This window comes from Cnephaeus nilssonii, assembly GCF_951640355.1.
Source record: "Cnephaeus nilssonii genome assembly, chromosome: 11".
NCBI classification, from domain to species: domain Eukaryota; kingdom Metazoa; phylum Chordata; class Mammalia; order Chiroptera; family Vespertilionidae; genus Cnephaeus; species Cnephaeus nilssonii.
In genome coordinates, this window is record NC_137082.1 from 32,264,326 (window position 1) to 32,405,785 (window position 141,460).

The following is a 141,460-nucleotide window of genomic DNA, read 5'->3' on the forward strand; positions in this document are numbered from 1 at the left end:
CACTTTGAGAGACCAAATGCCTGTGCCTTGCCTTTGCCCCGTCCCCTGCCCGCCCCCCCTTCTATCTACTCCTTAAAGAAAGTAAATATATTTTTCTAGGCCCTTCCCGGTCCTGACCCCATCTTTTCAGAGAAGGGATGGGGCCAGGGACACAGCACAGGATGCTCCTGAGTCCCGGGAGCCCTGCTTCTGCTCCAGCGGAGACCCCAGACCCCAGCTGCCCGTGCCTCCTGCTCTGGCCAACCCCTGGAGGCCTTTTCCACCGCCCCGGGCCACGGCTCCCCCAGGAAGGCTCCGGAACAGGCTCCCTATGCCCAGCTAGCGTGGAGGCGCCACAGTGCGGCCTCCGGCCGGACCCGCAGCCCTGTGCCCGCCCGTGGCAGCAGAGCCCGCCCTCCTCCCACGGCGCTGTGGTCCCTGTCCTTCAGGGATCCAAGCACTCCATCAGGGAGCTGGAGCCGGCTCAGCCCACACGAGGCCGTCGAAGCTGAAAGGAACTTGGAGCAAATCCGGGCTACTCTGCTCCCCGACCTGGAGCTTTCCGCCCATTGTACCCCTGGGGAAACTGAGGCCTGCGAAGAAAGGGACTTGCCTAGGCCTCAGGGAACCCAGGGGCTGTGCCTCCCACCCGTTGGCTGCCCTGCTCAGCACGTCCACAGCTGGAGGACTTCGGGCCTTTGAGGTGCTCAGGAGCAGGAGCAGACGCCCCACGCCCACACCACCATGAGTGCTGTGTTTCACTGTGACCCCCACACGCCAGGCAAGAAGCCCCGGGGAGTCTCAGGCTAGGCCCAGCTCAGAAGTAGGTTTGCTCTCACTGCTTGTCACTCCACCGCACGGCACCCCTTCCCCCTTTGTTCCCCGAACCCCCAGGAAGGGGCGCTCCCGATTTGCAACGGCATTACTGGCTCGTCTGAACTCAGAGGGCTCAGCAGCTAAGAGAGGAAGACTCTGACCTGAGGGGCCCGCGGTGGGATGGGGCACCTGGGAAAGGGGGTGCCAGCAGGCTGGGGCAGGCTGAAGGTGACGAAATCCCATCACTCCCCCCACTCCAAGAGAGTGCCCAGCCTCGGGCCCTCCTCCCTGCCCTCCTCCGCTTGGCACAAGGGGAGCCCCTGACCCCTAAGGCCCACCCTCCCTCTCACTCCTCCCTCTCACCTCCCTAGGGACAGCTAGACCCCTCCCCCCTCCTCACCTGGCCAAACCACCAGCTTCTATTCTGCAAAAGTTTGTGCTTCTGAAATGCTCTTTGTTGTTTCAAGACCCCAACATTTTTTTTTTTTAATAAAGGGAAAAGGAAAAAGGAACTTGCAAATGCTTCTTGGGCTTGGGTGGCCGAAATGGAACCATGCGGGTTGTTTGCACGGGAATGCTCAGGGCTGAGGGAGCCCGGCGAGTCAGTGGCGCCTGGGGCTGGGCTTTGGCCCTCAGACCCGCCAGGCCCCACGAGAAGGGGGTCAGCCAGAAACAGAAGAGAGCACCATGGTCCCACCACCCCGGTGCCTTTGGCCCCATGACCACAGAAGTGGCCCCGAACCCATCTGCGCTCTGCATGACACGTGCAAGGGGCCAGGAAGGCATGGGGCCACAGAGCCATGTAACGCCTGCCCTGTCGGTGAGGTGGCCTCAGCACCGGGAGCCACGGGTTCGAGCCCCAGCCTGTCAGCGGTCTGTGGGGCCAAGGCCAAATCATTTCCCTTTTCTGGGCCTGCTCCCCCCTTTGATAGACGAAGAGAAGGTGTGACTGGATTTAATCCAGTGCCCAAACCTGGTGGCCCGGCAGCATCCTCTGGGTGCTTTTTAAAACTTCCCATGTGCAGGTCCCACCCAGACTTACCACACGTGGACGAGTTCGGGAGCAGACAGTGAGAGCCAACTCTGCGATGGGTATTCCAGGACAAGCTCAGTGCGAGGGCAGCTCGCCGGGACCGCCAGCGGGGGTCTAAATACAGAGTTTTCTGATAAGATTCTAATGCGAGGATGCTGACGTTTCTAAAACCCACAACTTTAAGAGACCCGGAGAGGAGTAGAAGTTTCCCTTCCGGCAATCCCGCGCCGGGTTCTCTCCCTCATGGGTGCTGGTTTTCTGTCCCCAGCTGGGGTCTGTGGTCAAGGTTGTTTCTGACGTTTCAAATTAGAAGCTAGATGTTTCAGTGCCTAAGCCTCGCCCGGGACCTTTGGAGTTCAGACATGCCCTCCCCTCCAGCTCTTAATTCTTTACACTCCCAGCCTCTCCCCATTCTTCTGAGGATGGAAGCGTTTTGCTGGGAAGGACAGCTTCCCATGTCACTGTCTCTCACCCGTGAGGCTCAGAGATAAACTCAGAAACTGGCCAGGCCGTGGGCGGAGCCCAGAGGATGGTGCGGCCCCTCCAGTGGGAGAGAACAACGATTTGGCCGGAGCTGGAGGTTTCCTACCCTGCTCCTCCCGCCCGGACACCTGGGCCCTCTCCGCAGCCCACCCGCCTGCCCTCACTTGGTCCCCATCCCTGCCTGATGCTGCACCGAGGCCCGGCCTCTCATTCCCACCTCCTGTCACTAGAGGGCGCAGCACAACCAGAAATGGAGCAACAGCCCTAATTACAACATTTTTCTGAAATAGGAAGGAGGTGTTGCTTTTCTCTCCTAGCTACACCTGGGGAGGGGAGGGGAGGCTGCCTCCTGCCTCAGGCCGGAGGACCAGCGTTGCCGTGGTGACCTGAGTGACATTCAGAGGAAGACCCGAGCCCAATATCCCACAGCCAGTAACCACGACTGGCAGTTCCTGGCCTCCTGCTAAGACATCCAGGGACGGGAGCAGTGTTCTATGTCTCCATTTTCACCAGTGGGAACATTTCAAACTTTCTTGTGTGGTCCTGTTGACTCAGGAAATATGCATTCTTATAATAACATAAATAATAGTGATCACGACGCCCTGGCCAGTGTAGCTCAGTTGGTTGGGCGTCGTCCCATGCACCCAAAGGTTGCTGGTTCGATTCCTGGTCAGGACATATGCCTGGGTTGCAGGCTCGGTCTCCGGAGGCAGCTGATCAGTGTTTCTCTTTCTCCCTCTCCCTCACTCTCTCTCTAAAAATCAATAAAATATTTGGGGGAAAATAGTAATCATGATAATGATTAATAAGAGCAATGTCTTATATGTACGTGTCAGACAGTGAAGTGCTTTTGGGGCAGTATTTCATTTCCTTTGCTTTCCTCTCCTTAGTAAAGATCACAGTAACTCCCATTTGACTCATTTGCTTTAATGTGCGGACATTTTCACACCCTCATTTCCTGCCACCCTCAAGAAATCCCGCAAGCTAACTTCTCGAAGAGGAAACTGAGGCTCAAGTGAAAGTCATTCAAAATTCATCAGTCTCCATTATCCATCCATCCAATAAATATACCAAAGTGCCTGCTGTGTGCCCAGCAGGTGTGCCCCAGGCCTTGTCGCTGTAGCTCTCAGTCTGTGGACAAGTCAGTGACAAAGGCCCTCCTCAGAGGACAGGATCTGGGGGAGGGACAGCACACCCACCCACAGCTTACAGGGCTCCGGGAGCTCCTCCTCTCAGACCAGATAACCAGGCTGAGAACTGGAGAAGGAGGAGGCGATGATGGGATGGGGGAGGGGTCCCAGCTCAGGACACAGCACATGCCAAGGCCTGGAGAAGAAGCTCCTAATGGGGTGCCAGCCCCAGAACCCCCCTGGGCTGTCAGACGCTGGAACACAGGGACTCAGCCCTGGGGACTGCTGGCTCCTCCATCCCCACAGCCACACCCCCTCCATGGCTCCTAGGCTCACCGATAGTCTTTCATGAAACCTGCCAGCCACAAGATGGAATAGGTGCAGCCAGACCTGCAACTGAAGAAGCCATCTCCGAAGGGAGTCCCCAGCCCCAGCTGCTCCAGCCCCAGGCATAGTCTTCCCAGCGAGGGCCCCAGCAGAGAGACCCTGGCCCCACTCTGTCCTGTCTGAACCCCTGACCCTCAGAACCCGGGAGGACAATAAAATGGTTGATGCTTCATGCCTCTCAGGTTGGGGAGGTTTGTGTCCAACAATGGACAACTGGAACAATGGACAACTGGAACAACGGACAACTGGAACAGCACTGCTCTCCTAGGGCAGTGGGGCAGGTAAGAGCCAGACAGCAAGGCCACAGACCCCATCTCCACCTCTGGCCAGCTAGGGGCCCTCAGGCAAGATCCTGTACTTCTTTCTGCCTCAGTTTCCTCATCTGTGAAAGGGGATAGTGACTATCCCACATGGTGTCACTGTGAGGTCTAAATAATAAAAGTTTTTATTACTACATATAGTTCACTTATTCATTCAACAACCATTTCTTTTTTTAAAATATATTTTATTGATTTTTTACAGAGAGGAAGGGAGAGGAATAGAGAACCAGAAACATCGATGAGAGAGAAACATCGATCAGCTGCCTCCTGCACACCTCCTACTGGGGATGTGCCCGCAACCAAGGTACATGCCCTTGACCAGAATCGAACCTGGGACCCTTGAGTCCACAGGCCGATGCTCTATCCACTGAGCCAAACCGGTAAGGGCCCAACAACCATTTCTTAAGCACTAAGTCTGACCAGGAACCGTACCAGGCACTTAACATTAAAAACTTAAAATCCATCCTCCCCAGAGCTCTCTGAAGTAGATTTTATTATTATTCCTACTTTTTACAGAAGAATCTGAGGCTCAGAAATTAAGTAGTGAATGAGAACTCAAAACCTCGTCCTCCACCAGGGGGCGCTCATGCACAGGCGCCCACGGGGCACATCCCACTCAGCCCAGGGAGGTGAGCATCCCGGGAGGAAATGCGTCCAGAGCTCCACTGTCGTCTTCCCCTCAGCGTCTGGAAAAGGAACCCTAAACGACTCTGACCCACACACCGGAAAAGACTGCCAACCTTGCTCCAATTAAACGACAATAAAGTCACACAGAAGTACCATTTCTCAGCTATCTGATTGGCAAGGAGCCCAAATTTGAAACCATGGGGCCTTGGGTGGGTTGTCGGTGAGCCGGTTTTTTCTCCTACCTTCCTAGGGGAAGGGACATGGCCCAGCCTCTATGGACGGCGAACTGACAACATCTATCAACATTATCATGCACATGACCTCTGACCCAGCAATCCGTTCTAGGGATTTATCCTCTAATTCGCCTCGCCCACATGCAAAATGACAGGTGTGCTTTGTACAGGGCTGTTCTCTGCAGCCTACCTGTGGTCACAAAAACCTGAAAACATCCTAAATGTCCAGGGGAGATGAGGTCACCTTGATCATTTCATTGGTTTCAGCTCTGACTCTGTTTCCCCCTGGAAGCCTTCCCAGACACCCCCTAAGGTAGGTTAGGTGCCGCTCTCATTAGCGCTGCATGACATGCCTGTACTGTCCCTGCCTCTATGTGTCCATCTTGCCCCTAGACTGGGAGCCCCATGAGGGTAAGGCCTGGGTCTGACTCATCTCTGGGTCCCTGTGCCCAGTCCCAATCTGGCACAGGGTGGGACACAGTTGAAGGGATGAATGAATGAATGAATGAATAACCCCAACGCGGCTCTAGGCCAGAATGAGATATCCTGTTACCCGTCAAGCAGCAGCCACTGCCCATGGCATCCACAGGCTGCAGCGGATCAGAATCGAGCCGCCACCCCAAGGTCTCAGCAAACAGCCTCCAATCTGGTCATCGAATCCCCACTCTTCACTTCCTATTCACCCTTCGAAGCCCTGCCCTCACTCTCACACTATGATCGTGAACAATAAATGGGTGCAGCCTCTATCCCTGTGGGCATCTGGAAGTAGTTATCAAATTTATCAACATAGGTATGGCTTAAATATCAGGTTTATTGAAACATAATTTACTACAGTAAATAAAATGCACCCCTGGGAAAGGTGAAGTTCATTGCATTTTGACAAATAGGTACGGTCGTGTGACCAGGGCCACGGCCATGATCTGGAACAGTTCCAGAACGTGTTCAAGCCCCTTGGCAGTTGATGTCATCCCCCCTCCTGCCCACCCTGACAAACACCGATCAGGTTGCTCTCTGACATGTGGCTCTGCCTCTTCCAGAAGGTCATGTAAGGCACATGTGGGGATCATACGGTAGGTAGTCTCTTATGTCTGGTCATCATGCCTTCGAGTTTCCTCTATATTTTTGGTGTATAAATCAATAGTTCGTCCCTTTTCATTGCTGAGTAGTAGTCCATTGTTTACCCACTCACCTGTTGGAGGATGATTGTTTTTGCTGATTGCGATAAAAGCTGCTATAAACACTTGTGTACAGTTTTTTGTTTTTTGTTTGTTTTTTTTTTCACCATTTCCACTTCTCTTGGGCAAATACCTAGGCTAGGGATTGCCAGCTGGGTGATATGGAAATCATATATTTAATTTTATAAAAATTGCCAAACTGTTTTTTTTTTTCCAGTTCCAGTTGCTATGTCCCCTCACCAGCTCTTGGTATTATCAGTTATTTAATTTCAGCTATTCTAATAAGTGTAGTGGTATCTCACTGTGGCTTTAACTTGCATTTGCACATAATATTGTGTATCTTTTGATGTGGTCATTTGCAATCAATAGCTGTATTTTAGCAAAGTATCTTTTTCAATATTTCGCCCATTTTTATTGCATTAGTTGTTTTCTCATTATTGAATTGTGAAAGTTCTTTAAATATATTCTGGGTACAAATTTTTTAAATCAGATATCACTTTTGAAAATATTTTCTTCCAATCTGTGGTTTCCATTTTCTTAACAGTGTCATTAGAAGAGAAGTTATAAATTTTGATTAAGTCAAATTTATTTATTTTTTTCTTTTTATGGTTCATTCATTTTGTGTCTCATCTAAAACATCTTTGCCTGACACAAGATCACAGAGATTTTTCTCCTGTGTTTCTGTCTGCATGTTTACCAGGTTGAAGCTGGGCATTTAGGTCTGTGGTCCATTGCAAGTTAATTTTTGTATGTGGTATGAGGCATGGGTTGAAATAATATTTTTACGTATTAATGTAGAGTGTAATTTTACCTCTAGAAAATAGCCCTACGTATGTCCTCCCACAGAGGTACAAAATGGGTGCTCACTGCCACCGTGGCTGGAAGAGGAACGCCTTGGGAACTGCCTCCGTGCCCTCGCCTGAAGACAGTAATGGTGGCACACCACCCAGTGAAAACACCGCGAAGACCAGAGCCGGCTCCGGCCCCCAGCACCGAGCAGCTGCCCGGGCTAGGCACTGCTTGGACCCATTCTGGCTGGTCAGCGTCCCTGCTGAACACTTTCGTGACGTTTTGAATGTCATCTTATTCAGGCATCTAAAAGACTCTGGAGCTCTTTACGGAGTGATGTAGAAAGACCTCTAGTGTCTTGTTGAATAACAAAAGGACAGAGCAAAATAGTGGATGAAGTTGGCCATCCCTGGGTAGAAAACTCCTGTGTGGATTTCCTTGGATGCTCATAAAGTATCTCTGGGAGAGAAATGGGTGCCGGGTTGCCTGGGGGAAGGGGCGTCTAAGTGACTGGAGGCGGAAGTGGGAGACTCACTCTCCCCATGTGCCTGATAGTACCTTCGGGGTTTTGTGCCATGGATATGTATTATACATTCAGAAAGTAAACGCAAATAGAAAAGGAAAACCAAACGAAAAAGCTCTATTGCCGCAGGGGCGCCTGGTCTGGGAGAATCTGTCCGGTGTGCACAGGCCTCCACAGTTTGGGAGATTCCCTCACGTTCCTCAGTTTCCCCACACAACCGCTCTGCCAGGCCAGCTCGATGGAGAATGCCCATCTCTCGGGTGGAGAAACTGAGGCTGGGAGAAAGGCTGACATTCCTGAGGTCTCCTGGCCAAAGGGGTTGAGAGCCAGGGAGGAGGCCTGCAGGCCCGCCCTGTGGGGACCCAGACAGTCACTTAAGGTACCGCTCAGAGCCGAGCCCATCTGGAAGCCATCGCCATCCCCACCCCAGGCTGCGGAGGAGCGATGGGTGGGAGCCCCGGCTCGGTACATCTGTTCCTCATCAGCACTCCTGCTCTGGACCAGGCTCCAGCCCTGGAAATCCCCTTTCCTGGCCAGGCCAGGCCACCCTCACACCCGGCACCTTCTCCACTGGGGCCTGAGCCACGGCACATGTCGGGGAGCAGCCCTGAGATCCAGGCCGGCACGTCCCTTTACCTCTCGGAGCTTCGGGTTCCCCTGGTTGTAAGGATTCAATAAGCCGTTTTGTGCAAAGCACTCAGCAGGGTCCGCCTTCAGTGTAAACAGCGGCGGCTACTGCCCCTCCCAGTCTCAGCACGGTACTGCAGGTACCCACATAACCACGCCAACGGGGCGTGTGCCAGCACTGTCTGAGGCGCTGAGTGTGGCCTAACTCTTTCAAACTTCCCAACAGCTGTCGGAGCTAGATGCGCCTACTGGATTGGCTCTTCTGATGACCCAGCTGAGGCTCAGAGATGTTGAGTAACTTGCCCAAAGTCACACAGCCAGCAAGGGCATCGCCAGGATTCAAACCCGGGCCACCTGGCTCCAGAACCCCGAGTCCAAAGCTCTCCCGCACCGCCTTCGTGGATCTGAACCTCCTCCCACGGACCCCTGACTCCTGCCGGTGCCTGTGACAGCGTCCCCTGAGACAGAGGTGCACACTGCTCTCCACCAGGGCTGTTGGCCTGAGAGAGGACACCAACAGCTCAGCCCTGAGACATGCTCAACCCTCTAGCCACCCGAGAGGCAGGGGACGGCCAGGATGGGAGCCCGGGGGTGACAGGCACCCTCACACATGGCCTGGAGGCAGCAGGTATGCGGGTCTAGAGCAGCCTTCTGGGGAGGGGAGGTTTGACGGTGCCCCCCCGCCCCAAACACACACACACACACAAAGCGCATGTGCTGTCCATCAGCCTCGGGGCCAGGGTTCTGCTTAGAGAAACCGTGCCCCTGTGGACCAAGAGGCATGAATGAGGGCTCTCCCCGCGGCCCTGTTAGGAACAGAAAGAACCACAGCCCGGAGGTCCATCAGGGCCTCTGGCTCCACCGACAGGGTGGCCCAGCCGCTGGTGGCAAACTATGCAGTGATGAAAAAGCCTGACGCAGGGCTCCGAGCTGGCGCCCCGGCCAGACCCCATTGTGCAGAGGACAAAGGGAGCTGCAAGGCCTCGTGTCAGGGTGCGTCCCTCTAGAGCTTTCTGTGCGTAAAGAGCTGGGAGGGGCGTGAAGGGGACCCAGACACAATGTTAACTCTTGGCTGTACAGCCTTCTAGGTCTTCTTTCACTGGCCTGGTCGTGGCTTTATTAGAACGGGGAGAGAGAGAGCAGCAGGGAGTGCAGTGTCTAGCACATGGAGGGGGCTCCCCCGAAGTTGGCGAAGGTGCTTTGAGCCCCTGGGGGCTGCTCGGTGCCAGGGTAGAGCTGTGAAGGAGCAGCCAGGGGTCCTTCCCTGGACGGTGGCAAGTGCCTCCTGGAGAGCAGTTCACGGAGGTGGCAGAGGCGGGGCAGGGAAGCCGAGATGAGGGGACAGTGGGAATCTGCGGGTCAACGTCTACAGGGGGATGTCTCGAGTGTTTACAACGGGCCGGGCATCTGTCTAAGCATGAAATCTTCCACTATCACCCCAAACGTGCCGATGAAGAAACTGAAGCCTGGGGAGTGAGCGCTGAGCTGCCCAGCCCCCTCCACTCACAGCGGGTCCTGCCGGCCCGGCCTGAGCACTGCAGCAGGAGTCTGACGCTGGCTTGCGATCCGCTCTGGCCTCTGCTCCCGCATCCCTGACTCCCTTCCAGTGTCGGGTGAGGGCAGCCAGCCGCCGCGGCCGCTCAGCCAAGAAGGCTGGGAGCGATTAGAGCCTCGCCACGTTTTTTGGACAGAGGCGCCTCCTGCATGTTAATCACGCAGGGCCCGCGGAGAGCAGCCCACGTTGCTGGTCTCCCGCAGAGCTGGGGCAGGGTGGAGGAGCGGGGTCACGCCCTCAGGAAAGGGGAGGCGAGCGCTGCGTGGACGGGCCAGGAGCCAGGGTGGCAGGGAAGCATAAAGAATGTGGGGAACCCTGTCCCCTGGGACCTGATGGAGAGCCTCCTTTAAAAGGTAGCAAATGCTTGGGACTCCACTTCCTCCCTCGTCCCTTCCTGCTCCCTTCCTCTCCCTTCAGACTCTCAGGAAAACAGCCAGGGTCTTCCGGATCCTCCCGAGGAGCCATGTAGGCCTCAGGGGCGACGTCTGACCCTGACTTCTCCTCCTGGTGGAAATGACCTTTTTCAGGGGAGTGAAGCTGGGTCCCCTCAGAAGGGTGTCGGACAGGAGAGCTGCAAGGCTGGAGCAGGAGGGGGGTAGGGCCCATCTCGTGGAGGGGAGGGCAAGCCCCGTCCTCCACCCCGGGCCCAGGCAGAGCACCGGGTAGGTAGGTGAACATGACCCCTCAACCCTGGCCGAGGGGGGGAGGTGTAGGCAACAACCAGGCCGATCTGAAAGCTGGAAAGGGGCCTCAGAAAGGATCCCCATGGAAATGGGGAAAAACAGTAGTAATAACATTAGTTCCAGCAGGTACTGAGCACTGATCACTGTGCCTTTAATTCCCACCATAACCCCTGGGGGCTGGGCCATCCCCATGGAAACTGAGGTTTGCGGAGGTTCAACGGCTTGCCCACGGGCAGCAGCTGGAAAACAGCGCAGCCAGCCCAGCCCACCCTCAGATGGAGGAGAAAAGGGAGGCCCGGGGGTGGGCAGTGATGAGCACCAGGTCACACAGCAAGTCAGAGGCCGGGCAGGGCTGTGAGGCCTTGACTCTCGGGGCTGTCTGTCCCTTTCCTTTCTTCTGCCGCAGGCTCTCCAGGATCCAGGAATGCGACCATGCCATTCCAAGGGCCTATGGACTCAAGCTGGGGCCTCATTTTCCCCAGGGATCTAGCCTCCACTTGTAGGAAGCGAGCGAGAGAGCAAGAGAGAGAGAGTCCGGTGGAGAGGGGAGGCAGATTTGGGCTGAGACCCCTGTCTTCTCTCCTCCTTTGGGTACCCCTGCCTGGACCCCCAGAGCAGGCAGCCAGATGCGCCCTTTCAGGAGTGCCCTCTACCCTTCCCCCCATTGCCCACCCACACTTGCCCCTTGTCCCATCCCTGCACCCTCTGCAGCTCGTCACCCGCCTCTGCAGCTCACTGCGCTCCAGCCACTGGCCTCCTGTCTGTTCCCTGACTCCGCGGAGCTCTTTCTGCCTCGGGCCTTTGCACTTGCCCTCCCACACGCTGTTTCCTCTGCCAGGGACCCCTTCCCAGAAGGTCATGCGGCTCATCCCTGCTCTCAGCCTAATGTGAGGGGTCTCCTCTGACGTAGAGATTCAGGACGCCACCTCCTCCCATCGCAGACCTGCAGCTTCCTGACTCAATGTGTTCATGTTCCTCAGCCTTAGCTGACCCCTTCTTGTTGACTTGCCTTATGTATGTATTGCCTGCTTTCCCACTAGAATATCAGCTCCATGAGGTCCAGGATCGCCACCTGCTAGTATTTTGTTCGCGGCTGCGTCCTCAGCCCCATACACCAGGCCTGGCACGTAACGAAGTGAAGGCACGAGCCCTGGTGAAAGGCCGCGCATTGGGAAGGAAGCCTGTCTCAGGGACGTGCTGCTCACTAAAGGTCCTGCCTTTTGGACGTACCCTCAGACACCCTCTGTGTTCTCATCTGCAAGCTGGGCTGACACCCGCTGTGCCCTCCTCGCTGCGTCACCATGAGGATCAAAGGAGATCAGGCCTATGAGCAATCAGCTCGGTGCCCGGCGAGTGGTGAGTACTCTTGAATACTGGCAGTGGCTTCCATTATTATTATTATTATTATTACTAGAGGCCCACTGCACAATTTATGCAGTGGAGGGGCCCGGCCTGTACCCTCTCGCAGTCCGGGACCCCTCGCTCCTTACTGCCCGCCTAAATCGGAGGTGGGAGAGGCTCCCGCCACTGCTGCTGTGCTCGCCAGCAGTGAGCCCAGCTTCTGGCTGAGCGGTACTCCCGCTGTGGGAGCGCACTGACCATCAGGGGGCAGCTCCTGCGTTGAGCGCCTGCCCTCTGGTGGTCAGTGCATGTTATAGCAACTGGTCATTCTGCCATTCAGTTGATTTGCATATTAGAGTTTTATTATACAGCATTATTGTTATTGTTAGTCTCTTACCCCGGCTCCAGGCTTGACATCACGAGCTGCCATCTGGTGGCCAAGGAGGAGGGCTCAAGCGGAGTCTGGCCTCGGCACCAAGCAGTGTGGTCACTGCTGGTTCTCCAGTCCTCCGGGCCCCCACCTTCTGTCTTTGCTGACATGCACAGGGGTGTCCTCTCAGACTGGCCACCCATCGTTTACCCTACAAGTCTTTTCAGGCCACGCTGTTCTCTCTGTGGGTATCCTCTCATCATTCTAGCAAGGCTCAAGGATCTGCACTCAAAGAGGTCTTCCCTGGGCACCCCACAAAACACACTCTCTATCCCTTTCCCCACCGCGGTTTCTTCGTGGCGTTTTTATTGTCTGACATCATGTTTTAAATGTATTTGCCTATTTGCTGTCCATCTCCCCCATTCGATTGTGAGCTCCTGAGGGCATGGACTGTATCTAAGGCATTCATTTCTGGATCCCCATGGTGTACAATGTACCTAGCATACAGCAGGCGCTCAATAAATATTTGTTAAATGGATGAAGTATGGGGCCATCTAATCGAATTCAAGCATTTCTTGAGCACCTGTGGTCTATGGGTTGTGGATATGGGAATAAATCACATCAGACTTGGTCTACAGGGAAAAGAGAAGTTTGGACAAATGCCACCGAAAAACAGAGCTGGGAAATTCGCCTCCAGCTCCGCAAACTTCATGGAAGTGAATGAAAGGAAGGAGGAGGGAGTTACTGTGTGTTGAGGGCCTACTCTGTGATAGAACCTTGGACATATGATATTTGGCCCAATCCACACAATAATTTTACAGGTTAAGCAGCAGGAATTCAGAGAGGTGAAATGACTCCGCCAAACTCAAACTCACGGCAGAATCAGGACTGGAACCCAGGTGCTGATTCCAAACTCTGAGTTAGAATCTACCACGAGGCCTCTCTTGTCCAAGAGAAAGAAGTTAATTAAGTCCAGCCTGAGGGGGCAAGCAACAAACAATGTGTATATTGTTTTATATAAAATAAATTACAGTATATATTTTATATAGAAATACCTTAAGATATATTTTTTCTATTTTAAATATTATATAAAATAAAGAATTAAATGTAATATATTATCATTTGCTCGTGTAATGACCATCCTCTCCCCACCTCCCCAAGGAACCACCTCCTGAGGCAAAAAGCATGTCCCACCACAGGCCTTGGGGTTGGCTAATCCAGGGCCCATTCCCATCAGCTCCTCCCACTGTGGAGGCTGTGCAGCCAGGGTCCCCCTTCCCAGCCTCCCCTGCAGCTGCGGGGCACAGCGATGGCCAGCGAGATGTAAGCCGCCTCAGAGGGCGGGAGGGGACGCTGTGCTGCTCTGTAACAGGGGCAGCAGCGGCTGGAGCACAGGCAGGATCAGGGAGGTGGACCATCGCGGCCCCGGGGGAAGGGCCCAGGAATCACCACCCCATTAGCCCTGACATTGCCAAGCCGAACCCCACCCTTCAGATGTTTCCTGAGAGAGAAAAGTCAGACTCTACTGTTTGAACCGCAGCCTTCGTTCCCTTGTTACGTGCAGCCGAAAGCATTCCTGACGGCGGCACCTCTCTGCCGGTCCGCATGCAGTCCTCGGGAAGGCGTCGCCTGATGGGGCCCTGTTCCCCCTGCTGAACCCAAGACTGCTCTTTCCAGCAAGGCTTTCGTTCAAAGATGGCGAAATGAAGAGCTTCCCAACAACACCCCGGCGGCCAGCAGAGGTGGGGCCTGCCAAGTGACCACTCCAGCTGCCGCCTCGTAGACTGGGAGTGGGCAGGGCTGGATCTCCGGGGGAAAAGCAGGGGGCGGTCTGCAGAGGAGGGCAGTGGCCGCGGCTCTCCTCCCCGCGCCCCAGGATCCGTGGAGATGAGGCACCGTGTTCTTGGCCTAAGCTTTCTCCCATCATTTCCTGGACCGCGCAGATATTGGCTCCTTCATCCTCCAGGCTTTTTACTGGAGAGGTGAAGAGGGGATAGCTCAGCGGAACTGTCCAGACAGGGGTAAAGGACAAGCCGTCAAGCCCGCATTAAATGCAGTGGGCACAGGACCATTTAATTCAGGCCATCCCTCGCCTGAATCTGTCCTATCACATCTCATTCCTCACTACCCTAAACGAAGAAGATAAGCCTCTCCCTCCTCAGACTCCCCCACTCTCCTTGTAAGACTTCTGAGCCAATCAAGTTTGAGTTGAAACCCACCTCCATCGCCCTGGCAGGGGGGTGGCCTCAGGCTGTTGCACCTGTGTCTCTCACCCTGGAGACAGAAGGACCCTCCATGGTGGTGGTGGGGGAGGGGGGGAGATGGCATGAGAAAGAGTAAATGAAGTGCGTGGCCCACGGTGGCCCTGTGGCCAGCAGCAACCCGGAGGGCACTTTCTCTGCAAACCCTTCTCATCAGGGATGTTTCTATCTCTCTCCCCCTCTCCCTTCCTCTCTGAAAATCAATAAATGTGTATATATATATATATATATATATATATATATATATATATACTAGTAGCCCATTTGCAGGAAGAATCCTGCAAGCAGCCGTTGCTGCCGCTGCCACCGCCTTTGCGGCCACCGCTCTGCCTCGCTCAACCCCGTCCTGTTCCGCCCCGTTCTGCCCCACTCCGCCCCACTCCGCCCCGCTCCACCCGACCCGGGCTTTCCCTCTGGCAGCCACCTTGCTTTCCGCTTTTCCTCCCTCTTCCTTCTAAGTTGTCTTCAGTCTTCACTCCTCCCTCCCTCAGCATATGCAAATTAACCGCCATCTTCATTGGGTAATTTGCATACTCATCCTGATTGGCTGGTGGCCGTGACTTTGGCTGGTGGGCGTGGCTTGGGTGTAGCGAAGGTGTGGTCAATTTGCATATTACTACTTTATTAGGTAGGATATATATATATATATATATATATATATATATATATATATATAATAATTTTTCTTGTTTTCTGAGGTAAGCCTGTAATGCTATGAGCTTCCCTCTCAGAACTACTTTGCTGTGTCTCATAGATTTGGGGTTGTTGTGTGTTCACTGTCATTTGTTTCCATGAAGTTTTTTATTTCTTTCTTGATCACATTGGTAACCCATTCATTGTTTAACCCATTCAGCTACCCTATGTCTTTTGATTGGAGCATTTAAGCCATTTACATTTAAGGGTATTGATGGTAGGTACTTATTTAAATTCTTTATACCTATGTTTCTCTCTCTCTTTCTTCTGATTATTACAGCAGTCCCTTTAACATTTCTTGTAATGCTGGTTTGGTGGTGATAAACTCCTTCAGCTTGATTTTTTTGTTTGGGAAGCTCTTTATTTCACCATCTTTGGATGATAGCCTTGCTGGATGGAGTAGTCTTGGTTTCAGATCCTTGCTTTTCATTATCTTGACTACTTCATGCCATTCCCTTCTGGCCTGTCGAGTTTCTAATGAAAAATCAGCTGACAGCCTTATGGGAGCTCCTTTGTAGGTAACAAATGGCTTTTCTCTTGCTGCCTTTAAGATGCTCTCTTTGTCTTTAATTTCTGGCATTTTGATTATGATGTGTCTGGATGTGGCCCTGTTTGGGTTTTTCTTGCTTGGGACTCTCTGTGACTCCTGAGCTTGTGCTCTCAGTTCTGGTGCTCTGTGCCTGGGAGCCCAGCTTGGGGTTTAGACCCCAGAGTTCTCAGTGGGAACCCCCAGCCCTCCCCTCCCCCCCCCCCCCCGGCTGAGATATCTCTTCGGAACTTCAGCTGCTGTCTGTAGGAGCCCAGCCAGCCCTCTCGCACCTCCACACTGCCTACCTACCAGGCTCTACTAGTATGTGGTCTCCACTTTCCATCCTTGGTTATAGGGTTCTCTCCAGCTGGTCTTCAGTTGATTATTCGAGATGTTTTTTTTATATTTTAGTGGCAATCCCAGTTTGGTCCTGGGGTAGTGTCAGTGTAACTTCCACTTAATCTGCTTCCATTTGAGGAGGGGGATACACCATTTTTATGCACCAGTTCACAGCCATCAGATTGCCACAAATGTAAAGCCTGATAATACTAAGGGGTGGCAGGAATGTGGAGCAACGAAAATGCTCATGCACAACGTGGCCGTGTCCTCAGGCTGGCACTGAAAATACCCCACATCCCAGGAGAAGCGCTCCTCCATAAGTACCCTAGAGAAACCTCAGGTCATGGGCACAGGGTGCAGGTATAAGACAGCCACAGCCGCCTCGTTAGGAATAACAGAACAATCGTCCATCCTTCCTGGGCTGAATGAAGAGTGGTATTGAGGCAATGCTCAGCAGTGAAAAGAACATGACCCTGGTCACAAGATCTATATATGGAATTTGGGTAGATCTGGAAAACATACTGCACAAGTGGACATTGCTTACAGCTTAATAGCATATATAGGGTGTCCCCGAAAAATGTATGTAAACTTTAACAGCTGGTAGCTCAATTTTGAAAATGAAATGTATTTTAATACACACTGCCTTTATAGTTATTCAAAGTGTGTGTATACATTTTTTGGGACACCCTATATTTAAGTTTTGAATATACTTAATGTACATTATTTATGGATACATGTAAAAATGTATGTTATTTATTGATACATATATATGGGCCTATGGGCAAGGAGGGAGAGAAAATGAGACTGGAAAGGATGATGTGAAGGATACCAACCTTACCTGTAATAATATTTAATTTCTTTAAAAATCTGGGACAACTTTGCAAAATGTTAACATGCAAAATGACATGTGCTCATTTGGAGTAATGGGTATAATAAGCTTATATTATTCTATACAATTTTCTAATTCCTTTTTTTTTAAAAAAAAAAAAAAGGTAAATCCAAAATAAGTAAAATTTCAAAAGTTTAGAGAATGGTTCTTTGTGTTTTGTTTTATTTTGTTTTGTTTTGTTTCTGCTAGAAAATCCATCCAAAAACATATACATCTTTATGTAGAGGGACGTGATTAGGAGGAAAATAGTCCAAACCGTTAGCTTTAGTTTTTGCCTCAGGCTGGTGAGAGCACAGGCAACATCTATTTTTTCCCTCCTGCGAATATATTTTTTTCTGACTTTTCTATGAGGGACATGCTGTGCTTGTTTAATAAAAACAAACAAAATCCAGAGGGCCATGTTGGTTCTCTGGGTCACAGGCTCCTCTGAGCCTCCACGGGGTCCCAGGTTCCAAAATAGATCTGTGCTCTGACCTGGCAGGCTCAGGCTGCACGTCCCGGAACGAGTGCCAGGCTCGGGCTCAGAGGCAGCCGAGCTCCCAGGCCTGGGATAGAACCGGCGTAGCTGGTGGCCCAGGCCGAGCAACACTAGAGGGTAGATGCCCTCCACCCGGATCCCCTCAGCTTCTAGGGTGGCAGAGCTTCTAGGGCGGATAGTCCCATTATTCAGAGGGGAAACTGAGGCTAAGGTACGTACCCCCTGGGGCAGCAAGTATTGGCAACAGCAGTGTTCGAGGCCAGGCTGGCTGATAATGGACTGGCTGCTGGTATGTTGGGTGACTTTGGACGAGCCCCAGAGTACCTCTGGGCCAATTTCTATGGCAGCATCAACGGAAAACAACTCCACTTTCTGCTAAACCTTTAGCTGTCAGAGGGCCTGAAGGACATCTTTTACGTAAAGAGATGCTCGCTCTTTCCAATAATACAGATGATACAATGATAGCTACCAACTATTGAGCACTCACTTACATGCTAAATACTTATGTAGCATTTTCTCATTCTCCCCTCCTTTGGCGATTATATTTTCCAACAATATCTCCCATCTCACATGCTCTTCTGAGACCTCACCGGTCTCCCTTGACAGAAGTACCAGTCTATTCCTCCTCTCCCTGAACTTGGGTGGGACTCTGTGACCACACGTATGAGTAGAATATAAGAGAGTTGACCCTGCATGATTTGTGAGGTTAGGTCACAAAAGGTCATATGCCTTCTACCTGACTCTGCAGATGCTTTTGCCCTTGGAATGTTGCCACTATCCCAGGAGATGCTCACCCTTGCAATGCAGCCACCATGCTGTGAGGAAGCCCTGGCCACATGAAGAGGCTGCATGTAGTCATTCTGGCTGACACCCTGAGCCCAGGTCTTCGATATGTGAATGGATGAGCTTTTGGATGGTTCTGGGCACTAGCCTTCAAGCTACACCAGCTGATGCCAAATGGAGCAGAGTCAAGCTGTCCCCACTGAACCTGGCCAAAATAGGTGTCGCCATTGTTTTAAACTGTTAGGTGTTGGGGTACTTTGTTAAATAGCTCTGGTAACTGAAAGAACCTCCCCCACACCTTGCTAGTGAGAGACCGTTCTCTCCGTTTCATAGATAAGAAAACCGAGTCTAACCTACTAGAGTGGAATCAGGATTCAGAGCCAGAAGTCTGGGGCTCTTAATCGTTAGGCCTGGGTCACAGAGGTGACCTCAAAACTCACCTTTGTGTCCCTTCTGATGGATCAATTGTGTTGTGGCTTGGGTTTGGGGTGGTGGAGATTAGAGGTGGGGACAGTTGACAGACTGTTGTCTGGGGGTGGATCAACGATTCTTGCTCCACAGATTCATCCCTCGACTCTTGGGGACACGGACAGATCATCTCCAGGGTTGTCAGCAGCCCCAGGGCTTCGTGCCAGGACCTCACCATCAGGGACCCTAAGAGATGCCCAGGTCACGTCCACAGGGACGTGAACAGCACAGGACAAGAGGCGTTGGGTGTGCTTTAAGCTGCCAGGCTTGCAACCCTTACGTATCACCCTGGGTGTTGAAATGCAGGGAGCTGGAAAGGGAGGTGGGTGGGGAAGTGCTGGGCTCTGGAGATGCGGCCAGGAGTCGGGGTGACTTCAAACTCTTCTTTGGACCCCAATACTGGAGGAGCCCCCAATTAACAAGCGACTCGCCAGGAATGATCCGTTTTCCCTGCCTGTGTTCCCAGGAGCAGAAAGCTCAGTTCTCCCAGGAACATAGATTCCGGTGTGCTGCCTCCTTCTCGGGGTACGCTTCCTCACGAGCTAAATGCGAGGTGACGGCCCGTGGCATCCTGCTCATGCCAGGGCTCCACGGGCCGGGGCGGGAAGCCGGTTCACTAGGTGAGTGGCCAGGATGGGGACGCACGTGGGCAGGTGTTTTATGCCCATCAGCACCCATCTCCCTTCTGGCCACTCTCCCCCAGGTTCCCATGACCCCCCTCCCCTCCATCCCTTTGGGTCCCACGAAGCTGACCCTCCTCCCGTTCCCAGGTTCCTGCCTCAGGTGCCTGGGGAAGGCTGCGCAATGACCAGCGCTGGAAGAACCGGGAGAAGCTTGCTTGGGGCACAGCAGGGGAGCAGGGCATGGGAGCTGTGTCTGAGGCCCTGAGGGTTGTGTCCAGGAAACAGAGACGGCTCTGGGTGTGGGGCTCGGCACGAGGTCGGGATAAGTTCTCCCACAGAGCACGCTGATTGGATGTTGCCCTTGGGCACTGGCACGTGGGCTCCCTGAACTTGCCGCCTGACCCCAGATGGTGTCTTTCCGTTCCTTCTCTGGGCCCTGCCACCAGCTCCTCGGACCTGTGGCCACCTTGCCACATGCTGCTTCTCGTGGTGATGCTGGTCCCTGTGTCCCTGGGAGCTGGGAGGTCCCTCTCCGTAGCTCCTCTCCAGGCTGGACTTATGCCCAAACCCCCCGGACACTGGCCGAGAGGCCTGTGTTTAAAGGTCCTCGGCAGCCTGACAAGTTATTCACTTCTCTACAGTTCACCTCTGTGTGATCTCGGGGGGTGGGGGGTGGGGGGCGAGGATAGAACCTATTCACGCTCTCCAATGGAGGAGGAGGAAACTGGGCCCAAAGCGGACACACTCGGGTCTGTGTCCGCCAGGCTTGCCCTGTTAGTGTAGCCCAGTGGTCGGCAAACTCATTAGTCAACAGAGCCAAATATCCACAGTACAACGACGGAAATTTCTTTAGAGAGCCGAAAACCGACTTCTGCGCATGGGCCACAAAGTTTCAATCGCACTGTACGTGCGCGCCCGCACGTGGTATTTTGTGGAAGAGCCACACTCAAGGGGCCAAAGAGCCGCATGTGGCTCGCGACCGCAGTTTGCCGACCACTGGTGTAGCCCATAGTGACTCCACAGCACCCCTCCTGGTCCCCATCTCCCCTCCAGGGAGAGCCTGGCTCAAGCATTGCATTCATTCATTCATTCATTCATTCACACATGCATTCATTCATTCCTCTGGCAGGTATTTCCTGAGAACAAACTGCATATCACATGCTGGGGACAAAGGAAGAGAGATGAGTCATCACACAAGTAGTTAACCTTGAGAAGGGTTCAAATAAAGGGCAAAGTCTTGGGGGTGGGGGGAGGGTCTGTTTTAAAACTTGAACAGGGCCAAGGGCCTGTGTGAGCAAGTGTCAGCAATATTCAGACTAAAACAGTGAGAGATGCAAAGAGCTTCTCCTGCCGGTACCACTTCCCAGAGGGTCACAGCGGCACTCCGCCCTCCAGCACGTGCTTCCTGTGACAATGACGCCCGTCTGTCAGTAGAGAGGCGGGTCCCCGTCCCTGCCTCGGACCTGGGGAGACCCGGGCCAATGGAATGCGGTAGAAGTTCCACTGAGTGACTTCTAAGGCTCGGTCATAAAAGGTGATCTAACGCCCACCTGGCTCCCTGGGGACGGCACCTTTGTAGCCCCGAGTGGCCCTGGGAGAAGCCTGGCTGCCTGCAGCCACCATGCTGGAGACCCGCCTGAAGAACCATGGGCGGGGGGCGGGGGAGGAGAAGGGGTGATGGGGGATGGCCAGGTGCTGGCAGGTGAGATGAAGAAGCTTGCAGATGACCCTAGCTCAGCCTGCGACCTCATGAGAGACCCGAGCAGACGGTCCAGCTGAGCTGCTCACAAATTCCTGATCTACAGAAACCCTGAGAGATAATAAATGGTTATTTTGGTCTTAAGCCACTAAGTTTTGGAGTAACTTGTTGGCAGCCACAGTAACGGAAAGCTGGTGAAAGGTGGGGTGAGGGTGAGGGTGGGCAGACAGTAGTGCTCTGAACAAGAGAAAGCAGCATATGCAAAGGCCCTGGGGTCAGAAGGGGTGCTGACATGAAGGTGCAGAGAGAGGTTGGCAGGCCATCTCCCAGGCTTTCTAGAATTCTTCTTTTCATCCGATCTACATTTTTTCTGTGGATAGGTAATTCTGTTTCTTCTTTTGTAAGGAGAGACCCTAGTGTAACTTTAGGACCTGTGTCTATTTAAGTCTATGCTGGGAAGGCACTTACATTACATTCATTCATTCTTCCCATCAGGAAGATTAAATGCATCATCAGCTTCCCATCATCATCTTCATGTCCCACGAGGAGGTTTAATGTTCTCGCTAGTGCAGTGAGGAGACAGAGAACGAGGGGGCTGCTGTCCCTGCACGCTGCACACTGCACACTGCACACTGCACACTGTACACTGCACACTGCACACTGCACACTGCACACTGCACACTGCACACTGCACACTGCACGCTGCACACTGCACACTGCACACTGCACACTGCCCTGGGAGAGTGGGTGGGAGGAAATGGGTTAGGCTCTGGGACAGCCTGGTGGCTACGCCTGTCCTCCTTCAGTTCAGGCCTCGCACTCGAGGCTGTGTAACCTTAGGCAAATCCCTCTTCTACTCTAGGGTTCCGTGTTCTCTTCTGTAAAATGGGTAGATAATAACGCTGGCCTCACTGGGATTATTGCGAAGCTCAACCTACTCAATCCTAACGATAGGCTTTTACTCGGGACTCATGCGTGCCAGGCACTGTAATAAACTCCCAACCTGTATGAGCACAATTCTTCCAGGCCAGGTCGGAGGTGGTGTGACCTCTGACCCTGAGGGGGAGGTGAGAACGGGGCTCTCAGCACTCGGGAAGCCCGGAGAACGCAGGTGCCCGATACCCAGCTGCCTTTCCTTTTCCTGCCACAGCCCAGCACACCTGGCGGAATGTTCTCAGTCCCCCGGATGAGCCCCCAGTTCGCCACTGTCCCAAGCAGCTGCCCTGTTCAAAATTCCAACAGGATTTGGGAAAACAAAGGGAAAAAAACAATACCAAACAGCCGGATCTGTCCTCACTCTGGGAAAAAGAGCAGAGAAAGCCGGAAGGCAGCCACCCAGGAGAGCCCCCAGCCAGCTCCTGGGCACCTCCGGCCCAGCAATCACGTCTGCCAAACCCTTGGCCTCATGGGGTTAACATTCCAGTGGGCTGGGGGAGGGGAGATAGATAATAACTACGGCACTGACAATAATTTACAATAATCATTTCTGTTCACCCAGTGCCAGCACTGTTCTAACTGGCTCATTTCCACACCCTGAGAAATGGGTGGTATTTCCCTCGGTTTATCAAGAGGAAAAACAGAGAAGTCAAGTGACTTGCCCAAAGTTGAACAGCGGGTAAGTCGTGGAGCCAGGATTTGAAGCAGTAGACAGATAAACAAGTACATCCAGTCCCTCAGTCCCCATGCTGAGGGCTCACACGCATTCCTCGTGCAGGAGACGGGTTTACTCAGCTGATGGTGGGGATATGGAAGCCCAGAGAGGGGACGCTGCCCACCCCAGGTCTCAGGGCCGGCAGCTGGGGAGCGGGTTTAGAGCCAGCCGCCTCTGACTCCAGGGCTGCCCCCAAGCTCTTCTCCCGACCCTCTACCTCCCTCAGAGTCGCCACAGAGCAGCCTGCCCCAGGACAGACAGCCTCTCCCTCTGCCCCAGGACAGACAGCCTCTGCCTCTGCCCCAGGACAGACAGCCTCTGCCTCTGCCCCAGGACAGACAGCCTCTCCCTCTGCCCCAGGACAGACAGCCTCTGCCTCTGCCCCAGGACAGACAGCCTCTGCCTCTGCCCCAGGACAGACAGCCTCTCCCTCTGCCCCAGGACAGACAGCCTCTCCCTCTGCCCCAGGACAGACAGCCTCTCCCCGCTGTCACAGGACAGACAGCCTCTCCCTCTGCCCCAGGACAGACAGCCTCTCCCTCTGCCCCAGGACAGACAGCCTCTCCCTCTGCCCCAGGACAGACAGCCTCTCCCTCTGCCCCAGGACAAACAGCCTCTCCCTCTGCCCCAGGACAGACAGCCTCTGCCTCTGCCCCAGGACAGACAGCCTCTGCCTCTGCCCCAGGACAGACAGCCTCTCCCTCTGCCCCAGGACAAACAGCCTCTCCCTGCTGCCCAGGACAGACAGCCTCTCCCTCTGCCCCAGGACAGACAGCCTCTGCCTCTGCCCCAGGACAGACAGCCTCTCCCTCTGCCCCAGGACAAACAGCCTCTCCCTGCTGCCCAGGACAGACAGCCTCTCCCTCTGCCCCAGGACAGACAGCCTCTCCCTCTGCCCCAGGACAGACAGCCTCTCCCTCTGCCCCAGGACAGACAGCCTCTCCCCGCTGTCACGGGAACTGAGCCAGGGCCACCTCAGGGCACACCGTCCCTGGCGCCCCGAGGGAGCAGCTCCGTGGTGAAGCATGCACTTCCCTGGCCTCCCAAGGACGTTCTGTCTCCTGAAACAGGTTGGACTGGCTGCCTCCTCCCCAGCCTCACGCCTCTGCCCCTCCTTTTGCTCTATCCGGGTTATTTCCCTCGTGTGCCAAATGCTCACACGGAACTAGAGCAGGAACGTGCTGGGGGTGGGGGAGAAAGCGGAGGCATGGGGTGCTGAAATCTGAGATTCCAGCCTTCGTGGGAGGAGGCTGGAAAGAGAGACAGAGACAGAGACAGGAAGAGATAGTTGGGTTGGTTTGGTTTTCTGCAGCAGGCGGCCTTGGGGTGTGCGTGTGTGTGCGTGTGTGTGCACACGTCTGTGGGTTGTTTTCTTCCCTGCGCTCTCCCAGGGAGGCCGGGTCCCCACGGGGTAATAAGGGCTCTGAGGCCCCTACGCACAGCAAGGCTAGTGCACAGGCAGGGTAGCAAGAGGGCCCGTGAGAGGAAGGAAGGGAAAGGGGAAGAATAGAGGTGAGGGAGAGCTGGGAGCGAGCAGGGCGGTGGGAGGAGCTGAGCAGCTGTGGCATCTGGAACAAGTATAAATAGCTGTCTGGGTGGAGCTTGGCCAAACAGGGGTTTGCAGCTGCAGCGGTTCTAGGGCAGACCTGTCCGCTGCTGGCCACAGCGGGGACACCCCGGGCACGGAGCGGGGCCTGCGGGCTCCGGCCAGACCCCCCTCACCATCACCACATCTCTGGATGCTCTCCTGGCCGGCCATGCTGCGGGGGGGCCTCCTCCTCCTCGCTGTGGCCACCGTGACTGTGGCCCAGCGGCGGGGGCAGGAGGTGAGAGAGCGCCGCCTGGCGCACCGCGTCCAGCATGGCCAGTGCAGCTACACCTTCCTGCTGCCCGAGCCGGAGGCCTGCGCTCCAGAGGCTGGGACCTTCAGGGGCTCCAACAGCCTCCAGAGGGACTCGCTGAACCTCGTGGCCTGGCCTACCAAGCGGATGCAACACCTGGAGAAGATGCTGGAGAACAACACGCAGCGGCTGCAGAAGGTACGGCTGGGCCTGCGGGGGGGGGGGGGGGGGGGGAGGGGGGCGGGGACAGCAATTGGCAGCTGCAGCATCCACCCCAGAGGCCTTCCCTGGGCACAGAGGGCCAGGCTGATGGGACCCTTGTCTCTGAATGGCATGGACTGAGATAATGAGGCCCAGAGAGGGGCAGGGATAAGCCTAAGGCCACACAGCAAGACTGGGCAGGCTCAGAACTGGAAACCTGACTCCCTAACTGCCCATCACTCACTCACCTGATAAAAGCTGCCGCGGGCCAGGCCCTTCCAAGTGCTGGGGACTCAACAGCAAATAAACAGCATGTCCCCTCTGGACTAGTGGGGTCAGAGGCATAAAGAGATGAACAGTGACAATCTACCCGGTCGGATGGTGAGGCAAAATGAAAGAGGGGAAAGGCAAGAAGTGACCGGGGTGGCTATTTGAGGTCAGAGAAGCCAAGAGAAGGTAACATTTGAACCCAGAGAACAAGGGGAGTGAGGGAGCGGCCCCTGCAGGGGCCTGGGAGGAGGGCCTTCACGGCAGAGGGACCAGTGAGCGCAAAGGCTGGGCGGTGGGAAGGCAGCCGGGAGCCTGGGAGCAGCAGGATGGCCAGTGTGGCTGGAGCAGAGGAGGAGGGGGACGAAGGGTGAGGGACGAGACCCGAGAGGGGAGGGGAGGGGAGCCCACGTGGGGCCTTGGGAGCCTCTGGGAGGACTTTGGCTCTTGCTCCGAGCACCCTGGGAGCCATTGCAGGATTCTGAGCAGAAAAGACACACCTGAATCGGTTTGAACAGAACGGTCCGTAGGGGACAGGGTGGAGGATGGAAGCCCGAGGAGGAGGCTGCTGCAGCCACCAGGCAAGAGGCGACGGAGGCCTGAAGCAGGAGGGGGCTGGGAGCGGGCGCTGATGCCATTCGTGTCGACGGCCAGATGCTGGTCTGTCCTGAAAAGGGAGCCAATGGGCTCTGCTGATGAACTGGTAGGGGGTGGCAGAGACAAGGAGCTGAGGACACCACTGCCATTGTGCCCAAGGCCAGCGCCACTAGGAGCTCCTGCCCTCATTCTTTCAGCAAGCACTCTGAGCACCTACTGCGTGCCGGCCCTAGGTCAGGCACTGAGGTGGACGAGGCAGGCTTGGCCCCGCGGCCGGTGTAGGGGCAGGAACGGCATCCTGCAGGTTCCGAGATGGGCCTGGCCAGCCCTCTAAGTAGGAGTTACTGAGGGAGAGAACGGGACCCAGGCACCGGAGACCGGAGACCGTCTGATCGATAGCAGGGAGAGGAGAGGAGTGAACCGATTCCTGGAGCTTTTGAATGTATTAAACAGCAGACAGCTGCTTATAGACTAAGGTGAGAGCAAAGGAGACTAGAATGTTCCCCGAGGTGCCTCTCCCAGGAGCGGTCCCTTCTTCCCCATGGTTTCCAAATTGTTCCAATCATGTGCCCAAGCAGCAATGTTCACTCCCTAATATGTGCATATTTACTCAATCGTTATGCACGTGTGCCCACATGAAGATCATGTGTACAAGGTATGACACAAATGAAAATGCACATCAAGTGAAAATGAGCACAAATGAAAATGCACATTAAAAAGATGACATAGGACCCTGGCCGGTGTGGCTCAGTAGGTTAGGCATCGTCCCATGCACCAAAAGGTTGCCGTTCAGTTCCCAGTAGGGGTCGTGCAGGAAGCAGCCAATCAATGTCTCACTCACATCAATGTTTCCCTCTCCCTCCCTCTCCTTTCTCTCTAAAAATCACTAAAATAATCTTTTAAGAAAGATGACATATGAAATCACGTAAATTGAAGTTCTGGTATTTTCTCCTGTTTTCCAAAGGATTGCCTTTCACACACCCCGGGAGGACCCATCCTCAAGGGAGAGGCTGCCCTGCACCTGTCTAACCGACGGGCGTCATGCACACATTCACACACCTTCATGCACACGCGCACTTAACCTCCTGCTTCACTCCTGCCCAGACCATCCGTCTCCTCAGCCCTCACTCAGCATCTTCCCATAGTCCTCTGCCCTCCCACTACCTGCCCTGCAACACCTCCAGCCTCCACCATCCCCCCCTCAGGTCCCCCTCCAGGGAGCTCTTGGCTTCACACTCTGGAGCCAACCCGGTGGGCGCTCCATGCTGCCCTGAAATTTGTGTCTTCAGGCACCTGTTTCCAGTCCCATAAGTTACTCCAAACCTCACCTTCCTTAGGCCTCCATCCTGAACCCCACCCATCCTCTCACCAGACCCTGGACCTCCTGCCACAAGCAATGGGGCCCCGGAGAGAGATGCCCCTCCGCAGCCTGCCCCACACCCGCAGGTTCACCTGTGCACCCCCAGTCCCCAGAGCCTTTCTCCAGGGGCCAAGGCCGCTTCTCCGTTCCGGGCTGTGAGCCCATCCTCTGCAGCCCCTCAGCTCCTCAAATCAGCCATCCTTCCTGTGTCGCCATCCACTTCTCCCGCCCTGCTGTCCTCCCCCTTCAGGTTTAATCGCATCCAGGTATCTTCCATGTTTCAGAAGGAAGAGAAAGAGAAGGAAGAGGGGAAGCAAGCCTCTTCATCCCACGGCCCCTCTGACTTCTGGCCTGGCTCTCAGAAGCCACATGCTCTGCCTCTGCTGTCTCAATGCCCAACTCCCTCGTTCCCGTAAGGTCGCCTCCCACACCCCACTTCCCACATCCAATGGCCACGGCTCAGTCTTCATCATACTTGACCTCCTGGCAAATCTAGTGCTGCTGCCCAGCACATCCTTCCAGAAACTGTCTCCATCAGCAAACCCTCATCTACAAGGCCTGCTGTTCCAACCACTTTCCCTACCTCCATGGGCCCACCCTGACAGCCACCTCCATCTCCTTCCTACCCACACGGTCCTCACAGCCACCATCCAGGGCTCCCCGTTTCCACCTGGCCCCACAGTCCCTTCTGCACACAGCAGGCAGCGGGGTCCTATTCACACCTAAATCAGATCCTGCCCCTCCTCTGCCCAAACCCTTCCCAGGGCTCCCATCTCTTCAGCATCAGAGCAAATATTCTTAATTCCTGCAACACCCCTCCCCCAGACACCCACATGTCTCACCCCTGAGCTCTCTCAGGTCTTTGGTTAAATGTCACCTCCTCGGAAAGGCCCTCCTTGTCCGTCCTGTGTAAAATAGTCACCCTCCTTCTATCCCTTCACCTGGTTTTGGTTTTCCTCTTAGCACTTTCTACCACCTGTTCTTAAGAGCATTGCTTTTGGTCTGTGAGCTGCCAGAGGGCAGGGACCATGTCTGTTTTATTCACTTCTGTGTTCCCAGGGCCTGGAACATAGTAGGTGCTCAGTACATGTCTCCTGAGTGCATGATGTTCCGCCAGTCTCTCAGGTTGCTCCTGCTTCCCCGCCCCCCCGCCCCATCCTGACCTGGTGGTGTTGCCCAGGACTTCATCTCACCTCTTGGTTTCCTCTCACACTCAGTGGCACTGCCCTCAGGGCTGCCCCCACCACTCCTGCTCACGTCTCCAACCTGCTCCTCCACGGCACCCAATGGGCATCTCATGGTCCCTGTGCCCCAAATCCATAGCCCTGCTATCCCCCCGCCCCAGACATCTCCTCTCTGAGACCCCAGTGTCTCAGCTCCAACGTTGTCTGACACTCAGCTCTTCCCGCCCGGCCCACTGCTCTCTCTGTTTAAGGTATCATCGCCCAGCCAGCAGGCCTCTGCACCCTGGGGCTGTCCTTCACCTTCCAACCCCCCCCCTAACATCCCCCCCTCACCCGCCAGGCAGCATGTCCCATCCATCCTGCTGCTTCAGCTTCTCTCGTCAGCATCCATCCTCCCGTCTACCTGGCCGCTGCCCTGGCTCAGGCCTCATCAACTCCCACCTGGCTTCTCTACCCCAAGTCTCACCCTTTCATCCTCTTTGACTCCCCTGGATGCCTGGTGCTTAGGCAACACTGACTCAGCCAAAGGACGGGTTTAAACTGAAGACTTTTGGGTCAGAAGGTCACCCAGCTCATCCCTTCAGCTCACCGTGGAATGTTCTCTCCTGGCATCCATCCACCTAGCCGGATAATCCATGGGTCCCCAAAGAACACGTGGGCCAGCGGTCACTGATGTAGGAGTCAGGCAGACCTGAGCTCTCAGCCTGACCCCGCCATGTGGCTATGGATGAGTGAGTCCCTGTTTCCCCATCTGCAAAATGGAGAAAATCACAGTACGTCAGGGGGTGGCGGGGAAGACCGTGAGGTCACTCCCGCGCCATCTCAGCCTGCTGCCGGCTGCTGTCCCTGCTTCACGTAGCCCTCCTGCCCAGAATGCAGAGGACTGATGGGCTATCATTTAACCAACATAATCTCATTGTGAACTCTGTACCCCTGGCTGGGGGAAGCTCAGTCGTGGTCAGGTCAGTCCCATGGTGGCAGATAGCCTCAGGGTTGGGAATGTCACTTGTCTACGCTGGTGTTCTCGAGGGGTCCCCAATCATGCTGGTCTTTGGTGGGGTTCATGCACGTGTTGGCCATGTCATCTCCTAGGTAACAGACCCCTTGGGTTGAGTGCTTCCCTCATGCTTTTCAGTGTTCAGGTCACTGCCAAGTCACTCTGTGCCGGGGAGCCTGCCACACGGTCAGACCCAATCGCCTAAACACCCCTGGCAGTCGCTCCCCTCTGGGTCCTGCACTTCCGTGGGTAGCTTCAGAGCCTAGAAGGTGGGAGCCCCAACGCTGGAGCCCAACTGTTGGAATTTGAAACCAGTTCTGCCTCTTCTTTGCTGTGTGACCCGGGGCAAGTTGCTTCACCTCTCTGAGCCTTGGTTTCCTTTCCTATAAAGTAGAGTGACGGCGCCTACCTCCATGAGGATTTAATGAGATGAGGCACAGTGAGTCCTTGGGCCGGTGCCAGGTACATAGTAAACTCAATACCTGCTGCCTGTTCCCATTAGGCGCTCTCCCTGGAAACAGCAACGTGAGTCCTGGGCCTTCCTCCCCACCCCCACCCCCACCCCCGTGGAGACGTATGCTCCCTGGCTCAGTGATAGGCAGCATTTGAACAGTCATTTCTCTCCCTCCTACTCTCCCCGGCCCCAGTCAGGAATGCTGCTACCTTCGGTGGCCATGGTCGTGACCTCCCTCTGCCTCTTCTCTTGTGTAGTCTCTCGGTCCAGAGGCTTTGAAACTCCAATGCCACTTTTGGCTTCTTCTAGAACAGCCCAGAAGAGGAAAAAAATGAGTTTCAAAATAGCCTTATCTAGCAGCAGCTGCAGCAGCATCACCATGGCCATCGGGGTGACCTGGGGTGACGGGAGATAGCCTGCCCCCCAGACCCAGCACCCAGCAAGATTCTGTTCATCTCGGTGGGGGCAGGGGTGCTGTTGCAAGCTCCCAATGGCGAATGCCTGCCCAGCCATGCCCCCAGCTCCTCCCCTAGGCAGATAAGGAAACTGAGGCCAACCAAGAGAAGGGGCTTGCCAGAGTCCTGCAGTGGCAAACACCAACCTCCATGCTGCAGGTCCTTCCTCCTGGCCGGAGGGTGTCGGGGAGGTGCGGGCAGCAAGATCTCAGAGCCAGCTGGATGCTCCCTTCTGCCTCAGAATCCCAAATCCCGGGTTCCCACTCTTCTCCCAGCATGCAACTGGCTGGTGTCCTTCTGCCCTATGCTCAGATGTGCATAGGGTGGGGGTGCCCTGCCCTTGCTCCCTCTCCCTGTTTCTTGCTCTGCTCCCCTGAGCCCCTCTCCCTTCCCTTCCTTCTACTCTCCTTACCTTCCTTCCACCTCTCTCTTCTGCCCCAGGGACTCATGTCCATCAGGACGCTTGGTGGGCTGCACAGCAGCTGCTGGCAGCAGCCAGGGATGTTGAGGGGGTGGGCGCAAGGCTAGCTGGCGGGCAGGCTCCCCTAGCTGAGCCGAGCGGTGCTGTGGTTAGTCACACGGCCTCCTGGGGTCACCACAGACGAGCTCTGTGACCCGGAGCGGGCCCTCACTCGGTGCCACACCTGTGAGGCATGTGATGTGGGGCCATGAGCAGCGGAGCTGGAAAGTGCCTGCCCTCAGCATGCTCCCATCAAAGGCACACGCGTTTCCTGCCATCCCCCAGCTCCCAGCCCCTCAGCAGCAGGTGCCCCTCTGCCCTGGCCCGTGCTCCCACAGGCTCCTTCTGCCGAGGAGGAGAGTGAGGAAAGCTGGGGCCACACAGGGCCCCAGGCGCCTGCCCCCCCCTCAGCACCAGAGGGCAGCACGCCTTCTTCCAGGTCTCTGGGGCTCCCGGCCTGGCAGACTCTGAACCCGGACACTGAGGTCCCTCCACTTCCTCCCTGTCCTGGCGGCAGCTGGTCCTCTGCCTGCGTCGCTGTCTGCCTCTCTTTGCTCCTCCGTGTGCCTCTGCCTCTCGCGGTCGCTCCTGGGGCTCTCAGGCGGCCCTGTGGTTTCTGTGTGTGTGTCTGCCACTCTCCAGTTCTCTCTCTTGTCTGGCTGGTGTCTCCCTAAGTCTCTCCCGGCCATTCTCTCAGATTCTCCCCTAACCACTAGGCCATCTGTCCCCACCACCTCTACCTCCCCAGGCGTCCACATGCGCTGTCCACCCTGGAGGACACCCCGGCCCAATGGCCAGCGCCCACCCCTCAAGGGGGAGGCTGGCGGCTACACAGGAGCCTCTGACCTGGCACTGCCCCTCGCCTCTGCTGTTTGCTCCAGTTCCCTGACGTCAAACCTCAGAATAACTCGGCCCCTCGCCTGGCGGCCACTGGGCCCTGCCTGACTGGACATGGGTCAAAAGCAAGTGGGGCGGGAATGCAGTGTGGGGTCCTGGCGCAGCCTGGACCCTCCCTCACTGCCGGGACTTCCAGCTACCCCGGCCTCCCCAGGCTGCCCGTAAATTCTTGGCATTTTCAGCCCTGGGTTATCCAAACAAGAAATGAATCTCGGTTGCTGAACCAAATCTCTTGGGGTTTGATTTCCTAACCTTCCCCTGGCCGCTTTCTGCTTGGGGCTGGGGGTGGGGTGGAGAGAACAGCATCTATGCCTTGGAGGAAGAAGGCTGTTTTCCCGAGAGGGGAGCTAGAGAGGCTGGCACAGATGCCCTCAGCCTAGGGGTGGCCTGGCGCAGGGCCACAGAGGCCCCGAGCACGGCTTCTCCCCGCCACCCCCCCTCCCAACGGGTTTATTTGTTCAAGTGGCTGGCCCGGCCATCCCATGGGGCAGGGCATGTGTTTCTGGCTCTTTCCTTCCAGCCCCAGAGCTCGGCGGGCTGGATGTACACAGACCCTCTCCCTCGTCTCTCCGTGGGCAGGAAATGTGAGAAAACAGCCCCTAGGTCTGTCCCCTGAGCCCGCACCTCTGGCCTCTGAGCGTTTGCTTCACCACAGAGCCGGCTCTGCAGTGCCTGGAACGGACCCCGGGAACCCCTGCGGGATCTGAGGAGGACTGAGCTGAGGTCAAGTGGCCAGGCCCCAGGGGTACCACGGACCAGCTGTGGGGTTCTGGGGCAGCCACCACCTGCATCATTTGGTTCCTCTAAAAAGTGGAACTGAAAACATTCCCTGCCTCCCAGAGAGGGCGTAGGATAAAGGAAGACAACCAGCATGTACTTACTGTGCGCTGGACACCGCCCTATGTGCCTTGAGAGAATTATCCCATTTCTTTCTCACAACAAGACTGTGAAGCAAGATTGTTCACCCATTAATGGATGGAGAAACTGAGGCACCAAGCGGTGCCATGACTTACCCAAGGCCGCCTGGCAAGGAAGGGTGAGGAGTCACACTCATATACACCAGTCACCCTCCCGCCTCAGGCCTTTGCACTTGTCTTTCCCTCCTGACTTTCCACAGCTGGCCCGTCTCATCCTCTCAGCTCAGGTGAGCGTTTCCCTGCCACTCTGGCTAACCGTGCCCTGGAGCCCAATCATGACTCCATCTTATTCTCTTCATAGCACGCGTCCCTATTGGAATTTAACTGATGGATTTAGTGGCAGTGCGCTGGAATCGGGTAACTTGCCGAGTTTGTTCAGTCCTGATCCCATAGCGCCTAGGAAAGCGCCTAGCACGTAGTAGGTACTCAAGAAATAACTCCTGGCAGAATACATGAATGAAACTCAGGATGGGGATTACTTTGAGGAAACGTATTTGTGATTATGATATAGATGGGATGTTGGAAAGAACTTTGTGTTGGTGGGTGTGTTTTTTTTATTGTATTTTATTCCGCATTCAATGAAATTCACCCTTTTAACATATAGTTCTATGAGGAATGTTTTTTTGTTTTGTTTTTAATCCTTACCTGAGGATATTTTTCCATTGATTTTTAGAGAGAGTGGAAGAGAGAGGGAAAGACAGAGAGAAATATCGATTGGTTGCCTCTTGCACACACCCCAAACAGGGCCCAGGCCAGGAAGGAGCCTGCAACCAAGGTACGTGCCCTTGACGGGAATCGAACCCGGGACCCTTTGGTCTGCAGGTCAACACTCTATCTACTGAGCCAAACCGGCTAGGGCTGTTCTATGAGTTTTGACAAATGTGTAGTCATGTAACACCACCACAGTCATGATATAGACATTGCACACTCCAAAAAGTTCTTATCGCCCTTTGCAGTCAGTCCTTGCCCTCAGGCCTGAGCCCCTGCAACCTCGGATTCTGACTTTTCCAGAGAGTCAGATAAATAAACCAGACCAAACAGCGTGTAGCCTTTAGAGTATGCAGGCTTTGTTCAATCATCAAAATACATCGGAGAGCCACTCAGGTTCCCGAGAGGCTTCCCTTATGCTGCTGAGCAGGGTCCATTGGGTGGACGGACCCAGGTGGTTTATCTGTTCGCCGGTTGAAGTCTTCTTTATTTAAATACTGCGGGAGGAAAAGGGGTGTGAGAAGGTTTCCTTGGCTACCAAGACTCAGCCACAGACACTCACCCGTTCTCTTTCCAAAACACCGTTCTTCTTCCCCCAGCCCCTGCCGGTCAGGACTCCTTTCCTTTCTTCCAAGGCCCTTTCCAAGCGCCCTCTCCTCAGCGAGGAGCAGGGTGTCCTGTCCCCATGTCCCAGGTTGGTAAGTGAGCTCAGAGAAGCCGAGCCCTAAATGACCAGAGGCCCACCGCTGGAGGAGAGCAGAGCCAGAGCTCAAACCCGGGGCCAGCGGGGAAGGGGGTAGCCCAAGGGCCAAAGATCAGCCTCTTTGCAGGCCGGAGGGATGCTGGGAGTCCAGGCCCTCTTTCCCCACCTTAGCCCTAAAAATGTGCCAGCATGAGGGTGAGGGAGAAGGGGTAGGTCTAACGGTGGGGTGGGAGGAAGCTGCGGCAGACCCCATCACCTGCGGGTACCTTCATTGGGTACCCACCCTTTCAGCTGGCTCCTGAGCCCTGGTATAAACCCAACCCCTCCCATGTAGGCTGACATCAGTCTCCAGAGTCCCACCTTGGCCATGCTGGGCCCATCTGGCCTGGATTACCCATCCCAGAGCTCGCGCTGGTGAGTGGATGTGGCACATTAGATAATGAGCCCCAGCTGCCGGTAGCCTTTGCCCCACTCAGCCACTTGCAGCCAAAGGACCAGTGAGAGACCAATGAGGGAGTTCCTGTCACTCAAGATGACCCCAAGCTACCCTGAGGTCCCACCCAGCTCTGTAGACCTGAGGAAGTCCCTGAGCAAGGAGTCTTGGAACCCAGCCCAGTCGTGACCTTGGGCAAGTCTTCTGGGCCTCGGTTTGTCCATCTGCAGCGAGAGGCTTGGGGGATGCCTGCAGCGGTCTGAGGGCAGGAATGAACTTGCTGCTCGAGAGTGTGGGGCAGGAGCTCAGGGCCTAGGAGTCCTGGGGGTGGGGGTGGGGGTGGTGCACAGGATTCAACAGAATAAGTTATATTTTTTCTTGAGCGTGGAAAATACACAGCTTTTATTGTATTATTCTTTATGCTTTTTCTCTTTTTTTTGTATGTGTGAAGTATACCATAATAATGTTGTTAAATTTTTTAAGGTGAGGGTAAGAATGGAGGTGAGAAAATGGAGACAATTTGTTCAAGAAGTTATATTACTGAGGGGACCAGAGAAATTGGAGGCATAGTTGAAGGGGTCTGGGGCGTCCAAGATTTTTTTTTTTTTACTTTTTATTTTTATTGATTTTTAGAGAGAAACAAAGGGAGAGGGAGAGAAAGAGAGGAACACTGATCTGATCAGCTGCCTCCTGCACACCCCCTGCCAGGATGGAGCCCACAACCAGGGCATGTGCCCATGGAATCCAACCGGTGACCTTTTGGTGCCCAGGGCGATGCCCAACCGACGGAGCCACACCAGCCAGGCTCCTCTACCTCTCACATGGGAGCTGTTGAGGCATGTTTGTGTGCTGCAGGGGACCGTGGGCTGGGGCTGAGGGTGCAGGGAAAGAAGGGGGTGCCAAGGGGACAGGGGCTTGAGGTCACTTTGTGACCTCGGCACTCAGGGTCCTCACACTTGAGTAAGTGTCAGACTCACCGGGAGAGCTGGTGTCACCCCAGAGTTTCTGATTCAGTAGGTCTGGGGTGAGACCTAGAAAGGTGCATTGCTAACAAGCTCCCTGGGGGTGCTGTGTCAAGGACCACACTTTGAGAACCACTGTTTTAATCAATACCAGTGCGCCCAGATGCACCCTCTTCTGGATTTGACCTTGCACTACAATAGAAGATGCTCTATCCAAAGCACGCGGGACGGGATGGGAGCCGACAGTTGAGATGGCAGAGGGGAGAAGAGATGAAGGAGGAAGCAGCCAGAGCCTGGGCCCCCCGCCAAGGTTACCCCCTCTCCTTAGGGAGAGCCAGGCTTCCCAGGCGCCCTGTGGGACCTCCTGGAAGACTGAGGGGGAGCACGAGGACAGAAGCTGGCAGTGTGTGTGTGTGGCGGGGGGGGGGGGGGGAGAGGCCAGCATGTGTGCAGGGTGGGGAGGGAGTGCAGGAGGGGCACTGAGCCCTGGAGCACACTGTGCACCTTCGCAACTTGATCCTGGTGTCGCCGCCAGACCCGCGCCTCCTGCTCTTGGAGAAAAGGCAGTTCTGTCAGGGAAATGAGCATCACCTTGTGGGATCCCTGAACTTTCGAGCTGGGAGAACCCTTGGAGACAGACAGGCCGGATCCACCCTGTTTGGCAGATGGCGAGGGCCAGGAAAACGAAAAGTCAGTGTGGCGGATGGACCTGCAAACTCTTATACGAGGAAAGATGTGTCCCCACTCTCTGCTGCTGGCTCTCCCAAAGAAAGCTGGGTAATGGGCATGACTTTGGGGGCTATGCTCTGACCTTTACGCTCCCCCTTTTCTATCAATTCATTGAACACTTATTTATTGAGCACCCAGCATGCGTTAAGCATTCTGCTAGACATGGAGATAAAGTGGTGAGCAGGACCAAATTTCTGGCTTTGTGGAATTAACATTCCAAGGTAAAACAGGCAATAGATAGAGAAATATCCTATATAATAAAAGCCTAATATGCACATCAACCGAATGGTGGAACAACCGGTCACTATGACACTCACTGACCACCAGGGGGGCAGACGCTCAACTCCAGGCTAGCCAAGGCGGGTGTTAGTGCCCCTCTGCCCCAATCCCCTTGCCAGTCAGGTGCCAGTGGGGTGCCCGGTCACCCTGCTGGTCACCCCACAGATTGGTCCTGATCCCTGGCCTGGCCTAGGGACCCTACCCATGCACAAATTTTGTGCATCAGGCCTCTAGTGTAATATAAAGTCAGGGATTGGTACGTGATAAGAAGAGACCTGAAATGACATGAGGGAGTGAGCCATGTGATGGGGATGGTTGGGGGAGGCTTCTCCACGCAGAGGGAACAGCATGTGCAAAGGCCGTGAGGTAGGCACATGCTCGCTGTGTTGGAGGATGTCATAGAGGCCAGTGCCTCTGGAGCGAGGGAGGAAGAGAGGACTAAAGAGAAATCAGAGTGGCGGTGAGAGGCCGGGTCATACAGCAAGCTGCAGGCATAGCAGACTGGCTTTCCCTGTGAGTAAGGCAGGAACCCTGGGGAGGTTTGAGCGGAGGAAGAATGTGATCTGACTTAGTTTAACGGGATCCCTCTGGCTGCTGAGTGGACTAGGCAGAGAGGGACAAGAGTGGAGGCAGAGAAGCCAGGGAGAAAGCTGCTGGAATAGTCCAGGCAGGAGGTAATGGCGGCCTGGCATGGCAGGGAGGTCTCTCCCGGTTGTTCTATGTCCTTCGTGGAGACATAGGAGAGGGCAGGAGCCTTCTCCCCGCCCCACTCCTGCCCATGACCCAGCCCACGGTCTCCCCACAGCTAGAAAGGTACATCCAGATGAACTTGAGATCGCAACTGGCGCAGGCGCGACAGCACGTGGTCCAGAACCAGACGGCCGCCGTGCTGGAGCTGGGCACCAGCCTCCTGAACCAGACCACCGCCCAGGCCCACCGGCTGACTGACATGGAGGCTCAGGTACCAGGGGGTGAGCGGGTGGCATCGGGGGCCTGCGGCAGGCCAGGCTGGCTCACAGCCCAGGTCATCTTGCCTTGACCTCTGTTCCTGGGTAATGTCAGGGCCTCCCCTGGGCCTGCATCCTCCTGGGGCCCCTCCTGATGCCCCTGTCACAAAATTGTCTCCCACCAGGCCACGAGTCCGAGGGGGGACACTGGCTTTGACTCCAATGCTCAGGTCTGTGCCGGGCACAGGGATGAAGGGGGATAGCATACTCCCCTGCCCTCAGGGGGCTCACAGTGCTCCGGGGGAGATGGGAAATAAGCAATTCGTTAGACCTCAGGGGGCCACTGACTGAGAGAGGAGACAGCTGTATAAATGGGAGGGCGAGTACGGCAACGGATGAAAAGGCGACTGACAAACGGGCACGCGTTTGTTGAACCCCTACTATGTGCCAGGCACGGCTGGAGGGGCCCAGTACTAGTGTATAGCACTGAATAAAACAGGTATGCGTTCCTACCCTCATGGAGCTTCCTTTCTAAGGAGGTTCAAGAACATAAACAGGATAAACAACGTATGTGTGTGAGATGGTGACAGTGCTAAGGAGAGCAGCGTGGGTGAGAGCGAGGGGGGGGCAGAGGCGGGAGGGTGAGTTGCAGGTTTAGACTGTGAGGCCAGGAAAGCACCACTGAGAGGGTAGGATGGGAGCCTTTCCTGGGGGAGCAGTCCAGACAAGGAGAACAGCCTGTGCGAAGGCCCAGAGATGGGACCAGGCTGACAAGCTCCAGGAACATCAGAAGGCTGGTGCGGCTGGAGTGGCGAGGGAGCAGGTGGTGGGCCAGGGGTCAGAGAGGTGACAGGGCCTATGGCATCACAGGCCCTCTCCAGATGGTGCGGGCTGGGCTTTTCCACTCATGATGTGGGAGCCGCAGGAAGATTGTGAGCAGAGAATGGACTGTAGGGGACAAGGACAGGAGCAGGGAGCCCCGTGAATAAGCCGGCACAGGACACAGGCTGAGAGATGACGAAGACCAGGCGAGAGTAGGGTCCATGGACAGGGAGGGGGTGGTCAGTTAGCCATGTGGAAGACGGAGCTGATGGGACTCACTGAGGGATTAGATGTGGGGGGTCAAGCCTGAGCAGGGAATGGAGCTGCCATGGGCAGTGATGGGAAGAGCAAATTTAGGATGAAGATCATAAGCTCAGTTAGGGCCTGTGAGTAAGTGAATGGATGAATGAATGAATGAACAACCACAGGAACTAACTACTGGGAGGGTGAAAACAGGTCAGCAAGTTTCTGGGATGGCAGAGCCCGTGGGCAGGTGGGCAGTTGCTGGGAAGGCCTCCTGCAGGCCTTACACAGCCCCCCCCCCCCCTCCTGCTGGCCGAGGCAGGTACTGAACCAGACATCAAGAATGGAGATCCAGATGCAGGAGACCTCACTGTCCACCAACAAGCTGGAGAAGCAGCTGTTTCTACAGGGCCTTGAGCTCCACCGGCTACAGGACTACAACAGGTGGGCACTGGCACCAGGCCAGGAGAGGGGCTGAGGCCCAAGCCGAGGGCCAGGGCTGGGCTGGAGCCAGGGCCAGGGTTGGAAGCTGGATGTGGGCTAGTGCCTGGGACAGGGGTGGGGACAGAGCTAGAGGTCTAGATTAGGACTGGAGTGAGGCATCGTTTGGGGGCTAGGGCTGGAGCTAGAGCTGGGGCTAGGCCAGGGCAGTGACAAGGACTAAAATTAGGATTGGAAACCAGACTGACCTTGGAGGGAAGGTAGACACGGGGCTGGGCTGAGGCTGGAGCTGGGGGCCAGGCAGGTACAGGGCCTGGGTGGGGACAGGCATTTTCCTGGAGCTCAGGGCACCCTGATTCTTTCTTTCTCCTTCCTTCCTTCCTTCCTTCCTTCCTTCCTTCCTTCCTTCCTTCCTTCTTTCCTTTCTTCCTTCATTCCTTCCTTCCTTCCTTTCTTCCTTTCTCCATTTATATATTTTGTAAATTTTTAACAGCTTTATTGAGCTACAATTTATGTACCATACAATTTACCCTGTAAATTTTAATTTGATTTATTTATTTGTAAAAAGAAATAATAATAAATCTGATCTCATTCACCAATTTCCCTTCCCAGAAGCAAGCACAGTTAGTTACCAATTTCCTGTCTGCACGGTAGAGAGTCTCTGCATTTATCAGCAAATACATGTGAGGGGAACACCCTTCAGACTACAAAGAGAAAAGAGTCATGGGGTATAGCTAAGGCAGACATCCAAGGCTGATTTCATCTCAGTTTCGAGCTGAGTAGAAAAAATACTGCCAAGGTCAGGGTGGCACAGGCCTGTGGACAGGGCGAGGTGTTATTGCTGCTCGTATGATGGGTCAAGATAAGGCCACGAGGACCGCCCAGCCCCCTCTGATCTGGGTGCAGTTAATGATAGCTTGTCACCTTCCTATTCTTACCCTCCCACCCCCAGGTGGGGTAGGGCAAAGACTGGGATGCCTCCCATCACTCTGAATTGGCACCAGGTGCCTAGAAATCCGTGCAGAGGGATGGCATCAGTTAGCTCTTGGCCCTTGGAGATGGCTAAAATTCTAGAATCGGAGTGTGCCCAAATTCCCTCTCTTCCTGCAACATAACTAGGGATCCAGGGGGAATTCCCTCTGCCCTGGCTGGGCTTGGTGTGTTAGCCTGGAGAATGGGTCAGCAAAACCTCACATATAAGAAAATCTCTCCCTCCTTTCCCTTCCCCTCAGCCACCCGCCCACACACCGGCATCAGAGGAAGTCGCTGTTCCTAGTTTTTTTGTGTGTCCTTCCATCATTCAACCAACAATATTTGGGGGGCGGGGAGGGGAAGAAATTATTATTATTATTATTATTAGCTCTTACCATGTGTCAGGCACTGTTTATAGACCCAGGGGTTAGAGAAGTGAACAAATAGACAAAAATCCTGGTCCGGCTAGAGCTGACATTCTAGAAGCTGCCCTAAGAAGGTTTCTTATGGATCTGTATGAATAGTTAATGCGTGGATATAAATATGTATGAATTTTGCCCTGGAAATGGTTCTATGCGTGCATGACACCCTTGCTCATTCTCTTCTCCTGTCCCTGCATTTATTTCCACGTCCCCAATTCATGGGTATTGAGGTTGTTTCCAGTGTTTGGCAGTTGAGCCAGTGATGCGATGAACAGCATTCCATGTCTCACATCTGTGCGATAATATGCCAAACGTGGAAGGGCTCAGTCAAAAGCCTTTTTCTTTTAAAAAACTTTTTCCCCCCAACTCATTACAAAAACGCCTCGTGCTTATGTCATCAGACAGTAGAGACCTGTGTAAAATGAAAGGGAAAGTCGGCCCCCTCCACCCAGCCCCTGTCCTCCCCCCCATCTCCATCGCTCAAGCCCGCTCTGCAGAAGTCACAGCACTTGGTGGATTCTTCCGCTTTTTCTGCAACGCAGGCAGGCACCACTGGGTCCTTCCGCGTGTTTTTCTGCGCCTTTTCCTATAAGTTCACCTGCGACCCCCTACATTTCCATTAATGCTTTTCTTCTTTCTCTCTTTTTCATTCTCCCACATGTGGGGTTAGACTAGAGGCATTGGTGTGCCCGGGGCGTTCCTCACCAAGTCCTGGGCGTCTGGCCAATCCTGTGCCAGTGATTCTGCCTCCTCCTCCTCGTGGCTCCAGAATATTTCCAGGAACACCAGCCAGAACAGACCCAGCCAGCCTCGGCTGCTGGGCACTTAGGCTATTTCGTTCTGTTACAACCAACTCCCCGATGGCACCTGCTCCCTGGACGGTCCTGTGAGAGGGGGCTGCCGGACCAAAGGCGAGCAGATTGGGATTTGATCGTGGCCACTGGTTGCTGGCATGTTCCTCCCAGCCCCACCTCTTCCCTCTGCTGGACCCAAATCTATCTTACAGGACTGAGTCTCTCTTTCCTCCGTTTCTCCTTCTGGGCCCGGGCCTCTGAGCTTTGCAACTCTGGCTGGACGCTCTGCCTCTCTGAGCCTCAGCGCGGGTCTGTGCTGCTGAGTCAGCGGGGACCCAGGGGAAAGCGTCCGAGTGTGGCTGCCCGGTGGGGAAGGCGCGCTCACCCCTGTGCGCCCCGCCCCGCCCCGCCCCGCCCGCAGCGCGCTGGAGACCCGGCTGCGAGCCCTGGAGACGCAGCAGCAAGCGCAGCTGGCCAGCCTCCGCCAGGAGAAGGAGCGGCTGGGGAGCCTGCTGAGCCGCCAGAACGGCGCCCTCGCCGGCCTCGCGCGCAGCCTGCGCGCGGCCAGAAGCAACTCCAGCCTCCTGCAGAGGCAGCAGGACCGACTGCTGGAGTCCATGAAGCGCCTGCTGCGCACGGTGGCCCAGGGCCCGCGAGAGCGAGAGCAGGGTACGCCCGGTGGGTTGGGGGGTGGGGAGCGGGTAGGTGGGGGACACATCCTGCTTACCCTCCCTGTTCATTCCCGAGCCTCAGCCTCGAAGCCACCAAGGGAGAGGCCTCACCCCTCTCCCACCACCTGTGAAATAGAAATAGCAGCAACAAATAGTAATACTGGTGACAAGTCCCAACAGGAACCAGTCCAGACTCTTCTCCCTGGGCATGCCCCGTCCCTCTCTTGTCCTCAGTTTCCCCATCTGTTTAATGGAAATGATGGTAATAACAAGGGCACCACCAGCTTAGATGAACACTTTCGGGTTTCAGGTTCCCACTTGCTGGGCTTTCTCCACCCCTCCCTGGGTCCCCGTCTCCCCACCTATAGAATGGGGAGGTGAGATGTTCAATGTTCCCCCAAAGGCTTCTCTCATCCTAACACCCTTGCCCATGAGCCAATGAGGCCCAAAGAGAAGTAAGGTGACACCTCTGCGAAGGAGAACAATGCATGGGCCAGCTCCTCAGTCCCCACCGGCTCCTTCTAACGGGCCCACCGGGGTGGCCTAGGCCCTCCTGGTGCCAGTTCAATCACTCAGTCAACAGACACTTCCTGGGCGCCAGGCCCAGTGCTGGGTGCTGGGCATGCAGCAGTGAACAAGATAGTCATGGCCTGTGTCTCTTGTAAAAATGCCCACCCCACCCCACATCCAGGTTCAAGTATGAGGCCAAAACAGAAAGTCCTGCCCCCTGGTAGCCTCTTGGTTCCTCATTGGTGAGGATACCTGTCTATCTGGAATTTTAGCCCATCCTTGGATAACCACCTACCTAGAGATTGGCTTCTAGACTTGTAGCTCAAGTCTATAATTGGACCCCTCTAAAAGGAGGCAGAGAAGGGGATGTTAATCTCTTTCTATTGGTCAACAGACACTTTTTTTTTTTTTTTTCAGATCAGGCTTGAGGCCCCCAGGGTGCTAGTGGAATTCGGTCACTAATATTCTCCCGAGGGAAGAAACATGGGCTCCTAAGACGGGTGGTCAGCTCACAGTGGGAGCATAATAACCTCCAGGCTGCAGGGATATCCAGGGGGAGGGGTGGCCTGTGGAGGGGACTCTGAGCCTCCCACCCAAGGGAGCTCCAAGGACAAATCCCTCCTCGTGTGTCCTTCCTTCCTGAGCCAACCTTGCCCTGCTCCTCTCAGGTTGATCAGACAACCAGAGCTTTCTCTGGCCTCAGACGGGTTCTCATACTGTGAGTCATTCCCCCTCCCGGCCTCACTCAGTTCCCTCACTGCGCCCTGTCCCCTGCACACACCAGGACTGTTCCCACCTTGGAGCCTTGACATCTGCTGTTCCCTTTGCCTGGAACACCCTCTCCTGTGCCACTGGGGCAACGCCTGCTCCTTACCCAGGTCCCAGCTCACTGTCACTTCCTCTAAGAAGCCTTCCCAGGTCTGATGCATCTCCCTGTCCCCAGCACCTCTCAACCAGGAACCTGGCACCGAGCAGGCAGGAGCGCCCACCTGGCCTTCTCTCTCTTCTTAGCTCACCTGCAGTTGTTTTTCCTTCGTCCAGTTGCAGCTGAGCGGGTGTTCCAGGACTGTGCAGAGATCCAGAGCTTCGGGGCCAATGCCAGTGGCGTCTACACCATCCATGTGGCCAATATGACAGAGCCCAGAAAGGTGAGTGGGCTCCCTGGGGGCTGAGGCTATCAGAGGAACTGAGACATGGGCTTCGCAGACACATCCTCCTCCCTCATCAACTTCAGGCCTGTCCAACATCTTAGATTCCAAGGAAGGTGGGGTGGCCCCTCCTTCTAGGAAAGAAGGGGTTAACACAGAAGTTCCCCAAGTTGGAAGCTCACCCTTCTCCTGCATCTTCCCCAGAGGCGCTTTTAAGTCGGAATCACAGGAAATAGTTCTGTGTTGGTTAAGGTAATGCTAGCTGAGGTAACAAACAACCCCTGAAATTCCAGGATCTTAACACAAAGAAGTTTATTTCTAGTTGGCATATAGTCAGGTGAAGGCAGGGGTGGGGGCTCTCTGCTCCACTGGGAAGTTAGGGACTGTCTTCAAAGAGTGGCTCCCAAGGTTGCCCTGAGCTTTGAGGTCCAGTTATCAGATGGGACCGGGGGAGGGGGGGGGGGGCGTCAAGGGAAAGTGTGGAGGTCAGGAGGGAGGGCTTGGGGCCAGGCCCGGTAGTGGAAGGGTATGAGGAACAATTTGCCAGTCTTCACACTTCACACTTCCCTTTTCCGTTTCCTTTCAGCCCTTCTGAACATCCCAAGGAGAATGGCTCAGTTTGTTTCCAGATTGTCTTTAACACACCTGCCAGAGCCCCCTTTTCACAGAGAGATCAGGCTCTCTGTTTCTAGCTAGAATTTCATAACACAATTTTTTCACTATGTTTACTTTAAACGAATCTGAACAAAGGCACGTGTTATTAGTTTTCCACTTATGGTACTGATAAGAAGTCCTTTTAAAGTATACATTCTATATGAAATTAAATAAATTGAGCTCTGGTGGAATTTGGGAAGAGGGAAGAGCTGGCCTGGGAGGCAAGAGATCTGTGCTCAAGCCTCAGCTTTATCTTAGACTCACTTGCTTTGAGCCAATCCCTGCCCCTCTCTGGGCCTCAGTTTTCCTTCCTGCACCCTCTGTTATCCTCACAACGATGCCCCTGTCTTCTCTCACTGAGCAGGCCTTTCCCATCTCAGAGCCTCTACTCCTGCTGCTCCTTCCACTGAAAATGCCAGACTCAGGCACATCATCAGCCAAGGCCCTGTTCCAATGCCACCTCCTCTGGGAAGCCTTCCAGGGTTTTCCAGTGGCTCCTTTTTGAGGGCTCTCCTTGTAGCTGCCCAAGTGTTTGTCAACAATAGCCTTCACTATCCTAGCCTCCTCCAAACCAAGTCAATTGACCAACTGAGGGTCAATGTACATCTGATCTGTCTCTGACTTTTCTGACCCAGGGCCAGGCACCAAGTTTGTCTTCATTGAACAATGAACATGTAATGAACTGGAAAAAATGATATGTGAACAAAGGTTAGGCTGAAAGATGTGATTGTCATAGATGGTAAGCATTTTGAGAGAAAGAACTCTTTTTGTCTTACCCATATTGGCATCCAGTGCTTTGAATGGAGTCCGGCCCATAGGAAGTGTTCAGAAAACATCTGTCCACTGAATGGAATAGCATTTCTTGAGTCTATCCTGTATGCCAAGCACTTTACACTTATCAGCATTTAATCCTTACAGCATCCCAGCAATAATAGCGAGTGAAAAGCCTGCATTTATGTAGTTCCTAGTGCATGCTAGGCTCTGTTCTTTAGATGATTCATCTCATTTAATTCTCATAACAACCCCAGTTTGCAGATGAGAAACTGAGATGCCAGGAGGTTAAGGTATTAACAGCCCATTTTACAAACGAGGAAAGAAAGGCCCTGAGAGGGCCTCACTTGCCCTCTAGAAAAATAATGACAATGGGTGGGGAAGTTGAACCTGGGTCGTTCTGATGCCCGTGACCACCAGGCTCACCTGTTGTTATGTGAGGCTCTGTTGGCCAGATCAGGCTTGAGCTGGCCCACACGCCTGGCTTCTGGCTGCCCCCACGGACTCCCAACCCCCTCTTTCCACCAATCCCCTCAGGTTTTCTGTGACATGGAAGCCAATGGAGGGGGGTGGACCCTCATTCAGCGCCGTGCGAATGGCAGCGTGAATTTTCAGCGGAACTGGAACGATTATAAACAGGTAACATTGCCGCCCTGAGGAGGGGCTTTTCAGCCCTGAAACCTGGGGTGGGAGGTGGGTTGTGGATGGGGGGGGGGGTGATTTGTCCTTAACCCTTCCTAAAAAAAAAAAAAATCAGCCCACCAAAAACCAACCACTTTCAAACAAACTTTCCCGGTGCACATTCACTTTCAGGAACTCTATGCTCTAAATTTAGACCTTCTTTTAGCAAGTTCTGACATATATCAAATAATGAAACTTCAACTTCTTTTTGTTTTAAATTTTAGAAAAGGTGACATATATACAGTGCTAAAAAAATGTAAGACTACAAAGAAAGGGAACATAAAAACAGTAATCTCTCTCTCCCACTCCTGGCTGCATTGCTTAAGTGAATTTCCTTGTCTTTGTGCGCATAGTCGACCACATCTGCAGGAGAGAATCTGTAATGTGGAATTGCTGGCTCAAAAACCATGTGCATTTTTACAAGATAAGAAGTAGAGATCAATTGTCTTCCAATTTTTTAAATTAAATTATGAATAAAGGATTTCTGGCAAGCTGGCTGAAAAGCTCTTATAGTTTTCAAAAGCAAAAAAAAATGGACAAAGATACCCACAAGGAAATACAACAATATTATTTTTTTGTGCCTGCTTGCTGTCCATTTGATAAATACTTAAATACCACATTGAGCTATGAGTGTTCTTGAGTCTTTTTTATTTGAAACAGTCATTAAAGTAGCAAAGATATAGAGGGTGCTCAGATCCAGAAATACAGAAAAGAGTGCTGCATAGTAACCATCATATGAACAGCAGCACAGCAAGGCTAAAGTGGGGAGTGGGGCTAAGGTGCGCTCTGTCCTTGGTGCTGAATTATTGTTCTGGCCCAGGACATTGATTTCTCGTCACCCTAGAACACCCGTGACTCCCTTTTCTTTACACTTTATGTTGCTGGAATTTTGTAGTTGCTTCCATGTCATTGAACAAAGTTTGCTCTATCATTTTTGCAGTTGACTAAAATCTTTAATTTTTAAATAGAGATTTAACAGAGATGCACTAAGTGCACAAACCTTAAGTGTAAAAAGTCAGTGCATTTTTACATAGGTGCTCGTCCATGTGACCACCATTCAGATATAGATGTAGGACATTTCCAGCACCCCAGAAGCCCTCCGTGGGCTCCCCCCAATCAGTACTCCTCCAAAGGAAGTTGTTATTCTGACTTCTATTAACACAGATTAGTTTGGCCTGTTCTTAAACTTCATAGAATGTGATTCAATTGTTTTAACAGACTTTTATAGTTGCAAAAGTTTTAGTTTTTTGGCTCTGGAAGTTGGGGAGCTCCCCCCTCCTCAGTTCTGCCCCCACTGTACTTTATGAACTTGATCATTAGGCCAAGTGGTTTTGGATAAGTGACCCCAGGCCCTGGCCCAGCCCAGCCTCTCAGCCTGAGGCATAGCCTCCCTCCTTGGCATACAGCCCACCCTGACCTTCCTCTCTTCCTAGGGCTTTGGTGATCCAGCTGGGGAGCATTGGCTGGGCAACGAGTTGGTGCACCATCTCACCAGCAGGGCAGCCTACTCTCTGCGTGTGGAGCTGCAAGACTGGGAAGGCAATGAGGCCTATGCCCAATATGAGCGTTTCCAGCTGGGCAGCGAGGGGAAGCTGTACAGGTGGGCTCAGGGCCCAGGCTGGTGGGTGGGCTGAGGATGCTGGGCTAGTGGCTACAGAGTCTGCACCAAGGGTCAGTCCCTGGGCGTTTCCTGTTCCTACCATCTGTCCCCCATTCGGGCGCACATCACGGGATCTGGAGGCGGCTGGTTAGCACTCAGCACATCCCAGCCACTGGGTGGGGTGGAGACAGTGTTGCTGATGCTGTCATTTCGTGAGCAGGAAGGGCCTTCCAAGGTCAGTCACCCTAAGGCAGTCACTTTGCAGAGGCTCAGACTTCCCGGCGTGTCCTGTGCTACGGGATGAGACGGGAAGGTCCCTGGGCTGGGGATCGGGGACCTGGGCTCATTCTGCCTCTGCTCCAGCTCACTTTGAGAACTTGGATGAGTCAAGGTTCTGGCTTCTCTGCACCTCTGCTTTTTAACAACAGGATGGCCTTGAATACGAGCATATCATAAAATCACCGAGGCCTCCCTCCTTCAGCCTGGTTCTTGGCTCTGTTTAGGGGAAGGAATGAGCATTTATTGAGCACCTGCCATGTTCCAGGCACATTACTCTATTTAACCTCCCACAACACTGAAGTAAGCATTGCTGTACCTCTTTTAGTGATGTGGAAACTGAGGCACTGAGGTGATGCCGGTAGAGGGTGGGCATTCTCCAAGAGAGAATAGGAAGGACATCCCAGGCAGTGGGAATGTTCTGAAAAAGACAGAGAGAGAGTTGACATTCAGTTGGCCACAGACACCTGAAGCCTGAGCAAGACTCTTTCAAAAGCGGCTGAGATGACCAGGGAGAGTCCCCACTCCTTCCGGAAACGCTCAGGAGACTGGGGTGGAGAGCCTGGAAAGCACAATGGGGCCCGAAACTGCCAAAGGAGGGCCAGGAGGAAAGTGACAAGGCAGGCACTGGTCCCTGTGCCACCACCAGACTAGGTCAGCCAGCTGGTAAGGTTGGGAGGATGCCCATAGGAAAGCCCAGAGGCAGCAATGCGTTGGCAGCCAGCAGCTGGGGCATCAGGGGCAGGAGGGGCACCCTTATTTGTCCGTCACAATAATGGGGGCTTCTGGAGTCCAGCTGGGGTACAGGCATAACCCTAAAGAGAAAGTGGTCCATGAGGAGGGGATGGGGGAGGCACAGACAAGACACCAGGCACACACACACAGACATTGGGCACATGCCTCCCAGAGGCACTCGCCCACCCAGGCCTGATTACAAGACAGACAGGCATTCACACGTGCAGGGCTCGCCACACCCCTGGGGTACATGCAGAGCACAATATCACACAAGTGCATAGCTACACAAACAGGCACAGACACACCCAGACAGACACACCCAGACACGCGTGCAAATGTCCCTCACAGAAGCCCTCACAGGTAAACATGCACAACCCCAGGCACAAAGACAGATTCCCAAGCACACCCTGGACCCACAATAGATATTCTAGCACAAACTCAACACAGATACACACACACACGCTAGACTGGAAGATGGTATCACACTACAGACACATAGACTGGTACGCAGATCCACAGACACAGGAAGACACACCTGATGTTTCTAACTTGGGATCCCCAGAGACTCGTGTGTTTGTTTGGGTTCCTCAGGACTGAGCTATGAACATATTCAAAGTGCATCTGAACAGCGGATCAAGTGGGGTTTGCTGGACCATGACTGGGGGTTCCCCCGAGATCACAGATCCCTAGGCTGGCTCCCAAAGGGGAGAGGAAGCGAGGCAGAGCTGAGCTAAAGACTTGGGGACAGGAGAGAGGCCAGGCCAGTGCTGATTCCACACAGCCCCAGACAGAATAGGACCCCAAACTGTAGCCTGTGCCCAGAGCCTGGCTTTGAGCTGACATCACCGAGCCCTCAAGAGGAGCCCTCAGTGGCCACAAGGAAACACCAGGACCATATTAGCAGGTGGAACAGCCTGCTTGTCCCCAGCCTAGGAGCCCCTGGCCAGCCAGGCCTCTTGCCAGGGCTAGTTTGCAACGCCAGTAGATTGAGCCCCAGGTGGCATGTTTAAGGGCACAGAGCCTCATGGCTGGCCACAGTGATCTGGACCCTGAGGGCCATGTGCCTGCCTCGCCAGAGACAGAGCCCATGGGTGGGAGGTGCAGGGACTTAGCCAGGCCCTGCCCTGGCCCCGCATTCCTTCTGGGCCCCACTGGGAAAGCTCCAGGCTCTGCCCTGAAGACCCAGAGTCCCTGAGCTGCCCTGGCCGCGTCGGGTGTCCCCTTGCCGTCACCGGGAGGGGCTTCTTTATTGCTCCCAAACGGATCCTCATCTCAGTGGCCAGTGCTACAAGAACCCAACTACAAGAACCCAACACTCCAACCAGGCCAGGAGCCTGTGCCAGCGCTGTGCCAAGGGCCAGCAGCACAGGGACAAATAGCAAGCAGCATCACCTTGCTGAGCATTTATCACGTGCCAGCGCCGCTCTGCGCCATCACACCCTGAAGTCATCCAATCACAATAGCTGACCGACATCGGTTTAACACACTAATTACAACCTGAACAGATGAGGAAACTGAAGCTGAGGGGCGAAGCAGTCTGCCCAAGGTCATGCAACTGGCAAGCGGCAGAGCTGAGACTCACAGCCTGGCAGAGAAATAGAAACCCTCCCCAGCTGGCTGTGGAGGTGGAAGCCATAGGGATAGGGGGTCACGGGGCACAGGTCCAGGTGGGCTGGTGTGGTCAGGGACGGCCTCCTGGAGGAGGTGGGTGGATGTGAGGAGGTATGACGGGTGGGGTTGCACATGGTCAGTGCGGGGAGGAAAATGCACATAGCTCCAGGCCAGGCCCCGCTGGGCTGGGGTCTGGCTCCCACCCTCATTCATTCTGAAACCTTAGGCCGGCTCCTTTGGTTCTTGGGGTCTTGGTTTCCTTGTCTGTAAAATGGAAATACTTGGGTGTTGTGAGGATTGAAGATGAGTTAAACCATGTAAAGTGTTTTGAACAATGCCTGGCACATGGTAGATGTTTTTATTACAACGTTAGCCATTGCCCTCACTATTATTATTGTCATGATCGTGCTACTCCTGTGTAAGACTCAGGTTCATCGAGACGAGGGAGGGTGCTCGGTCCCTGAGAGGCAGCAGGCAGGGAGTGCAATCCAGGAGGGCGGTGGCCCAAGCACTCCAGGCTGGGGCTCTTCGCCCCCAGAACAACCAGATCGGAGCCCCTTCCTCAACCAGCCCCCACCTGACTCTGCGCCCTTCTCCCCCCACCACCTCCGGGTGGCTTCCAGGCTTTCTCTGAGCGGGTACAGTGGCTCGGCGGGGCCCCAGAGCAGCCTGGCCCTGGAGGGCACCAACTTCAGCACCCGAGACGCAGACAACGACAACTGCCTCTGCAAGTGCGCCCAGATGCTGTCCGGAGGTGGGTGCGGGGTTCGGTGACGCCCATCCACCCACAGTGGGAGATGGGAGACCCCCTGAGACACAGAGCAGGGACAGGTGGAGACGGAGAGAAACTCCGGAACCGGCAGAGAGACAGGGCGGTGGAGACAGAGAGCTACGTGGGGGCAGAAGGACAAAGGAGAGATGGAGAGAGAAATGCAGATCAGGGCAAGAGAAAGGAACACGGTGTGTGAGCGACAGACAGACCCAGAAAGGCAGAGACAGTGACCATCAGAGAGCGGAGCCCGGTTTGAGAGAGACCCACAGAGTGACAGACAAGCACAGAGACCATCAGAGAGAGAAAGAGACAACCCCAGGGTGTTAGGGACTCAGGTGACAGACAGCACTGAACCCCACAGAGAGAGGGAGATGGGGCTTGTGCGGGAGTGAGAGAGGAGGCGAGGGAGGGAGACAGGGACACAGGGACACAGAGGGATTAGGGACAAGGTGAAGGGATGGAGGGGCCGAGAGGGGCAACTGGAGCCCGATGCCACCCTCCAGGGGCCCCAGGCTGGGCCGAGGGTCCGGGAGTCTCCCTCTCACTCCCATGGCCACTCCCATCAGCCCCGTCTCCCAGGAGCTGACTTCCTGGAGGAGGCAAAGGCCTGCTTAGTCTTTGAGGTAGGGGGGCTGCCCTCACCCCACTGGTGGGCTCCCAGCTCCCAAAGCCTCTTCCTCCCCTCCCCCAGGGTGGTGGTTTGACGCCTGTGGCCTCTCAAACCTGAACGGCATCTACTACGCAGCTGGCCGCCACCTGCGCAAGCTCAACGGCATCCGCTGGCACTACTTCCAGGGCCCCAGCTACTCGCTGCGTGCCACCCGCATGCTGGTGCGTCCCGTCGGCACCTAACAGCAGCCTCGCCGGGGGCTGGGCCCACAGGAGGAGGCAGGACTTACTGTGCCCTGGGCAAGCTGGACCCAAACACAGGACACGGTGCCAGGGCCTGGACACCTGGACCTCCTGAGCCAGCCCTCCTGGCCCCACGAGTCCCCAAGAGTCAGCCGCCTTGTCTCCCTGTCGTCCTCAAGCTGTGACATGGGGGGCGTTTGGGGGTTCCTGTCTCTGCAGGACCCCTCTTTTCTCCAGTCTTCTGCAGGGGCCCCTGCCAACTTGAGGGTCCCAATACCCTGAATGAGCTGAGAACAGACAACTTGGCTCCTCAAAGGAATACCTGGCTGGTGATGAAATGTCAGGCAGGTGGGGAGGTGTCTGCAGGCAGGAAACTGCTCAGATGGAGACCCAGATTCTATCCCCAGGGCTGGTGAGAAGGCCTTCGCCTGTTCCAAGCCTTCTCAGCCTTGAGATGTCCTTGAACCGTCCAAGGCTGAAAGGCCTGCATCTACCCATAACAGGAATCATTATTTCCACCCCACACTGTCCACCACTCCCGGGCCCCAACATCTGGAACTCAACCCTGGTCTCTCCAGGGCTCCAGGAGATCTAACAGAGATTCCTTCACCCCCAGCAGGTTCCAGAATATGTTCCACAGAGAATAACGCAGACTTCCCTCTCAACATACCTGAGGTCAAGTGAGAGAGGAAAGCGTAGGTTAAATCAATGTCAACAGGCATTCTTAGCTGCAGGACGTGTCAGAGCCTTTAATGTGGTCCTGTACGTTGTGACCACCCGTGAAAGGGGCTGGAGTGGGCAGCTTTCTCCAAATTCCCTTATTTGAAAATGGGCTCTATTTCTCCCAGAGCATCTCTCGGTGCGGTGGATGCCTCTGGAAAAATCTCGTCCTCAAGTGTCATGAGGAGGAGCCCCAGGGCGCCATCTCCCACCCCCAGCGACTCATCCTTTCTGGCTGCAAAAGCCACAGTGAAGGTCTCAAATAGCCTCTAAAACAACTGGAAAGAAATGTTGGATTAAAACAGACATACACCATCCCGGAGTTCCCCGTCTGCTATGGGCCAGTGATCGCCAAGGCTCCTTCTGGCCCCAGGAAGCCCGCTCTCTGCCTCGGGCTGCCCTCAGCACTCCCTGTAAGCCCAGCTCAGCCTGGCTCAAGTACAGGCACTGCCAGGGACTGTCCACACTGCCTTGGGCAGGACACCAATCTGCAGGTCCGGATCCTCCCAGGTCTAAGCCGGAACCCCCAGCCCTCTCCTCCTGCCCCATCCAACATGATGTTACCGCTGGGGGTCTGGGAGACCAGGGCCTCCTCATGAGCTTCTTTGAGAGGACAAGGTCAGAAAGGAGCCACGGCCGCTCTGCCACTCCCCCATCACTGTGCCACCCTCTTCAGTCCCAACGAGGCCCACTGTGTGCCGTGTGGTGCCGTGGGCAGGGCTTGGAGTCGGACAGACCTGCTCCGGTGCTTTGGACTTGAGGCCTGTGGCTCAGTCTCTCGTGGCCTCAGTTATCTTGTCTGTGAAATGGAGGTGATGACACTCACTCCTCTCTGGGCTGGGGCATGGAGATGAGACCAGGTATGTCATCTTCTGAACAGAGCCTGGTGTGAAGCAGGTGCCTAATAAATATTAGTTCCCAAAGAGATGCATGGGGTGAGAAATTGCCCCGAGTGTATGTCATCCCTTCTCCTGGACCCAGATCAGGTGAGCGTGTATTGCTGTATCCACAGCACTTATTGTTATACTGCTCTGTGCTGGAGAGGGGGGGAGCGGGGAGCTGGGAGCCTCAGGGACAGACTCTTCTGTGTGGGGTGAAGCCCAAATTCCTGTCTGCGCCCCCGTTCTCTAAAAGGTCAAAAAGCTGGTTTGGTTACCCTCAGACACTTGTTTGTTGGTTTATTGTTTTGTTTTTTAAATATCTTTTTATTGATTCCAGAGAGGAAAGGAGAGGGAGAGAGAGATAGAAACATCAATGATGAGAGAGAATCATTCATTAATCTTCTGCCTCCTGCACGCCCCCCACTGGGGAACGAGCACACAACCCAGGCACGTGCCCTTGACCGCAATCATACCTGGGACCCTTCAGTCTGCAGGCTGACACTCTATCCATTGAGCCAGACTGGCTAGGGCCAGACACTTGTTTTTAAATATTCACCCTTCCCTCTCACCTTCCTTCCTCCTCCAAGCCAGGACTCTCCAGTGCAAGGCATAGAAACCTTATCCCAAAAAATGGATTGGCTCACATAACAAGCCTAGAAGTGAATTCAGGTGTGGTTAGATCCAGGCGCTCAAATGATGTCCCTCTTCATCTCCCGGCTCTGCCATCTGCCACGTTGACTTCATTCCCAGTCATGTTCGGTCCTGACAAGAGGGCCACACCAGCTGGGCTCACGTCCTCCCAGCTCGCATCTCTGAGACAGAGAGCTCCCCTGTCAAAGCGAGGGCATGATTCTCTCCCGCCAGGACTGGTCCTGTGCCCATTCCTGCACTTACCACTGTGATTCTAATTGACCAGACCTGGGTCACATGATCTTGCCTGGAACCAGCGGGTGGGGTCTGTCCCACCTAAGTCACACGGCACGTGGACCAGCAGTGGGGAAACAGACATTGTTTCAGGAAGCAGCGATGCTGGGAAGGCAAGACCAGTGATCACTTTTTCTCCATCCTTCTCTGATGCCCATCTCTTTTCTCTCCATCTCTGCCTCCCCTCCCTGACTCCAAGGCCTGGCCCCAGGCTCCAGCTCATCCCCAGGTTGCCCCAGATTATCAAGGACACAGCTGTGTCCTGCTCAGGCAATGTCAGACCCTGGCCCTCTCTGAGCCTCCATTCCCATCTGTGCAGTAAGGATGGAACACCCGCAGACCTCTAAGAGCTCATGATGGCTGCACACAAGACCAGCTGAAGGACTCTGGGCAGCACAAAGCCTGTGGTGGGCAAGGCTGGTGTGGCCTTGGCCCTGGCCGGGTCTCCAGGAGCCACTGCTCATAGGAACTGGCTTCTGGGATACCTGCATCTGCAGGCTCCTATGAAGAACCCTTGTCACCGCTCCCTACTTCAGACCAGTGTTCTCATTTTCGTGATGAAGAGATTAGAGCTCAGAGAGGGAAAGGATTTCATCTAAGGCAGCACAGCCAATCACCACCTATGGTGCACAGGCATCCACAAGCTGCCTCCCTCGTCCAGAGCTCTCTGGAGGCATCTTGGCACTGAACATAAAAATGCTGGAGTGGTGTCCCCTCCACCGATATCAAGGGCTGAAGGAACTTTCTGGAAAGCTCTCCAAGACCTGTCTGTCTTTCCCACTGGCACCTGGTAAGTCCTGCTGGAGCCAGACAGACAGAGCACAATGTTCCTGAGATCTCTGCATGTTCCCAGCCAAGGCTGGGGAGAGTTCACTGTGCACACCCCAGAGACGACAGCCATGGGCGAGGTAGAAGGCGGCCCTTTGCAGGGAGGATGGGAGCAGCCAGCATAAGGGTAGATTGTCGCTTGGGGGATTTGTCCCCTTTTTCCAGATTGCCTAGCCCTCGATGTCTGTGTGAGCCTTTACCTCTCCTATTTAAAAAGGTTTCAGAAAGCTATCAGTGTTGCCTTAGTCACACTGGCGACAGCATAGTTTGATGGAGCTGCCCTTCAGAGAACGGAGTCTGGTCCAAGCCATGTCCAGCTTAAATATGTTACTTTCTTGTGTTCGACTAATGCGGGAATACACCGCTGATGTTCTCTTGTGGCCTGAGGGTAGGGACGTCCAAAGGCCTTTAGTTTCTAACACATTCCTGCCCTGACAGTGAGAACTGTCTGAGCCTCTCGTCTGTTTACACAGTCAGGAGACTGGGATCTAGTTCACAGGGAAGTCAGGCAAGTTCAATGTACATCCACTCATGCACACATTCATTTATTCACATAGCAGCAACGTATTGAGGATCCACCTGGGTCAAGGCCTGGATAGGTGGTGGGGATGGAGCAGCAAACAAGATACACGTCCACAGTTCTATACTCACAGAGCTTAACAGGCTCGAGGGACCGACGCCAAAACCAACTATTTTTAATTTAAAAACTAAATTAACAAATGACTATATTGCAAATGAAGAAAACAAACAGGAGGCAGAGGTAAAAGATTACAGAGGGCCCACCTTAGGGCGATCAGGGAAAGCCTCTCTGAAGAGACGACACTTAAATTGAGGACTGATAAGGTGAGGAAGAGGCAGCCAGGGGAAGAGCTGTGGGAAGAATCGGCCCACTAGACTCTCGTGACTAGAGGAAGAGCAAGTGCAAAGGCCCTGAGGTGGTCATGGGGAACCACGGGGAGGCCAGCGAGGCTGCAGCAGAGGGAGCGAGGGGGAAAGTGGTGGGAGGATGTGCCCTCCGAGCACCTACATCAGAGATCGCCTCCCCACCCCCGTACCTGCCAGGGCCTGGATGCAGCCACCACTCTGCCTGGGTCGCTGTGGAGCGGGAGCAAACTCCGGCCCCGCTTGAGACCTCAGGGTTCCAACCTGTGAGATGTAGGCGAGGGCCGTCTGAAAGTCACCCACCTCCTGTGATGGTATAAATCTGGGTCCACTGCCCCGAGCTAAGTGCCATGGAAGGAATCAGAAGAGAACGGGCAGTTCAGGGTGTCCCCTACACGGGGTCAGCCAGAGGAGCTGGGCAGAGACACTGGGCATTGACTGTATGCCTTCTCCAAGCTAGTTCTACAGTCACCATCCCTGAATCGTAGTGGGTTCTATCATTACCCCGTTTTACAGATGTGGAAACGGGGGCTCAAAGAAGTCAAGTGCCTTGCCTAAGGTCACACAGTGACTTAGGATACAGGCGAAGCTGCCGTAGCTAAAAGACCTCAAAACACAGTGAGTTAACTATTCCTCTTCCATGGAACTTCTTGAACTGGGCTTCACAGGCTTCGGGCCTGAGGCATTCCTTCTGAAGAAAAAGTCCCAAATGGCCATCAGTTGTCCTAGAAGATCTGTCCAGTTCCACCTGACCTTTGAGGCACGGGATGCAGGGTCCAGCATGCAGCGACCGTCCTCTGTAAGTAACATTTTCTGCAGAAATCTGGGTCCAGGTCCCACGTGTGCCCCTCACAAGATTAACACCAGAGCCTCCAAAGTCCCCGGGCGGGCTGAGTAAGTGGTAAGGGGACCCAGGGGAGGCCTGCACAGAGCAAGCTCTCTGTGACGGTATCTTCGCATGTTTCTCTACGCCAGGCACCTCAGCAAGAACTTCCCTCCGAAGATCCATAGAAGCCCCATAGCAACCCAGTGGGATAGGGGCCAGTATCCTCCCCTCCTTTTATAGATGGGGAAACTGAGGCCCGGGGAAGTGGAGTCACTTGTCCAAAACCACAAAAAGGAGGGGTTGTGTAGGTGGCTTTGGTCCCACCTCACCTCCTCCAGAGCATGAAGCATGCTCTTGATCGTACGTTCCCCGTGACCGAGGTTAAAGGAATAACAAATACATAGGCAATGGCTGAGTTCAAGCTGGCCGGCCAATGCTTGGAACTCACACAGGAAGATAGAGGCCCTCTGACCCCACTGGACCTTCCTGGGCAGGGACAGCACCTCCCCTCCTGCTCTGACCTCTGGCTCTCCAGCACATGCCACAACCCCCCACCCCACCCCGCATCCTCTTCTGAGCACGACTTCGTTTTCTCCCTTGCCGACCTCCTTGGCCTTCCCCTGTGCCCTGGGCGAGGGAGGGACAGGGACAGGCCATGCTCATTGATTCTGATCTGGGAAGGCTGGAAGCCCCCTGGCTGGGAGGCCCCGTCCCTCAGCCTTCGCCTGTCCCTTGGTGTCTGGGAGAAGTGTCAGGACCATCATCACCAGGTCTGACTGTGTCCACAAATCAGAAGACTGGACCGGCCCCTTCCCTCTCTGGGCCTCACTCTTCTCCTCCATAAAACGGGAGTGAGCATCCCAACTCTGCTTGCTTCACAGGGTTGCCATGAGATTCAAATACTGGTATGATGGTCCCTCTCCTCAGCAGATGTTTATAGGGTACCTACCATGTGCCAGCCACTGTGCTAGGCACTGGAGATGTGGCCAGGAGTGGGTGGGAGGAAACAGAAATTCAATAGAAAGTAACCAAACAATAGCCCTGGCTGGTGTGGCTCAGCTGGTGGACACTCAGTCCATACACTCAGAGGTCGCCAGTTCAATTCCCAGCTGGGGCACATGCTTGGGTTGCAGGCTTGAACCCCAGTAAGAGGAGTGCAGGAGGCAGTTGATGGATGTTTCTCTCTTTCATCGATGTCTCTTTCTCCCTCTCCCTCCTCTCTCTCTAAAATCAATAAATACTTTAAAGAAAAAAATAAGCGAAGAACAAAATGTACAATGATAGTGCTAGGGGAAATATACCGTGCCGTGGAGCAAGGATGTCACCTTAGTGGGAAAAGTGAGAAGGAATTGCAAGATGGGAAGAATTGGGTGAACAGGAAAAAGAGGATTCCACGCAGAGGGAATAGCACATGCAAAGGCCCAGGGGCTGGCCCAGGGGAAAGCGTCAGCGCACGGGGACAGAGCGGCCACAGCTTTAATAGGGGCTGGGTGGGCAGGGCCTTGAGTGCCAGGCTGAGAGGAGGACACAAGAAGATGCAGCCTTCACAGCAGGAAGCCAGTGCCCGGGAGTCACTCAGAACCTACAGGCTTTCTCCTCCTCCAATGAGTGTGTAAAGTTTCTCCTCCTCCAATGAGTGTGTAAACTTTCTCCTCCTCCAATGTGAGTGTGTAAACTTTCTTCTCCTCCAATGTGAGTGTATAAACTTTCTCCTCCTCCAATGAGTGTGTAAAGTTTCTCCTCCTCCAATGAGTGTGTAAACTTTCTCCTCCTCCAATGTGAGTGTGTAAACTTTCTCCTCCTCCAATGTGAGTGTGTAAACTTTCTTCTCCTCCAATGTGAGTGTATAAACTTTCTCCTCCTCCAATGAGTGTGTAAAGTTTCTCCTCCTCCAATGAGTGTGTAAACTTTCTCCTCCTCCAATGTGAGTGTGTAAACTTTCTTCTCCTCCAATGTGAGTGTGTAAACTTGCGCAAGTTATTTTCCCTTTCAGAACCTGGGTTTTCAGTGCCAATGAAACAGGAATCTCAATACCTATTTTGGCAAGGCTTTAGAGAACCTCTATCCACCGTCATGAAAGGCCTATTCCAACATGGAGGACCTCTCCAAAAATGATGGCCACTGCTATTTTCAATGCAGCCTGTGGCATTTCCAGGTTTTTCCATTATTTCCTGTTTCCTGGACATTTGTCATTGCTGAAACTTGGTAGCAGATAACTGGGAGTGGACCCTAAAATTTTTAGGGAAATTTTTAAATGGAGAGAAGCCAAGCCATGCATTTATTTATTTCCTGTTACTTGGAAAAGGACTCCAGGGTTCCACAGGAACCTAGTTTGAGAACAATAACCCACAGAAAGGTAAAGGAGGATGCTCCACGCCTGATATTTGTGCAACGGGTCCTGCGGACTATACAGCAGCCAAGGGCTATAGCACACATTAACCCCTAACTGGAAACATCAAGAGGAAAATGGATAAACAATGATACATTCACACCATGGAAGTGAGTATTCCTTGGGAAGGGGGACTAGGGCAGCTCGTAAGGTGCTAGGAGTCTTTATTTCTTGACACACATGAGGGTTACACACACGAGTTCAGTTTGCAAGAATTCAGCAAGTTGTGCATTTATTTGTGCACTTTTCTCTATGTATGTTTCTCTGTATGTGGGCAGCAAGGATTATCCTAATATATAAAAGCCAGGGGCCGTCATGACCTAAATGACCGACCAAACGACTGAACAGGAGGCTATGTGGGGTGACCAGGCTGGAGGGGGGGCGGGGGGGAATGAGGGACGACCAAATGACTGGGCCCTGGGCCCCTGCCAGGGCGTGGCGGCAGAAGGGAGCTCTGGGCTCCAGCTGGGGAGCAGCAGAACTCTGAGTCTCCTGCAATCGGGGGAGTGGCCGGCCTTCAAACCCGGGGCCCAGAGCTCCCTGTTGCCACTATGCCCCAGCCGGGGCTCAGAGATCCCTCCAGAGCTGAAGTATTAACAAAGCTGATTAACATTATTGAAACTGAAGTATTAATAGGATCTGCAGAAGGAGAGGTTTTTCTGATTCCAAGTATTGATTTGTCCCCATCTGACACTGGCCTCCCATTTAAATTAATTCGAAGACAGTTTCCTGTGATGCCAGCATTTGTGATGACTAATAAATCACAAGGACAAGCTCTAGACAGAGTAGGAATATTCCTACCTGAACCCGTTTTTGCACATGGTCAGTTGTATGTTGCTTTCTCTTGAGTTCGAAGAGTGTATGATGTTAAAGTTAAAGTTGTAAATATTTCATCACAAGGGAAATTAGTCAAGCACTCTGAAAGTGTTTTCACTCTTAATGTGGTATACAGGGAGATATTAAAATAAGTTTCATCAATTTATTAGTCATTGTTTGTATCAGTGTTGTTTTTACATCATGTCTTTGTTGTTTTTATATAATGTTGTGATTGTTTATTTATTAATAAATTTATATATTATTTTCATATACATTTTACTGATTTTCTTTCATCTCTGACACTTCTAGTATAGAGAAAGGACAAATAACAATATTAAAATATTTCCTCTAGCCCTAACCGGTTTGGCTCAGTGGATAGAGCGTCGGCCTGCGGACGCAAGAGTCCCAGGTTTGATTCTGGTCAAGGGCATGTACCTTGGTTGCGGGCACATCCCCAGTAGAGAATGTGCAGGAGGCAGCTGATCGATGTTTCTCTCTCATTGATGTTTCTAACTCTCTATCCCTCTTCCTTCCTCTCTGTAAAAAATCAATAAAATATATATTTTTTAAAATATTTCCTCTAATTAATTCCCTTTTAATGTGCATGAATTTTGTGTACCAGGCCACTAGTACAAATATAAATATACTGTAAACACAAAGAAAGCTATTTGAAGAAAAATAAAGTTTACAGAGAAATTTGGCAATAGCTAAAAAAGAATTCATATGAATTTACCCTTTCACACAGTAATCCTCATTTCTAGGAATCTGCCTTGAATATATATAATACCTGCACAGAGTTATTTATTGAAACTTCATTTGTATTAACAGAAGATGAGGATCAACCCAAATGAATAAACTATAGTACATTTATTTCTGCATATCAAACTACCCCATCTTGGGGGTAGGGTTAACCCTGTAGCGAAAAACAACAACATATTTTATTTTGCTCATGGATTCTGTAGGTCAGGAACTCAGGGCATTGAGGGGATGGCTTGTCTCTACTCCGTGAGGGCTGGGCTCAGCTGGAGGACCTGATGGAGGGAGGTGTTGGGAAGCTGGGAGCGGTGGGAAGGGATCCTCTGGAGGCGTTATTCCTGTGCCTGGGCTGGGCTGGGCTGACTCCCAGGCTGGGCTGGGGTAGACTGTTGCCTGGAGCACCTACACATGCCCTCTCCATACGGCTTGGGCTTCCTCACAACCTGATGACTGGGTTCTGAAAGGACGCCTCCTGGCTGCAAGCATTCCCAACAGGGCCAGCAACATAATTTTCAGGGCCCAGAGCAAGTTGAAAATGTGGGGCCCTTTGTTTAAAAAGTAGGAAGAAAGTGCCAGTGGTGGTACTGAAATAGAAAGCTTTTTCCCTTCTTCTAGTCTCCCTCTCTCAACCAGTCATGGTGTTGCTTTATTTACTGCTAAATGTTGTTCTAAGTAAAGAAAAACTTTTCATGCAAATTATGTGCATGGGTTTTACCATTCGTCTTTATATAATGCAATGATGGTGTTAAATGCAAATGTAAGAGCATTGAACTCATATGTAGAATCACTGAAATGACACCAGTGGCATTTCATAACTCATGCATGTGTGTGTCTATTTCATTCTCACCAGAACATGGAAATGCTGCACCAAACGAATTGAGTTGCTTTTATTTCACTTCCGGATATGCACACATTCTATCAACACTCTCTACTTCCTACCTACTGGTGAGTAAGGAAGACTGAGAGGAAAGGGAACAATGGGATGCCCTGTGTTTCCCTTTCTATGTCATCGTTTTTAGTGTAAGTGGTTGGCTAACACAGGAAAGTAGCATGAATAAGAAAGGATGTGGTAAGTTTCCGTGGTTGTCTGTGTTTCTTAGAATCTCACTGCCTTTTTTCCTCTGCCCAAAGGAACTGCTAGTTCGAACAAAAAGCATAGCCTCTTTGGGTTGTGCCCCAGTAGCCATCGCAGGCTTCCCTTGTACGCACGTCGAGTCTCTCTGAATGTCCAGGCTCTGTGGGCTCCCACGAGCCTATGCTCAGGGGGCATTGTGAACACCATGTGTGAACTGTGGACATCCATCCCGTGTGTATCTCTTCTGCCCATCTGCATGAGCCCCATTGGACTTCACTTCCAATACACGAGTTCAAGGATAAAATTAAGGATTTCAAGATGGTGACAGCAGGCAGACAAGACAGGAGCCCTTCTGAGCATGGGGCCCTCCGTGCAAGGTAAGTGTAATGGAAGCCGGCATCGGAAGTGCAGATGCTAATAGGGTGGCAGGAAACTATTGTACACATCCCTCCACAGAGGCACGTCTCCACGGTCCCATCAGATTCTCTTACAAAGCACAAGTTCAATGATAAAATCATTAAAAATGTCAAGACCGCAGCACAGCATTAAAACAAGTGAATAACCCCTTTGGCACAGGCCATGTGCAACTAAATAGGTCACACACCCAAGAAACTGGTCCTGGCTCCATGCCAAACAGGCAGAAGCTGCATGGCCTGCCATGACCTGGCCTGGAAAATCCATGTAGAAGCAACACTTCCACCCTATTGTATGGTCAACGCAGTCACAGAGCCCCAGCCAGATTCAGGGGTTTGTGGTCATGGACCCCACCTCTGTATGGAAAGAGTGTCAAAGAAAGTACAGCCTCTTTTGAACACACACACACACACACACACACACACACGCACGCACGCGCGCGCACACACACACACCATTTGGGGTGGCCATGTGGCCATATAAAGATCACATTTCCCAGACTCCCTTGATATTAAGGTATGGCATGTGACCAGGTTCTGGGCAATGATCTGCAAGAAGAAATGTCATGTCAGGAAAATGGGAACGCTGGCCAGACCAGGAGGTGGGCCCCTTTCTTCCCCCGTTCCTGTATGTGGGATGCAGGCGTGATGGTCGGAGCGCCAGCAGCCTGGACCAGAGGTGAGCTGAGGACTGGGCAAGTGCAGCAGGACAACAGAAGGAGCTCCTATTTCTCTCCATCGCTTAGCTGCTCCCCAGCCCTCGACCACCGTTCACAAAAGAGAAGCAAACGTTTCTCTTATTTAAGCCACTGTTTTTTGGGCATTAAAATCTTAACCGATGAGCATTTTTCTCAGGGACTTGTGGGAAGACATGAGATCCTTAAAAAGGAGCCCAGAATGCTGCCTCGTGCCAACTCTGTTGGGATAGTTTTTTAAAAGAAATGGTTTTTTTCAAGCAAGATTTTTTTTTTTAAATTATCTCTCTGGCTCTGCACCATGGCTGGCGTGACCATCTCAGAACCCAGATCGAATCAGGCTGTTCTCATGCTTACAGTTCCTCCCACGGCTGCCCCTGCCACTGACCCCAGAGTAAAGAGTGATGCCCGGGGGGCTGCCCCCTCCCTGCCTGCCCAGCCCCCCGCACATGCCGCTGCCATCCTGTTTCCCGGAGGAGAGCCTGCCCGTGGGCGCGGACAAGGAGAAAAGCAGTCCGGAGTCAAGCTGCGCTGGACCTGGTTCACTGTGGACTTTCCAGCTCCTTGAGCCGATAGGAGTTCCGTTTTGCTCAAGCAACTTTGCGTTGGGACTCTGTCGCCTGCAGCTTAGAAGCCTGCGTGGCACACGGGTGTGGCTGTGAGGGGTTTCAGGTGTCAGCAGGGGAGGCACAGGTGTCTGCTGCGGTCTTCCTTGGGCTTGGCCACTGAGCCATGATGTGGTGACATGTACTGGACAGCTAGTCTCGTCTTTTCTGAAAATCACAGGCGGACGAAAGCTCCCAGGGCCCAGTCCTGAGACAGCGCCTTCCCTGGATTACACAGTGGACGCACTCCTGGGTGATGACCATGTTCATTACCTGGACGGAGGCGAGGGTTTCACTGCTGTATACATGTTAAATCTCACCAAATGGTTCCCCTCAAACATGTGCCATCTTCTGTGCGTCAGTTTTACTTCAGTGGAGCTGTGTGTTTTTTAAAAGTTACTACATTAGACGTTGGACAAGACACAAGTCACTATTTTCTCTTCGTGCCCGAATTTCCTCAGACATAGCATCGACTGCACATAGAGGCTGCCTGGCCCCTCGGTCCTCCCCAGGCCCGGCCCTTTAAGGACAGAGCCCGTGCGATCCCAGCATTGAGGCTGAGGCCCAGAGAGAGCAAGGGCTTGGGGTTCCCTTTTCTACAGTCTGCACTACACACCCCAACCCAGAGACAGACCCACACCTCCACGTGCCTGGCACCTGCCTCAGGATATTCACGTGCACATACACAATACCAAGAACGAGCCCACAGCAGCCCACAGGCTGGAAAGACAGCTGACAGGGTTTATGGTGCACAGCCACTCAATAGCTGTGTGACCTGAAGCTAGCTCCACACCCTCTCTGTGCCTCGTGTCCCCTTCTGCAACAAGACCTCAACTGAGAAAGGAAAGCAGCGCTGCCGCTCGGGAGCTGGCCTGGGTGTTGCTAGGAGTTGCCCGGCACAGGTAACAGCTGATGTCCTGTGAGCACGAACATTTTACAGATCACCCACATCAAACAAGGCACTCTGTGACTCATGACTCAAGACGAAAACAAGATCACTCTGTAAGGATGTCTGAACATAAGCCGTGAATGCTTCCAAGCCACAAAAATAACCAAACTGATGAACAAAATGGAGCCAAAGTCATGAAAGCATCGGACAGACCGTCCAACCTAAGAGGGAAGGCAGGGGAGGCGGGGAGGGGGAGGAAGAGATCAACCAAAGGACTTGTATGCATGCATATGAGCATAACCAATGGACCCAGACAGTAGGGGGGTGAGTGCATGTACTGGGGGGCGAGGGGGGGGGGAAGCGGCTGGGGAGAGGTCAATGGGGGAAAAGGAGACTCTAAACAATAAAGAATTTTTAAAAATGACCAAACGCCTTCCCCCTCCCCCCCACTCCCATCCTGGCTCATACAGTGGCTGCTGCTCCTTCACCACCTAACAGCTTAGCCTGGCTCTGCCTTCTCCATGGAGAGGCTTATCAAGACCCCAACCATGCCGAAACCGGTTTGGCTCAGTGGATAGAGCGTCGGCCTGCGGACTGAAAGGTCCCAGGTTCAATTCCGGTCAAGGGCATGTACATTGGTTGCGGGCACATCCCCGGTAGGGGGTGTGCAGGAGGCAGCTGGTTGATGTTTCTCTCTCATCGATGTTTCTAGCTCTCTATCCCTCTCGCTTCCTCTCTGTAAAAAATCAATAAAATATTTTTTTTTAAAAAAGACCCCAACCATATACTTACTCCCACTGCCTCACAGCATCCAATCTAGAGAAAACCCCACTTCTGTGAACTCAGAGCCACCTAACACAAGCCCATAGAAAGCCCTTTCTAATGCCCTCTCACTGAGACCCCAGGGTTCCTAAGGTGTCAGCTCATCCCTGCAGTGAGGGATGGATCCAGCCTGTTGAGCTACAGGTGTGTTCCTGGTGGTCTCAGGCCAGAGGGTACAGGCAGAAACTATTACTGATTTGTAGGCACTCATAAAATGAGGTCTCAGGTCCTTAAGCCTGTATTTCCCAAACAATTAAAATCTGAAACAAAATTACTAATTTTTGTCCATTTAGGATGAGGTTAGACTTCGTGTAAGAGAAAACTCAAATCACGGACTTGCAAAAAGGAAGTAGTGGTTTGGGCAGCAGGTCGGTGTTTGCTACATCACAAACTACCTCACAACGTAGCGGCTTAAACTAACCATTGATTTGCTCAGGACTCTGGGTGAGAAGTTGGACTGGGCTTAGTGGGGAGGGCTTGTCCCTCAGCCCATCATCCCTCTGCAATCAGTTACAGTCAGAGCCTTACGCACAGGGCTGTGGTCTGGTTTTAGGCAGTGGTGGTTGAGGTAACTGGGCCACACGTGGCATCCTCTGGCAGGCAGACCTGCGCCGGCTCACGTCGTGGTCTCAGGGTCCTACGTGCAGCGAGCCCCACACACCAGCCTTTTCGAGCTTCGGTCTTTTGGCCAAAGCGAGTCAAATGGCCCAGCCCACATTCCAGGGATGGAGAAAGAGATTCAGGTCTAATGAGAGAAGCTGCAAAGTCGCGTTGCAAAGGGCTGAGCACATCGGAATGGGAGGAATTTAAGACCTTCGTTGCAAAATAACTACCTCGGTTTTTCTCTTGTGTTAAGAAATCTGGGGAGCCAACCGGAAAGAGCTCCCAATGACCAAAGGTGGAACAATTTGAGGAGGTGGGGGGGGGGGGGCGGCGGAATTAAGTTGTACTGGATTATAACCCAAAGAATAAGATAAATATCCATGTGTTCACACTGATATTAGTAAATAAATGAGATAAGATAAAGAGAAAAGATTGACCTACTGTGCAGAAGAATTCCAAATAATTTGTGTAGATACTACATCCTTAAGAAGGGAACAAAACTCCCAGTCCTTCAGCGTGGACTGTGCACAATAACCTTATTCCCAAGACACAGCATGGAAAGGGGGGGTGGGGACTTTATGGTGGAGAAACTGATAGTGATGGAAGTTTACATCCATCCTGATAAGTCGTGCTGATAGCATCTGCCCTTCGTGGAATGGGAGAAGAATGCCACTTTACCTGTGTAGTCGTCTCCCCGAAGCACAGTGTGCTGGTAGGATCGTAAGAATCCCAGACAAAGCCCAACGGAAGGACATTTTACAAATACTTACCAAGGTCATCCAAAGCCAGAAACGTCTGAGACAGTCACAGCCGAGAGGAGCCCAAGGAGATAAGAGTAACGTGGTGTCCTGGATGGAATTCCAGAACAGAAAAGGGACCGTCACGGGAAACAGGAAATCTGAATGAAGTACGGACTTCCTCGTTAATAATAGCATGACAATATTGGTTCATTAATTGTGATAAATGTACCACACCAACCTAAGATGTTAATAATATGAGAAACTGGGTTTTGGGCATATAGGAACTTTCTGTACTATCTTGGCAATAATTCTGTACACCTAAAACTGTTCTAAGATTAAATGTTTTGTGGGGGCTTTTTAATTCTGCAAAGATCAGTGCAGACCAGGGCTGATGCGATCTCCATGGGGTCATCAATGTCAAGGTTCCCTCTGGCTTCATGTTGCTTCATCTTCCTGCCTGGCTTCATCATCAAAGTCACTTCTAGTTCCAAGATAGTCGGTGGGGCTCCAACCGCAAGGAGTGAGTCCCATGTAGGAAGCAAAATAGCCGGGCCAGCGTGGCTCAGTGTTTGAGCGTCGACCTATGTACCAGGAGGTCACAGTTCAGTCTCCGGTCAGGGCATGTGCCTGAGTTGCAGGCTCGATCCCGTGGAGCGCGCAGGAGGCAGCTGATCTCATCATTGATGTTTCTATCTCTCTCTCCCTCTCCCTTTCTCTCTCAAATCAATAAAAATATTTTTAAAAAAGAAAGACAGGCACATTGGCTTTCCTTCCAGCCGCATCAGCATCTTCCAAGGATATTTCCCAGAGACCTCACCTAACCCCTTCCACTCCCTGGCCACCACCAGCTGCAAGAGAGGCTGAGGGTGTGTGTTGTTTGCCTGGGTCCATCATCACCCAGGAATAAAATGAGGATTCGCTCCCAAAAAAGTGAAAGGAGAGAAGGAAATTGCAAAGGCAAGTAGCAGTCTTTCAGGTGCTGTTCTAATTCCATTTGAGAGTTGAGGAAAACGGAGGCTAAGAGGGATTGGGTGACTCACCCATAGTCTGAGGACTAGGCACGAAGGAAGATGAATTTGAACTCAGAAATCATGACTCTTAAGCCCATGGCCCTCACTACCAAAGCATGGTGCCACAGCATCAATGTACCAACTTTAATTGAGTGGTAACCACGATGTGGCTCTGCGGAACCTGGAGAGTCACTAGCAGTGTGACTATGGGACGTTCAGCTGCGCTGCCATTCCTTCTGGGTTTGGCACACTCCCTCCCAACTCTGTGTTCTGATGGCTTTTCCTCCCGCCATTTGGTTCTGTTTCACCCACAGACCGTCGCTTCCCACCCTCTACTTCTGCATCGATTGGACCTTACTTAGCAGGAATTTAACTTTACATGTCAGCCACCCCTGCCCTTTTCTCACCGCCCGGAGATGTTACCGTGATAAAGCATAGTGATCAAGATCACGGGCTCTGGAATCAGCCTGGGTTCAAATTCTGGCCTCACCCCTTACTCGCTGCGGGGGTTGTTGCAAGTTGCTCAATCTCTCCGTGCCTCAACTTCTTGATCTGTGAAATGGGAGGGTAACAGCACCTCCTATCCCCTTATAGCATTGTTGTGAGGGTTGATGAATAATACACAGAAAGAGAAAAGCACAGTGCCTGGCCCACAGTTAGTTCTCATAAATGTTATTCTTTGGTGCCAGTGTGATCCCAAGTTCAAAGACAAGCTCAGGTAAGGTTCACCTTGGGTCCTGCAGATGATTCATGATGTGTTTGAGTTCCTTTTTCGTGGCATCATCAGAATGAAAGCAAACAATTTTAAAATTCTTATGCAGAATTCATGAGCCACCATCCCTGATTCATCCCCAGATACAGGCTTAAGAAGCCCTGACTTAAAGCAAAAAGCACAGGCTTTTCAGATCTGGCTCAGAATCCAGTTCTGCCATGACATTGTAGTGTGACCTTGGACAAGTCCCTGGCCCTCGCTGGGCTCAGTTTGCTCAGCCCCCAAAAGTGACTTCGACGTTATTACTGGGCCAAATGCCACAATTGGTTGGGAAAGGAATTTGTGGTCCATGAAGTCCTTGGGGGCCTGGGTTTCATCTGAGGCAACAGGACCGGCTGCTAATTAGAGATGAGCTTCCTGCTCCAAGAACTGCCCCCTCGGGGCTGGGATTTGGAGGACCTGGCGCTCTCCAGAGTCTGCCTTAAACCTGCTGTGTGGCTTTAAGTAAAGCCCTTCCTCTCTGGTCCTCGGTTTCCCCATGTGCTCATTGAGGAGCCCCTGGTCCCATCCCATTAGACCACACAGAGAGGCTCAGGAACTTGCTCAAGGCCACACAGCCGACAGGTCATAGAAAACCAGATTCGAGACCAATGCTCTTTCTGCATAGAAGCACCCCACAGTTATCTACACAGACCAGGGGGATCACTGCTCCATCCCGCAGGCTGCCCTCAACCCCCAGCAATGCTGTGTCCTCCCCATCATCACATCGACCAGGAGGTGTGGAGTGGCAGACACCAGAACGTTTCCAACCAAGGAGCCCATCAGTGGTTTTATAGGAAGCGGCTCCTGGGATGGGAGAAGAGCAAACCCTCAGCATGAGTCCCCCTCAGGGGCCTCTGGGGGCTCAGGGGCGGAGCCTGTGGCTGTCCTCTCCAGGGCACTGGCCGGGGACGGTGCATCTCCAGCCTCCCCCTGCCTCAGTGCCCTCAAGTTTCAAATTCCCCGGGGAGACTCTTGCCTGCCCCGCCTGCTGTCGGGTGTCTGTCAACACCAGGGGATCAGCTATGGGCAGAGGACAGCGTGCGATAATCAGGCATGGCCAGTGGGGACATGGCAGTGATGCCCACCCCGCTCGTGTCTGACTCACCTTCCCGCCTCCGGCCATTTGCACGAGCTATTGCCATCGTGTAGAGAAAAACAGGAAGTAGTTCCTAGACCTGGCAACAGAAATAAATGCACATTTTTGTTTTCCAAAACCTGCCTGCAGCTTTCCTGCTTACAAGCCCAGTGCTGCTCGGGACGGGGGTTTAGATGGGTGCAGGGCCAGAGAGTTGAGGGAAAAGAACTCATGTTGTTTTCCCAGAAATGTATGCAGGCACAAAAATGTTCCCAGCCCACAAACATTTGTCTCCAAGGAAACCAAACTTCTCTCACCCTGGGAGGCTCTGCCCTGCTGCCCTTTGCAGTGGGCATGACGGAACTCACACGCTCCAACGACGATCATGATGGTGATAGAGCTGGCTGACATTTTTGGAGGCACTCAGCTGGGTATCTGACCTGCATCTCCCGTGTAATGGTAGGTATGACCAGTAGCCCTGTTTTGCAAGTGAGAAAACTGAGGCTCAGAGAGCTGAAGTGATTTATCCGAGGTCACACGGCTAGGAGGACACGGAGCTAGAACTTGAACCCTAAAATGGTCGATTGTTAGGGTCTGCAAAACAGATCTAGGGCACAAAACCATTTAGTAGATGGGGGAAGAAAAGGCCCCCAAAAAGGACGAGGTTGGAGACACGCATTTGCACATTGAGGGAGCTTCTGTCCGGAGTTTCATGTGCCTGAGCTCCTCTGCGGCCGGAAGGAACGCACCTCTGCTCCCGTTTCACAGATGTGGACACCAGCTCAGCAGGGGAAGTCCCCACACCAGGGTCCTGCCGCTGACGATGGCCTGGCTGGGATGCGAGCCAGGATCCTCTGGCCTCCCCCCTGAATTCCCAGATTCCATCAGATCTGGCTCCTGCACCCTTGGGCCATGTTCTGCTGAGGGGGTGGGGGCTCTACCTCCTGACCACCTGAGGAGCCAGATGGGGAGCCTGCCCGAGCTTGCTCCCCAGGAGATGAGGGTATTCAGTGGGTGGCCAGAAACCAGCTCGGGGGCGGGGGGGCGGGCAGTGCCCCCACAGAGGAAGAGTTAGCAGAGCGACTGGTACTGCAGTCTCTGAGGAGATGAGAGGCCGGGCCTGGCAGAGCCTCCAGGGCGGGGGCAGCTTCTGCCTGACGTCACCTCCCTGCAGGAAGCAGGTTCATGTCCCGTCTGCTCTCTGGGCTGTAGTTCCCATCTGCACATGCGGAGGTTGGACTCAATGGCTGCTAAGGACCCTCTTAGCTCTGACATGTAGCATTCTAGGATGCCCGAACTAGTCATCTACCGCAGAGTAAAAAATTATCACAAACGTGGTGACTGAAAGCAACACCCTTACAGTTTCTATAGATCAGAAGTCTGGGCGCGGCATCTCTGGGTTCTCCGCTCAGGGCCTTACCCGGCTGAGATCAAGCTGTGGCCTGGGCTGTGCTCCTCTGCGGAGGTGCAGGGCCAAGCGGGCAGTCAGCAATGTTCGGTTCCTGGGGGCTGCCAGTCTGAGGGACCCATTTCCCCGCTGGCAGTTCGCTGGAGGTCACTCTCCACTCCGAGAAGCCACCTCAGGTCCCTGTGTCCCTCGCCTCCCACAGCAACACTTCCCTTGTAGACTCCACCTTCAGAGCAGATCCAGAAACTGACACTCCTCTCCCTCCGCCCCCTGCACCCCATCCACCCTTGCCGCTCCTGCCAGGACTGTTGCAGTAGCCTCCTCGCTGACTTTCCTGCTCCCTCCCCTGCTGCCCTGCAGCCCGTTCTCCATTGGCAGCCTGGGATAGGCCGGGGTGGGGGGAGGATTAAAATACAAGTCTGATCCTGTCCCACCTCCGCTCAGAACCCTCCTTGGGCTCTCAGTGTAAAAGCCAGTGTCCTCACCATGGCCTACACTGTCCAGCACTGGCCCCACCTCCTGGCCCTCCCCCCTCACTCACTCCACTCCCACCACACTGATCTCCACACTGCTCTCACACACACCAGGCACCGCCCCTTGTCTCAGTTCACCCTGCAGACCAACACTCTACGAGGCCCCTCGCCTCCTCCAGCCTCTGCTGAAGTGTCCCCTGGTCAGTGAAAGTGCCTTGACTGCCCTATTTCACAGCAGCACGATCTCCACTTCCAGCTAGGTTACCACTAGGCCCAGCCATTCCACTCCTGGGCACTTACCCAAGAGAAATGAAGACATGCGCGCACCAGGAGTTATACACAAATGTTCACGGTAGCTTTATTTATAACAGCCCCAAAGTGGAAACACCCCAGACGTCCTTCAACAGGCTGGTGAATAAACGAGAATGGAACATCCATAACATGGAATACTACTCAGCAATAAAAATGAACAAACACACAACATGGATGAATCGTAAAGGTGTTCTGCTGAAAGAAAGAAGCAAGATTCCACTTGCATCAACCTCAGAAGAAGACAAATCCAATCGACAGTGAAGGAAAACTGACCAGCAGTTTTTTTGTTTTTGTATTTTTATATATTGATTGATTTCAGAGAGGAAGGGAGAGGGAGAAAGAGATAGAAACATCAATGATGAGAGAGAAATCATTGATCGGCTGCCTCCTGCACACCCCACATTGGAGATGGAGCCCACAACCTGGGCATGTGCCCTTGACGGGAATCAAACCCAAGACTCTTTAGTCCGCAGGCCAATGGTCTATCCACTGAGCCAAACCGGCTAGGGCTTGACCAGCAGTTTTTAGACAGAAAGTGGGTAGGAGGCAGGGAATGGTTGCCAGGGGGCCTGAAGGAACTTTACAGGTTGATAGGAATAGGCTATACCTTGTCTGAAGTGGTGGATACGCAGATATATACAACTTTGAAAACTCACTAAATGGTATAACTAAAATGGGTCAATTTTATTGTTTATCAGTTATACCTCAATAAGAAAGGGGGAAACCTAGAGTCCCCCACCTCTCTTCCTTGCTTCATTTCTCTCCACAGCATTTCCAGTCTCTGGTAGGTATTGTCTATCTCTCCACCTGAATGTCAATTCCACAAGAGCAGGCTATTCTATTTGTTCTGTTATCTGCTGTACCTTCAGTGCCTAGAAGAGAATTGGCACATAGCAGGTCTTAATGAATATTGGATGGGTGGATGGGTGGATGGGTAGATGAATGGATGGATGGATGGGTGGATGGATGGGTGGGTGGATGGATAGATGGATGGATGGATGGATGGATGGATGGATGGATGGATGGGTGTATGGGTGTATGGGTGTATGGGTGGATGGGTGGGTGGGTGGATGGGTGGATGGGTGGATGGGTGGATGGGTAGATGGATGGATGGATGGATGGATGGATGGATGGATGGATGGATGGATGGGTGGATGGGTGGGTGGGTGGGTGGGTGGATGGGTGGATGGGTGGATGGGTGGATGGATGGATGAATGGGTGGGTGGATGGGTGGATGGGTGGATGGGTGGATGGATGGATGAATGGGTGGGTGGATGGATGGATTCAGTGTCCGAAGGTTCAGAGCTCGTTGATGGGATGGCTGCTTTGAAGTGCCCATACACCCACCTGGAGGTTGCAAGACAAACCCCAGCCCAGCAGGGCCTGGGAGACTGTGGGCATGTCAGCCTTCCATGGGGCTGCGTCATCACTCAGGCATTTAGACACACCATTCCTGGAGCTGTGGCATGCCTACCACCAACCTTGGCAGGAGGCCCAGCCTGAAACCTGATGCCCATTGGCTGGGGTTTCCTGTGGGTGCTGTACGTGTGGAAACCAAAATATTACCGTAGAGGGTGGAGCCACAAAACCAAGTTGGGCAGAGCCTAGAATGTGGTCCGTGGTTGCCCGAGAGTGGGGGCAGGGGAGGGAGCTGACTGGGCCAGCTGGCCTGGTGTCTATCTGTCTGTTTGAGATTTCTTGTTGTCTATTTTATTTCACTTTTTTTTTTCTGCATAGATAATACATTCACATGGTTCAAAATTCAAAAGGTACAAAGAGTGAAAAGTGAGACCCCTCCCACCCCTGGCTCCAGCCAGCCAGTTCCCTCCCAGGCACCCAGGGTGTACAGTCCCCTGTGTGACTCTTCTAGGAGGGTCTATGCCAGTACAAGAGTGTGTGGACACATATTCTGGTTTCCGCAAACACAGCACCCCGCTCATGCCATTCCACACCTTGCTTTCTCACTGACCCCGGCGTGTCGCCAGGTATTCCACATCCAGCGCACACAGGGCGTCTTCTTCGTGGCTGCATGGCATTCCACTGCTTGGCTGGGCCCCAGTTCTTGTAACCACTTCTCCCGGATGGACATTTACAGCTGTTTGCTGTTGCAAACAATTGTGTAATAAATAATAGTATACCCTCTGAGTGGGGATATTTTACACTTACACAGTTACTTTCCCACATTTAAACAGTGAGAGAATAACCTACTACATGTTTTTGAGATTTCTTTAAATATGTTTTTATTGACTTTAGAGAGAGGAAGGGAGAGAGAGAGAAACATCAATGATAGAGAAACATCCATCAATTGGCTGCCTCCCACATGCTCCTCACCGAGGATAGAGCCACAACCCAGGCATGTGCACTGAGTAGGAATCGAGCCAGTGACCTCTTGTCATGCCCAACCAACTGAGCCACACCGGCCAGGGCACGTTTTTGAGATCTTGATTTTCATGAAAACTTGAAACTTTGGCCCCACTGAGCCCACATTCCTGGAGGGTGGCCGTTGGCTGGGACAGGCCCTCTGCATTTACCACTGCCCCGCCCCATTTTGCCAAGAAAAACACAGACAGGGAGTGAGGCTCCTGCCTGAATAAACGCCAAGGGTCTCAAGGAGCCCAGAGGGGTGAGTGCTGGAGTCTCCGCCCCCCACGCTCATCTCCCTCCCTGTGGTGTGGCCTCAGGCATGTGCTTCACCTTTCTGGGTCTCTGTTGGTACCCACTTCACAAAGCACCCACTCCCAGGATTGAACGCCCCTAGAAGCACTTTGCTCTGTGCTGGGCACACAGAAGGCAACTAATTAAATGTTTAAAACTTGGCCCATGCTAAGGTTAGACCTGATAATGTCCAGGATTCAGTGATTTGTCCTATTGGCAGACACTGAGGTGGGAGCACGATGGGGACCCAACACGCCACCCAGTGAGGAAGTAGCAAAGGTGGGATTTGAACCCAGGCAGCCTGGCTCTAGGTGCTATTAACCGCCACACTCTGTCAGGGACCAGACATCCAGGGGACCAGTGGTGAAGGGAGGGCACTGGTAGTGAGGCTCAACTGAGGTCATGCCACCCTACACACACACACACACACACACACACACACACACACACACACACTGGCAGAGAAGGGCTGGGCCAGACCTGGGTACCAATAGTGACTGCACTCCGACCTAGCCGTGTAACCTCCAATGAGGCAGCTGTCTCTGAGCCTCAGTGTCCCCACCGGTAAAGGAGCTACCCTGCAGGGTGAAATTAGACACGAACTGAGAAAGAGCTTTGCAAACTGCAAAGGCTGCAGGCATGCAGGGGATTAAGGGATTTATATGGCCAGGGAGGAGGGATAGGAGGAGAGGGAGGTTGGGGATACCCAAGAGGCCCAGTTTGCCCTTAAGAACTCCCAGGTCTACAGGGCCCAGCTGTCAGGCAGCCTCAATCCCAGCCCCGCGCCAGGCTGGCAGGCTCCAGATAGAGCCCCCTGGCTCCAGCTGGATGCCACAGTGAGGGTAAGGGGCCGACCTAGGGCCTGGTCTCAGCTATTTTCATCCCCAGGAGGGCCAGGGAGAGCGAGCCAGCTCTCTTCTTCCCCCACAGGTCCTGTCCCACTGCCTAGAGACTTCCTTTCAAACCCAGAACCAACCTAGAGACCACAGATGCCTCGCAGCACAGCTAGGGAACCAAGGAACAGAAAGGCAAACAATTGATTTACGTCACAGAGGGGCTTGAACCCGGACTTCCGCATTTCCAGGAGCCAGTTCCTCCCAGCATGCCATACACTCCCTGGTTTTCACTCATTCCTCCATCCAACCCATGTTATGGAATACCTACTGCTCCCCCAGGGAATGGGGCACAGCCCGAAGCACAGGAAGTCCCTGTCTCCTGAGCCGCATTGCTAGTAAGAGACATCGACAGGAAGCAGAACCATGTGGCCGCTGTTTGCTGTAAGTTAGGGGGTGATGTGTACTTCTCTAGCAAAAAAAATAATTAATAAACCAGGGTAGGGAACTAGTGACTGTTGGATGCTGATGGTTTCGCTGGAGAGGGCAGTGAGAGGGTGGGTCAGGGAGCTCTCTCTAAGGAGGTGACGTGTGGGCAGAGACCTGAATGGAGTGAGAGAATGAGTCATGTGGGTATGTGGGGCAGGATAGGTACTGGCAATGGAAACAGCCAGTGCAAAGGGCCTGAGGTAGGAATGTGTCTGGTGTGTTCCTGGAACATCAAGGAAGCAGCGTGGCTGTGCAGCGCAGGTAAAGGGGGAGGCGGGGGGAGGAGTAACAGGAATCCAGGTCATGAGGGCCTCCTCGAGCAGTTAGACCTCGGGGTTTTATTTCAGGCTGCCTGGCAAGACAGGCCTTTGAATTGTTCATAGACTCTCATAACCCCATACGGCCTGGCTCCAAGTCTCTGTGCCTAGAATCTCCTGCTCGCACCACAGAGACTTTGCACATGCTTTTTTGATCTGGTATCTTTTCCCACTCCTATTCCCTCTTCTCCTGGTTGACTCCTACTTATCCTTCACATCTCAGCTCAGGCCGCCAGACCTCCCTGGCCAGGTCAGCAGTCCTTCCTTCCTCCCAGGACCTGGCCACGAAACTATTGGGATCGGTTCGTGTCTGTCCGGAACCTAGACTGAGCTTCCCAAGGGCAGGTGTTTGGCTCATTTTGTTCACTGCCATATCCTCAGGGTGCGGCTAGTGCTTGTCACATGGTAGGCCCTAAGAAATACACATTGCATTAATGAACAATTGAATTGCATAGGCACTTCATAAAGACCTCATTTCATTCTATTGTATCCAGGTTACAAAGCTCAGAGAGCTGGGGCACCTTGACTGAGGTCAGACATAAGTAAGTGGGTAGCACCAGGAAATCCAGGTTTTTCTGACTCTCAAACTGGGAATTTCCCCCCATACTTTTACTGGCACACATAAGCTGTTTTCAACCAGAAACTGGCTGCAATCATTCCTCTATGCCTGGACTCCTTGCCCTTATACAATATGACCGAGAGAGGGAGACCACTTCTCCATCCCTTGGAGCTGACCTGGCCATGTCATGTTGTCTGGGACGTTTGTAATCACCACCAAAGGCAATAGAGCTGGTCCTCTCTTGCTGGACATGGAATTCTGAGATTACCATGTGAATGAGCCCAAGCTAGCCTCCTGGAGGGGAACTGAGGCACCCCAGCAAACAGCCTGCCAACTGCCAGGCATGTGGGGAAGGCCCTCCGAGACCACCCAGCCCCCACTGACTGCAACTACATGAGTGAGCCTAGGTAAGACCAGATGAACTACCCAGCTGAGCCTAGATTACCAATTCATAGAATAATAAATGACCTTAGGCCACTGGGTTTAGGGTAGTTTTTTAAGCAGCAAAAACTGTTACATATGCCTTGTGAATACACACTATGCAGACAACACCTGTACACATATGCATATGCACATAAATGTACACAGATGGCCTCCCGTTGAAAATCTGTCAGCACCCACACAGACACTCACACACCCCTTACAGGTCACATACACATACACCAGCCATCACCCAGCCCCACACACATCTCTATTCCGACCATTCTCCTGCCTGCTCACGTGTCAGTGTAAATGCCAACCTGGAAGTCAGGGGGTGGACGTTGCCCACGCTCTGTGTCCCTAGCACTGGCCGGCACCGCACAGAGCATGGAGAAGGATCCGGCCGACTTTTGTTGAATGAACAGATGAATAAAGCAAAGGGCAGTGAATGAGCCGTAGGATGGCACCAGTGAGCAGACCAGTGAGGTGCTGACAGGTCCCCTGGGTAAATGGGGAGGCCTGGCAGCAGGGCCACAGCTTCAGTGTTCAGCCCTCTTAGGACCCGTGTGGGCAGGAACACACAGTGGTGCTCACACACACTTACCTTACCAATGGTCCCTGTGCTTGAGATTCTGTTTTTAAAATTGGTTCCACTGTTTTTATTAAAAAGTGAAGGTTGTTAAAAAGCCCTGGAAGGGTTACAGGAAAGAAATTGGAATCATCATTTATCTCCTATGTGTAAACTGAGGGTGTCTGAGAATTAGGATGGGTTAAGAGGAAAGAAACTAAGGGAAGAAAAGCAAAGCAGGTAGTAGTAACTCCAGGAAAAAACAACAACAACAGAGTTTCACAAGAAAGGAATGCAACCATAACATGTGCTCTGGCTTAACAGGAAAGCGTTCTTACATGGTTATAATATAAAAACACTCAGTATTCATCTAATGGAAAATTGTAACAACTATAGATTCAAAGGAGAGGAGGGTGAGAGCAGTTCCATCTTCCTTGACAATAGTAATAATAAAAAGAAATAGTTCTGACCACTCCCTGGGTAATGTTCATTATTCTTGACACTTTACATGTTGAATCCTCACAACAATCCAGCATCTCAAATATTCGTATTACTCTCATTTTACAAAAGGGGAAACTGAGGCACAAGAAGGTTAAGTCCTTTGCCCAAAGTCATGGCCAACCAGCCAGTCAGGCTGCGGAAGCCATATATGAAGACATCAGACCAGCAGACCAGAAAGGAGGTCAACACTTGCCTAAAATTAATTTTTTTTAAAAAAGGAAAAGCATGTTACCTGGAAATGTGGAGGACAGTACCAGAAGAAATTGTTAAGAGTTGAATGTGGTTGCTTGGAGGAGGTGGGCTGGGAGTGAGAAGGACAGGGCAAGAGAATGATTGTTATTAGTACGATTCAATTTATACAGACATGTTGCTATACCCAAGAGGTGGGGACAGAGGTTAGCAGGGAAGGAACACGAGGGAACTTTCCACATTGGTGACATTGCTCTGTATCCTGATTGGGGTTTGGGGTACAGTATGTTTTTACCTGAACTCAGCAAGGGGTACCTCTAAGATCTGTGCATTTCACTGTACGTGAATTTTACCTCTCCCAATAAAGATAAAAGAACTGTAAACAAATACTTTGGAACTATAGCTAATGATACACATACTGAAGTGCCTTTAAGGGGAAACGTACTAGTGTTTGTAACTTACTTTGAAAAGCTTCAAAAAGATAAGCTGTCTTAATAGATGGATAGAGTGATAGATGCCTGATAAAAGCAAATCTACCAAAATATCAAGAACTGAGCACCGAGTAGGTAGACATATGTGTTCACTGTATAATTCTTGCAAATTTTCTTTTTAAATCCTCACCTGAGGATATTTTTTCCTTTTTTTTTTTTTTAAAGAGAATGTAGGAGAGGGAGAAAGAGAAAGAGAGATAGAGAGAGGAACATCAATGTGAAAGAGACACATACACCGAGGTACGTGTCCTTGACCGGGCATCAAACCCGGGACCTTTCAGTCTGAGGGCCAACACTCTAACCACTAAGCCAAACCAGCCAGGGCACAAATTTTCTTTTAGCTTGAAACTTTTCTTAATAAAATGTTGGAGGAAATATATGAATATGTTATCTGAAAAATAATATTAAACTTTTAAAACCCTGAATGGGGTCTTCTGTCTTGGGCCTGGATGGACCCACACAACCCTAAGCCCTCCTGTGTGTATGTCTATGTGACAGCTGTTACCATGTCCCCACCTTACCTGGGATCCTGTAGCCTAATCCTCCAGTGCCTCCATACACCCCCTGATGTCAGGCAGGATGCGGGTCTCCTTCCCCTGGTCCCCTCGACGCCTCAGTAGCAGAACCAGAACCATTTCCCCAGGGACAGTCACAAGGCCCTCTAGCGACACCCCATCCTTTGCCAGGAGGGTAAACTGAAGTCTGGCAGGTGGCGCGGGGTGCCTTTCCCAGAGGCCCAGCACACCTTCATGACAGAAGTGAGCAGCCAAGCTGCCAGTCTCCCAAGCCCCCGTGTATATAATTAGCTGGTGGGAAATAGATCAGGGGGCAGATCTCATCTCTGCCTAATTAGGGGCTAGGCAGCTGGGCCAGTCTGGCCTGGGGGAGCGGCGATGGGGGCCAGGCAGCCCCAGGGGCCTGGGCAGCAGCTGCAGGCCCTCAGAGGGGCTGAAAGGCAGCGGCTGCTGCTCCTTGCCCCTCACACTCCAACTGGAGGCGGAACAATGGAGGGGCTGTTTCCGCAGACCCTGAGGCAGGCAGGCTGGCGAGGCTGGTGGGCTGGTTGGGGGAAGTGGTGGAAGCCCCAGCTGCAGCTCCACCGATCCCTACATGAGAGGGCAGTGGGCTCCAAACTCCTGGCAGAGGGAAGCCCTCCACAACTAGGAAACCTCTGCTGCAGAAGTCGAGGCTCAGACTGGCACCTTCCACACTTTCCAAGAATCCCTCCTGCCCTCTTCCCAACAGACTCTCCAATGCCCTTCAAGGCCCCCAGGCCCAGCTCCTGGGAACAGCTCTGGTCTTCAGGCACAAGTCCCTAAACATACCTTCCCCACATTGTATGACTGTGTGCTTTCTGCTTAGCTGCCCTGCCCTCTCACCCCAAGATTAAAGGGGGCCAAGGCTCTCTTACCCACTGCTTGGCACCCAGTAGGTGCTCAGTAAAGTGACCAGAAGGGGAAGCTGCCAGGATGGGAAGAAAGTGAGGCGTGTGTCAAAAGAATCAGAGTGCCACTGACGGTGGGTGTCCACAGGCCAGAGTGCAGACCTGGTCTGAGGCAGCCCACAAGCTACCATCCCTCCTGCTCTAAGACAGAGATGGCCTAAGGTGACCCTGGAAGGGCCATCTTGAGGATTTAGTGACAGGACGAGTGTAAAGGGTCTGAGCCCAGCACTTAAGCCTCCTCCCGGAACAAGGGCCCTCCCAGCCTCAATTTCTTCTCATGTAAAATGCAGCCAACACACTCACCTGCTTGTGTTTCTGAGGGCTGGTAGGTCACAGAAAGGGCAACAATTAGCACGAAATTCTGACCAGGTTGCCCAGAGGAGCTGGTCTTTGACCCCTCAAAGGATACCACCTCCGCAGAGCCTGCCCAGATTTTCCATCTGCTCCCATCACTCCTTTAACATAGGGACCAGGAGGCCCAGCTCCTACATTATCAAACCTGCTGGGCACCTGTGGGAAGGTCGCCTTCCCTGTGCCTCAGTTCTTCGTCTGTATCATGAAGGGATAGACTTCATTCTCATGGGCTCTAACAACATCCTCTTCTATACCCCAATGTCCCCTTGTTTCCTTGAACTGCTGGGCCTAGCCTAATCCCCTAGGGGCTGGTAGACTGTCAGACAGACAGACAGACAGACAGACAGACAGACAGACAGCTGGACTGACCTGGATGTTTGTCAATAGCCCAACGGAAATCTCCTCTTTATGCCTAAAATAAAACCTACATCAAACCTGTCACTAAGGCCCCCATTAGCGCTTCCTGTTTCTGAGTGGTGCAGCCAAGGCAGCCCGAGTGAAAGGAAGCACCACCCAGCCCCTCCCCTCTCCCACCCAAAAGCTGGCAGAGGCCACCCACGCTTTCATCCTCTGTGTCCTCAGCTCCACCAGCCACAGTGTGGTCTCCTAGCAGGTAACTAACCCGGAGGGAGACAGGAAGGAGCTGAGACCTCAAAGCCCAGTGCCAGCTGCTTCCTTCCTCTCCCCACTCAACTCAGAGAAGACTGTGCTTGTCCAGGGCCACTCAGAGCTGGAGGTAAGTCCATTCATTTTGTGCTGTCCACCCAAGTCCCTCTTCCTCTAAGAACTCTCACGTCCAACCCCCAAATCTATGGCCTATGTGACCTCAAGTTCAGGGTTTGCCCATTTGAGCTTCCTTCCCTCTTTGGAACGAGGCAGGGAGTGGGGGAAGTCAGAACACACGTGATGGGGAGGGTGCGTGACCATGTTAGCCTTTCCCCTGCAGTCCCCCTTCCTGGTCCAAGGGGAAAGACCCCCGTCCCAGTCCCAGCTCTATCCCAACTCACTTGGTGCCCGGACCCAGCTGCTTCTTCTGTGAAGGAAGTGCACCAGCCTCCCTGAGGCTCCCTCATGCCCGGCCAACCACTGGCCTCATGCCCCACTAGATGCCGGGGTAAACAATTACGAGGTTTGGAAGGCCCCACCCCAAGACGTCTCCCATCCCTTCCCCTTGTGAACACAGAAGAGTCTGGTGACCCAACCTTTAAAAAGCAAGCATTTGTGTTTATTAACCAAAGGGAGGGGAGCCAGAGCCAGGAGGGCTCCTACCAGTCCCTCCTGTAGTCTACCCACCTAGGCCAGGCTGCCAAGGCCTGGGAAGAACAGTGGCTAGACCACTCTTCCCTGCCCCCACCCTGGGCTGAATTCCCAGGAACCAGGGCCCACTGAGTGAGGAAGAGGAAGTCAGCAAAGGACAGAGGCCAAGGAAGGAAGAAACAGAGCCACTGGGTAGACAGACCTGGTAGAGATCCTTGGTCCCTCACCAGTGGGGAGGGCTGAGTGCCCCAAGCCCGTGAGAGGAACCAAGCAGAGGTGCACTCGTGTCAAAATCCCGACATGTGAGGAGGAGGGAGTGGTCCAAGGTCAAGAGGCCACTGTCTCCAGGGTCAGTCCTCGCCAGATGGATGCTGGCCCAGCCTCGGAGCCTTTGCCTCCATACCAAGTTCACAAAAGGCAGCGGTCTCTGGTCTGCCCCAACCCAGGGAAGGGGTGAAGGAGAGATCATGGGGCCAATTGCTTCTTTAAGATCTGTCCTGTGCCAAATGTGAGTCCAGTGGAGACCTATCCCTCCACCGCTGGAGTCTCCCGCGCTTGCCGCAACCCGTACAGCCACTTGATCACCCGGGCATTGCGCTCAATCACTGACACGCCATAGGGGACGCGCTCCCGGGCCCGCTCCTCAACAGTGGCCGAGCTGCGGCGGGAGCAGCCCCCCTCGGAGCTTCCTGGCCCAGCACTGGGCCCCGCCAGAGACACTATGTCTGAGCTGGCTCGTGCCAGGTGGGCCACACCCAACCCCCGCGCCTCCTCTGGGTCCAGGCCACAGAAGTTAAAAAATCGCTCCAGGTCGGCCGCTGCCCGCGAGAAGCGCTCACTCAGGTCTGACTTGGAGCGCTGCAAACCCGGGGGCCGAGCTGGACTGGAGGCGGCAGTGTCTGGTGATGGGCAGGGCTGGGCAGGTGAGGCCGGCAGGGGACGGACATCCACTCGGCGGACAGCAGCGGTACTGGGAGGTGGGCGTGGAGGGGTGGCTGGAGGGTCCTGGTGGGCTCCCTCTGCCCGTCCGGGGGTACGGCTAGCCTCGGCCGGGGACACCGGGCTGTCACACAAGTCGATAAGGCTGCTAAGGATGTCCAGGTCCAGTTGGGGCCGGCGGCAGGGGCCAGGCAGGGCTCGGCGGCTAGGAGTGAGCACAGTGCGGCGAGTCCCAGGGCTGAAGAGCGGCTGCTTGGACAGCAGGGGCTGCACAGGTTGCTGGCGGGTGTTGGCCACATGCAGGCTCTTGACGTACTTGGCCTTGTCGGCCTCCAGGCGCTCCACAGCACTAGGTTTCCGGGCTCCACCGTCTGCCGGCCTTCGCAGCAGGTAGCCCGGGACCTTGGTCCTCAGGCGGAAAGGTAGGGCGGGTGTGTCCCGGGCTCCAGGAGACAGCATGTCCACAGGCATGACTGTTACATACCCCAAGGCCTTCTGCACGAGGACACAGGAGAAATGAGGAGACAGCGATCCAGGCAGAAAATTGGCAGCTGGACGCCGGCAACGGCTGCAGGGAGGAAAGAAAGAGAAGGGCTGAGCACGCTCAGACAAAGGCTCGGCAGACTGGAAGAGGCTGAAGACGCCTTCCCCATTAAAAGTGAAGGCCACGCCCCTGGTTCACAGAAAGCCAATCAGAATTCAGAAAGCACCAGCTGTAGGGGTTGAGGCTCCGCCCACACCCCGCCCTCCTCCGAGAGCCCGGCCCAGGGGAGGCAGGGAGAAAAAAGGTGCCAAAGAAAAGGACGGGCGCAGCCTGAGTAGGAAAGACAGGGCAGAGGAAGTAAAGTGGGCTCGGAGCCCTGAGCTGGGCACCAGGCGGCTCAACCGCAGTGGATCCTCTTACCAGCTCCATTTTGCAGATGGGGAAACTGAAGCTAATTCAACAAATTGGTGGCTCTGCTCCTTGCCTCCAAGCAAGGAAGTGCTGCCACTGGAGCCTTGGGGTTAGGTGACCAAGAGGAAGGGCTAAAACCCAACCTGGACTGCCCACAGGGAGCCTGATACCACTTCCACCCCTTGCCTTCCCGGACAGGAAGCTGCTCTGTGCCATCCACCCGCCTAGACATGCCAGGCCCCAGGCACCTCAGCAGAGTTTGTGGGGGAGGAGGGCAGAAAATCCCCACCCCCACCACAGTGGAGTACAGACACCATCAGCTTCCAGTACGGGACTCCAATGCCAGGCCCACAGTGATCCATGAATGCCTGTCACAGGGACGCGTCAGACCTAAGCTATGCTGCTCCAAGAGTGGCTGGAAATGCCCAAGATCACACAGCCCTGCTTGGGGGCATCCAGCAGACTCTTGATCTGCCAGCAGCCATAGCATAGACACCCACAGGCACGAGTGCCCACACCTGGGGGCAAATACCCACATAATCACCGAGGCATCAGAGCCCGGTGTCCCAGGTATCGGGCATCCCTGTCCCTTTTTCCAAGGAAGGGCTGGAGCCACAAAGTGCCCCCACAGCCTCCCTGGAGATGGGCCAGAAGAAAACCTGTAGACCAAGTCCTGAACTTTCTCATCTGTTAACTGGGGGAGGAGGACTCTGTCAAGGTGATAACCGAGAGGATGGTGGTTCAGGCCATGTAGAGTTGTGTTGTCTAATTCAATAGCCACCAACCACAGCCTTAGCTTTCCATTTAAATTAAAACGTACACTCGGTTCCTGAATCACACTAGCCACATTTCTAGGGCTCAATCGCCGTAGTCACTAGTGGTCATACAATAGACAGCGCAGACTGCAGCATTTCCATCTTAACAGAATGGATCGGGCAGTGCCACCTACACATCCAGAATTCCAGGAGGGAAAGTCTAGATTGGGGTGGGGAGGCAGGGATCTCCACTGTGTGCTTGCTAGACGTTTGACACTGTCCTCTCCTGTAATCCTCCAGCAAGCCAGGGAGATGGGTTGTTGTCACCTCATTTTACAGATGGAGAAACTGAGACGCAGAGAAGTGACCAACCTAGGTCCCAGAGCAGCTGAACAAGACCCAAGTCATAGCAAGCTGAATTCACTTATCTATTATGTCTATGGTAGCTTTACTTTTTCTTGTTCCCATTCCTCTAAAATATCAGCTCCACGAGGGCAGGGGTATCTGTTTTGTTCACTGCATCTAAGTTTCAAGATATTACTCTTGACGCATAATAGGTATTCAGTACAGTTTTATTGACTTGAAGTGTCTATGGGGGCCCAATGTGAATGGGCACACCCAGTCTGCTGCAGGCAATGGGTCCAAGGTGGTGCATGTTGGATATTCTAGGAAGCTGGAAATCCAGAAGTGCAGGAAAACTCTAGGTTCTTAAATATTAGCAGAGTCAATAATAATAATTTTAAAAACACTGCATGTACGGGGCAAACAAAACATGCACCTGCCACCACCACCCCCTTCCATCTGGCCCCCAGCCCCAGGTTGGGACCTTTGCTGCAATGGCAAGGTGAGAACAGAACCTTTTGGGGCTGTTGGCCCAGAGCCAGAGCTGCACCCCAGGTGGAAGGGATGGAGTAGGTGGGAAATGGCTGCCCCACCTGGGGCCGACCTCCAGGAGACCTCAGGAGAGAAGGGTCTGATAGGAAAGGCAGCCTTGCTGAGCCCTGTCCAAGTAGCTAGACTCTGCCCCACCCCCGGGCCTGCCGCCTCCCAAACCAGTCCAACCCGTCAGGAGACGGTGGTTCCGGGCACTATCCCACAGTCGGGGAAACAGGGACGAAGGGGGTCAGATGGGCAGGGCCGGGGCAGAAGCCCCGCTCGCCCCCATCTCGGCTGGGGTCCCTACGCCCTCGGGCCGACCTGCTGGCCCCGGGGCCTCCCCTGGACAGATACGAAGAGCGGCCGGCTTTGGGGCCGCTGGCCACCTGCCTGGGCTTGGCCACCACCGGCTGCGCGCTGTGTGCAAGCAGCCGCGCCTCTTCGAGACTCCGTTTGCTTATCTGTGAAATGTGGTTAAAAATAGACCTTCAGGTCACCGTGAGGATGGAGAGACAAAACAGCTCGAGGACATTCCTCAGCATCCGGGAAACAGGCGACTCGCCATAACCCGGGCTCCTTGTTTCCCACGGACCTTCCTCCCTCCTCCCCGTCCCTCCCGCCGCCCCTCGCAGGGGTCTCTAACGCGCACAAGGGAGGTACAGGCTCAGAGCCTCGGAGAGGACCAGTCCCACCGGGGCACTGGGACCCTAGCTTCAACTCGCAGGCACAGGTTAGAGGCTAACCCGTGCACCATCTAAGCCAGCCCCATTTCACAGGTGGGCAAACGGAAGTGCGGCGGCTCCTGTGAGTTGAAGCCAGGGTCCCAGTGCCCAGGTGGGACTGGTCCTCTCTGAGGCTCTGAGCCTCCTTCCATCACCCAACGCCTCACCCACGGATCTCAAACGCCCCCAAAGCGCGTCCCTGAGCCCTTCTCGTTGGCATCTCTGGGGCATTCAGTCCCACCTTGCCCCCTTCCCACCGGCTTCCCCGAAGGAGCCTCGGGAGGAGAGAGGGAGTAGGGGCAGCTCGGATCCAGGTCTGGCTTCTACCCTTCCCTACTTCGGGGCAATCTTGGGAACTCCCTGCCGTGGAAGAGCCCGCGAGCCCGGCGCGCGCTGTGGGCTCCGGCCGATGGTCACCCCTCTCTGAGCCCGGGTTGGCCTGGCTCTTAAATGAGGGGCCTGATGGCACGATTTCTGCGGCATCCATCCAGGCCGGAAGGTGAGCCCCTGCCCAGTCCCCGCCTTCCCGAGGAGTAAGGGGTGCGGGGCCGCCCCGGGCCCCGACCAGGCGCCCACGGCCCCGGCCCCGGCCCGCACGTACCTGGCTGCACCCGCGCCGCTACACTGCGCTCCTCTGCCCTGCCCACCTGGGGCTCAGGTAACAAGCATTGCGCAACTTCCGGTGGCCGGCGGCGAGCTGGCGAACCCGTCGACCCAGGTATTACCCAAAAAAGAGTGAACGAACGCCAGGCAGCGGCCAGAACCCGAGTCCAGACGCGCTGGTAGTGGGCGGGGCGCAGGGACCCACTCCAGGAAGCTCTCCGAGAGCCGGGCACTCACTCAGAGCTGCACTGGCCCTGTCCACGGGAGTCCTCCTCCCCACGGCCACAGTGACCACCGTTTATGGTCACTGTGCCAGGCGTGAGAAAGTGCTTTTCCTGCTATCAATTAACCCATTTTAACCTTCCCAACAACTCCTATGAGGTGAGCTCTATTATTATCCCCACTTGACTAACAGAATTCTGAGGCTGGGGCAGGCTGAATCAGCTGCCCAAAGTAACCGGGAGGAGTCCAACCTGGGCACTTTCCCTCTGGACGAGCCCTATCTAGCTGTATGTCCCTGATCCGGTTGCTTAACCTCTCTGACCCTCCAGAGAGGGGGGTCCCACCTTCCAGGCCCCGTCAGTGTGAGTTCTTGGGGTCTGAGAGTGCCTGTAGAAGTTTTGAGCAAGCTGTAAACATTAGTAACAACAGCAATAATAGTAATAGTGGTAACTACAATTTTTGAGTGCCAGGCACTGTACTTATTTAAATCTCTGGACAATCTCCCCACTCCCCAGACCGGGAACTATTTAATCCCCATTTTCTGAGGAGATGGTAGTAGCCCTGCTGGAAGGAAGGAATCCCGGGAGGGAGCTGATTGTCTCCTCTGCCAGCCTAAGCCCTGTTAAGTCATTTCAGGTGGCACATTTGATTAGGCCAGTTTCATGGGATCCTGAAGCCCAGAGAAGGAAGTCTCCCCACACACACACACACACCCCGCCCAGACCTTGGGAAGGCTAAAGAGGTCCATGGCTGCGCCTGGAGAGGGCTAAGACAGAATTGGAGTGGAGGGCATGAGGAGATAGGAAGTGACTCAGGGAACCGCTGTCTACACTGAGAGTGAGTCAACCCTGACGCCCCCTCCAGGCCCTGGGGCCTGAATGATGGAACAAGACCATCATTCCCCACAGTAGGCTGCTGGGTCCCTGCCTGGCCCTCCATGGTGCAACAATGAGGTGGGAGAGGGTTCAGTTAGGCACTAAGAGTAGCGAAAGCAAAGCAACAATAATACTTTCCAGAATAAAATCGGTAAGAATTTTTCTGAGAGCTTTCTTTGTACCTGACACTCTTCTAAACTCTACTATGTTAACTCATTTAATCCTCATCCCCACCCTGTGTGATAGGTACTACTATTATGCCTGTTTCACAGTTGAGAAAACTGAGGCACAGGGAGGTGGGACCACTTGCCTGAAGTCACAAAGCTGGTAATTGGCAGAGCCAGGATTTGAACCCAAATATGGGTCTTGGGGGGAGGAGGGAGAACAGGTCTCCAGGATTGGGCTTCGGCCACTCACCAAGGGTCTCCTAAGGAATCTGCAGCCTCCCTCTCTGGGGCTATGGCTCTGGGTCTCAGTTTCCTCAACTATAAAATAGGGGCAATAATACCAATGTTTTCCCAACAGAGATTGGATCTCATCACTGCTCTACTTAAAACCTGCTATGGCTCCATCACCAGAAAATAAAGTCCAAACTCTCCCTGGGCCCTCAGGCCCTCCCAGATCCAGTCCCCGCCTTCCTTTCCCACCTCATCAGCACCCTTTTCTGCTCCAGCCACATAGCCCTCCCAGCTGTCCCTGAACACGCCAAGCTCTTTCCTGCCTCAGGGCCTTTGTACCATCCGTTCTCTGCCTGGAACCTCTTCTCTCGTCTCCTTCAGGTCTCACTTCAGATGTCACCTCCTCAGAGAGAACTCCCTGACCACTCTGAGGCTCCCACCAACTCTCTCACCTGGTCTGTTCCCTTCCAAGCATTCATTACACCCTATCATTTTAGATGTTCACTTATTTGTCACTTGTTTCCTGTTTCCTATTTTTAAAATGTATTAAGAGGGCAATTCAGGCCTGGAAGTAGGCTTGGCTGTGGAGCCAAAAACAGAAAATAACAAGTATTGGTGATGTGCAGAAACTAGAAGCCTTGTATACTATTGGGGATATGTTTCCCCCACTGGGCTGGGAACCCCATCACACTCTTCCATGCTGTCTTCCTCCAGGGACCAAACACCAGGGGGGACCACACTGACCAGGGGCAGGACCGGAACCAGGCTACCTCAAAGGCCAAGGCCCCTCAGCACCAAGCTTCCTGCCAGCCCCTGGCCCTGCCCCGGGCCTTCCCCCCCACACCTGCCCCAGGCCTTCCCCCACCTGCCCCAGGCCTTCCCCCACCTGCCCCAGGCCGTCCCCCACCTGTCCCACTCCTCCTCCAGCCACAAGTCGCCCCCATTCAAGGTGGGCTCTGGCCACTTCTGACTGAGCCCTGTTCTGTCTCCAAACCTCCAGACACCACGTCCAAACCTCTGCACACACTGGGCCCGCTCCCAGCAGAGCCCTTTCACTCCACCTCCCCGGCCGGCTCTGAAGCATGGGCTCTGGAACCAGCCTACCCGGGGTCAAACCCCGGCTGCACCAGTGACCAGCCACTCAGCTCCCCCATGCCTCCATTTCCTCCACTGTAAGACAGGACTGCTAACAGCGCCCTCTCCCAGCATGAGGCCTGTGCGTGGCAAACGCCACCAACGTGTGACTGTGATACCTATTCACCAACCAGGTGCTCCTGGGTGAGGCCTTCGTCAGTCCAGGATGGTAACCACTCTGTCAGAGGTTGTCCATCTAAGAACGCAGAGTCACTTGAATAGACATTTCTCCAAAGAAGGTGAATAAACAGACAATAAGCATGTGAAAAGGTGCTCGACATCACTAATCATTAGGAAAATGTAAATCCAAACCACAATGAGATACCATGTCACATCCATTAAGATGGCCACCATAAAAAAAAATATACTGAAAATAACAAGTATTGGGGATGTGGAGAAACTAGAACCCTTGTGCACAACTGGGAATATAAATGGTGCAGCCAATGTGGAAAAAGTATGTCAGTTAGGCAAAAAAATTTAAATAGAACTACCATAGGACCCAGCAATTCTACTTCTCAGTATATACCTAAAGGAATTGAAATCAGGAAGTTGAACACATATGTGTACAACCATGTTCATAGTCGCATTAGTCACAACAGCCAAAAGGTGGAAGCAACCCAAGTAACTATTAATGGATTAAACAAAATGTTATATATACATACAATGGAACATTATTTAGCCTTAAAAAGAAATGAAATTCTGATACATGAGTCTTTAGGGTTTAGGGTTTACTATAACATAAGTAAACCCTAAAGACATGCTAAGTTAAATAAACAGACACAAAAAGACAAATATTGTGTGATGCCAGTGATCAGAGTACCTACAGTAGTCAAATTCATAGACAGACACTAGAATGTTGGTTGCCAGGGACTTGAAGGGAGGAGAATGGAGAGTTAGTGTTTAATGAGTACAGAATTTCCATTTGGGAAGATGAAAAAGTTCTGGAGATGGATAGTGGTGATGGTTGTACAATGTGAAGGTGCTCAATGCCACTGAACTGTACACTTAAAAATGGTTAAAATGGTCAACTTCATCTTAATACATTTTACAAAAGAGAGAGAGAGAGAGAGAGAGAGAGAGAGAGAGAGAGAGAGAGAGAGAGAGAGAGAAAATAGAGTCTGGAGCCAAACTTCATGCTTTTGAATTCCAGCTCTAGGTGACCTTGTACAAGTTACTAAATCTCTCTAGTGCTCAGTTTCGCTTTGTAAGTTGGAAATAATAACAGTGGTAACTACCTTACATTACTGAGGGAATTAAATTAGTTCATACTTATAAAGCACTTAGCACACAGTGAGTGATTTTCATTCTTTGCTGAGGGGGCAGAGGTATAGTTACTGATGTTTATCATTTCCATGACATTCTGCACTCCCACCCCCACCCCTTCCTTCCACCTGCTTCTCTCCTCATCGCAGAAGCCAAGCCCAGACTTGGGTGGAGACAGGGAGGCCCTCACCTGCCTTAGAGGAGGATCAGGAGGGCTCCCAGCAGCAGGAAGGGGGCTGGCCAGCAGGGTAGCCCAGCTCAATTTCAGCCCAGCTGTCAGGGTCAGAGACACCCGGCTAGCTGGGCATCCCCCAGGGCCACACCAGGCCCCACGCTATTTCTGGAGTCTCCCTAGATGCTCGTGCCCTGACCTGCCTGGCGTCAGCCTTGCCCAGAGTCAGTCCTGCCTAGGGCGGCCTTGCACAAGCCTCAGGAAGGCAGAGGTGAGCAGGCTGTGGGAAGGATGCGGGGGCAGTCACCTAAGGCAGCAATCTACTGTTTGGCCCAGTGAAGGCCAACTCAATTCTCTGAGGCTCCGTTTGTACCTGAGGTTGCAAAATGGGAACAAAGGGGCTTGCAGGGGAGACAACATGAGAGACACCACATGCACAGCCTTCGGCAGGGCCTGGCACACAGGATGGGGAAGGGGAAGGTTGGGGAAGACCCACAGCCAAGCCCACTTCCTGGCCTGACTTACCCCCTTCCAGGCCTGAACTCACCATATGGCTTCTTATCTTAGACCAGAGATGTAAAGAAACTTGCCCAAAGTCACAAAGCAAGTCAGCAACACACCACAAAGAGGGCCGTGGTCTTTTGATTAAATATATAATTGAATAGATATAGAGATACAATGTTTCAACCAGGTGATATATGCACATGGCTCAACTCAAGAGCTATAAAGGGAAGGAAGTACAAATAAGCTCCCTCCCACTCCTGTTCCCAGCCAGCCAGTTCCCCTCCCTGCAGGCACCACTATAACCAGACCCTGTGTCCTTCCAGGGAGATTTTAGGCAGATACAGGCAACAGCGGACAGATAGAGGGTGGCCCCCAAAAATGTATACACACACTTTGAGTAATTATAAAGGCAGTGTTTATTAAATACATTCCATATTCGAAACTGAGCTATCCGCTGTTAAAATGTGTATACTGTTTTTTGGGGGGACACCCTGTATTCTTTCTTTTTTACACATATGTCAACATGCTGTATGTACTGTTTGCATCATGCTCTTTTTACTCAATAATATAGGTTGTTCTTAATAATATGTTATTAATAAATTAATTATAATATGTTATTAATACACTTAATAGTATATGTTGTTGCTAATATATGTTGTGCCACCTCCGTACATAAAGAGCCCATCAGCCTCTATGGATGCAATGCAGTCTGTGTCCAGTCTCTCCCTATGACGCACCACACTGCAGCAGAACTACACCTACATCCCTCTGCCTAGAAGTAGGACAGGGGGACTCAGGGATGCGCTTGTAATTGTGACAGAAATGGGAGGGACTGTGTTGCACAGAGTCCATACGAGTTATCTTCAGCCAGCAGAACAATCCAAATTCTTGGATTGCCAATGATTGAGCACTTACTGTGTGTGTACATGCCTTGGGTACACAGGGGAGGGGACTAATAACATACCAATAGCTAACAATGATGGGGTGTCCTGGCCTGGGCACCTACCAAATCAGAACAAAAACTGTCAGAAACAGGGCAATAAATGTCAACTTTAGTTACTTTGATTACAGAGGTTTGAGGAACCCCCTCAGTTTCGCTTTGGAGGCGAGTACCTCACTTAACCTCATCCTAAACCCCCTCCTTGCATCACATGCCAGTCAGGAAAGATAATAAAACTCACTAAAAAGTGAAATATATAGGACATCAAGTGGGGTCACTGCTACAAAATAGACAAAGAGGAGGGCAGGGCATATGAAGTCAATACATATTTGTTGAAAGAATGAATGAAAGACTTGTTTTCTTCTGAGTCCCCAGAGCCAGGAGGAGAGTTGGGAGGAGAGAGGAGAACTCCCCTTAAAGAAATCCAAGACTCAGGCGCTATGATTCTGAGTGCCTAGAATTCTAATGCCGAAGCCAGACAGACTGGGAGCCAACTCCAGCGGCGCCCCGTCTGCTTGTGTGACTTGGGGCAAGGGGCTTATCTTCTGAGAATCTCAGTTCCCCCACCTGTGAAAGGAAACCAACAATAGCAACCTGGGGGCGGGGGCTGAGGGTGGGGGTGGCCAGGAGGCAGGACACAGTCTAGGTCGGAAGCTCACCAGGAAGAGTCCTGCCCACCCCCCCAACTCCAAAGTCTCCAGTGGCTTTGGTGGCTATGGCTTCCGTTGAGGGGCTGCCTCTCTCCTTTCCCCCAGGTCCCCAAGAGTACAACAGTGACTCCGGGCTCAGAGCACCTGTGGCCCACGCCGGTTCTAGCCCAGCAATGTCAGTCCCGCCCGAGACGCCCAGAGCGGGCCTCTGAGAGGAACGGCGCTGTAATTCAAAACCTCGTGGGCGGAAGAACCAAGTCCAACCCCTGGCGCACAGGAGAAGACAGACGCCCAGGAAAGGCACCCACAGGTGGTGTGGGAAGGGACAGAAGGGAGATGACCCAGCCAGGACTCCATGGGCCGGGTCCCTGCTGCAAAGAGGCTGAAAAAAAGGACCACCAGTTGCCCCTCTCACGCAGGTATGACGCGGGGAGGACACACACAACGCAGTCTTTCGGTGAGCGGAGCCCCCCAGACCGAGCTCGCGCCCCACACCACCTGCGCCCTCACCTGGAGCCCACCCTTGGCGAGTCCCGGCTCTTCCAGGTCGGGTCGCGGAGAGGCTGACAGCTCGGACCCGGGCCGGGAATGGCCACGCCCAACGCCGCTCGGGGGGCCAGTCCCGCGCGATGACCCGCAGAGGGACCTCTCCGGAGCGGTCCTCCGCACCCGAGACGAGCGGGGGGGGGGGCGACTGTCGCAAGGCCCCCACCGGAACGAAGGTCCTGGTGCGCAGAGGAAGGGGAAGTGAGCGTGCCTTCTCCCCTCCACCCCCGTCACGAAAATGGTTTGCCCCGGACATCCTGATTGGTTCCTCGCTTCCGTTCGAACGCCGCGCCGCCCGTGTTGCCAGGCGACCGTTTTGACTTAGGTTCGTCCGCAGAGCCGGAGGCTCAGCAGCCCAGCCCCGCCCCTTCGCACTGGCCCCCTGTTCTTCCAGGGGCGGCCCTTGCCCGGTGCCTTAATGCTCAACCTGGACTTTCTCCTGGTTCCCAGCTGGATGAAGCACCATTTAGGGTCCCGGGGCTGGTTCCTAGTCCGGACTTTGCAGCTAACTCGCTGTGTGAGCCCGGGCAAGCCCCTTTCCCTCTCTATGCCACAACAATGAGTGGGTTAGTTTTAAAATGTGCATACCCAGCAATCTTGACATTTACTAAGGAAATGACCAAAGATTTGAGCAAAGATTAATATAGCCCAGCAAAATAATGGAAATAACCTGCATGCTCGGCGAAAGGGGATTGGTTATATCAATCCATTCTGCTTTTTACATGCCAGGTAACTTTACATGACATAACTCTTGTCAGTGCTCATGGCATAACCCTTTGAGATGGATACCTTTAATTAACCCCACTTACTGATGAGGAATATTATGCAGTCATTAAAAACTATATTGTTAAAAGATATTTAAAGAAAATGCCAAGGAAGTGTTGGTTTTTTTTTTTAAAGTATGTTTCAAAGCACCATGTACAACATATGTATTAAATACATAATCATAGCATCACATGTATAGGTGTATAATCATTTATAATAACAGCAGTTAGTTTTTTCTTTGGCTTTTGTGGATTTTCCAAATTTCCTAGATTTAAACATGTCCAACAAAAATTTTAATAGGATTAGAATAAGTTAACTCAAAAGGCTCTTAGAGATGAGATTTCATAGCTATGAGTCACTGTTTGAGTCTAGGGCAATGCTCAATTTAGAACCAGTTAGTGTCTTTCAAATTCTTGGGTTGCCAATGATTGAGCACTTACTGTGTGTGTACATGCCTTGGGTACACAGGGGAGGGGACCAATAACATACCAATAGCTAACAATGATGGGGTGTCCTGGCCTGGGCACCCACCAAATCAGAACAAAACTGTCAGAAACGGGGCATCTGACTGTATCTGTGAGGGCCAGCTAAATATTAAACCTGGCACTAACTGTGCCCTCTGCCAGGTTGTCCTTGAGTCCTTATACATGTTTTCTCACTTGACTTTATTACTATCTGAGAAGATAGATTCTATTATTCCTATTTTATAGATGAGAAAACAAAGGTTTGTCTGGATCCAGCAGGAGTCCTCTGAACTATTTTGTTGTATCCACATGTAAATGTGCAAAACCTGTTTGGTAGTAACAGCGAGGAAAGGCAAGGAGGGTCCTGTGATCCTAAAAGACACACAGAAAAGTGAGCAGGGGCAGATCCAGACTTTGTACTTCCTAAGGTTTATACAATTTAGGAAATCTTATTTAAGAAAAGAACTACAGCCCTGTCTGGTTTGGCTAACTGGATAGAGCATTGGCCTGCAAACTGAAGGGTCCCAGGTTTGATTCCGGTCAAGGGCACCTGCCTGGGTTGCAGGATCAATCCCCAGTATGGAGCGTGCAGGAGGCAGCCGATCGATGATTCTCTGTCATCATTGATGTTTCTATCTCTCTCTCCCTCTCTCTTCCTCTCTGAAATCAATAAAAATATATATTTTTAAAAAGAACTATAAAATTACAAATATAAAATTAGATAATAAAGTGATTATTAGGTTAGAAAGATAAAAGAAACCATGGAAAACTGACAAGTTCCACAAACATTACCAGAAAAATAACATTACTTTTATGAATTGCCTCCATGATAATTTCCACAAACATGTAAGACCACTCTTATGTATAGAGATATTACCTCTGACTCTCATGTTCATATCACAGTGCCATTTGAGTCAGCTCCTATGCTAGGTCAGTTGGTAATAATTTATTCACAAAAGTTACTGGAAACAACATAAATAAAACCACTAAACCCAAATGAAATGTCACGGGCATCTTAGCCAGATCCCCAAAATGCTAGCACTCACTCCAACATCATCTGACACAAGGGGAAGTGAGACTGAAAAGCGATGGTGGTTTTAACAGAGTGAGGTTAAAATACCTTGGTTTGGCAGATTTTACAAAATCATATGACCATGTGGACATATTGCTAGGGTGCCTTCCAGACCTCAGCGTCCCCATTTTAAGGTCAGGAATGACAACAATGGTGTGGTCCTCAGATTCTTCCCTAAGATTTACACCTGTGACCAGGGGTTGGGATATTTGAGATGCCTCCATACAGGCCCTGCTGGCCCTGGCATCTTTAAAGCTTGCCTCTGTCCTGCATACCGTGGAGCTTAAAACAAATAAAATAATACAAAAAGTGTTGCTCACATGCTGAGCCTCTGCCCTGGCCGAGGTAGCTCAGTGGGTTGGAGCATCATCCCATGCACTGAAAGGTCTCCAGTTTGATTCCCAGTCAGGGCACATACCTAGGTTGCAGGTATGTTTCTCTCTCTTTCCCTTCCTCCTGCTCTAAAATCAAGGTGTGTGTTTTTTTAATGCTGTGCCTAATTCCCAGAGTAAGAAAGTGAGGCAAACAGAGGGCAGAGGGAACCTCCCCTGGGCTCCAAGTTAGGCCTCACAAAGTGAGATAATTTGGGCACACTCAGATTCTAGAAGTCTGAGCATCTTCACCTGCCAGCAACATACTGGTGATGCCCCCTAGCTTCAAGGATTTGTTAAGTACCTGGTGCCAATTCAGAGAGATTGAGGGCATCCCAGTCCTCCCCATCCCTAACCATGTAAGGGGGAGCGGGGAGGAGAGCCGTAAAAATAAGGTGGACACGCTGTCATTACTGTGCCCAGATCAGAGGGAGCTGGAGGGTTATTATGACCTTATCCTGACCCAGCACGTGAGCAAATAACATCTTGCCCTGCACACAGGCCTGAGGCTGTTTCCATGCCTCCTCCAGCATCCTGACCATGGCTGTGTTTTCTTCACTCGACTCGAAACCAAGATGAAATCAGCCTCAGATGTCAGTTCCCTATCTTCTGTGCACCCCCTGGCTGTATTTGTTTTTTCCATTTAATGTAAAGGGTGTTCTCTGTATACATATTTGCTTGCTTCTGAACTTTCCTGGCAGCACCCGCCGGAAACTAGTCCCAGTGGTGGCTACTGGGCTGACTGGGGGACAGAAGAAAAGCTTTTTAGAAAATATTCTGTACTTTATAAATGTATTCTCTATTCTTTAAAAATAAGTAACACTATTTTAAAAAGCTGAGCTTCATTCCCAGAGTAAGAAAGTGAGGCAAACTGAGGGCAGAAGGAATCTCCCCTGGCCTCCAGATTAGGAGATTAGGCATCTCAAATACCTCCCAACCCCTGGTCATAGGTACAGACCTTAGGGAAGAATCTGAGGATCACACCATTGTTGTCATTCCCGACCTTAAAACGGGGATGCTGAGGTCTGGAAGGCACCCTAGCAATATGTTCACATGGTCAGGCTTTTGTAAAATCTGCCAGACTAAGGTATTTTAACCTCATTCTGTTCCCTATGAGAGAACAAAGTAAGGCAGTGAATTAAAGGACAACTCAAAGACTATTATGCTTTCAGGGATCATGTCTATGGTTCGTTACCAGTGAAGTTTCTCTGAACGTGTGTAGACACCCGGAACCACAAGGAGGAGACGCAGCGTCCCCTCTTGAACGTGAAGCCGGCTCTTGGTGTTGCTTCTGCCACTGCCACTTGCCATTGAAGATTGTTCCTCCCTCTCTTGGGAGGGGAGAAGGGAAGGACGCATTCTGAGTAAATAAAAAAAAAAAAAGACAACTCAGCTCAGAGAGAGAAGGATTGATGTGAAAGAGACACACTGATTGGTTGCCCCCCACATCCTCCCACCAGGGCCAGGGATCAAGCTTGCAACCGAGGTGAGGGCCTGGGCCTGAACCGGGCTATGCTGGTCCCTTTCAAACGGAGCCGGGCAGCTTAGACGCCGTTGAGGTCGCCGGCCTGCCTGACGACATCCTTTCCAGAACCCCACCACGCTGCCACAGCACAGCTGAGTGTGTCAGATCAACTAGAGCGAGGATGAGGGGCAGCTGGAGCCAGGAGGGGTGGATGGGCCAGTGTACACGGTGGACTATGCCGGCCTGAACGTGCAGCTGCCGGGGCCTCTGAATCACTAGACCTCAGTGCTAGGTCAGGACCTCACTCAGAAGACTAAAGAAAATTTAATTTATATGCAAAGTGTATATTCGGGTATGTATCGATGCCTTTTAGTTTTTCCAACGGTTTTTACACTATATTCCTGCCACCGAGACCTTTTTAAATACGGGGGGAAAAAAAAAGACAACTCAGCCCAAGTAAGTCCCTCCAAACATGGCAGGTGAGAAGGTCCATTGAGAGGTCCTTTTAGGATGGCAACATCGTTGCATTTCTCAAAAAATGTTGAGAAATTGTATGCTGTATCAATAGGCCTATATTCTGATCTAGCATCTGTACTTTTATAAATTGACCTTAACCATATACTGAAGGAGACTCAGAAGGATGGAACAAGAACATTTATTACAATATTGCTATTAATAGCAAAAACAAAACAAACAAACAAACAAAAATCTAATGTCCTGGCCACAGGGCAATAGGAATGGTGAATGGGACTGGAATAGAGTACCATACAGCCATTAAAAATGATGGTTTTAAAGAATATTAAGTGACAGAGAAAGCTTTTTTTAACTAATGCGATTATTTGTTCCAGAAATATTTTTGAGAGCTACTACATAGTGCAAGCACATCTTTCTGAGCTTCCGTTTCCTCGCCTGTGAAATGGGATTTACCCATGACTGTCTCCCAGGCTCGTGAGAGGCGCGCGGCACCCTGACTGACCTTCAGCACCCGATGGCTATTGCTTCTGCTGCTGTGCTGATGCTGTCTGACCGTATAAACTCATGAGGCAGCGTGTCTTCAGGCAGCACTCCCTGCCCAAACCCTCCAAAGACTCCCCAGCAAGCTCTGAATCCCACAGCCTTTGGAAGCTGACCCCTGTCCACTTCATCTCCTACCACCTTCCCCCTCCGCCCAACGTGATCCAACCACTGGCCTCATGTTGCTTCTCAAATACACCATGCATCCCCAGGCCTCGGGGCCTTTGCACGTGCTGTTCCCTCTGCCCAGGTCTCTCTTCCCCAGACACAGCTGCCCCAGTTCCTCCTTCCTTACCTCCTTCAGGTCTCTGCCCACATGTCATTCTTCCCAGGAAACTCCTCAGCCTCCCTCATCACTCACATTTCTCTTCCTAGCACTCCACCCTCCTGCCCCTGGGTGTGTCCCTGTGCTCGTGTCTTGTCTGTCTCCTCCACTGACTGAGAGCTCCCAGAAGGAGGGTCCACACTCCTCTTGCCCACTTTTCCTATAATCACTATAGTAAAGGCTCTTTAGTGGTCAGAAACATTTCTTTCTCTTTGCTTATTACTCTTTCCCAAACATGTTCAACCCTGAAGTCCTCTGCCCTCACAGCACACAGAAACAGTGAAAACACTGTCTCCAGGGGGTGGCTCTCTAGCATGTGAGAAGGGACACTTCCTCCTCTGCGAGAGCCCCTTTAAAGGGCAGGGTGCCTCCAGGGCCAGACTGTCCAGACACAGGAACTGTCCTCCATCTCCAGTTCCCCACAGTGCCTGCCTCTCAAACCGCCTGCTGCCTCCAGCTGGCCAGGTTCCACCTGCCAAAGCATCAGGCCCAGCTTCCTATGGCCACGTTCCAGGCCTGAGGACACACCCTGCCGGTCAGCCACCCTGTTTGCTTCCCTCCAGCTGCCAGGCTGTGTGCCCTGGGCTGGGCCCTTCTTATCTCTGAGCCTCAATTCTCCATCTGTGCAATGGAGGAACTAACACTCACTTTGAGTGTGCTCAGGAAGGTGTCCCGAATACACAATCCAAGCCAGGTTCTGGGTTTCTGTCCTTGGAAAGTTTTTTTATTCTAAACCAGGCCGGGTCAGAACAATCACAAGACCCAAGATGCCGGGGTTCTTGTTCCGGCATTAAGAAGGGTTCAGCAATCTGGAGAAAGGCTGTGTGTAACTTAAGTAAGAGTCCAGAGACAAAAGGTAATTTTGAAAGGCATATTGGGGGTCAGAGGAGCCTGGCTAAAGAAACCAAGTTCTCCTTGTCTCAGGACCCCTTGCTTTTTATTAACACAAATTGTCCTCAGGCAAGGTGGAGATATACACTTCAAAGAGTAGGGTTTCATACAGAAGCATTGTCAGATTGGGGAATTGCCTTCGGCTGTTCAGGTGTTTGGCCAGTAGGAGGCAATAACATGTAGATCAGTGATGGCGAACCTATGACATGCGTGTCAGCACTGACACGCATAGCCATTTCTGATGACACGCGGCCACTGAGGCGGCTGCATGCCGAGGATGAAACATTTGCTGCTCCTGAGGATGAAACATTTGCAACTAGAGTCTTGGAGTTAGAGTCTAACTCTAAGACTCTAGTCGCAAATGTTTCATCCTCCCCTATTAGACACTCTGTGCCGGAGGTCTGTAGGCCAAAACAACAGAAGTCTGGCACAGAGCGTCTAGTTCTGGGACTTCCGGTTAAGCCGGGATCTTTGCCCTCACTTCCACTGGCAGAGCAGGGAACAGCGGAATGCAGCACAGGACGCATCTCTGGGGGCCCTGCCATTACCAGTAACCAAATAACAGTTAACCACAGCAACCATTATCTACTGTTCTGGGGTGTCATGGATTTCTAATCCATCATTACTGAGATAAGTGACGGGGAGGCTGGGAGAGGCGAGTGTTTGTGGCATGCTATGGGTGCCGTTTCCTGCCATTAGAAATAGCGGCAGCCATTTTAATTCACATAAGGAACACCATCTTGCTCCATAGTGCAGACTCCATTTCACCACTATTACTGTTGTGCATCCTTATTAACCCCTATTTCTGCTTATTAACCCTGCCCTTTCCTAAAAGACAGTCATATGCACCATTTTGTGGTTAGTTAGATTAGTTAACCCCTAATTGCCTGCAGGCCTAACAAGCTATCTATAATTCTATCTTCTGTCACTGTCCCCCTGATGGAGAACCCAAAAAATAAAAAACTAAGGTTAAGTAAAGGAAGTGGTAGTAGCAGTGGCCGACCCTTTCAAGAGACATGGACCGAGATGTATGGCTTTATAGAAAAAAATGGCACATCATTTTGCGTTCTATGTACTGAAACGGTAGTAAGCAGAACGTGGAATATAAATAGACATTTTGAAACTAATCATTCCCAGCTCTTGGAAAAAAGTGAGGATGAAAGGAAGGAATACATTTCCAGGCAGCTACCCCTTTATAAGAGCCAATCTAATTCCATCCTTAAATTTATGAAAGGCTCTACAAATTTAACATCTGCAAGTTTGAGCATTGCTCACTCTATAGCTTAGCATGGAAAAGCGCTCAGTGAGGGAGAATTTATTAAAGAAACTCTCCTAAGATGTGCACCAGTTCTATTTCACGATATGCAGAATAAAGATGCAATTATTAAGAGAATATCTGAGTTACCACTCAGTAGAAATATCATAAAAGACCGAATAATGAGACTGAACACAAACGTACGCATCAATTAAAGAGAGACATAAGGAAGTGTAAATATTTTTCGATCTCTCTTGATGAAACTACTGATGTCACATCACATGCTCAGTTGGCCATTATTGGTCGATATTCTGATGGTCTCACAATGAGAGAAGAGTTGATAAAGTTAGTATCAGTGTCAACAAGTAAATCAAGAAGCAAAATATGTAAGGTTGTTATACAAACATTTCGTGGCCTAAGCATTGATATCTCTAAAATTGTGTCAGTGACGACAGATGGGGCACCAAATATGGTGGGGAAAAAAGTCGGATTTGTCAAATTGTTTACAGAAGCTATTGGACATCTGATTGTGCCTTTTCATTGTATTATCCATCAGGAGGCTTTATGTGCCAAAGCAGGATTCACCAACTTAAACGACTTAATGTCAGTTGTTACAAAAATAGTTAATTTAATAGCTGCTCGCCCCCTTCACAAGCGAGAATTTTCAGCACTTTTACTGGAGATTGATTCCACCTACAGTGGACTGCTGATGTACAATAATGTAAGATGGCTGAGCCGAGGCAAAGTTCTTGAGTGCTTTGTGGAGTGCTTTGAAGAAATTAAGGTATTTCTTGACGATAAGGATCTGGGAAACTTTCCTCAGCTTAATGATGATAAGTGGGTCAACACCCGGATGTTTTTTACAGATCTCTCTGTTCATATTAATGAACTGAACTTAAAGTTACAAGGTTTTGGCAAAAGTATTGACGTTATGTTTGGATACATAAAAGCTTTTGAAAGTAAAGTTAAAATTTTCAAGCGAGATGTAGAAACTAAAACTTATAAGTATTTTCCTCGAGTAACAAAGTATTTTGAGAAGGCCAGTGCAGCTGTACAAAATGAAATGGAACTCTTGCATATGAAGTACCAGCATGTTTTAGACTCATTACTTGACCAGTTTAGTGATAGATTTAGTCAATTTAGAAGTCTAGAACAGACCATGAAAATAATTAAGTATCCTGATGTAGTAGTCTACAGTAGTTTGGAATTAAATGGTTTCCAATGGATGCAAATTGATGATTTGGAGATGCAACTTGCAGAATTTCAAGACAGTATCTGGGCTCAGGTGTTTGTCGATTTGAGGTCAAAGCTTGAGAATCTGGAAAGGTGCCGCTTGGAGAATCAAGAGGAGTGCCACTACGAACAGGAAATTTGGAGTGCCTGGAACCGACTACCGGACACTTTTAGCACCCTGAAAAATAGAGCAATGGCTTTACTCACAATTTTTCCCTCTACATACTTTTGTGAGGCCTTATTCTCAGCGTTAAATAATATCAAAACCAACAAAAGAAACAGATTGACAGATGAAGTTAGTAGCGCTTGCTTGGGCCTGAAGTGTACAAAATACCAACCTTCAATTGAAGATTTAGCCAATGAAATTCAGCAACAAAAAAGTCACTAATAGGCAGATTAGTTAAAGAATTCCCCCTCCCCCTCACTTATCTTAGTTCACGGCACCCCACACAAGCTAAATAATATCAAGACCAACAAAAGAAACCGACTGACGGATGAACAAAGAAGTCACTAAGCAGGTAAGTTAAATATTTAGTTTTTGGTTTATTAAATACAATTATATATAACAATTATACATTTATGTTATTTAAACTATAAATTTCGAGAAATAATGTTTTTTCCTCAAAGCGACACACTACCCGAGTTATGCTCAGTTTTTTGGCGAAGTTTGACACACCAAGCTCAAAAGGTTGCCCATCACTGATGTAGATTAAGATGCCCTGAGCTGTCTGGCAGCAAACAATCAATTTAATGCATCCTTTCCAGGTTTGGGGAAATGCCTTTAGCCATTCCCAACAGATGATAACAGATGTGACTCAGCCCTTGTTGAGTCCCCAAGTTCCATCAAACTTTCGATGAAACTCTTGCAATTATAACATGCTGGAATTGGCTTCCGGCACCAAGATACTACACCCAAAGGGCCACTACAGATCATGGGGCCTACTCCTCCTGGATTTTCAGGAAACGCGTGCAGCCAGAAGACACAGCAGGGGAGGGCTCAGCTCAAGAGGAGCACCCTGAGACCCCAGCCTGTGGAGGAGAGATGGGACCGCTGTCCATCCTGCAAGCTGGACCCTGGGCCAGAACAGAGATTGCTTTCTGCAAACCCCTCTTAAAGACAGACTGATCCCCCGGCCAGCATGGCTCAATGGTTGAGCATCGACCTATGAACCAGGAGGTCATGGTTCAATTCCCGGTCAGGGCACATGCCCAGGTTGCAGGCTCGATCCCCAGTGTGGGGTGTGCAGGAGGGAGCCAATCAATGATTCTCTCTCACCAATGATGTTTCTATCTCTCTCCCTCTCCCTTCCTCTCTGTAATCAATAAAAATGTATTTTAAAAAAAGACAGTTTGATCGTAGTTGGTGTTCATTCTGAGATAAATCAGCACCCCTCCCCTGCTCCTGCAATGTGCTGGTTCTTGGGAAAGGTTGTTGCCCTGACCTGGTCACGCATGTAAAGCGATGTCCATACCTGCCCATACCTGGTAGCATTCATGTTCTAGTACCCGTGACTATTTCCCACGCCCCTGATGAGGTCCAATTTGTCTTGCAGCTCAAGACATGTCTCATATGCACGTTTCCCTTAACAAACCCTATTAATTCCCAGACTGGAGCGGCCCTCCGCTTAGGGAAGGAGACCTTCAGTCTCGGGGCCTTTCTCTGGGTCTAGGTGTACGAACAGCCCTCGCAGCCGCCATGCCTGACTCACTGCCCTGTGCAGCCACCCAGCAGCATCCAGCTGCCCCGCCACAGGACCCTCCCTCCCCATTGCTCCCCTCGGTGTCCGCTGCCTGCAATGCTCTCCCTGCCCCTTCTCCTCCGGGCCCACTCCACCGTGTCCTGTGGAAGTCGCGTCCCCGGAGCCTTTCCTGCCCGCTCCGCAGCTGAGCCGGGACCCTTTCCCCGCTCCCAGTCTCCCATCATACCAAATTGTATTGCACGTGTCCATGTGCAGGTCCACTCTCCCCACACAGGCGACAGTGAGCCTGGCAGGAGGGACTGGGCTGTTCCATGCCCCACACCCCAGTGCCCAGCCTGGCGCACACACAGGCACTCAACTGACATTTGAAAACAGAACTGAGAAAGAGCCTGGAGATTGCCTCCCACACAGCCTGGTCCTCCTCGCTGCTCTCCTCCCAGGGGCTGTCCGCGGGGCACGTGGTGCAGGGGGCAGGCCTGAGGGACGTGCGTTCAGACGCTGGTCCCGCACCTCCTGCCTGAGCGGTCCTGGGAAGTGGCTCCGCCTCGCTGAGCCGCAGCTCCTCCTCGGCAAACTGGGAACGGGGACACCACTTCCCAGGGGCCTTACGGGGATCAAACGAGATAACGGGCACCAAGGGTCTGCGTGGGGCTTGTCACATGGTTAGCGGTCCACAGCATGATTCCCATCACGGCTGCTGAAGCAGAGTAACCTCCATCTTGCATAAAAAACTGCTGTCTGGAACTCTCTGCTATCGTTAGATAGTCCCTAGTCCTGTAAACTCTGTCATTGTAAACTCTGTCACTTTAAGACAGTCTCTTATTCTATGTAACATGACTTTGTTTTTAGTTCAAATAATAGAAAAAGATAAACTTAACTGTCTGACCTTGCAAGCTAGCCATCCAATGTGACAGACTAATATAGACTAATACAGATAACAATTCCCATATTCTTATGCCAAGTACAAACTCATTATGTATTCAAGGTTACAACCCTCGGTAACAATAACTCACACAGAGTCCTTTGTAATATCTGCAAACAAAGAGGCTCGAAAAGTATAAATACAGGGAAACTTCCTGTACGAGTTGCTCAGAGGTTTGGAAGAAACACTTCCCTCTGGGCCTCGCGCAATAAATGACTCGTAATTAATTGGCTCATTAAGGCTCCTTGTATCTCGCTTGCTGATTTACGATACAGCACGACTATCAGAATCGCTGTTATTATCGCTCAGAGTGCCATGCCCACCTGGGTCCCCTACAAAGTGCCTGCTCTGAATCCTGGGCTGCCCTGTCTCCCTGTGACCAGATCAGTCCTGATCCCCTTTCTATCTTGTTGGGGAGCATTGGGGGAAGATTGTCCACCCCCCACCAACCTCCTGCCCCAGGAAGGGGTGAGAGTGAAGCCAGCACCCTGTACAGAGACAGAAACCTGGAATCCCCCTGTTCTACCACTTGGTGTCTCCCCCCACCCCTCCCCAGGTCTCCTGACCTTGCAGCCTGCAGGTGTTTTATCAGGTAAATGGAGGCGTTGATGGCCCCCAGCCAACCTCCGGGGTGCTCCCAGGGTAACGACCTGAGAAAGGGCTTGGGGTGTATGAAAGCGGGGCTCTCTGGGTGGGGCCGTTATCAATGAGCTGCTGCCGGGGCTGAGCATTCCTCGGCCGCTGAATTTTTTCTGGACAATTAGAAGACAGCAGCTATCCGTGTGGAGCGAGGACTTGGGCACACCCGCCCGGCCCTGCTGACCTCCCTCCTTCGCCTCCTCTTGGCTTCTTCCAAAATATTATCTGAGCCCCCGTGTGTGCCAATTACCAGGAAGAGATGGGAGCCTGGGGAGCTCCAGTCTAATGAGAGAGAGAAAACAATAGCCCAGTACGTGTATCAAGAAGTGAGAGATGTCGTAAATAAAAGTAAAGCAATAGGCGAGATGGAAAGGGGGCTGCTGTAGGTGGCCTGGCCAGGGAGGTCCGTCTTCTGAGCCGGGCATGAAGGGCGAAGAGGCAGCCATGCCGGACCTAGAGGCCAGCAGTGCGAGAGCAGCATGGGCAAAGGTCCTGAGGCAAGAATGAGCTTGCTCTCTGTCAGCCAAAGGGCCAGTGGCTGGAACAGAGAGACGGGAAGAGACTGACATGAAATTGCTGAGAGTCTGTAGGCCACGGGGAGGAGTTTAGATTTTAAAGATAAAAAGCAGCAGTTTAAGGTCAAGGTCAGGAATTCTGGGATCAGCCTGGGAGGATTCCAATCTCAGCCCTACCACCTACCAGCTGCCTGGCTTGGGGAGGTTCCCTAAACCCTGGGCTTTCAGGTCTCTGATCTTTCATGGGAAGAACGATTTCACCTACGTCGTAAGGTGTTACCTGGAGTCCCTAGGACGATGCCGGCAAAGCCCTTAGCACGGGGCCTGGCCAGAATCTGGCTTGATGACCGTGCGCGGTGCTAATGATGACATCGGAGGTTATACAGCACAACCTGGGGGCTCCTGACAGCTCTCAGATCCCGGCGGAGAGCACACACGCGTGTGCCCGGGTCTCCCGGGGGTGAGGGACAGCCCGGCGGCAGCTGAGGGAAGGAGGAAGGGACAGACAAGCCTGAGGTCCAGGCTGGATTTGGCGGCAGCTGAGCCCCATCAGCTGTCCACTCCCAGAGGCCTAGGACTCTCGGTGAGGGCGAAGTGCTCTGCATCTGTCCAGTACGGCGGCCACCGGCCACATGTGGCTGTTGAGACGTTGAAATAGGACTAGTACAACTGAAGAGTTGACTTTTAAATATTACCACATTTTAATTAGTTTAAATGAAAATAGCCACACATGGGTAGTGGCTCCTGGGTTTGATAGCACAGCTCGAGTCCAAGCTATTTCCTCTCCCATCCTCTCTCCCTGTGTCTGGCTTCCCCAAAGAAAAGGGCCTCCTTTGGGGTTCCTCTGCTAGTTACTGGCCCCTGTACTTGCCAATTTCAACACAGACGGGGGGAGGGGGCCTCAGACTCAGGGCTAAGCTGGAATTTGGGTTCCTTTTTAAAATTTGTCTGTGGAGCCGAAACCGGATTGGCTCAGTGGATAGAGCGTCGGCCTGCGGACTCAAGGGTCCCAGGTTCGATTCCGGTCAAGGGCATGTACCTTGGTTGCGGGCACATCCCCAGTAGGGGGTGTGCAAGAGGCAGCTGATCGATGTTTCTCTCTCATCGATGTTTCTAACTCTCTATCCCTCTCTCTTCCTCTCTGTAAAAAATCAATAAAATATATTAAAAAAATAAATAAATAAATAAATAAATAAAATTTGTCTGTGGAGGTAAAGGTAAATACAATAAAACTCACCAACATCAAGTGTCCACTTCGATGATTTTTGAAAAATGTCTGTAGTCTGTAATCAGCACCACAATCAAGAAATAGTTTCCGTGGCCGGGAAAACACCCCCCTCCCCTCTCCCCTCCCCCTCCCCCCCCCCCCCCCCCCCGCGCCTATCACAGCCGATTCCCTCCCCTCACTCTGGCCACCACGGATCCGTTCTTTTTCTCTGTCACTTTGCCTTTTCTAGAACATCATATAAATGTGCCCCGCTTCTTCCACTTGAAGCTAGACTAGAATTTAATGACACAGTTTTATTCCCATTCCATTGTTTTCCCCACATTTTTCTAATTATGGCAAATGATAATGGGTTAGAGAGAAAGTGTGAAATTTCTTTTACTAGGTAACTTGAATCTGTTTAAGGAGGGTACATTCACTTAAAAAACCCTACGTCACTAACAGAACAGGTGGGTCATGGATACGGCAACAATTACATCCGTGGGACAGAAGTCACGGGAAAAGCCGCCCAGTCCCACCTCTGCACGTGACACACGGGGAAACCGAGGCCCAGGAAGGGGCGGTGACTGGCCTGGGTCAGATGCAGCAGGCGGCAGAAGCCCACGCGACCCACAACAGATGGCGGAGGCTGAGAGGAGAGGCTTGGGTCTCCCTTAGGGTTTGGGGCTCTCCCCTCCCCCACTCGGCAGCCTGCGCTGACTGGGCCGTCCAAGGTCAGAGGCTGGGCCTGACAGATGGGTCTGCAGAAGAAGGGGGTTCTGGGAGTGAGGGCCTTTGTCCTCCTAATGTTCCAACCCCAGATGGCAGGGCCAAGCCGGAGGGGGTGGGGGCGGCAGGGCCCCTCCTGAACTGGAAGGTCACAGCCTGGAACCAGAATCTTTGTGGAAACTTAACTGCCAAGACCCTCCACCCCAGGGGCTGGTGCAGGCCTTCCAGCTTTCAACTTGACCCCTCCTCTCCACGCACGCAACCAGACGCAAATGAGCCTTGCTGCTGCTGCGGGGGCTCAGCCTCCCTCTCCTCTTGCTGGGGCCCATCCCACAGGTCCAGACACCCATGAAGCCCCAGGCCCACTGCCCAGGCCCAGACCCTCAGACCCCTCGCACTAGGGCTGAGGCATGAAACGGCCGCACCTGACTCATCTCTGCCTGGACGCTGCAGCAGACCTGGGCCACTCCTGCTCTCTCCCCCCATCCATCCTCCTCCTCTCCCTCCCCCCCTCCCACCTGCCACCCTCCTCCTCCTCCCCCCAGCTCAAGCAGAACGTTTTCCCCTTTACCTCTAGAAATTTTAATTTTCTGATTCTCACTTGGCTCATATGTAATACGACGCTAATTATGCCTATCCCACATTGTCGGTAACAAAATTCAAGCAGAACTTTTAAAACATAAATCAGCATTACAAAGCTACAGTAATCAAAACAATAGGGTGCTGACATCAGCACACACACACACACACACACACACACGCACACACACGCACACACACACGCGCACACGTAGACCAGTGGAACAGCATCGAAAGCCTGGAAATAACCCCACATGATGTGGCCAGCTGATACCTGACACGGGAGCCCAGAACACTGACAGGGAAAGGACAGTCTCTCACTAATGGTGCTGGTGCAGCAGAGTGTACAGGTGTCAAATGATAACGCTGCGCACCTGAAATTCACCTAATGTCATTACCAATGTCACCTTAGTACAGTCAATTAATAAAATAAAATATATGTTGCTGGGAACACTGGGTAACCACACGCAAAGGAATGAAATCGGACCCCATCCTACGCCACTCACAAAAATGAACTAGAAGTGGGTTAAAGACGTAAACAAACGTAAGACCTGACTGAAACCATTCAACTCCCAGAAGATAACAAGCTCCTGACATCGCTCCTGGCGATGATGCTTTAGGCCAGTGGTCGGCAAACTCATTAGTCAACAGAGCCAAATATCAACAGTACAACGATTGAAATTTCTTTTGAGAGCCAAATTTTTTAAACTTAAACTTCTTCTAACGCCACTTCTTCAAAATAGACTCACCCAGGCTGTGGTATTTTGTGGAAGAGCCACACTCAAGGGGCCAAAGAGCCGCATGTGGCTCACAAGCCGCAGTTTGCCGACCACGGCTTTAGGGTGACACCAAAGCAAGGCGGCAAAAGCAAAAGTCAACACGTGGGTCTCACCCAACCAATGGCTCCGCAGCCAAAGAAACAACTGAGAAAATACAAGGCCACCTAAGGAATGGGAGGAAATAGTTGTACATCATATATCTGATAAGGGATTGATATCCAAAATATAGAAAAAAAAACACGTATACAACTCAATAGCAAAAAGAGAAACAAGCCTTGAGTAGACATTTCTCTAAAAAAGATAGACTAATGGCCAACAGATAGATGTAGAAATGGAATGAGGGGGTGAAAATGCATGATATCCATAACGCACATTAAAATACCTCAGAAAGAGGTCGGTGAAGCAAACAGGAAAAATGCTAATGTTAAAGCTGGGGGTTGGATATCGATGTCATAATGTTATTCTCTATTTCTCTGTGCATCTAAAATTATCCTAATTCCACATAAGCCAGTCGATTTAAAGAAAAAGCATTAAGAAACCACCCATATAGAGGACCCTGGGAACGGCCAATGCTGTGAGCGTGCAACAAGAATGGAGGGAGATGGGCGGGGCAGGGAGAACTTTCTGCGTTCCCTTCCCTGTGGGAGGCCCCTCCCCCGGGACACCTTCTCCGTCTCTGCACTGGCACCTGGCGTCTGGGCAGCTCTGTGGACCGGGCCTCTCACCACCCCGCTTCCTCGGCACATCTGCTCTCGGGTTTGGGGCCAGGCAGGAGACAGCTTACCTGCCCCGAGCTCGGAGAGGCCCGGCCACTCTGCCAGTGTCTGGAGTGGGAGGGGGCAGAGGACGCAGCCCCTCCACTTCAGCCCGCTCCGGCCGGGGCCTGGGCCTAGGCATCTGTCCTCTCACTGTCTCCCCCACTGGGCAGGTAGGGAAACTGAGCCCCAGGCCTGACCCAGGGCCGACGCTCTTCCTAAGAACCAAGGACACACAATCCCGCAGAAGGAAGCGGCGACGAGAAGGCCATGGGGCACAGAAAGGGTCAGAAGCAGGCCTCTGGGCCCCCAGGAGTCAGGGTCTTCGGCAGAGGGTAGGGGACAGGACCCCAGAAGTCTGAGATCTCTGAAGTGAGGGAGTCAAGATAAAGAAGTGAACTACACATAACACACCATCAAGGGCACATTAGGGGAAGAAAACTGGAGGGGCATGAGGAGGCAGGGAGTGAGAGCAAGGAGGCTAATTTAATAAGGGGGTGAGATTGAGCAAAGAGCTGAATAAAGAGCAGGCAGAGCCACGGGGCCAGGTGGGCAAAGAGAGAGCCTTAGGCAGAGGGAATGGCAAGTGCAAAGGCCCTGAGGCAGGAAATGAGTTTGCCGCCCAGAGAGCAGCAAGGCGGGCAGTGTGACTGGAGCGGCGAGTAAGGGGGTGGAGGGAGGGAGACGTGGTCAGGTGTAATGGGGTTCCCGTGAGGAGGAACTGAGCAGGGTCCGGAGGGTTCTAAGCAGAAGCAGAACAGGCTCCAGCTTATGTTACAACAGCTTTCCTTCGGCTGAGAAGGAGGTGGAGGGGAGAAAGGGCAGGAGTAGAATGGCCAGTGAAGAAGCTACTGCAATAGTCCGGGCAAGACATGCAGGAGGCTGGATGGGGTGGTGGCAGTGGAGGGGTACCGAGGGGCCCAACTGTGGACCTGCCAAGGGATCAGACGGGAAGAGTCGGGAGGGGAGATAACGCTATTGAAGAGGCCATGTTCCTTGCTGTATTCCCCCCTCCCCTCCCCCGCCAATACACAGGACAGAGTTTATCTCAACCAATAGTTACAGAAAGAGAAAGAGCAAATAAAGGAAGGAAAAAAGAATCCCAGTCTCAGGTTCTCGGTTCAGAACAGACTGGCTTTTTTTTCTTTTTCAGCCCTGTCAGAAGGCGACCTCTGGTGGCTAATTATTGAAACTGCAAACCCCCACGTTGAGGGCCCTAAGGAACGAGAACAGAAGATCCCGAGCTGGATAAAATCAGAGACCACATTCCACCCCTTAACCACTTGACAGATGATGATACTGATGCTGGAAGCTCATCCACTGCCTTCCTATATTCCCAGGAAGCATCATACTGCCTGGGCCTGCATACATGCCAGGTCTAGGCACACCCAAAATACCCACGTTAGCCCATATCATCTCTTCTTAGCCGGATGGGAAACCTTGAAACCCTGTGGGTTAGAATCTCCACCGTCCTCCACTCCTGGAATCCTGCTCCAGAGCATTCAGCAAGAATCCATTTCCCACACACACACTTGGCATCTGCCCCCGTCCCAGCTCAGTTCCTCCCGTTTCAGTGCAGGGCATGCTCCCCTTTCGGCTCCCCATTCAGGTGGCACCATGATTCCTCCTACCTCAGTTCTTGGCGTTCCTGGACCTGTCCTTGTTCTTTACACAGGACAGAACCAAGGAGATGAAAGGAGGTCCCACGTGTGTTCTGAGCAGAGCACAGGGGACTGTCACCTCCCTTGAGCTGCATGTAAGACCTCTGCTGATGCAACACAAGATGACATTTGATGTTTCTTTTATTTCTTTTTCTTCATGTTTCTTTTTTAAAGTAATTTTTCATTTTACATTATACAACTATTAGGATTATAGACTCCCAGAAACTATTTCAATGAAAGCTAAAGTCCTTTTTGATCACTCCCTATCTCCCTTCCCATTCCCAGACCCCCTGAACAGAGGTAACCACTGTTGTCAATTTGAAATTTATCCTGGCAGATTTTTTTCCTTTGGACGTATATGTGGTGGACACACACACACACACACACACACTCACACACCACTAAAGAATATGTAGCATTTACTTATTAGGATTATTTTTCTATACAAGTAGAATCATACTGTACATATTTATCGCACGACTTTTTTCTCCTCTCTGTTCTGGACTCTTGAATTCAATTCATGGGTATGAGATGGGACTCACCTTTGAGGGGGAGCTGCATCTAAGCCCTTATGAAAGTGAACTAGTGCCTAGCTGTCTGGAGGCACCCTCGGAAGCGCCTCTAACCCTCTGCTCCCCTTCCTCCCACCTATCACTCTTCTCTCTCCTCGGCACTTAGGTTCCCGGTGTGAGAAGGTCCTAAGCCACCAGATGCCCTTGAAAAGGTTCGTCTCCTGAGTTTGGGGCCCCCTGCGCCGCCTGGTGGTTTCTCTGAGTAACTGCGGTAGCACCTCCTGCCCCCTAATCCATTATCGGTCAATTCATTCAGGAACACACCTGTCTGGAACCTACCTGTGCCTGTCCTGGGGGCGTGGCCACAGATGAGCTCATCTCTAGAAACTCGCCCGGTGGAATGCAAGTGCACTCGTGACCTGCCAGAAGCATCTACCTGTTCGAGAGTGCTCGGGGAAGTGGTTTGTGGGAAACTCCGGTGCTGGTGCGGAGCCTTTGGAGGGCAACTGGGTGGTCCCTCTCAAGTGTGTTGTAGTTTGCTGCTGGGACTTGAGTCTATAGTATTCTGCCACGTGGGCCAAAAAAAAGAAAAAAGAAACCAGATTGCCAGCGTGTTTGTTGCAACATTGTTCTTTTTTTTTATTATTTTAAAATATATTTTTATTGATTTTAGAGAGGAAGGGAGAGGGAGAGAGAGATAGAAACATCAATGATGAGAGAGTATCATCGATAGGCTGCCTCCTGCACGCCCCCTCCCACCCCCCAACTGGGGATTGAGCCCGCAACCTGGGCATGTGCCCTGACCGGGAATCGAACCATGGCCTCCTGGTTCATAGGTCGATGCTCAACCACTGAGCCACGCTGGCCACGACATTGTTCTTGACGGCAAATTTGATGCACCCAGCAAGGAAGCGAGCTAAATTCATTCGGGTGCATTGGGATAATGGAGCATGTCTAGGTCCGGCCCTTCCCAGACCTGGGTCTCTGTCCCCCTCAGAGTGTCTCTACTGGCTCTCCCCACTCACCAACCTGCCCACTCCAGGTCTCCTCAACCTCCTCTTTCTTACTTTCTTTTTTTTTTTAAATATATTTTATTGATTTTTTACAGAGAGGAAGGGAGAGGGACAGAGAGCTAGAAACATCGATGAGAGAGAAACATCGACCAGCTGCCTCCTGCACACCCCCCACGGGGGATGTGCCCGCAACCAATGTACATGCCCTTGACCGGAATCGAACCTGGGACCCTTCAGTCCGCAGACCGACGCTCTATCCATTGAGCCAAACCGGTTTCGGCCTTCCTTCCTTCCTTCCTTCCTTCCTTCCTTCCTTCCTTCCTTCCTTCCTTCCTTCCTTTCTTCCTTTCTTTCTTTCTTTCTCTCTCTCTTTCTTCCTTTTTTTCTTTCTTTCTTTCTTTCAATATGTTTTTATTGATTTCAGAGAGGAAGGGGGAGGGAGAGATAGAAACAGCAATGATGAGAGGGAATCATTGAATGGCAAGCAGTTCTGGCCATAGCTGCAAAGGCTACACTCAAGGAAGACAAGTGATAAAGTGGTCAAGGCTCATTGGTCCAGCTGGGAGAGGGCAGAAATGGGAGGCATGGGTATTTTTCTTGACTTGATAAGCAACAGAGGAGTCTTTGTACGCCGGTAATAAAGATACAAGTTTAGATTAAAAATAACACAAGAAGCACCCGGGGGGGTTGCCAGAGTGAGGCCGTATCAGCAGGGCGTGGGTCCCACCCAAGGGAGAACTTCCTGTGGGAGGGGTGGGCGCCTCTCCGGGAGGAGGGCCCGGGGCCCGGGGCTGCCTCATTCCTGGTGGAGGCCAAGCCTTTCAGGCTCCCTAGCAGCAAGTTCTTGTGCGCCCGTGACCCAGAGCGTCTGCTACCAATACCTCCTGAGCCTTCGCCTGCTGAGAGAGGGGTCCAGGGCCTGCTCGCCGCTCATCCCCAGCCTACATCTGGGAGAAGGATCGCTTGGTAAGTAAATGCATGTCTCAGAGAAGGATGCGAAAAGTGAGCCAGAATTATTGGTACAAATCAACATTCAATGAGCATTGGCTGAGTGCCAGGCTCTGTGCTGTTCATGTGGGTGTGGGTTTGAATCCTGACCACCTACTGGCTTTAGCGCCTTGAGCAAGTCGCTTAACCGCTTTCAGTCTCAGTTTCCCCATCTGTAAAGCAGCACCTACCTACGGCCTAGGATGATTGACAGGGTTAATCGGATAGGAACTGTTCCAGTTTGTCCGAGTAATATTGGTCGCTGGGCATAGGGACAACTCTGCCAGGGCTCTGGACTCCTTTGGGCTTCTGTTTCCTCATCTATAAAAGGGGGACATTTACAGTATCTCCCCAAAAGGTGGTGGTGAAGTGAAGTGCCTATCAAGCTGTGCCTAGGAGCATGTCTAGGTCCGGCCCTTCCCAGACCTGGGTCTCTGTCCCCCTCAGAGTGTCGCAGTCAGCTCACTCAGCAAATTCTGGCTGCCAGGATTTCTGCCCTATGCGGAGGGCACTATTATTACCCCCCTTTCCCAGAGACTCGCTGAAGCGCCAGGAGTTTCTGCTCCCTGGATACAGTAGCCGTGGGGTGGGGCCAGAGCCAGCGACCTGGGCAGGTCCTTTGCCTTCTGGAGATCAGCCCTCAGGACGTCGGAATGTCAGTAAGCGCTGGGTCAGGTCAGCCCTTAATTGCTCCTGTCCCTATGATATCTGGACTTGCCGCCTAGCTGGGAGATTCCAGGCACACAGTAGGCTCTTCGAGGCTCTGGGAGTCCCGGCCACTCCCCCCGACTTCAGGGGCGGGGACAGGTTAATACTAAGCAAGCCGCCTCCCGCCCTCCCAGGCAGAGCCGCTGGAGAACTAGATCTGCAGGAAGAGGAGCAGAGCTGGGCAGCTCAGGCCTGTGAGGGCACAGCCGCAGGTACCAGGGGCCGGTGGCTGGTAGGGGGTACCCGGCACAGGGTGGAGGAGGGGCCCTCGTCGGGACAGAAGGTGGCTCATGGCCTTTCCCCTAGTTTCAGCCTGCCAGGTGGGAGGGGAAGGAGGAAAGGAGAGAAGGGCCTCCTTCTCTACTGACCAAACCCTGGGTCCCCATGACCTCTGCCCCGCTGCAGCTCATGGGACCTCTAGACGCTGGCTCCTGCGGGCTGGAACTGGAGCCTCCCCAGCCTGGCACCAGGACTGGGGGTTGGGACAGGCACTGAGGGGAGGGGAACCCAGCCACGGCCAGGCCTGTGGGAGGCCTGAAGCCCTTCCAGGCCCTGGGAGAGAGGACACGGAGGGCAGGAACTCACAGCCCCAGCTGGCAGCCTGGGCTCCTGTTATCTCCTTGCTTCCTCCCTGACACCCAAGCCCAACAAGCCTGGGCATCCTCAGAGCCTCTGGTGAAACTTTAGCCCAGAGAGGGTGAGCAGCTGGCCTGAGGACACACAGCAGTAAGCACAGGCCTGGATGACTTGAGATGGGGTTGGGGGCTGGACAGGATGTGGGCAAGCACCGCCCCCTCTCTGGGCCTCGGTTTCCCCACATCTGTGAGGTGGGAACACGGAGTTGGCTGAGGCCCTGGGGAACTCGGGCCAGGAGAGGTGGAGAAGGCCTCTTGATACAAGCAGGTGTGAGCTGTGAGCAGCTGGGCGGCGGCACCAGGCCGGGCACCCAGCACACCCAGCTGCTCTCTGCCTCCCTCTCCTCCTCACTCCAGCTCCTCTCTTTGCCCAGCCTACATCCCTGTCTCCTTCTGCCCATTTCCGCTTCTACTTTTGGTTCTTCTTGTCTCTCTGTGTCTCAGTCTCTCTCTTTCTCCATCTCTCCCTCTAGGTTTTTGGTTTTGATGCTCTCAATCTCCCTGTTCTGTTGACTCAGAGTCACCCTGTTCCTGCCCAGACATCCTCCCCTCCACCCTTATTGTAGGAGTGTGTGTGTGTGGGGGGGGGGGGGGGGGGGGGTCTCGGCAGGCCCTGAGTGGGGGAGGGAGCTGCAGGACTCGCCGAAGGCTCTGGACCAACTTCTCCAGCAGCTTGACACCTGAGACAACATTGACTCAGACCCTGGCACTGCCCGGGGCCACCCTGGCCAACTCAGCTCACATGGTGAAGGCAGGCTCGGTTGTGGCCCGGGCACGGGCAGTCCAGAATGCCACCTGGACACTGGGGGAGAGGACAGGGCTCTGCTCTCCTGGAGATGACACTCCATGTGGGAGAGACCATCACTCAACAGATAGACACAGATACACCCTGGTAACAGCTGATGCGCCATCACACTGTGGAGGAATAAAGCCGAGAGCAGGAAAGAATCCAGGGAGGGGGCTGCTTGGGCTCTGAAGGTCAAGGTCAGACAGGACCCTTCCTGCCTCGGGGGGAGGAGTGGCCAGGCACACACTGAAGGCGCCCTAGCCCTCGGCAGGAACTCCTCCCAAGCCCTTCCTCCCTTGGGCTTTTGATGCAAGAATGCAAAGCAGACCTCCTGCCTGGGGCTCTCCGGGCTCCTCTATTTGCCCACCTTTTATGGGAGTGCCTTTGCGTGTCTCATTCAAAGCACAGCCTCAGGTTTCTGGTCTCCCACAACGGCAGAAGGTTCTCCAGGGCTTCCACCTTCCCAGCCCACGTGCTGGAGTTAGTGAAGAGGGATCCTGTTAGGCTTGGTCCCTGCAGCCTTCATCACGCCCTCACCCCAGGCTGGCTAAGAGGGCTGAGTCCACATTCAGACCTGCCTGGCCTCAAATCTCAGCTCCCAAATGACCGGCTGGGGGACCTCAGGTAAATCACTTTCCCTCTCTGTGCCTCAGTTTCCTCTTCTATAAAATGGCGATCATCACAATGCTTGCCTTAGGAGTGCTGAGAGGATTTGATGGATCATGTGTATAAAGTGCTTAGCACCGGGCCTGGCAAAATAAGCAGCCAATAAACTATTGAAAATAAGCAGCCAATAAACTATTGTTGTAGTTGCTATGACTGTTATTGTTACTATATTATCTTTTTTTACCTGAATCACTACACCAGCTTCCTAACAGGTTAATAGGTTTCACCTGTACCTCCACCCTGGCCCCCACATTCTGTTAAAAACTAAATTAGAGCCCGGCTGGTGTGGCTCAGTGGTTGGACATCACCTATGCACCAGGAGGTATTGGTTTGATTCCCGGTCAGGGCACAGGCCCAGGTTTTTGGGCTTGATCCCCAGTGTGGAGTGTGCAGGAGGCAGCTGATCAAAGATTCTCATCATTGACGTTTCTATCTCTCTCTCTCCCTCTCCCTTCCTCTCTGAAGTCAATGAAAAAAAAAAATATATATATATATATATATATATTTTTTTTTTTTTTTCTTCAACTAAATTACAGTGAGCTGGTCCCACCTCTGCCTCGCAGTGAGGATTCTGGCTCAGAGAAAACACCCAAACTCCCGCCTACAAGGCCCATCTCCATTTACACCGCTGCAGCTTCTGGCTCTTCTTCCAACACCAAGACCTGCTTCTGGGACGTGGCGGGCGAGGCCCCACCGCAGGGCCTTGGCACTTACTATTCCCGCCCCTTAGACTACTCTTTCCCCTCACATGGCCCCCTCCCACCTCTCCTTCCTGTTCCCTCGGACAACTCCACTGTGATTGCAGCCAGCTCCACCATCGCCCACTCCTCCCAGCTTCCCCGTCCTCCACCGCCCTTACCGGAGGCTGCCTTGCTTGACGTTTCTGTTGCTTTGCTTAGGGGCTGCTTCTCACACTTCCCTGGGAGCAGAGATGTTGTCTATCACACAGCAAGGACCCGGTAAATACTGGTTAAGTGAGTGAACCAGAGCTGGAAGGTCCCTGTATCTAAAACACAGAAAACAGAGAGAGTCATTCAATGTACTCCGAGGATTAGTCATGCTGAGCGGCTCCTTAGTTCTCTGAAAGCGACCGGGCCTCTCCCCAGGCAGGTCCCTCGCCCACTGTCCTTGACGTTGCCCCTCTCCTCGTCTCCGACGGCTGTGTCTCTCTGTCCAAAGCACGTGGCACTTGGTGTGGCTGGCCGCGAGTGGGCCGAGGCCGGGGAACCACAAAGGGGATGGGTTTCCAGATAAGGAAACAGAGACTCAAAGAGCCAGATCACACAGCTGTGCCAGGGCCTCGGTCAGAATCCAGAGAACTCAGCGCTGTGGGGCGTGGGGATTCGGGCTCTCAGTGCAGGGGACCTATTGCCCAGAAATTAAATCCAGGCTCCTGACCTTCCTGCCTGCCCCTGTCTTCCCACCACGCCCACTCACTACTCCAGCCATACTAGCCCAGGCTCATTTCTGCCCCAGGTCCTCGGCAATATCTGCTATCTATATGATGTTCTCTGGGCATTTTTATTACAGTCATGTGCCACTTAACAGCAGGGACATTCTGAGAGGTGTCCTTAGGCGATGTTGTTGTTGTTACTCAACCCTAGAGGGTATATAGAACCTACACACCTGGGCTACAAGCCTGCTCAGCGTGTCACTGTACAAAACCTCACTAGACTAATTCACGTACAAGAGAAGGTGATGCAATCGAGAGATGTGGGAAAGGAGATGTGTGAGGCCGCTGCCGACGTAACGTGGCATACTGTCTTACAGAAAGCTTTTGTTTTAATGAGTGGAAAGAGTACATGCCACAATAATACGAAGTATAGTACAGTAAATGCATAAGCCAGCAACAGCCGTTGATTGTCATTATCAAGGATTACGCACTGCACACGCTTGTGTGAGCTGTACTCTTATTGGGCTGGCCGCGCGCTTGCTTTATTTACACCGGCATCGCCACAAACACATGAGGAGCATGTTGCGCTATGACGTCGCTAGGCGGCAGGGATTTCTCAGCTCATTAGAACCTAACGGGACCACCGAATTTTCTGTTTAATTTAAAAAATATTTGGTCCCTCTGCAATGGATTTCTTTTGGAGGGTGCGGGGGTTACGTAAGAAGGAAACCCAGCTTTATTTGCTTTTCCCAAATGACGACTCCGTAGCAAGTCCTGCTTTCTGGAGGTGGTTCTATGCGGGAAAACTACAGCTTCGTAAATGTGTAACCGGCCTCCTTGCTGAACTCTCTCACTAGTTTAATAGCTTCTGAGGTGATAAAGGTAACCGGCTTCTGTGCATTCGCCCCCTTTAATTGTTTACTTATTCCTGTTTATCAGGCGTAGCATTGATCACTCTACATCCAGCACCTTCTGCCGTCGCGGCTGGGACAGACCTTTGCCCCAAGTTTACTCCTAATCTTTTGGGGCCTCTGTAAGATGTCTCTCAGTCACTAATTTTGTTTGATTTTCATTTTTATCAACTCCTAGTTGGGGCAGGACCTGAGTTTCTTAGTTGGGGCATTAGTAGTAAAGGAGATACGTATACTCATAAATCTTGGTTACTATAATTGGTCAATATACAACCGTGAGTATCTCTCTCTGTACACTTAGGCAGTGTTTTGCTGTATATAAAATAAGAGTGTCAAAACAAAATAGAAGCTTATTGACAGCTTAAACAACGTTAAATAAGCAAAATAATCCAGTGGCAGGCAGAGCGGGGCTGGTGTGGTGGCTCTGGGCCTCGGGGTCCAGGGGAGGTCTAGTCTCCATCCGGCCCCACACCATCCCCCATGGGGCAGCGTGGCTGCTGGAGTTCTGGCGTCGCATCCGAGTTCCAGACCGCAGGATAGAGGAAGAGAACTGCACACTCCCTTATCTCTAAGGAGAGTTCTCCAGTCCCTTACCACCTCCTGGTCCGGGCTTCATCAGAGGGCCATGCCTAGCGACCAGGGAGGCTGGGAAATGTAGTCCTTTAGCTCGGTGGCTGTTTGCCCAACCAAAACCCTGGTCTCGGGGACCACTAAGGAAGAAGGAAAGAATGGCTAATGAGCTTCTTGGAATATCACACTTGCTCCACCTGTTTCTTCCTTCCGTAGTGTTTCACAAACGGCCATCAGAGCTCTGCCAGAGTTGGCACAGGGCAGCTTTTTCCCGTGGGATTCTGCCGCTTTACACCAGTCTGGTCTCAGGCGGAGAGGGCGGCCGCGCCTGTTTCTGGGTCTTGGGCAGCACAGTGGGGAGCTGAGACGCCGCAGCAGAGCTCCTGGCTTTGAGAGCTTGTTTGGAGGTTCCAGAAGGGGGGGCGCAGCTACTCGTATATCCAGGACCAGAGAATGGCCCCCTCCTCTATCAGGGAAGGCTGTCCTCTTTGACCCAGACCCTGCAGCTTCCGGGGCGGGGGGGGGACGCACAGGGACGGTGAGGGGGGGTGGGGACACCCGCCACACCAGCCAGACCAGCCGAGTCAGCCTTGGAGATCAATGGGGTGGCAGGTGTCGCAGCCAGATTGCCCTCACATCCCAGAGCTCTTGGTCTTTGAAAGAGATCCCCTCCCTCCTCCGCTCCACCCTTCCTCCAGGAAGACCTGCCCCCAGTTTGCAGCCATTGAGTTACCTGCCTTGGCCAAGGTAGGGTGAGACACTCTGCCCCCGCCACACACACACACACACACACACACCCTACCCACCACCACCATTTAGTCCCAGCAGCGCTTTCGCCTGTGGTTGCACTTGAGTCCCGCTGCCCACACACCTCTTCCTCATACCTTTCTCTGGGGAAATCCCCTGTGGCTTTTCTGTTTTCATCTCTCGGAGCTCTGACCACAAAGGAGGTGCTGAGTCATCCCTTATCGACTGGTTAAGAGGACGTGATGACAAAATCTTGCCACCAGGAATTACTTGTGTTGTATCCAAAAGTGTGTTCCAGGTAGTTGCATGCTTTCAAGTACGGTTCATATATCTGCTGAAATAGGAAAAATAGTCGTCGGAACAGCCCGTGTTTTATTGAGCACGTACTCTGTGTCCGGCACTATTCTAACATTTTGCAAGTTCACGGTCATTACAGTTCTGCTGCCGGTACTGGGAGCCTCCCCATTTTGCAGAAGAGGTGTCAGGCACAGGAGGCTGTCCTTTGCTCAGCTTGGAAGGGTTGAAGCTGGGGCTTGAACCGAGGCATCTGGCTCCGAATTTTACTGCAGGAGAGAGCAGTAAGGTGGCGGGAGGCAGTGCCTGGAGTCTGGGACTGAGAGAGAGGCCCAAGACTGGACTCCAGCCCCCAGTTTGCCCCCAGCTAGTGAGGGATCCTGGGGGCTCAGAAATAAGGGGTCCCAGTGCCTATGGGGCCAGTTGAGGCCCGGGCAAGTACCCTAAGTGAAAGAGGGCCAAGAGTGATGGTTGCCAGTGGGCATGTAGACCTGGTGTGGTCTTCCAGAATATTCTCAACAAACCAGACATCTTGTATTCCCCCGTGGCAAGCTCTAGTCTTTATTTCCAATCTGTTGCAAACTCTTGAATTTTTACTTTTACAGTATAAATGAACTACTAGGGAAATGAAAAAATTAAGACTGAAGACATAAAATACACCTCATCCCCATCCCAATTTTTATTGTGAGATTTGACACACCACTCCAGGAACCCAGAAATCTTGAGTTTTGTATGCCACTCCCCAACTTGCGGGTTTCAGGAACTAACGGTTTATAACAGGCAGCAAACCAAAGGAACACGGCTGCTGTCTGGTTATGGCCAAGTGACCAAAGCTCTTCCGCCTTCAGAGCCAGATCCCAAAGCAGCCCTCTGCCCTCCGAGGCCTTCCGTCTCCCCGGAAATGTGCCTGGATGTGTCCACCCCAGAAACCCTGACGCGAAGGGCGCCTGGGCCCAGCGCTGGGCATCCTGGGACGGGGTCCTCCTGGGGACCGGGCCCTGCGGAAAGCTCCAGGCTCGGAGCACAGCACAGGCCACGGGGAGCAGCCAGGCAGGCGGCCATGGCCTGGAGCTGCTCTTCTCCATGGCCCCCTTGGTGCCCCAGAGCCAGGCTGTGCTGGGCTGTTAGGCCAGCCTCACAGGTGAGAGACAGAGCTTAGGTGGCTTAGCGAAGGCCCGGACAGGAGGCGGCGGGTCGGGTCGGGTGGATCGGGTTGAAAGCAGTCAGACTGCATTCTGCTGCAGCTTCCCTGGGCGGAGGAGAGGCGAGTCAGGGAGGGTGGGTTGGGTCTCCTCCGTGGAGGAAGGAGGAAGGCGGAGGGACCCTGAGAGTCAGTTCTGGGTGTGGAAACCTTGCTGTGGTGTCAAGACTTCCCTGAGTGAGGCAGGCCACAGAGACACCCGCACCCTGGCCTGGAGGCTCAGTTGGTTGGGCGTTGTCCCGGGCAACAAAAGGTTTCAGGTTCAATCCCGATTCCGGGTCAGGGCACATACCTAGTTTCAAGTCCATCCCCCGTTGGGGAGCCTATGGGAGGCAGCCGATCTCTGTTTCTCACCTCTCTCTCTCTCTCTCTCTCTCTCTCTCTCTCTCTCTCTCTCTTTAATCCTCACCCGAGGTTATGTTTTCATTGAGAGAGAGAGAGAGAGAGACTCCTGCATGTTCTAGAAGAACAGAGACCGGGAGTTAAAGACTGACAGTGTGAACTGCGTAGAACCAAAGGACCAGGGGTCACCACAGGGTCATGGGGGGCAGGGACAGGTGCTGCAGGGGACTGGCTCCAAATCCCACCTCACCTCCCTCCGTCTCAGGAGAATCCCTCCCTCCCTGCAGACCCGCCGTTTCCCATCTGTAAAAGGAGGGGACTGGCCCAATGGACTGGCATTTCTCTCCTCCAGGGTGGTGCATGTACCGCTGGCGATTGCATGTGGCTCCTCGTGGGGCATTATCTTCCCTTTTTAAATTTGAATAGCCACGTGTCCATTTTTCATGTGAATTAGAAAACAATGCCGATGTCCCCAAACCTGGCATTTCACCACAGTGATAACAGCTGACCCTCAGCTAGTGCTTACCGCGTGGCAGGCACCATCGGGACAACAGCAGCTCACTAACATACCAGGGTCTCGTGGATGCTGTCATCGTCCTCTATTTACAGAGGGGGACAAAGAGGTCCCGAGAGGCAGTCCCGTGCCCAACGTCACCCCAGTGAGTGGCAGAGCTGGGTTCAAGCCCAGGCAGCTGGCTCCAGAGTCTCGCTTCTGGCCTCTCCTCTATCTTTGCTTATACTGAGGGGGAGATCAAAGAGCATAAGGGCGCAGGCGGTGTGACACGGCTCACAGGACAGTGGTAAGCAGGTGACAGAACGGTCCTCCGAAGGGTCGGAGTTAGGTGGTCTCTGCGGGCCTGTCCAGCTAGGGAGTTCTATATTGTCACAAGAAAATGCCAGGTTGGAATTTTATGTTAAGTAACCTTCTTTGTAATAGTATGTTTACATGTTTACTTGTTTATATAGTCAACACTATATAAAAAGGTCTGCAAATCTTTTTTTTTTTAATTCTCAGCCGAGAATATGTTTATTGATTTGAGAGAGAGAGGAAGGGAGAGAGAAACATCGATGTGAGAGAGAAACCCATCCGTTGCCTCCCTCATGCACCCCGACCAGGGATAGAACCCACAACTTAAGTATGTGCCCAACTGGCAATCGAACCCGAAACCTTTTGATGTACAGGACGATGTTCCGAGTAACTGAGCCACCCGGCCAGGGGTAGAAATCTTTTTGTATAGGCGCCACCAACACCCCAGGAGTTCCTGTGTGTTCTTCAAGAGCGGCTTTGTGCAAATACAAGAGAACATACCTTCCTCCATGTTTCCTGAATCCAAAAGGCAGCACACTGTCTACCTACCTCGATTTTGTTGTCTTATCAACATAACCTTGAGACCTGTCCCTGTCAGCCCGGGAGGGCTCCCGCATTCCTCATTCCTTTTACCGGTGTGGAGCATTCCAACTCAGACATTCCTTTTTTTTTTTAGCCCCTCCCTTACTGACAGGCATTTGGGTCATTTTCTATATTTTGCTGTTACCAGCAAGGCCACGGGAAGTAGGAACCTCATGCATGCATGGTTTTGTCCAGGGCAGGCAACCTTTGGGACAATCTCATGGTGAGAAATGGCACCTTGGAGTCATGGTTAAGTGACATTTCCCATGAATGAAGGTGATCATCTTTTCATGTGTTTAAGACTTACTTGTACTTTTTCTCTGAACTTTTCATATCCTTTTCCCACCTCGCTATTGGGTCTTTTTGTTCTTAATTTTCTAAAAACTCTTTATGTATTAGGAAGATGAGCCTTTTGTCTGTGATCTACATTGCAAATACTTCCCCTCAGGGTGTCATCTGTCTCTTGATCTTGCTGGTGCATTTTTCGAAGGGAGTGTTTTGTGGTTGTTTTAATCCTCACCTGAGGGTATGTTTTTACTGACTTTAGAGAGAGGAAGAGCTCTGTGACCAGGGATCAAACCTGCAAGCTAAGTACGTGCCCTGATGGGGAACCTAACCACAACCTTTCGGTGTGCGGTGTGTGGGATGACACTCCAGCCAACTGAGCTACCTGGGCATGGCTTTTGTTGTGTGTGTTTTTTGTTTGTTTGCTTTTCTGTTTTGATATTTACGCAGTTGAAAGTATCAAACTTTTCTTTGGTGATCTCAGGCTTTACAAGTCATGGTTAAAAAGTCTTTTCTACTGGAAGGTTAGTTATAAAGGAATTTGTTCATGTTTCCTGCTTAAAACACACACACACACAGCCCACTTGTTCATGAAGGGAAAAATATGAGAAAACTGTGGGCCCAAAGCCCAGTCTTTTGCTACCAGGGATGGGACCCTTTTTTCTGCCAAGGGCCATTTGGATACGTATAACATCATTCTACAAAATTATCAACTTAAAAATCAGCCTGCTATATGTGGTCAAACATTTAATGAACTCACCCCGAATGCCTTGGCAGGGCCAGACCCAATGATTTCTCGGGCCTTATGCAGCCTGTGGGCAGGATGTTCCCCACCCTGAGCTCGATAGTGAACCTGACATTGCTCACCTGGTCTTTTGCTCTGTAGGCCCTGCTGCCGGCTGCTCTGGGCGGTGGCAGCCTCTGGCCCGGACCGATATCACCATGGCCCTCCTGATACACCTGCTTGTCTGCACCTTCGGGATGGGCTCCTGGGTGGCCATCAACGGGATCTGGGTGGAGCTGCCCCTGCTGGTGACGGAGCTGCCCGAAGGCTGGTACCTGCCCTCCTACCTCACGGTGATCATCCAGCTGGCCAACATCGGGCCCCTCCTCTTCACCCTGCTCCATCACTTCCGGCCTGGCTACATGTCCGAGGTGCCCGTCATCTTCGCCGTGCTGGGTGTGGGCACCGTTGTCTGCACCCTCTTTGCCTTCCTCTGGAATGTCACCTCCTGGGTGCAGGGCAGCCACCACAGCATCACCTTCATGGTCCTCACCTTCTTCCTGGCCCTGGTGGACTGCACCTCCTCCGTCACCTTCCTGCCCTTCATGAGCCAGCTGTCCACCCACTACCTCACCACCTACTTTGTGGGTGAAGGACTCAGCGGCCTCCTGCCTGCCCTGGTGGCTCTTGCCCAGGGCTCGGGTCTTACCACCTGCGTCAACGTCACCGAGACACCTTACAACACCTCAAGCCCCAGCACCATGAGGAAGATCGACATCCCACAGGTACGGACCCCACGGCGCGGCGCTCCGCACACGGTCACGGCAAGGCCGTGCGGCGGGCTCGGATTTCCGAAATGTTGGGTGGCCCCGTGCCCTTGACCTGGCTACACTTTAGATGACCTGGGAGAGCTACTGAAACTCACTACTGGGGCCCCCCACAGCCAGACCAATTAAATGAGACTCTGAACATGGGGACAATTGGCTTCTGAGTTAAACACCCATTGGTAGGGAGCCGGAGAGAACCCCAGGCTGTCCCGGGTTTCCCCTGGCCCCGGCTGTTTAATTTACCAGCATTGTTTAACCACACAATTACCCCAGGGGTTGTTCATTGTCTATTTCACAACACTTCCCACACCGTTTAACATAGAAACAAACCTCTGGGGTGCGCCAGGGACCCTCTGGAACACTGCAGGTGTATCCCGACACACATTAAGATTTTAACCCTTAGCAATTTCTAATGAAAACTAAGAAGTAAGCAATTAGCATTCTTTAGCTTAAATTTATGAAGACATTTTATTCTAGAAACATATTTCATAGACATCAAATTCAATTATTAACATAAATTTATTTTTGTAAACCCAGGTAAAATATAGGGTACCCCCCCAAAAAACGTATGCACACACTCTGAATAATTCTAAAGTCAGTGTTTATCAAAATACACTTCATTTTCAAAACTGAGCTATCAGCTGTTAAAGTGTGTACATTTTGGGGGGACACCCTGTATAAACATTATGTTTAAAATCAATAACTAAAGAAAAAATATGTGTTCTGCTCAAACCAACGGACTTTAACTAAATTTTACTAACTAAGGATTAATCTGAGATCATGTGAACTTGAGAAGCATTTGAGTTGGTTTCCGTATTTCTGAGAATTTCAGCGCTTGCCTTTAAATTAATGTTAGCAATATCCGGAGGTAGAAAATTATTTCACTTTTACAACATACCTATATAGGCACACTAGTTTATAAAAGAACAGCTGGATCCCATTCTTTTCGGAGACATTTACAATTTATATCTGCCGTTGACAAGGCAAGTTCCAAATGACCTTCCCCCTTTGAAAACAAGGACAGCCATTTTTAAGACCTCAAAGAACTGGGTTGACGCCTAACCAACATCGCAGGTGGATCCATTTATCTAAATCCTCTTTCTGAAGCTTCAAGAGACCAATTAGATATGTTTTCCATTCGTTCTGCCTAGTTTTGCAGCCAGCTTTTCCTAATGGGGTGCACCAACGTTTAATTTAGAAGTACCAAAGGGTCCTCATCTCAGCCGTCTCAGCATCAATGGGAGGCTGACTGTCATGGGCTTGTTGGCCTCGGAGGTGTGGTTTCCCACGTTAATTTTAGTTTTTTCTTTGAGATCCATAGAGTCTGAACAGACTTTTGGGGAAAACCAGCCTTCATGTACCCGTGTTCAGACGAGCCAAATGTAGTGGATATCCCTATAGGCCATCCCTGTATCCCTGTAGGACATTTTCTTCTGGCCACCCCACAAAGATTCTTAGTCACCTAGGGATACCTGAGCAAGGGCCCACCAGGACCTACCAGGACCTGACTCTCCCAGGCACAGACCTCTCTCAGTGTGAACCCATTCTAAGGCATCCTGCCCTCCTCCTGAGGCTCCCACCAGCTTCTCCCGAATCGGCTGCCCTACCACACAGAATGGCCCCTGGTGCCCCTCTCTCCCACTCTGGATTCGGGGTCCGCACCAGCTGTTGTCAACCCATTGGCTATTCAGGTTGGGGATGCAAGTATCCTTTCTCTTTTTACCCTTTCTCTTTTTGAACCAAAGAGAGTTCAGGGTCTCATTTAACCAGCAAAGGTTTTGTTCAGACTCTGTAAGCAATCCAGTTAAAAAGCCAAAATTAAAAGTAGCAACACCCTTTCTTTGCTCTTTCCCTGGGTTACCTCAACCTTTATCCACCTGGGGGATTTTCTAAGAATAGCTCTTTTTTTTTTAATATATATATATATATATATATATATATATATATATATATATACATTTATTGATTTCAGAGAGGAAGGGAGAGGGGGAGAGAGATAGAAACATCAATGATGAGAGAGAATAATTGATCTGTTGCTTCCTGCATGTCCCCCACTGGGGATTGAGCCCGCAACCCAGGCATGTGCCCTTGACTGGAATTGAACCCAGGACCCTTCAGTCCACAGGCCGACACTCTATCCACTGAGCCAAACCAGCTAGGGCTGGTAGCTCTTTTTTTAAAAAAAAAATATTTTTTTATTGGTTTCAGAGAGTAAGAGTAAGAGAGAGGGAGAGAGAGATAGAAGCATCAGTGATGTGAGAGAATCATTGATCAGTTGCTTCCTGCCTGCCCCACTCTGGGAATGGAGCCTACAACCCGGACATGTGCCCTGACCTGGAATCAAACTGAGACCTCCTGGTTCAAAGGTCAATGCTCAACCACTGAGCCACACCGGCCGGGCAGGTAGCTCTTGAAAAGAGATCTATCTGGCCACACCAGGCCACATCACCACAGAGTGAGTCCGATGGGGCTGCTCTCCCACTGGCTGGTCCCCAGCCCGCCCTCCTCTGAACATCTATGTAGTTGCCAGCCTTGGAGGGCTGTAGAGTAGGAAGAGGCAGAGCTGAGTCCGAAAGAACCAAGTGGACTGGCTTTGCCACATACTCCCGTGACCCTCAGGTAAGACGAATCTGTTCTGACACCTCTGTCCCTTGTAATCCCGGGATATGGTCCCCCCTGCACAGGGCTGTTGCATGCGAGGTGTGGTGCCCAGTCAGCAGTCGGTCAATATGAGCATTTATTATCATGACTTCAGTTGTCACGTGTACATTATTCATCACACACTAATTAATAATAATGCATCAAATTTGTTGTGTGTCATCATTATGAATGATTTTCCCCTGTGTCCCAGCGTCACCCAGGGACCCGATAACCCTTGCTTTGTCTTCCCCAGGGAAATGGCAGCACTCCTGTGCCTGGCCTCACCGGGACAGCGCCCCCCGGGGCCCATCTGGAAAGCCGCTACCTCCCTGCCCACTTCTCGCCCTTGGTCTTCTTCCTGCTGCTCTCCTTCATGATGGCCTGCTCCCTCCTCGCCTTCTTCCTCCTCCAGCGTCACCCCCGGCGCTGTAAGACCTCCACAGAAGACCTGCTCACCTCCCAGGTCACCCTCTACTCTATCCGGCCACTGAAGGAGGGCCTGGGCCCCGCCGGCCCAGCGGACAGCAGCGGGAGCCAGGAGCCTGCGGACGAGAAGGCGGCCCCCCGCTACCCAGCCCGCCTGCTCTTCATCTACGGCCTGGTGGCCTTTGTGAACGCGCTCACCAACGGCGTGCTGCCCTCCGTGCAGACGTACTCCTGCCTGTCCTACGGGCCGGTAGCCTACCACCTGTCCGCCACCCTCAGCTCCATGGCCAACCCGCTGGCCTGCTTCCTCTCCGTGTTCCTGCCTAGCAGGTCAGCCGCCCACTGGCCCCGGGGAGCTCTGGGTGGGGACGCACTTCCTTTCGAACACCAGAGTTCCAGACCCCAACCGTCCGCGGTGTGTGTAGAGGTCAATTATATGGTTTCTGGAGCCCGATGGCCTGGGTTCAAATTCCAGCTCTGCCACTTACTAGCTGTGTGATATTGGACACGTCACCCCATCTCTCTGTGCCTCAGGGATTCTTATCTGAGAAATGGGGATAATAATGGTTCTACCTCCGAGGGTGGCCGGGAGCCGGAGATGAGCTGATTTTGTAAAGCTCGGAGCCTGGCAGGTCCAATGTGTCCGCCGTCACGGCCATTGGCCCCAGGCAGGAAGTGAGGTGCCCATTTACGAATGGAACCCCTGAGGCTCAGAGAAAGGCGGGCCCCGCTTCACAGTTCTGAAGAACGGCGGGGCAGATGGATGGAATGCTGGCTGAGCAAGCCCAGAGAGCACCTGGGATTTCAAAGTCTAATAAGCAACGCAAAGGCTTCAGACCCACCAGGGAGAAAAGCTCTCCTTGAGGTCTGGAAACCTTAGGTCCCACAGTCTCCCATGTACCCCTCTGCCCTGCATGCCCTCACTGGCCTCAGACCTGCACACCCCCACCTCCCCCAGCCCTGCCCACCTCCACCTTCCCCAGTCCTGCCCACCTCCACCTGACACGCACCTCCCCCAGCCCTTCTCACCCCCACCTGCCCACCTCCACCTCCCCTAGCCTGACACCCACCTCCCCAGCCCTTCTTACCACCACCTGCCACACCCACCTCCCCCAGCCCCGGAAGGAGAGAGAATGAGTACAGGAGAGTTAAGACAGAAAATGTCCATTTGCCAGAAAGCTGAATTGTCTTCCTTGGGGCGTAAAAACGGATGGAGGCTGGAGATTTCTGGGGAAGCAGGACCAGAGACGGCAGAGCTGTGGAACCTGAGACGCCCAGAACGTTAGCAATACAGAATCTGAGAGTCACGGAATCCAAGAATCTTGGAGCAGAAAGAGGCCTCAGAGGCAGGGGCAGACCCTCTGCTCTCACCCCGCACAGAGCAGCCTTGGTGTTCTGAACCTAGGCTAGGGCAGTGATGGGCAACCTTTTGAGCTTGGTGTGTCAGACTTCGCCAAAAAACTGAGCATAACTCGGGTAGTGTGTCACTTTGAGGAAAAAACATTATTTCGCAAATGTTTCATCCTCAGGAGCAGCAAATGTTTCATCCTCGGCATGCGGCCGCTGAGGATGAAATGGCTACACGTGTCAGTGCTGACACGCGTGTCATAGGTTCGCCATCACTGGGCTAGGAGGACCGCAGGGGCAAGACTTCAAGTGAGGGAAGGGCGGTGTCCTCAATGTCAGACCTGGACTCTGAATGGAAGGCATCCACGCTGGCCCCAGGGCCCCCAGACCCGGCAGACCTCAGTTATAGGCGGGTAGCTGAGGCCAGGACCAATCTTCCAGCTTACATGGTGGAACTGAGATTGGAACCAGGTCCGTGTAGCCCCAGAGGCATTCTGCTTCTCCTGCTGGGATGCTGGGCCTGCCATGGACGCTCAGGGTGACTTAGGCCAGCCTTGTCCCTCAGGAGCCTCACTGACCCACGGGAGCCTGGTGGCCTGGAAGTTTCCACAGGGATCTAACCTCTAACCCTAGAGATGCTGACCATCCCACGTGGCTCCCAGATTGGGGGAGGCATCGGTCAGGCTTTTCACGACTCCATTCACCTCCCCCGCTCTGCCCTAGGTCTCTGCTCGTCCTGGGGGTCCTCACAGTACTTGGGACCGGCTTTGGGGCCTACAACATGGCTATGGCGGTGATGAGCCCCTGCCCCCTCATGCAGGGCCACTGGATTGGAGAAGTCGCCATCGTAAGTATCTGCTCCCACAGGTGCCCCTCGCCTAGCCAGGCCTGGGAGACAGGGGGTACAGCCCTTTCTGTTGAGCAGTCTCTGGTTGCTCTCTTGGGGAGCCCCAGGTGGCAGGGTGGGGGTGATGGTGGTGAGGGGGTTGCTGCTCATTTGGGAGAGGAGACTTGAGAAGGTGAGGTGGGCAGTCCAAGGTAGTGGCTCAGCCTCTCCTAGGAAAGCCACACTTTTCCCACCTTGTCTATGTCAGCAGTGGCTTTCTCCCACCGGCCCTTGACTTGATCATGAGGGAGGGAAAAATCGCTGGGCTCTCCTTTGCCCTTGGGGAGGGGTCAAATCATGGGGTTCCCTTAGCCCTATTAGGTCATCCTACACCTTTGGCCCCTAGGGGTCGCCCCAAAGCCCCCTGCACTCTGCATCTCTCCTACCCTGTCCCTGCAGGTGGCCTCGTGGGTGCTTTTCATTGGCTGTCTGAGCTATGTCAAGGTGATGCTGGGCGTGATCCTGCGCGACCGTAGCCGCAGCGCCCTCTTGTGGTGTGGGGCGGCGGTGCAGCTGGGCTCGCTGCTCGGAGCTCTGCTCATGTTCCCGCTGGTCAACGTGTGGCGGCTCTTCTCATCCGCCGACTCCTGCAGCCTGCAGTGCCCCGCCTAGGCCAACTGAAAACTGGGAACCCAGGGAGTCCAGGCAAGGGCCCAAGGTCACTGGGAAAGTGTTGGGGGGCTCTCTGAGGCAGAGCCTGAGGACTTGAACCATCAACACAAACTCCCCTCCTTAAGGTGGCTAATTCCACAGGCCTCCCAGGGAGCCTGGCAATGCAAAGCACAGCCCTCCCCCAGCTCTGAGTCACAGCGCTTGCAATCCCACTCTTTCAGAGCGTCCTTCCCTCACACTTGGGAGAGAACTGACTTGGAGCACCCAGCTGGAGGCAGGCTCAAGGGTGTTCGAAGGGCAACAGCTGAGAGAGTGAGCGGGCCTTACAAGCTGTGCGACCTTGGGGAAGTCACTTGATTTTTTTGTGCCTATTTCCTCATCCATAAAATGGGGATTATACTAAATAGCACCTACCTCATACACCTGACAGAGGGATGAAAGGGAGACACCAGCGTGTGGCAAAAGTGCCTGGGCCACTTCCTGATCTGATGCCCAACAGTCATAATAAGAGTGACAATCAACACCACCTACAGTGGCCAGGGCTTGAGAGATGACCCCTGCCCCATATCCTTTCCCCGCTGTCCTCAGAGGAGCTTCTAGAAGACGCGGCTAATGGTGGAATCTCCGGCATGTTGGCTCCCTGATTCCCAGTATGGAGGGACATTGTACCCCTCTCACCCCTTCCCATCATCCCTCCTGACCCATGACCTCCTGAGAGGCAGAGAGAGATGATGGGGGAGGGGCTACACCAAGCCTCTGAAAGCGAGTGCCCCACCCCCAACTCAGCAAGGCTGGACCCTGGGGAGCAGGGCTGCCGCCTGGAGGGAGGAGGAGTGCATTAGTTACCTGACTGTTGTTTTACCTGATTGTTTTTTTTTTTATCTTACTTTCTGTGTGTTTTTTAAAATAAAGACATTCCCTGCTTTTACATTAAGGTCAACCTTCCAAGAAAAAGTCCACCATGAACCCTAAAAATGTGTCAATATAATTCACGTTCAGTTGACTTCAAGGTCAAGACTGAGCTCAGAAAAGAACAGAATCAAATGCTTAGAGAATGTTTGGATCTGGGGTTTCTTTCCTTCGTGGTTTGTTTAGTTGGCTAGCTACCACCCCTTCCTTTTAATTTATTTTTAACAGATAACATAGTCACATGTTTCAAAAATCAGAAAATATAAAATGGTGTTCAGCAAAAAAAAAAAAAAAAATCCCATCCCTCTTCTCTCCCCCATCCACCCAGTTCCTCTTAACACACACGAGCACTTTTTCTTAGTCCCTTATTTGCTCTTCCAGAAATTATGCCAATGTGAGAAAACACAGATAGAGTCCTTTTACAGAAAAAAAATATGAACTACTCTGAAGCTTGCACTTTGCCTCAGCAGCGACAATGAAGAGAGCATTTGTGTTCTTTGTCCTGACTGCATAGTGTTCCACTGTGTGGAGATGCCAAATTCACTTAACCAACTTCCTGCAGAAAGATGTTTGAACGTGCTGAAGACAAATTTTATTTTAACACATTAAGCGCCATGTCAGTCACCAGTGACTGACACTACACTTTCCGTCTGGGCCGGTCCGTCACTGGTGCCGCCAGCATATCGGTGAAATCGGGTATCGCGGGCTACACGGAAAGGAAGACAAAACAGGCTTGGCGCTTAACGTGTTAAAGTCTCCCGCTAACCCAGAAAGCCTCTCCAGAAAAGTAGAAGAGAAAGAAAACGGCCTTATTACTGAATAAGCGGTAATACTGGTGCACATGACAGGCAATCCACCCATGAGCTGCAAAGGCAGAGAGGAACCCCTCTCTTACGTACAAGCAAATACAACCGATGACATCTGCGGGACGGCAAGACGGCACCAATTGTCACAGTTCATCCGGAATTCACCTGGTTTGGGGTGGCTGCGTGTTAGCTAATTGTCCTTATCCACAGGGGGAGAAACTCATATCTATGAGGGGAGGCTGTTTTGCAGCTGGAAGACTAGCACTGAAGGTAGGCTGGGTGAGGCGTGCTGGGATTTCTAAAGTAAACGCTCTAAGACAAGGGAGAAGGGATGTCTCCCTTAACACAGGGAGACGTTCTCCTGTTTGTGTCAGCCTTTACCAGGCCGTGCAGGTGGCTTCAGGGCATTCCCTCTCAGGAAGAAGGCTGGAGTCGATAATGAGCAAGATCTCTGCTGACGCAGGAAGATGCTCCAAGATGAATTACACGCGCGGAGAGCAGACGCAGAAGAGCGTATGCTGCCAAGGACGAGGTGGGAAGGCAAGCGACAGTATATGCACGAGGCGCCTTCATTTCATGCCCCTCTGTGGTTTTGCTTTCACTCACCATCCCTGATGGCATTACAACCTTTTAGTTAGCGTTGTCTCCTCCTCTGGACAGCGGGGATGATAAAAGCACCTCCCTCTCGTTTTATAAGGCCTTTCTGTTTTTAAGTGAGCATCTTCTAAAGCTTCAGACATAGGGCATGAGCCTCGGGGTGTGTCACAGGCCCTGCAAACGGGGTAGTGTGTGCTAGCAGTGGTCCAGATGGGGAATGACCCAGCCAGAGCCCCCCAGAAAACGGACCGCAAAACGTCAGGGCACAGACCCTCGCTCTGAATCCGGGGTTCTTTCTAATGAACTGATGGCACAAATACCAAAGTACCACACTGCACACTTATCCCGGAGGAAGTGGCCCAGGGACTTGGAAATGTAAAATCGGGCCAGGACTTTAAGGAGAGGCCCGCAGAGTCATCTGAAAGAGAATCGGTAGGGATTACACCAGCACGCTTCCTCGGGGTAGGTCAGCACGGGAATGCCCAACGAGGGAACACCTACCCTGTTCATCCTCACTGCTGTCCACCACGGTGACCATCAACCTTATAGCCCTAAAGCGCCTTCCCACTGCCACCCTTCCTAGCTGACCAGATGCCGGGGGTGGGGTGGGAGGGGGCATTCCTGTGGTCATCTGCTGAGGAAGGACCCCAAGCCCTGGGTTCTTCCTGAGGCTTTACTGAGTAATCTCACAGAAGCCCTAAAAATAACTTTCTATTATTTCGAGCACTATTTTGCAAATGAAGAGACTGAGGCACAGAGAGGTTAAGTATCTTGGCTGAGGCCACACAGCCAGTGAGTGGCAGAGCCTGGACTTGGACCCAGGCCACCTAGGCTCTGTATTACTTAATATTTCTGTGTCAGAGGCATGAGTCTCAAAGCACGTGAACTAGTCAAGGAAACCTTGGCTTCAGATGGAGATCAAGGGCCTCTCCTGGCTCATTGTCTTCTGGTTTGAAACAGAAATATTTCAAATAGAAATGGAAAACTTTACCCCGGTTGGGTAGCTCACTTGGTTAGAGCATCGTCTTGATATGCCAAGGCTGCGGGTTTGATCCCCAGTCAGGGCACATGCAAAAATCAACCAATGAGTGCATAAATAAGTGGAACAACAAATTGATGTTTCTCTCTCTCTCTCTCTCTCTCTCTCTCATCAATAAATTTAAAGAAAGAAAAAGAAAAAGATAAATAGAAAACTTCAATCCAGTCCCATGGTTTCCACTCCATAACACACATACACACACACACACACTCAAATTCCTCTGGAAGTGAAAAGAAGGAATGAGAAATTAGTGCTTTTGTAGCAGGATGTGATTTACACACACACAGTCTAATGTATCGCTTTAAGAGTGACTAGTAGAGGGGCTGAAACTCGCTCACCAGAGAAGGTTTGTCACACACCTTGTCTTGCAATTCTGGTTTTGCAATGGGGTGGCCTTTTCTGATTTTCTCAATAGATTTATCAAAGGTCAAATCTGGGGGAAGTGCCCTGGCAAATGAAATGCCTTCCCTTTGGAAATTGCTGGCAGCAGCTGGCTTCTGGGTGTGCCTTAGGAAAGTTGCTCTATTACAACTTGTAGTTTGGCCTGGGAGAAGGGGGGTTGTCCTCTCACAGGGTTCAATGGTTAGAATGAAAGATAAGATACAGAACTTTCTCTTTTGCTGAGGAAAGATATTATTATTGAGAGAATGAAGCCCTGCTAGTTGCTATAATGTCCATTTTCCTGTTTCTTTATAGTCCTAGAGCCCCTGACTTTTATTTATTTTTAAATATATTTCTTTATTGATTTCAGAGAGGAAGGGAGGAGAGATAGAAACAGCAATGATGAGAGAATCATTGATCGGCAGCCTCCTGCATGCCCCCTACTGGGGACCGAGCCCACAACCCAGGCATGTGCCCTTGGCCAGAATCGAACCTGGGACCCTTCAGTCCACAGGCTGACGCTGTATCCACTGAGCCAAGCCAGCTAGGGCGAGCCCCTGACTTTTAGCTAGGCACATGGGAGCCCAGAGTAAAGAACACATTTCCCGGGATCCCTTGTGGCTATAAACGGCCATGTGTTTACATTCAGACAAACATTGCCAAGAATAATGTGTAGGACTTCCAGGTGGTGTACTTAAAAGGCAGAAGCAGGACCTCCACTCCCCACTTACCCCTTCGTGCTGGTGGGAATGCAGATGTGATGGCTGGATCTGGGGCAACTGTCCTAGACTATGAGGAGGAAGCCAGAGGTCGAGAACAATACAGGAAACACATAGTAAGAGCCTGAAATCATGGCTGTGGAGCCACCATTCCTACTGGGACCCAGATTTAATGTGACAGAGAAATAAGCTTCTATGTGGTTTAACCGCAGAATTCTCATATTCTTAAATGTACGCTCCTCTATATGTATATATAGATGCACACACACACTCACACACATACAATCACACAGAAAGAGGACTGGAGTGATATATATCCTACCTAATAAAAGAATAATATGCAAATTGACCCTAACTCTGCTACACCCACCAGCCACGCCCACCAGCCAATCAGGAGCAAATATGCAAATAAACCCAACCAAGATGGCTACAGCCACAGAGAGCAGGAGGGAGGCTTGTGTTTCCCCGGTAACAAAGGAAGCCAAGCTTTCCACATGCCATTGCAGGCCTAAGCCTCCACTCAAGGCTACAAAGTTTCAATTATAGAAGGTAAACAAATCCAAACAGAAATGGTGGCAGCCACTGAGCTGGAAAAAGCAGGAGACTTGGGTTTCCCCCGGCAATGGAGGAAGCAAAGCTTCTGCAGCCCTGGCTGGCCTAGGCCTCCTCTCCAGGCTACAAAGTTTCAATTATAGAAGAACACAAACCCCAAAAGAAATGGCTGCTGGCCACGGAATGAGCAGGAGGCTTGGCTCCGCTCCAGGCTACAAAGTTTCAATTGTAGAAGGTAAATAAATTCCAGATACCAGGGCCTCTGCTTGGTTCACCAGGGGACGTGACAGGCCTGCAAACCACCAAAGGCCCTTCACCCAGGCCGCCCCACACCCCAAGGGAACCCCCACCCTGATCCGGGACACCCTTCAGGGCAAACCAGCCAGCCCCCACCCCTGCACCAGGCCTCTATCCAATCTAATAAAAGAGTAATATGCAGATTGACCATCACTCCAACACACAATATGGCTGCCCCCATGTGATCAAAAATCCTGCCCCCATGTGGACACAAGATGGCCACCACAAGATGGTCAGCAGGGGAGGGCAGTTGGGAGGCACCAGGCCTGCAAGGGAGGACAGTTGAGAGGGACCAGGCCTGAAAGGGAGGGCAGTTGGAGGCGATCAACCCTGCAGGGGAGGGCAGTTAGGGGTGACCAGGCCGGCAGAGGAGGGAAGTTGGGGGCAAACAGGCAGGCAGGGGAGCAGTTAGGCATCAATGAGGCTGGCAGCAGAGTGGTTAGGGGGTGATCAGGCTGGCAGGCAGAAGTGGTTAGGGGCAATCAGGAAGGCAGGCAGGCAAGCAGTTGGGAGCCAGCAGTTCTGGATTGGAGAGGGTGCAGGCTGGGCTGAGGGACACCCCCCATTCCGTGCACGAATTTCATGCACCGGGCCTCTAGTATATATATAAAAACTTTAGCCCAGTTAATCCGGAGAGAGGGATATCTGTGGTTTTCTTTTTTTCTTCTTGACACTTTGCTATGCTCTCCAAGCCTGTGTTATTTTAAAGCTCAATAAAGTCTAAAAAAAGGAAGGCTCCTATAAATAGATCCTATTGTTTAAAATCACCTTCATTTGCTTCATATTCCAAAGATCACACACACACACACACACACACACACACTTAGATCTTACAAAATAGTTGGCTTTGTTTCCTGTGGGTTATAGAACATTTTTTTCAGATGTTCTTTTTACTGAACAAAATGTCTTGGGGATGGTTCCGTGTCCCTGTGTAGAGGGTGACCTTATTTCTTGTAACCACCACAAAGCCCTTTCTGAATGGGCTTTACTGAATGGTTTCTGTTGATGGAAATCTATACTGTTTCCAATTTTAAGCTACTGAAAACACACACACGCACAGTAATCAAAGTCCTCAGACCTGCCTCTCTGCATCTGTACCAGGCTTTGAAGTCTCACAAACTTGGGTTTTAATCTGTGTGACCTTAACTTACTGTGCATCTGAGTCTCCATCTCCTCGGCTGTAAAATAGGGAAAATAATGAAGCTTGCCCCATGGAATTATTGTGAGGATAATCCTATATAATAAAAGGCTAATATGCAAATCGACCCAACAGCAGAACGACTGGTCGCTATGAGGTGCACTGACTACCAGGGGGCAGACGTTTAACATAGAAGCTGCCCCCTGGTGGTCAGTGCGCCAGAAGCTGGGCTTATGGTTGGCGAGCGCAGTAGTGGTGGCAGGAGCTTCTCCCACCTCCGTGGCAGTGCTAAGGATGTCCAACTGCCAGCTCAGGAGGAGCAGGCCTAAGCCATCAGTCGGACATCCCCCAAGGGCTCCCAGACTGTGAGAGGGAGCAGGCCGGGCTGAGGACTTCCCCCCTCCCGCCAGTGCACAAATTTCGTGCACTGGGCCTCTAGTAACAAATAAAATGTATCATGTGATTACTACAAGTCAGGCACTTTTCTAAATGCTTTCCATGAGTTAGCCAAGTTAATGCTCACTGCAGGGTGAAAGATGTCCTGAATGTCTTCTAGAAGCTTCCAGCTTTCACACAACCAACATGAAATCCTCTGGCTAAAGCTTCATATGGAGACCTTCCACAGACTTCTTAGAAGTGGTGGTTAGAAAAGATACTTGTATGATTTCAGTCGTTTAAAGCTAATCAAGATTCATTCTGTGGCCTAACAAATGATCTACCCTGGAGAATTTTCCATGTGCATTTGAGAAGAATGTGTATTCTGCTGTTGCTGGGTGCAGTGTTCAGTAGATAGATGTCTTTTTAGGTTTAGTTGCTGATCGTGTTGTTCAAGCCTTCTATTTCCTCCTTGATCTTCTGCTTAGATGTTCTTTCCGTGAGTGAAAGTGGGATATCAGTGTGTCCATCTATTACTGAATTGTCTAGTTCACCTTTCAATTCTGTCCATTTCTGCTTCATATACTTTGGGGCTCTGTTGTTAGGTGCATATATGTTCATACTTTTTATATCATCCTGATGGATTGACCCTTTTAATATTAGAAAATATCCTTCTTTATCTCTTGTAACATATTTTGTGTTAAAGTCTATTTTTTAGACACAGACAACAGTGTGGTGAATGGCAGGGCAGGGGGTGGTGGTTAGGGTATAGGGGATAAATGGTGATGGAGGGAGACTTGACTTGGGGTGGTAAACACACAATACAGTGTGCAGATGATGGGTTGTTGAATTGTGCACCTGAAACCTGTATAATGTTGTTAACCAGTGTCACCCCAATAAATTCAAAAAAAGGAAAAAAGGAAAGTCTATTTTCTCTGATATTAATATGGCCAATCCAGCTTTCTTATGACTGCTATTGGATAATATATTTTTTCCCATCCTTTAACTCTCAACTTATTTGTATCTTTGAATCTAGAGTGTCTCTTAGAGACAGCAGTTGGAGCTTGGTTGTTTATAAATTCAGAAAATCTTTGCCTTTGGATTGGTTCCATTCACACTTAATGCTATTATAAATAGAGTTGGATTTATGCCTATCATTTTACTTTATGTTTTCTATATATCTTGTGTCTATTCCCCTCTCTATTTTTCCTTTACAGATTTCTTTTACATTAAATGGGTACTTTGTAGTGTAACATTTTAGTTTTTTAATAGTTTTTTTTTCTCACTTTTTAAAGTGAATGCTCTACACTTACCATATACATCTTCATTTATCAGGATCTACTTCAGATTTATACTAACTTAATTACAGTGAGATATAGAAATGTCACTCCTATATAGCTCTATTCTTTCTTCTCTCTATTTGTACTACTCTTGTTATACACTGAGTGGCCAGATTATTATGATCTCTGAACGCATAATAATCTGGCCACTCAGTGTATATCCTATACTAGAAGCCCAGTGCATGATTTAATCATGCACGTGTAAGCTGTCTGTCCGATGGTCGGCAGCTCCGAAGTCCCTGGACCCCTAGGGCGAGGCGGGGCGGGGGCGTGGTCCTCCTGCGGCCGAGCCCAGGCCAGGGTCTTGCCTTTGCCTCCCGCCCAGGAAGGCTGGGGCCGCCGCCACATGCTCCTGCGGCCCAACGGCCCAACTGCCGCCAGACTCCTCCCCGGGGAGCCGCGCCGCCCGCCCACTGCCCACCGCCTCCAAACCTCCAAAACGCCGGCTCGGCTCGCTGCCCCAGAGGCCTGTCTGTGCCGCAGCACAGCCATGGCGCAGACGCTGAGCTCGCGTCGCCGCTGGCAACGCGAGCTCAGCGTCCTGCCGGCCCAATCACCACCCCAGCCACCCCGAGTCCCACCCCCTGTGTCACCCGCTGGCCCAATCATGGGCGTAGCGGGGTGATGCTAATTTAAATATTACCTTTTTATTATGTAAGATAATAAAAGGCTAATATGCAAATTGTCCCCTAGACCAGGAGTTCGACCAGCAGGCAGGCCGGCCAACTGCCCATGTCCCCTCCCCCTGGCCAGACTGGCCGGACCCCTCCCATGCACGAATTCATGCACCGGGCCTCTAGTATCCATATATATATATATATATATATATATATATATATATATATGTAAATATACACTAAGTGGCCAGATTATTATGTGTTCAGAGATCATAATAATCTGGCCACTCAGTGTATATGTTACATCTCATGTTATAAACCCCACAACACTCCTCTGGGTGTGCTCACTAGCAAGAAGAGAGCGGAGGGGAGAGCAGCAGGAATCATTGGTTAGATCACCAGCTTCCTCCAAAATCTCTTCGGGGATCCAAGGCTAACTAACAGCAGCCTTCCCTCTGAGGAACTGGAGGAGGCCTCTTAACCCCAAACATCAGGTACACAGTCATGACTCATCAAGATCTGGCCTGCCAGTGCCCAAAACATCCTTCACTGGGGCCTTGACCTGGGGTTACACATTGTCCCTGTTGAGGCTCCTCTTTGACATTGCAAGTCCCGTTCCCATCACCATCTTTTCTAGCATGTGGAAACAAGAAAGTTTCCCCATTGCCTAGCTTGATATATATATACTAGAAGCCCGGTGCACGAAATTCGTGCACGGCAGGGGGTTGTCCCTCAGCCCAGCCTGTACCCTCTCCAATCTGGGACTGCTGGAGGGATGTCCGACTGCCCGTTTAGGCCCGATCCTGGTGGGATCGGGCCTAAACGGGCAGTTGGACATCCCTCTCACAATCCAGGACTGCTGGCTCCCAACTGCTTGCCTGCCTGCCTTCCTGATTGCCCCTAACCGCTTCTGCCTGCCAGCCTGATCACCCCCTAACCACTCTGCTGCCAGCCTGGTTGATGCTTAACTGCTCCCCTGCCAGCCTGTTTGCCCCCAACTTCCCTCCTCTGCCAGCCTGGTCACCCCTAACTGCCCTCTCCTGCAGGGTTGATCACCTCCAACTGCCCTCCCTTGCAAGCCTGGTCCCTCTCAACTGCCCTCCCTTGCAGGCCTGGTCCCTCTCAACTGCCCTCCCTTGCAGGCCGGGTGCCTCCCAACTGCCCTCTCCTGCTGGCCATCTTGTGGTGGCCATCTTGTGTCCACATGGGGGCAGCTATATTGTGTGTTGCAGTGATGATCAATCTGTATATTACTCTTTTATGAGATAGGCTAGAGGCCTGGTGCACAGTAGGGGCCAGCTGGTTTGCCCTGAAGGGGGTCACAGATAAGGGTGGGGGTTCCCTTGGGGTGTGGGGCGGCCTGAGCAAGGGGCTTGTGGTGGTTTGCAGGCCGGCCATGCCCCCTGGCAACCCAAGGGGAGGCCCTGGTATTTGGAATTTATTTTCCTTCTACAATTGAAACTTTGTAGCCTGGAGCGGAGCCAAGCCTGGGGCTCCGGCAGCCATTTCTGTGGCAGTTAATTCACCTTCTACAATTGAAACTTTGTAGCCTTAAGCGGGTGAGCCCAGCCAGGGTGTGCGGAAAGCTTTGCTTCCCCTGTTGCTGCCGGCAACCGTGGCCTGCTCTCTCAAGCTCCATTCTGCCGCCATTTGTTTGAATTTGTTTACCTTCTATAATTGAAACTTTGTAGCTTGAGTGGAGGCTTAGGCCTGCAACGGCTATGGAAAGCTTGGCTTCCTCTGTTACCTGGGAAACCTTGCTCACTGTGGCTGTAGCCATCTTGGATTGGGGTTAATTTGCATACTCACCCTGATTGGCTGGTGGGCGTGGCTTGGCTGGTGAGCGTGGCTTATGTAGCGGAGTGATGGTTAATTTGCATATTACCATTTTATTAGAGAGGATATATAATACTAATTAGTATTGAGAGAGAATTTATATGGATAATCGCATTGAATCCCTAATGAAATAGGTAATCTTCTTATGAATGAGACCAATAAGGCTCATAGAGGTTAAGTAATTGAGCCATATCACACAGTAAGTGATAGGGCTGGGGCTTGAACCCAGGAAGTCTGGCTCCAGAGCAATAGGCACAATCACTCCACTGTACTGCTGCCTGAAGGTGATCATTAGA

General features: G+C 52.3%; 3 protein-coding genes and 1 long non-coding RNA gene across 7 annotated transcripts; 2 read left to right on the top strand and 2 right to left on the bottom strand.

Annotated features, from left to right (window-relative positions):
• The first annotated feature begins 23,717 nt into the window (after positions 1–23,717).
• ANGPT4 (angiopoietin 4) lies at positions 23,718–52,493 on the top strand. Of its 2 annotated transcripts, none has more exons than XM_079785198.1 (9): positions 23,718–24,523; positions 36,734–36,889; positions 38,263–38,384; positions 40,991–41,238; positions 42,792–42,898; positions 44,861–44,962; positions 46,438–46,604; positions 49,850–49,980; positions 50,690–52,493. In XM_079785198.1, exons 1-9 carry the CDS (start codon positions 24,224–24,226, stop codon positions 50,848–50,850), a joined length of 1,494 nt encoding a protein of 497 aa, XP_079641324.1. In that variant the 5' UTR covers positions 23,718–24,223; the 3' UTR covers positions 50,851–52,493. The 2 variants fall into 2 exon arrangements, with proteins under 2 accessions (XP_079641324.1, XP_079641325.1); XM_079785199.1 differs by having other exon boundaries at positions 42,798–42,898.
• A 7,575-nt stretch (positions 52,494–60,068) lies between these two features.
• Positions 60,069–70,119, bottom strand: LOC307106872. The gene is made up of 4 exons (XR_013814149.1): positions 69,974–70,119; positions 68,584–68,653; positions 65,745–65,822; positions 60,069–63,038 (listed from the first exon to the last, which is right to left on the bottom strand). It is a non-coding gene; the product is annotated as an uncharacterized lncRNA (long non-coding RNA).
• Positions 70,120–80,760: 10,641 nt separating this feature from the next.
• On the bottom strand, positions 80,761–92,407 carry FAM110A (family with sequence similarity 110 member A). Of its 2 annotated transcripts, none has more exons than XM_079785200.1 (2): positions 92,282–92,407; positions 80,761–82,330 (listed from the first exon to the last, which is right to left on the bottom strand). In XM_079785200.1, the coding sequence occupies exon 2, from the start codon at positions 82,231–82,233 to the stop codon at positions 81,349–81,351; it is 885 nt and encodes a 294-aa protein (XP_079641326.1). In that variant the 5' UTR covers positions 82,234–82,330; positions 92,282–92,407; the 3' UTR covers positions 80,761–81,348. The 2 variants fall into 2 exon arrangements, with proteins under 2 accessions (XP_079641326.1, XP_079641327.1); XM_079785201.1 differs by lacking the exon at positions 92,282–92,407 and adding an exon at positions 85,612–85,904.
• A 20,585-nt stretch (positions 92,408–112,992) lies between these two features.
• On the top strand, positions 112,993–131,492 carry SLC52A3 (solute carrier family 52 member 3). 2 transcript variants are annotated; one of them, XM_079783374.1, is made up of 5 exons: positions 112,993–113,146; positions 123,983–124,605; positions 127,541–128,043; positions 129,784–129,907; positions 130,346–131,492. In XM_079783374.1, the coding sequence occupies exons 2-5, from the start codon at positions 124,039–124,041 to the stop codon at positions 130,556–130,558; spliced, it is 1,407 nt and encodes a 468-aa protein (XP_079639500.1). In that variant the 5' UTR covers positions 112,993–113,146; positions 123,983–124,038; the 3' UTR covers positions 130,559–131,492. The 2 variants fall into 2 exon arrangements, with proteins under 2 accessions (XP_079639500.1, XP_079639499.1); XM_079783373.1 differs by lacking the exon at positions 112,993–113,146 and adding an exon at positions 113,940–114,087.
• The last annotated feature ends 9,968 nt before the right edge of the window (positions 131,493–141,460 follow it).

Bases quoted from the DNA above. Each gene is read 5' to 3' on its own strand.
- ANGPT4 (XM_079785198.1), top strand. From the start codon at position 24,224: ATGCTCTCCTGGCCGGCCATGCTGCGGGGGGGCCTCCTCCTCCTCGCT. The intron at 24,524-36,733 runs GTACGGCTGGGC...GTCTCCCCACAG, and splicing joins ACACGCAGCGGCTGCAGAAG to CTAGAAAGGTACATCCAGAT. The intron at 49,981-50,689 runs GTGGGTGCGGGG...CCCCTCCCCCAG, and splicing joins CGCCCAGATGCTGTCCGGAG to GGTGGTGGTTTGACGCCTGT.
- FAM110A (XM_079785200.1), bottom strand. From the start codon at position 82,233: ATGCCTGTGGACATGCTGTCTCCTGGAGCCCGGGACACACCCGCCCTA.
- SLC52A3 (XM_079783374.1), top strand. From the start codon at position 124,039: ATGGCCCTCCTGATACACCTGCTTGTCTGCACCTTCGGGATGGGCTCC. The intron at 128,044-129,783 runs GTCAGCCGCCCA...GCTCTGCCCTAG, and splicing joins TCCGTGTTCCTGCCTAGCAG to GTCTCTGCTCGTCCTGGGGG. The intron at 129,908-130,345 runs GTAAGTATCTGC...CTGTCCCTGCAG, and splicing joins GGATTGGAGAAGTCGCCATC to GTGGCCTCGTGGGTGCTTTT.